General features: G+C 39.3%; 2 protein-coding genes and 1 long non-coding RNA gene across 3 annotated transcripts; 2 read left to right on the top strand and 1 right to left on the bottom strand.

Annotated features, from left to right (window-relative positions):
- Positions 1–52,264: 52,264 nt before the first annotated feature.
- Positions 52,265–80,800, top strand: LOC137503021 (polyprenol reductase-like). Its single transcript, XM_068230400.1, has 4 exons — positions 52,265–52,452; positions 59,171–59,319; positions 80,101–80,295; positions 80,481–80,800. Exons 1-4 carry the CDS (start codon positions 52,265–52,267, stop codon positions 80,798–80,800), a joined length of 852 nt encoding a protein of 283 aa, XP_068086501.1.
- Positions 70,786–78,424, bottom strand: LOC136872302 (uncharacterized). The gene is made up of 3 exons (XR_010859871.2): positions 77,933–78,424; positions 77,504–77,625; positions 70,786–71,028 (listed from the first exon to the last, which is right to left on the bottom strand). It is a non-coding gene; the product is annotated as an uncharacterized lncRNA (long non-coding RNA).
- Positions 80,801–81,579: 779 nt separating the features above from the next.
- Positions 81,580–135,382, top strand: LOC136857369 (polyprenol reductase-like). The gene is made up of 5 exons (XM_068230379.1): positions 81,580–81,642; positions 112,249–112,309; positions 113,094–113,225; positions 120,578–120,741; positions 135,026–135,382. Exons 1-5 carry the CDS (start codon positions 81,580–81,582, stop codon positions 135,116–135,118), a joined length of 513 nt encoding a protein of 170 aa, XP_068086480.1. The 3' UTR covers positions 135,119–135,382.
- Positions 135,383–144,179: the final 8,797 nt, after the last annotated feature.

Raw genomic sequence — 144,179 nt, 5'->3', positions numbered from 1 at the left:
AGACTTGCAGATTACGAAAGAAACATAACAAGACTTGAGTCTTAAAACAAAATTCTTGCGATTTAAAATCTTAGTCAGAAGGGCATCCGGTAGTAAAACAATAGTTCGTGATTTAAAATCTAGCAGTAAAACCCCCGATTCTCGACAGATTCTTAATCCGAGTTCTTTGACGTCAGGAAGGGCAACCGGTTGAAAACAATTATCGAACACGGATCGCGAATGCAAGAGTGTGCAGCGATATGCTTGTTTAGACTTGCAGATTACGAAAGAAACATAACAAGACTTGAGTCTTAAAACGAATTCTTGCGATTTAAAATCTTAGTCAGGAAGGGCAACCGGCAGTAGTGATACAGCGATTTAAAATCTAAGAAGAGCATCTAGCAGTAAAACCCCCGATTCTCGACAGATTCTTAATCCGAGTTCTTTGACGTCAGGAAGGGTAACCGGTTGAAAACAATAGCGTATGATGTAAGAGCTTAGATACTACCAGTTTTGCGTCAGGAAGGATAACTAGTCTTAAAACAAAACAGATTCTTAATCCGAGTTGTCAGGAAGGGCAACCGGTTGAAAACTATAGTGTGAGAGGTTAGATACTGCTAGTTTTGCATCAGGAAGGACAACTCAACACATTCTTGCGATTTAAACACATTTTTATTCCCAAGAGAATCGAACCCGTGACTACCGGGTGAGAGGCATGCATACTGTAGGCTATGGGTTTGTTCTACAGTCCTTGAAGTTGTATCAGAGCGAGCCGCGGAATGCGTGTGTTAGCTGAAATTGTACACGTATCTTCCTGCTGTAGTAGTAACCTTGAACGAGGACACTGATAAGCGGCTTGTAACTCGCGAAGGTCTTCTTAGCTGAGTACCATTCAAGCTCTTAAAACACAGTACTAATTAAGGTTGTAAAATATTCTGAAATAGTCCTCCTCTGTGGTGTAGTAGTTAGCTGCTACCCTCGGAGGTCCGAGTTCGATTCCCGGCTCTGCTACGGTATGTGTAGCATTTAGCCTATGTAAGTTCCTAACGTAAACTATTATGATTGTACGGAGAGGTTAAAACACATCAACAGCCCTTACTTAATGCTGGCTTTCTTGCACACCCCGCCTCACACCATAGTTTTACGACCGACTGCCCTTCCTGACTAGGATTTTAAATCGCAGTATACGCGATAAATTTGTTGTAGCGGGTTTTATAACTAGATATCCCGGTACCGACACATAGCCTACTCCCGCTGAAGAAGCCTGCACAAGGCTTATTGCCTCCATCCGACAAATGAATCACCGTCAAGTCTTGTACTCAAAAAATCATTTTCGAAGGAGTCAGCACAAGGTTTAACGCCCCCATCAACAGCCCTTACTTAATGCTGGCTTTCTTGCACACCCCGCCTCACACCATAGTTTTATACGACCGGTTACCCCTCCTGACTAGGATTTTAAATCGATGTCCCGACATAGCCTACTCCTACCGAAGAAGCCAGCTTAACGCCTCCATCCGACGAATGAATCACCCTCAACACTCTTCAATCATTCACACTACTTCGGAAGATAGCGGGTTCGAACTAGAAGCTGTAAATGCTAGGCGAGGGGCCTGCGCGATCGTCATTACATGATCTAGCTAGATGCCCTTCCCGACGGCATAAGTTACCAGGATTTGAATCGCGGTATCCATCATTGTGTCTGACTTGCAAGCTCACGCGTATTTTTATTTTTTGCTGAGATATCATGCTACTTCCGTTCGCCAGCTAGAGCGGAAACTCGCAGTACTGCGTCTATTTCATCTTACAACTTGGAGGAGACAACATGTGTACATATAATTTATGATCTTTCACCCCCCTTAAAAAACATGTAAGTATGTAGTATCTCGGAACATTCTTATCCGTGTGTGTATCAGTGTTGTAATTACTAAGCGAGTGAGCCGAGCGAGTTGGCTACGCAGTGTGCTTTCTTGATTTTCGTATGAGTGTATTCACAATTACTAAGCGTCTGAGCAGTGTGATGAACGAGTTAGCTACGCGGTATAGATTTTTTTTCGTACTAAGCAAATCATTTGAAGTGTTAGCTATGCGATATGTGCACAGTGTGTTTTTTGATTTTCACACTAGGCGAGATAGCTATGCGATATGTGCACAGTGTGTGTGTGTGTGTGTGTGTGTGTTAATCATTGAAGTTGTACTGAAAACATCAAACAATGTTCGATTCTAGGCTTGCTATGTTTCAATCTAATTTTCTTAGAACAAAGGTATCCCCTAACATGTTGTATCGGATCACATGTAACGACATCGAGTGCAGTGTTCGATTCAAGTCTTGTTAGTTTCAATCTAAACAAAGGTATCCCCTAACATGTTGTACAGTGTTCGGTTCTTAGGACAAAGGTATCCCCTAACATGTTGTATCGGATCACATGTTAAGGTTAACGACATCGAGTGCAGTGTTCGATTCTAGTCTTGTTATGTTTCAATCTAAACAAAGGTATCCCCTAACATGTTGTACAGCGTTCGATTCTACTTGTTTAGTGATCTGAACACATCAATCATTGTTCTGAATACATGTAACGTCATCGAGTGCAGTGTTCAATTCTAGTCTTGTTATGTTTCAATCTAAACAAAGGTATCCCCTAACATGTTGTACAGCGTTCGATTAGTGTTCTGAACACACCAAACAATGTTTTAATCACATGTTGTATCGAGTACAGTGTTCGATTCAACTTATTTTGTGTTCTGAACACATCAATCAATGTGCAGTGTTCAATTCTAGTCTTGTTATGTTTCAATCTAAACAAAGGTATCCCCTAACATGTTGTACAGCGTTCGATTAGTGTTCTGAACACACCAAACAATGTTTTAATCACATGTTGTATCGAGTACAGTGTTCGATTCTACTTATTTTGTGTTCTGAACACATCAATCAATGTGCAGTGTTCAATTCTAGTCTTGTTATGTTTCAATCTAAACAAAGGTATCCCCTAACATGTTGTACAGCGTTCGATTAGTGTTCTGAACACACCAAACAATGTTTTAATCACATGTTGTATCGAGTACAGTGTTCGATTCTACTTATTTTGTGTTCTGAACACATCAATCAATGTTCTGATCACATGTTGTACTGGCTGTCTCATAAGGAGCTATGTATAGCCACCATCTTGCATGCGCCATCTTGCGCAAGCATCCTTAGGGAGGCTCTAGCCAAGGATCCTTAAGCCGCCTCATAAGAGCAACCACCATCTCGCGCAAGCATCCCTCATAAGGAGCCATGTATAACCGCCATCTTGCGCAAGCATCCCAAGGGCGTCTATGTATAGCGATCATCTCGCATAAGCACCTTTAAGGAGTCATGTATAGCCACCATCTTGTGCAATTAGCGTCGAGAGATGGCCGCTGTATAATTTTTCTTTTTTAAATTATCCGCCACCATTTTTCAACTAAAGAGTGTAGCACTGAGGTTTGCGATGTAAGATGGCGGATGACAGCTGCGCGTGAGTTTGTAAAGCACGTGGAATTTACCGCCACCGGGCAGCACGGTGCTCAAAGATGGCGGATGACAGCTAACAGAACTTTTCAAATTACCCGCTACTACAGAGAGCAGGGCGGATGGTAGCTGTCAAAAAAGCACGTGAGTTTGTAAAGCACGTGGAATTTGCCGCCACCACATAGAGGGCAGCACGGTGCTCGAAGATGGCGGATGATAGCTAACAGAACTTTTCAAATTGCCCGCTACTACAAAGGGCAGCACGGTGTTCTGTAGATTAAAGATGGCGGATGACAGCTGACGAAATTGCCCGCAGCACGGTGCTCAAAGATGGCGGATGACAGCTGCACGTGGCTTTGTTTACTAAACAAGAGCACGTGGAATTTGCCGCCACCACATAGATGGCAGCACGGTGCTCTCTTGATTAAAGATGGCGGATGATAGCTAACAGAACTTTTCAAATTGCCCGCTACTACAGAGAGCAGCATGGTGTTGTGTAGATTAAAGATGGCGGATGACAGCTGATGAAATTACCCGCAGCACAGTGCTCTATTGATTAAAGATAGCGGACGACAGCTGCCAAAAAAGCATGTAGCTTTGTTTACTAAACAAGAGCACGTGGAATTTACCGCTACCACAGGTATCTAGCTAAAGATGGCAGCACGGTGCTCTCTTGCGGGTGACAGCTGTCAAAAAGCATGTAGAATTTGCCACCGGCATAAAGAGGGCAGCACGGTGCTCTCTGGCGGTTGACAGCTGTCAGAAAAGCACATGGGTTTGTAAAGCGTGTAGAATTTACCACCACCACATAGAGGGCAGCACGGTGCTCTCTAGATTAAAGATGGCGGATGATAGCTGACAAAAAAGCGCATAGGTTTGTTTCCAAACAAGAGCACGTGGAATTTACCGCCACTACATAGAGTGCAGCACTGAGGTTTGCGATGCAAGATGGCGGATGACAGCTGTGACGTACCACATTTCAAAGGTAAGTAGCTAAAGAGGGCAGCACGGTGCTCTCTGGATTAAAGATGGCGGATGACAGCTGCACGTGGCTTTGTTTCCAAACAAGAGCACGTGGAATTTACCGCCACTACATAGAGTGCAGCACTGAGGTTTGCGATGCAAGATGGCGGATGACAGCTGTGACGTACCACATTTCAAAGGTAAGTAGCTAAAGAGGGCAGCACGGTGATTAAAGATGGCGGATGACAGCTGCACGTAGCTTTGTTTCCAAACAAGAGCATGTGGAATTTGCCGCCACCGGGCAGCACTGAGGTTTGCGATGCAAGATGGCGGATGACAGCTGTGACGTACCACATTTCAAAGGTAAGTAGCTAAAGAGGGCTGCACGATGCTCTCTGGATTAAAGATAGCAGATGACATCTGCACGTGGCTTTGTTTACCTCGCGCTAGTTAGGTTAAGTTGGTAGCACTAAGGTTTAGACCAGTCAAGATGGCAGCACTGCTGATGACAGGTGACGAATTTTGCGGCTACTGCGATATAGAGGGCAGCACAGTGCTTTGCGGTTTAAAGATGGCGGATGACAGCTGTCAAAAAAGCACGTGGCTGTCAAAAACACGTGGCTTTGTTTACCACGCGCTAGTTAGGTTAAGTTGGTACCACTAAGGTTTAGGCCCGTCAAGATGGCAGTACTGAGGTTAGCGATGCGTTGTTGTCTGTCAAAAAGCACGTGGCTTTGTTTACAAATCTGTCAAAAAGCACGTGGCTGTCAAAAAGCACGTGGCTTTGTTTACCTCATGCTAGTTAGGTTAAGTTGGTACCACTAAGGTTTAGGCCCGTCAAGATGGTAGTACTGAGGTTTGCGATGCGTTGTTGTCTGTCAAAAAGCACGTGGCTTTGTTTACAAATCTGTCAAAAAGCACGTGGCTGTCAAAAAGCACGTGGCTTTGTTTACCTCGCGCTAGTTAGGTTAAGTTGGCACTACTGAGGTTTAGGCCCGTCAAGATGGCAGTACTGAGGTTAGCGATGCGTTGTTGTCTGTCAAAAAGCACGTGGCTGTCAAAAAACACGTGGGTTTGTTTACCTCTCGCTAGTTAGGTTAAGTTGGCACTAGTGAGGTTTAGGCCCGTCAAGATGGCAGCAGTGAGGTTAGCGATGCGTTGTTGTCGATGACAGCTGTCAAAAAGGACGTGGCTTTGTTTACAAATTCAAATCTCCCGCCAAAATTCAAATTTCCCGCCAAAATTCAAATTTCCCGCGGGCGGCGGCAGCGGAGGAGGCGGCGGGAGGAGGAGGAGGCGGCCGAACTGTCCAATTATACTAATGAGTAGTATTCCTAATCAACCGACATCTCGTAAACAAGGTCTCTGTATTAGAAGGTACTTCAAGTAGAATTGCGCGATTAGTTCTAAAACTCTCTAAGAGATACGAAATGCACATTGTGCAAGCGTATGCGCCCACATCAAGCCACTCAGACGAGGAGTTAGAATTCTTTTATGAGAGTCTACATGAAACCTGTGAGAAGGAGAGTGACTGTCACTTTCAAATAGTAATGGGTGACTTCAATGCGAAGGTTGGAACCTGTAAGACTGGTGAAACTGTTATTGGAAACTATGGGATAGACGAGAGAAATGAGAGAGGGGAGAGATTGGTCCAGTTTGCCGAGTACACCAACATGCGTATAATGAACACATTCTTTAAGAAACACCCAGGGCGTAAATGGACATGGAGAAGTCCCAATTTTGAATTCACCAATGAGATCGATTTTGTTCTCTGTAACATCCCTCAAATTATTAAAGATGTATCAGTCCTCAACAGATTCAATACTGGTAGTGACCACCGACTAGTAAGGGCTAGAGCCGAGTTAAACATTAAGGAACATCGACTTAAACTAGTGCGGGAGGAAAAGAAACAAATAAATCTTAAACTTCTAGAAGAAAATAAAGAGAAATTCCATCAAGCCCTTCAACAAAGCCTACATGACACAATTGGTGAAAATCTGGCAAAAATGCTAATGGATAAGGCTGAAGTAATTGGAGGGTTGAAAAAGAATAACACTCGTGATAAGAAACTTAGTGACGATACCAGGAACCTGCTAAAGAGGAGGAGAGAAATGAAAATTCAGTCTGACTGTGACAAAATACAGTACTCTGAGCTGTGCAAAACCATAAGAAAGAGAATTAAAGCCGACTTAAAGAAATTCAACGAAGATACTCTGAGAACTTGCTTATCTGAAAAAACAAGTTTGAAGTCTGCTAAAAGGAAGCTACAGATCGGGAAGAAGCATTAATTGCATTAGATGGGGACAACGGACGAATTACTGATAGGGAAGAACTTCTTGAGTTCAGCAGGAACTTTTATGGCAAGTTGTACGAGAAGGCTGATGATAACCTGTCCTTGCCTGACTTATCCAACATTTCCCAAGTCCCGGAAGTTCTCCCATCTGAGATCAGACATGCTATAAACAGTATGAAAAAAGAATCAATCGCAGGTAGCGATAACCTTTCAGTTAGCGTTCTCAAACTTGCTGGTGATTAAACTTTAAGCCACTTGGCAAAAATATTCACGTCTTGCCTACACAATGCATTCATCCCTCCATCTTAGAACAGAGCAATGATAATTCTCCTGCACAAAAAAGGGAACATACATGACATCAGAAACTATCGTCCTATTAGCTTGCTTTCTGTCCTTTACAAGGTTTTCACCAAGGTACTGACAAATAGAATCAGTTCAACGCTTGATTTTGCCCAACCAATTGAACAAGCAGGTTTCCGCCGAGGTTTTGGAACAATCGACCATATACTCACCCTTCGTGAAGTTATCAGCAGAAGTAATGAATATCAAATGCCGCTCTGTCTAGGCTTTGTGGACTTTGAAAAGGCTTTTGACTCGGTGAGCCACGCTGCTGTTATGCAAGCCTTAGCTGAACACGGCGTCGATGCTGCCTACATAAGAGTTCTCCAGCATATCTACGAAACCTCTTCAGCCTTCGTGAACATCAATGTGCCAACCACGGATTTTCCCATTCAAAGAGGTGTTAAGCAAGGCGACCCCGTATCTCCCAAGCTGTTCTCAGCCGTATTAGAAATGGCCATGTCAAAAATCAACTGGCAAAGCACAGGAATCAAAATCAATGGGAAAAGGCTGAACAATTTAAGGTTTGCAGACGATATTACACTTTTGGCCAACGACATCGATGAACTACAAACTCTAATACAAGATCTTGTCTCAGCCTGTCAAAAAGTGGGACTATCCATGAACCTTTCTAAAACCAAAGTAATGCTTAACAAATGGGCCCCAGCAGGAAAGCTGCATGTGGGAAACACCACATTACAACAGGTCAATGAATTTGTCTATCTTGGGCAACTTGTAAACATGAAAGGGGACTTAAGACCGGAAATCTTCCGACGTATCAAACTAGGATGGCAAGCCTACGGAAGAAATTCTTCAGTCTTCAAATCCAACATGCCACCCCGCCTAAAGAAGATAGTCTTTGACCAGAGTGTTCTCCCCGTACTGACTTACGGTTGTGAAACCTGGATATTGAGCGAGTTTGTTAAGCAAAACTCAGAACAACCCAAAGAGCTATGGAACGGTTCATGCTAGGCTTGACGAAGAAAGACAGGAAGAGAACAGATTACATCAGGTCAGTCACAAAGGTCAGTGACATTTTAGAAAGGGTATTTACCCTAAAATGGCAGTAGGCAGGCCATTTTGCTCGGAGAACTGATGGTAGGTGGACAAAGCTTGTGCTTGAGTGGTGTCCGAAAGATCATCTCAGACCAAGGGGAAGACCACCGGACAGATGGGATAAAGACATCCGGAAGATTACTGGGATCAATTGGCAGAACATTGCTCAAGACCGTCCCAGATGGAGAGACCTCATGAAAACCTATCTTGCTTCGGACTTAAAGAGGCCACATCGTAAAAACGATTGAATATGGCTGATAGTGATAGTGATAGTGATGGTGTGTTGATTTATGTTTTATTTTATACATTAGCATGACTGCGCTGAATTCTGTATTCATGCTTAGAGGTGGTATCTTAGCTCTTAGATATAGATATTTGATTGGCGTTAAGTAGGGGAGATTAAGTATATTTCTAACAGCTCTATTCTGTGCTACCATTAGCTCGTTCAAGTCAGACTTCTTACAATGCATTCAGATAACATTCAAATATTGTAGGTGACTTTGAACTAAAGAGTAGTAGATCTGTTTTAGAAGATGTTGTGGGATGAGATACCTCCTGCAATAAGTATTATCATTTTAGTAATATTCAGCCTGGTCTGTCCAGTTCAAGTTTCTGTAAACTGCCAACCTAAGATATTTAACAGTACTCACCAGTTTTACTTCAGCATTGTGTATATATATTTTACTGTGTAGGACTTCTTTCTGATCCTGTTTTGTCATTATCATGTAGTTAGTCTTTTGCACATTAATTGTTAATTTATTTGCTTGAAACCAAAACCATATAATTAACAACCAAATATAGAACATGTTCGTGTCGTCAGCATATACAGTATTGTGATACGTCCTTTCATACGGCACGTTGCAATGTCGTTGATGTAGACTAGAATGAGTATCGTCCCTAATACAGACCCCTGTGAAACACCATGTGTTACCCTAATTGACGAACTCCTACAGTTATTCAGCTCTACATACTGTTTCTATCGAAAAGATAATTATTAAACCATTTCAAAGCAACACTGCGAACTCCTGCTCTCTCTAATTTAGCTAACAGTCTTTCATGGTCTACTGTACCGAAGGCCTTCTTTAGATCAAGAAACGACCCACCAGCAAAATCATTACAATATATTGAGCCTTGTTGCAGATTTATGAGATCTACGGTTGTTATTTCAGTGTTAGAGTTCTCACGAAAGCCATACTGTGCATTGTAAAAGAAAGTAATTTTGTTTAAAAAGTGGGAAGTATCTTTATAACAATAGTTTCTAATGTTTTGGAGATCATGGAGAGAATACAGATAGGCCTATATTTACTATGATTTTTCCCATCCCCACCTTTGAAGACAGGAACTACTTTGGTTACCTTTAGCTCACTTAATGTACCAGATGCCAAGGATTCGTTAATGATCTCCGTTAGCATCCCGCTTAAAGAATCCTGGAATTCTTTTAGAAAGCTGGCAGTTATACCATCCTGGCCACAGCTACTCTTGACTTTTAGATTTGATATTATAGATCTTACTAGTATTTCATCTATTGGATGTAAGTAAAATGATTTAGAGTAAATAGGAATCCCAAGCGTTTCAGTGCTCTGGGGAGGGATTGCTGAAAACAGGGTTTTAGCAATATTTGAAAAAATATAAATTTAATGATTCACATAATTCCTGACTGTCTGTAATTACCTTGTTATCTATTTCTAGCGACGTTATTATCGCCTTTTGTGTTTTTCTGCTATGTATGATCTCATTCATTGTTTTCCATGTTTCCTTTGGGTTCTTGTTATGAAATCTAAATTTTTCAGAGTAATATTTGTTTTTTGAACTCATTTCAAAATTTGTTACATTATTTCTACACTTGCTATATCCCTGATTGAGAGTGATGATAATCTGTAAGGTGGGATTTTTAAGTTTTGCATGTAAAATCTCACGTCCTTTAATAAGGCTGAGAAGTTCAGAAGATATCCATGTGTTGGATGACTTTGTGCTTTTTGTCTTTGTGTTCTGAGGTGTGGTTGGTCGATAAAGGAATTATACATTCAGTCAATCCTACTACTAGTGTTGTTTATGATTTTTGTGTTATGTTCGGTGATATTAATACTTTCAGGTCTATCATCCTTTCCGTCTATATTAGTTGCTTTCAGCCTTTTCAGTTCTAATGATTGTGATGGAGATTTAGAATTTGGCAACAGAATATCAAATATTAATATATTATGGTCACTTCTGTAGCTACCGACATCTGAAAAATAATAATATATTCCAGAATTATTTATAGACATGATGTATTAGTGTGCTTGTAGTATCACACACTCGTGTTGGATATACATTATATCGTTGGTTGAAATCATAGCAAGAGAGAAGGTAAATGCATTTTCTTTTTAGTTGGTCACTAGATATTCGTGCCACCCAGTAAAAGGCATAAATTATTAGTTTACTTAGAAAAAGTTCGAGGGATGTTTGAAATGGTGTGGCATTATTCCTATTTGGGTTATATCCTACAATTAATTCAGTACCTTTATGCTTATTATTACTAAATTTATCCCTATAGATTTAACCCATATCAAGCTATGATCAAGTTCACAATTCATTTTCACATTTACTTTCCAGCTGTGCGAAATGTAAATACGTAAGCCACCTCCAACTTTGTCGTCTCTGTGAGAATACACACTTCTATAATTTGGTATATCACTTTTTACCCAGGTTTCAGGCACAACCAAGATATCTATCTGACCTATAATGTGCAACAGTATTTTTATTTCCTCAAGTTTGTTTCTGATACTTCTACTGTTTAAGTACAAGTACCTAACCGCACTGTAAGATTTTCACTGTCCGCTAGAGCTGTTTCCATCCGGGTGTGAAGCACCTGTATATAAACTGGGGTTCTGTAAAACAAAATTATTCATTGAATCGTAACGAAGTTAGTTTTCCTTTCTTTACTGTGAAAGAGGTTTGCGAGATTTAACAACCTTTGGTAGAGGAGACCACAATTTTACAATTTTACAACATTTGGGGTGCTCTGAGACATCAGTATCAGAAATCCCAAAGGAAGCTAAGTCTTTTTCTTACTTCATTGAGCCACATGCTTCCAGTATTGTAGCTTTTGATGAGTGAGAAGATCTTCTTCGTAAGCCTGCCGTTGTACATTCTCAGAAAGTGCCTGTAAAACTTCAGCCGCTTACGTCGCATGGTAGTATTAGCCGTTTCTAACTGTTGGTGCAGTTCACAGTTCTCTTTGAGTCGGCAAGTTCCATCCTGGAGCATTCTTGGCCCATGAATTTTTCGGAGGTTACGTCTTTCGGCTTTTTTCAGGTCGTCCATGGTGCCTTTCCTGATCATCAGTAAGGTTTCCGCAGCATATAAGAACTGGTGGCTGACAACAGTTTATTATTGGTATATTTTTGCGTTCTTCGAAATGCACTTGATGATGATGGTGATGCGTGTTGTTTAGATGGGCCTATCATCGAAGTCATCGGCCCTGAAATGCACTTCTTGTTGTAATGATTTTACGAAAATTGGCACATCTGTCTAAGATGGAGGTTCCATCTCCACCATTGGGGTGGATCCATTCACCAATATATCGGAATCGATTGGCTTTTCTAATCTTTCCATAGATGGTTGTCAAAACGGCTTTCCCGGGATGTTTACTCTCGAAGTACTTGGTATTTACGTATGATATTTGTAGTCCTGTCTTCATATCATTTCTTCACCGCTGTGTCGTCTAGGGATTGAACAGCAATTGCAGCATCCTTAGAGTTGTTAGTTAGGATCGCGATGTCATCTGCGAAGGCCAGGGTCCTGATCCCAGTCTTCCGTGTTGCAGCTCCAATGGTGACCGGTTTGATTTCGAGATTGCTCAGTGTAAGTTCCTAGGTCTTTGTGACTTTGTCGAGCACCAGATTGAAGAGAATAGGCGAGAGGCCATCTCATTGTCTCACACCAGTTTTGATCCTGAAACTCCGAGACAGTTCACTTCTGAATTTTACCTTGGAGGAGGTATCTGTGAGTGTCTGTTCGAGGAGGGTGCGTGTGTTGTACCACCTCTCCTTCTCGCAGCACTGAGAAGAGTGTCTGGTAGTTAACTGAGTCATAAGCCTTTGTGAAGTCGATAAATACCACGGTGATGTTCACACCCCTCACATGTTTTAATTAAAGAATAGTTTTCAAATTAAATATGTGCTCGGTGCAGGACCGTCCTCGCCTAAATCCTTCCTGATATTCACCAATTGTGCGAGCACAGTGGCTCTCCACATTATTCTGTAGAATCGTAGACAGGACTTTTTAGGCTATTGGTAACAGCGATATTCGCCGGTAGTTCTTGGCATCATTTCGGTCACCCTTCTTATGCAGTGGGTGTATTACAGCTGTCTGCCAGTCATGAGGTATCCTGCCAGTCTCTGAACGGTCAATCAGAATCCGGTGTATGACTTGTGCGATCATAGTTCCGCCTGCTGTAAGGGCTTCCGCAATTATGCCATCCTCCCTGGGTGCCTTTTTCTTGAATCAGTTAATGGTGGTAGTTATTTTCTGAACAGTAGGTACTTCAGATGGGAGGCAGGGATTTACTGCGTCTACTACAGGTAGTATTTCCTTGGGCTCATGACAGTTAAGCAACAGGTCGACATATTCTGCCAGAAGTTGCTCCTTCCCTCGGTCGCAGGTAATTAACTTCCCTTCGGTGTTCTTGAAGTTAAGGCATTGTTTGTTATATCTTGAGAGCCCCTGTTTGAACGCCCGATAGAAGTTTCTGGTGTTGTACCGTCTGAAATTCTTCAACAATCTTTTCTAACCTCGACCGATCATAACATCTCTTCACGCGCCTATTGGTCTTGCTTGACAGTTTTTATACCTTTGTGAAATCCTCCCAGTCTCCCTGTCTCTTACTCAAATTCCACTTCATCCAGGATGCAATTCACTCGTCGACTGCATGGTCACACTTAGTATTTCACCATCTGTGACGTCGCTTCCTTCGCGGTTGTTCGAGATTCTTCAAGGTCTCAGATATCGTGGACTTCAGCTGGTTCTAGTCATTCATCTCTATTTCTAAGATGCCAGTTGCAAATTGTTCTTTATTATAATGGAGGAACTGGGAATGAACCCTCGGTGGGGCTGCGTTAGAGGGTAATTGTCGCTTAGGTAGTGATATGGTCCTTGTGTGTAGAAATGGTCGGATTCGATACGAACTCTCACGTTTATGATCTCTTTCCTGTTTCTTGCACTGATTGCGACGTGGTCTATTTGAAATGAACCAATATCAGGGTTCGGCGCCTGTCAGGTGGTCTGGTACTGGGGTTTTCTAGGAAAAACTGTGGACATAATCCTCATCTGATACAACTTACACAGTTCTTTTAAGCGCTTGCCGTTGTTGTTTGTACGTCTATGCGCCGTATAAGGCCTCACTATGTCTCGGTACCTTTGTTCTTGCCCTTATCGGGGAGCTTGACGTGGTGACTGGGGATCTTGCCGAACTCGTCTTCTAACATCTGCCAAAAGATTTGAGTGATCTCAGGGTTCTTCTCGTTATCCTCGTTAGTAGGTGCGTGCACATATAAAAGGGAATGTCCTTTGTTTCCACATCTGAAGGAAAGCATGGGGAGGCGTTCGCTAGCTGACGTGAAATCAATGATGGAGTCCACTAAATCTCGACTTACTAAGAAAGCTGTTCCAATGACGCTGGAGTCATGGGTGTTTATAGATGCTGGCTTCCCCTTAATTATTCTGTAAACTTCTGATTTGAAAGCCTCGTCATCAGTAAATTTGGTTTCTTGGATTGCTGCTATTGTAATTTTGCGCTTATGCAGGACATCTGTTAGTTGGTTCAGTTTTCCGGTCTTGCAGAGTGTTTGGTTGTTAATAGTCCCAAAGTCTGTGATGGTTTTAGGTTTCAATTTTGAGTTAGTGGTATTAGGGAGGAACTCAGACTTCTCCGCACGATGAGTTCAGGCTCCCGAGGATCCGAAGGCCCGAATGCGCCACCACGGGTGGCGGGAGATTGGATACTCCTTGGGATAGTGACATCTGTGTCGTTGTTTATCATCGCACACGAGCTACTTTTTCATCTGTTTACCCTCCAGGTTCGGGCTTTCCCTCGGACTCAGTGAGGGATCCCAACTCTGCCACCTCAAGGGCAGTGTCCTTGAGCTTCAGACTCTGGGTCGGGGATACAACTGGGGAGGATGACCAGTACCTCGCCCAGGTGGTCTCACCTGCTATGCTGAACAGGGGCCTTGTGGGGGATGGGAAGATTGGAACGGATAGACAAGGAAGAGGGAAGGAAGCAGCCGTGGCCTTAAGTTCGGTGCCATCCCAGCATTTGTCTGCAGGAGAATTGGGAAACCACGGAAAATCACTTCCAGGATACTCATTTGACCTCCGAAGGCTGAGTGGACCCCGTTCCAGCCCTCGTACCACTTTTCAAATTTCGTGGCATAGCCGGGAATCGAACCCGGGCCTTCGGGGGTGGCAGCTAATCAAACTAACCACTACACCACAGAGGTGGACAAAGGGATTTACTAACGGTGAAATTTGGCCTCTCCGAAACTTATTCAGGAGTGCTGATGAATCTTAAGTATGATTGCCAGTCGCTCCAGCCCTCCTCCTTTATCCAGGCTTGAAGCCGGCTACAGCACTACTAAGCTACTCAATCCATCTAGCAGTAATATAGGCGGAGTGTGAGAAGCAAATATTATATAAATATTTAAAAAACGCATTATGAGCTTAGAAAATAAAATTATTTCGATCCAAGGAATTACTTTGCACCTCTATCAGCTCACTTCAATCCATTACATGCCTCGGCAACTCCCTTCTCTCACAAAAAGGTATTTCTCAAATATCGAGGAAATAACTAGTACGAAAAGAAAATTCACTGCAGTAGTAAAATACCCTCCCCCTCCATCGTACGTATGACAGTCCAGCGTACGACAAAACGAACATATAAAGTTGACTAGCTATAATCCTAAAATCACCGAGGAGATCATTAAAAGCATATCGGAATTAAAAAGTGAACGCTAACATCTCAGCAGCTTCAAAGTTACGTTATGCCAACAATGAAAATATATAACAAGGAATCTGTATTGTAGCTAACATTAGTAATACAACTACCGAATAATGTGTTAAAGGCCGGGAAATTAGGTACAGTGACTAACTCAAATGTTAACGAATGTTCTAAAACATGTACACTACTACAGGATCAGGTCGGGCTAAACGTTCAGTCGAGACATTTAATTAAAGCTTTAAAGTACATTATCCAGCTATTAGGAACTACCAGGTGTATGCATAAGTTATTGCCGGTTTTTGTGTTAAAAACACGCAGTTTTCAAGAGAAATTCATGTTTGGTTTATCCAAAATATTGGCTATCATCTTCTACACACTTCGCCCATCTTTCATGTAAGTCATGAATAACATAAAAGTGCTTGCCTTTTCCGGCAAACCATTCGTCGAGCCATTTTCCAACTTCCTCGAAATTGCTGAAGTGCTGCTCTGCGAGGGCGTGCCACATTGATGAGAAGAGGTGATAATCAAATGGCGCTAAGTCAGGGAAGTACGGCGGGTGCGGAAGGATGTACCATCCAAGCGATTTCAAAGTGTCTTTCACTAGTTTTGCTGTGTGAGACAGCGCATTGTCGTGTAACATAATCACTTTGCCATGTTTTCTGGCCCATTCTGATCGTCTTTCAATCAATGCGTGATTTAAATTAATTATTGTTTGCGATAGTGTTGTGCATTGGCTATCGTCTTCTACACACTTCGCCCATCTTTCAGGTAAGTCATGAATAACATGCCAGGAAAAGTGCTTGCCTTTTCCGGGAAACCATTCGTCGAACCATTTTCCAACTTCCTCGAAATTGCTGAAGTGCTGCTCTGCGAGGGCGTGCCCCACTGATGAGAAGAGACGATAGTATAATGGCGCTAGGTTGTGCCGGACAATTGCTTGTCTTCGCATTTTTGCGGTCTACCGGAACGTGCTGTATTTCACATTGAAATCATTACGTTTTAATTTTCGAAACCATGTCTCACATGTTCTAACCGATGGAGCGTGTTCACAATATGTTTCTACCAGCAAACGAATACTTTTCACAGCCTTTTTCTTGTAATTAAATAAGAAAAGCAATGCGTGCAGCAAATGTTCTTTTTTCAGGCACAAACATCGACATGATCACTGAACGATACAACACAAACGAACTCGCATGCAAGAAATATGAGGAGCTGTAATATATCTTAGTAAGCCCACTGTAGACATTTCCACAAACGTAAATGAAATTCTCCCAGAGATGGCTCACGAAAAACTTCTTATTTTCTTCATAGGGCCACTAAATATTAGTTCCTAATTAGCGTTGACCTCTAAGATGTTTTGCTACCATGTTTTTCCTTCATTCCCACTTGGATATACCTGCTCCCTTCACAAAGCTGCAGGTTGTTCTTATTGGTCTTCTTGGATTTTTTCTGTCTTCACCTGGTAGTCCATGAGTGGAGAGTCTTATTCTACCCAGCGTCTCACATTCTAAAAGCATGTGTTCAGCTGATTCCTCAACTTGTGTGTGTTGGTAGATTAACGTCAGAAGAACAAACTGACGTATGTGTCAAATTATACGCTGCATACTGTTCGCTTGTGCCATCTCTTAGTGGAACCGGAATAAAACTTATGCATACTCTTGGTATCTCCTTTGTAGAAACATAATACAAGAAATTCTACAGTGGAATTATAGAATGATTCCTGGCAAGAAACACAAATTAATAAAATTGTTTTCGAGCCACAAATACTCGTAATCCTACTAATATTAAACGTGGTTAAATATATATTTTAAAATTTAAATTGTTTTCCAAAGGTAAGATTAGATGAAACAGATCCGATGGAACGTACATATTAGTCCATTAAAATATAATTCATAATCATCTTTTCTAAAATACACACTGCCTGGTCTCAAATGGCAGCGATAAAATTAGGAACCTTTCTATGGTATCAATTTACTCCCCGCCAGGGATTAAATGAAATCTCATCATCTCTAATCATCGAAAAAAAATTCTCACAATTTTACAAAATACATCATAGACAGTGATTTTAACGTCCATAATGCTGGGAAAGCAAACCTTGTTGTACTAAAAAGAAAAATATCTGGAATACCATTATGATACCAAATCTTGCTTGTTAAACAAGACTCACGGCTGCAAATATTAAGAAAAGCGCAGTGAACTTAACAATGTGTGTCCGTACTCTATATTTAATTTAATCCTAAAACAAATTGGTATGTCTTTTAAAGACGTTTCAAAGCGATCGCTTCCCACACAAAATATAGGAAACAAGTAAGACGACTACATTCAAAATATCACAAAACATTTAATCTTCCCTACTCAATGCCAATAAAATATCTATACCTAAGTGCTAAAATACCGCCCCTAAGCATGAGTACAGAATTCAATACAGCTGTACTCATGTATAAAATAAAACATAAATTTATACACCGCAACACTACATATACTCTGAATTCTGACAACCATCCATATAGTACTAGGCACGCAAGTGACTTTGCCTTATACAATGTTCGTTCTTATAAATATGCTTTAAACAGCTTGAAGTTCTCTGCGATCCAATTATTTAATGGCATCCCTGTGGAGGTAAAAACAGCACCAATTTTGGCAAAATTCAAACAAAGAGTCAAGTATTATTTTTTGGGAAAGGTACAGTGCTGTTTAAATCAAAATATCAGTTATAATTTAAGCCATTCTCCCAAACAATCTTGCAAACTGTCCGGAACTATTCTTGTACTTTTGCAACTTTTATGTTATGTAAATATAAATACTCTGTAATCTGTTCTTGTACCTCTGCAACTCTGTGTTATGTATATGTACTGTAAATACTCTGTAATCAATTCTTGTACGTCTGCAACTTTTATATTATGTAAAAAGAATAATCAGAAATCTATTCTTGTACTTCTGCAACTCTTATGTTATGTAAATGAAAATACTCTGTAATCTATTCTTGTACCTTTGCGTCTTTCATGTTATATAAATGTAAATACAGTCAGACATAATTCTCTGTAATCCTCATATTGATGATGTACATATTTTATATATGCTCAACCGTTTACTAATAATCTTATATACACAAACTATATTTTGATATGTAAGTGCCCGCCAGTATGTAATGTCTTGTGCAATTCCTATGTATGAGCCTGCAGGCTCGTTGGAATTTATTGAAATAAATGAATGAAAAGTAAAAAAAACTCAATTAAAAGTTTGGGTATTACAGTAGATAATAACTTGACATGGGGAGGGTCAGATTAATGAAATCTGTAAGAAAATTATCTGAAACTTCTTCATATTAAAACGAGATTCTAAATTCTTTCACACTGAACATCAACTTACAGTATATTATGGTTTAATATATTCACACTTATCATATGGTATTGAAATATGGGGAGGTGTACAAATAGTAACATGGACTATCTCATGTGGGATATCGTATTTCTTTTGAAATTAGGTCCTATTTTGTGTATCATTATGCAGAAAGAAAAGCTTAAAATGTACCGGCATATAAACCAAACGAAACCCCATGGCACAACAACCTCGTAACGACGACTGCTCAGCCCGATGCAGATTACCATGTGTTGTGTGGTCAGCATGGCGAGTCCTCTCGGTCGTTGTTCTTGGCTATCCTAACGTCAGGTAACTCCTCAATTGTAATGATGTAGGCAAAATGGACCTAGAACCAGCCCTCAGAGCTAGGTAAAATCCCTTACCTAAGTAGGGCCGGCACAGGCAATGTTTAGGGAAAAATAAATACATTGAATGATGAAGCTTCAAGACTATATATTTGTTTAAGCTTTCCAGTGAACCCGAACACGGAGTATGCATACGCTGTCTTTGCAATATAAATACGAATCTCTCTGAATAAGTAGTTGACAGCCATATTGATCACATTACACGATAAAAATTTATGTCCCATTAAGCTACAAATAAAAGTGGTAGAAAAAATTAAATAGTGAAGTGACTGTAATTCATTTTAAGAAGGTCCTCAGTTCCTTTTCCCACCTGAAGTGACTGAGTGATCAAGTGACATTGTGCTACGCTTATTCAATAAGATACAACATTATGTCTTCATAATAAGTCCTGTCGCAATGCAGTTCGTTTGAGAACCCTTACATTCTAGAACTGACTGCGATATTGAACAGTTGTCATAAGGTTAGAGTAAGCTAACTTGATTCGTGCTCTTAAATTGCTAATGAAAACTGTAAAAAGCAATGATTTAATGTTAACGCAGCACCACACACAATTCTTCTTCTTCTTTTTCTTCTTCTTCTTCTTCTTCTTCTTCTTCTTCTTCTTCTTGATACCATGCGTATCACACGCCAGATAGAGCCTAAAAACATAGGATCAGTGCATTTTGCACATGTTATAGAGCAGGGATGGCGAACCTTTTCAGGCTAGTGTGCCATTTTAAGTCTGTTTTATTATTCTCAACTGTTTACTGTGCCACTTGTTATTTTCTTTTAATGAATGGCTATACCCCACCCCAGTACGACTTCCTTTCTTAATTCCAATTATGTTTCATAATATGTTAGTTATTCATTGAGTGATTTATTTACTTATTTAATATATATCTTGTAAATACCTTTGACTGCATGTTTCGTGGTTGTAATTTGCAAAAACATAAAAAATATATTTTTAAGTATTTCGAGAATACCTAACATTACTGTAAAAATATTTAATAAGCTCCCATTGTAACACACCTCGCCATTAAATATTAGATATAACAATTAAAATATTAATATTGCTAATGAACTTCGAGTGAAATATCGTTCTCACATTTAGTACCCATGTCATTTATATTAGGTACATAACTTCTTGTCTTCAGTAACACACAAGAAGCACGTAGGTCTGAACCAAGACGGATTCTAACTGTTGACTTCACAACGTTCATTGTAGGGTGTTTAACGTTTTCTTTAAGAAATTGCACAAACCCATTATTAATACCCACCATACTTGAGGCTATTCTGTAAGTCAAAGCCCATTTATGATACAAGTTCTTGCTTCATATCCTTCATTATATCCTTACCTATTGTCGTATTTCGTAAACTCAACAATTTTACTAATTCCTCCCTTCCCTCATCATATTTTCACAAGGAAATCAGACAAAACAGCAATCCTTTCTTGTAAGGTCACATACGTGTTTTCATCAAGACATACTGAATACATCTGGGAGTTATCCGAATCAGCTTTCAAATGCTCCGAAACATCTTCTTTCATTCTTATTATTCTACCCTTGACAGTATTTCGGTTGGCTGGCATTTCTTTAATTCTGTTAATTGTTTGTTGTTTATGGGAAAGTCTTCAATTAATGTATCGGACGTTGATAAGAAAGTCTCTTTCAAGAACTCACCGTCAAAAATCGGCTTCCCATGCTCTAATATGCAGTGAGACAAATGGAAACATCCGCACTGATCTTATTCCTTGGCCTGAAAGATGATACAAAACAAACAGTTTGCTTTGTGTATTCTTCGATTTTCTGTGAAACGAGCTCTCTTCTTTTTTCATTTGACATGGAATGAACATTTAAATGATTCGTCCCGTAATGGTGCTTTCGGCCTACATTAAATGTGCGTGACACGACGGTTTTCAGTCACAGGCAACACAAAGCATTATTGCTTACTTCTATCACTTTGAATTCCATTGTGCACTGTTATTGAAGAATCCGGTTACTACTTTTGTTAAGTTTCTGTTTTCTCGGCACCGAAAACCTGTTTCTGAGGTCCGTATAAAAACGACATTCAATAAACAGTAACACACAACGAATAATTACGCGCTACTTGCTACCACACACACGTCAAACTTCACTCACCGAATGACTGAGGCCCAGGTTTTCGATATTTATTTCTTACACGCGAAACACTATGACTATACGAACCATGTGATATTGTATAGTCTGTAGCACAAGACGTATATAAAAACTTTAATATGTTCATGTGGCGTGCCACCGAAATCCTGTTCGCGTGTCACCTAGTGACACGCGTGGCATAGGTTCGCCATCCCTGTTATAGAGGGTTGGAAAACTAATGTCTTTGAAAGCGGTCTAAGGGATCACTGTTCACATACAATAAAAAATTGCACTGGATTCAAATATGGAAACTAGAACAGAACGTCTAAGGATAGAGATAAACTTGTGGAGAGATCAAAATATATTAAGCACCTGTAAATATGATCGAACTGCGGAGATGTCATGTAAATACTCGTATGGAACGTAATATTTTGAAGCAGGTGAGGAGGGGGGAAAAGAAGGGAGTGTGACACAGAAAAAAGCACAGGGACACAAAGGTTCTAATCTTCACGCCGAAGTGGTCCGTCTTGGCGACTTATCTACTACTCAAAACAACACCGGGCCTACAATTGGGATAAAGAAACATTTAGGAAAAGTGTAGTAGGGAGGAAGGAAAAAGTTAAAGCTAATAGGAGTATTAATTGAAGGAATATGGGGGAGTTGAGGTATATAACAGAGAATTTAGTGCAGAGATGAGAGTACTAACCTAAAAAGAGTAATGCGCAATGTTCTGATTTAGTTGGTGAATGACGAATGTACCGGAATTACGTATGATAATGTTTGAAGCACGGGGAACGTGAGTAACAAAAGACTGTAGCTGTGGATAGTAGCGAAAAAATAAAAACAGTAGCAACTATAGTAAATTGAAGTATAACGGGAGCCAAAAAACTAAGATCAAATGAAAATGAGTGAATAAATGTATACTAGTGAAATATGTAATTAAAGGACCATGAGCGTGGAATGATTATAGGATCAATTGAGCATCGTCAATAAATTGATTAAGAACTGCAATGATATCAGGTGAGAGATCAATTAATAGACAAGTAAGACTTGTAGGAAAGGGAGTTTTCATTCGTGTCAGGCTAGTGAGTAGCTTACGCCGGGGTGCAGAATAGACAGGACATTGAAAAAATAGATGGTTACTATCCCCTTCTAATTCACCACATACACAGTTAGGCTGATTAACTAAATGAAAACGAAACTTGTATTGCGGCGTAAGATAATGATTGAAACGTAATCTAATTACCGGTATGTTAGTGATATGTCGACGTGTGTATGCACCCCTGGCAAACCAGGGTTTAGTGGTAATTTGTGGTTGGAGTTGATAATAATACGTGCCTCTATAACGCGCAGATTGATTCCAGTCATCTTGCCAGGAGCTGTAGGCAGTGTCACTGCCTTCGTGATGTCCAGGCCGTACTGTAACGAGCGCGGGAAAGCAATCAGCTGATCGTTAGGGGGGAAGTTTAGCACGTGAGTTAGTAGAGTTAAACATAGATTTTCGCAGTTTTATTGAAATTTTTAACGATGACCGCATGTTCACTCAGATATATGAGAGAATGAGTCGTCATTGACTGCATTATTAAGTGGAAAGTCGTTAATTAGTGAAGAAAACTTAGTGTGAGCGTGTATTTATGTGAAGCTATAGGTTAAGAAGGTCGTTCTTCAGTGTTTTAATTTTGTAGTTTATTTGTGTAAAGTTATATTTATAGTGTAAAATTAATTGAGTTAGTGCATTCTGTGTTTTATTATTAACCACGAATTGTATATACATGAATTAAGATGATCAGTGAGGGAAATCACCATGCCTAAGAGTTGCTGTGTGCCTGGCTGCAAAGCCAATTATAAACAAGGAGAGTACACTACGGTATTTGTGTTTCCTTCTGATGAAGAACGAGGTAAGTTATGGAAGTAGGCTATTCCCAGGGAGAATTTAATAGTTAATCACAACACAGTTGTGTGTATCAAGCACTTTCCTGAAAATCACATCCTGAGAGAAATAAGAGTGTCTCGTCCAGATGGTGAGTTAATTTTTTATTATGTCATAAACATGGGTAACATTAGGTAGGCCCTATATTTGTATGTAATCAGACCTACGGCTTATCTGAACTCGGTGTATTTGAAAATGAAAGTCTTATTGATGAGTATCACCGAGCTCGATAGCTGCAGTCGCTTAAGTGCGGCCAGTATCCAGTATTCAGGAGACAGTGGGTTCGAACCCCACTGTCGACAGCCCTGAAGATGGTTTTCCGTGGTTTCCCATTTTCACGCAGGCAAATTCTGGGGTTGTACCTTAATTAAGGCCACGGCCGCTTCCTTCCCATTCCTAGACCTTTCCTGTCCCATCGTCGCCGTAAGACCTATCTGTGTCGGTGCGACGAAAAGCAAATAGCAAATATATATGAGTATCAAACAGCAGTGTGATTTATGTAAATCTTATCTTCTGACAGATTCAGATCTTATTTATGAATTACCTCCAGAAGTAAGATATCTGGATTTCCTAAATCGAGCGGGCTTAAAGTATCCATCAGATATGTCAATAGAACTTGGAATTGAGGTGTACAAAATATTTTGTGTGTTAGTGCCAGATACATATAAGAAGGTATTTCTAAATTCAGACAATCCTAAGTGTGTCACAAAATCCTTGGCTTTGGAGTCAATGCAGTTGGCAGATTCCCTAGTTATTTGTGACGGCGGGAAGAAATTGGAAGACCTGGCCGGACAGTGTATATATATTCGGGTGAATATACTTTTAAATAACTTTTCCAAAATTCACACCGACTTGTGTATTAAACAAAGTGCTTCAAAGAGAGCAGACCTACTCCATACCGGTGTAACTTCCTGTAAGAGGTCCAGGAAAGCTGCAGTGTTCATGCAGTGGAAACAGTGAGGTACAGAAATAATTTATATTTGTAATAAATAGTAATGATATTTGGCTGCATGTATTCTGTCCATGTGTATGATGTGAATGTTCCAGTTGACCAGAAAAATGGATAAAATCGCAAGAATATGTTTCAAAGTGTTAGGCTGTACTCACGCAAACGAACTATATACGCGAGAAATAGAACGTTACGGAGAAGGATATGCATTGTATGTCAGAATTAACAAATACTTGAGGATAGGTTTTGGTTTTATAAGGCGTTAACAGTTCTTTAAGTAATTTAAACGAGTGTACTATTCAAACGGAGCGTATGCGTATTGCCTTCAAGTCCCCCCAAAGCGTGACGTCATCAGAGGTACAATACGGCCTGGACATTACGAAGGCAGTGGCAGTGTCCTTAAGACTGGGATAGAAGTCAAGAGGTGGCATAGCTACTGTGAGAGGGGATATATATATTTAAGGAGGGAGTAACTGATGATAATGCCTGTAATACACTTTTAGCGTCGGTATAAATGGTAGCTTTTGGCAAGGAATGTTGTTGTATGTAAATTAATGCCTGTTGGATGGCAAATAGCTCTGCAGGGAAGAAGTAGTCGGAAGATGAAAACGTTCAATTGTGCTGGAGTCTCTAATAACAAACGCAGCACCGACTCCTTGAAGGTGTTTTGCCTTATCTGTGTAAAAGTCTACACCGATAACGGAGGGAGATATGCGCATTTTTTGACATGGGGAAGGAGCAATCAGCGATAGCTGACGATCCTGTTAATAAAGATTTATGAGAGAAAATAATTGTGGGTGTATAGTGTAAGCTTACAAATGGAGTAGAATACATGGGTATGGAAGGAGTCCTGAGAATCAAAGTGCAGGAACGCGTCCCGATCTAGGCGTACATTGTTGATAGTATTCTTGTAATAGCTGTAACTTTGGAATGAAAGGGGAAGATGAAAAAGCAAGCCTTTTAATCAGATATTTTTGTGCGAGTAGTAAACGCCTTATCACAAGTGGGACTTCACTCATTTCCACTAATATTGCCTTGGTTGGAGTAGTCTTAAGTGCTCCAATACAAAGACGTAAAGCTTGAAATTGAAGGGTATTGAGTGGAATAAGCGAGGTAACTGAAGCGATGTCTATTATATGAGCTGAATAATAAAAAATGGAGCGTATAGATGCTTTGTATAAGGAAAGAGCAGTATTGAGGTCGGCGCCCCAGTTACGACGAACTACAGTTTTAAGAATTTTGATAAATCCATCAACGTTTTGACGTATCGATGTAATATGTCGTTGCCAGGTGAGTTTTTGATCAAAGATTATGCCGAGGTATTTGTGATGAGTAGTAAGAGGGATACTATATCCCTCAAAAGTAAAGGGAGAGCGATCATAAGAACGTTTATGAGTAAATATCATTGCCGCACATTTTTCGATGGATAGTTGAAGGCAATTATCTTGAAACCATATATGTACTTGACTCATGACCTGGCTCATCAGCTGTCGTGTAATATCAATGTTGTCTTGCGATGTGTAAAGAACTATATCATCTTCATAAATAAGTACTCGGGCATATTGTGAAATGAGATGTTCCAAATCACTGATATAAAGGGCAAATAAAATTCCGCTTAATATATCACCCTGAGGAAAACCATTACAAGCAGAGCGGCTAGGTACATGATGATACGAAGATTTAATATTTAATGAGCGATATGTATATAATTTTTGCAGGATAACAATAAAGGCGGGAGGTATGCCTTTCGCAGCTAATTTTTCCCAAAGACGGTGGAGTAAAACCGAGTCATATGCACTTTTGATATCCAAAAATATAGAAAGAGTACTTTGCTTTCGATGTTTGGCTAGGAGCAGGTCAATAGTAAAAATATTAATAGGATCTTGGGTGCTTTTTCCTTTAAGGAAGGCGTATTGATACTTAGGAATTAACTGATAATACTCAATAGTCCATAACAGCCTTTCTAATAATACTTTTAAGAATGTCTTACGAATACAGGATCCAAGTACAATACCACGATAATTATTTGGATCTGTTGGGGATTTTTGTGGTTTGAGGATCGGTATCAGAAAAAATTCATTCCAATGCGGTGGAATATGCGTATTCAGTAAAGTATCATTATAAGAATTTAGAAGTGCATTTTGTGCTCTCAAGGGTAAGAGCCGGAGCATATTATATGAAATATAGTCCGGACCTGGGGTGGATTTAGAGGCGGAATGAAGGGCGGCTGATATTTCGCTTAATTGAATGGGTTGTAGAAGAGTGGAGTAATGTGAGTGAACATTATATGGGGGAAGTTCAAAATAGGGTACCACATAGTCAGAGGTCAGAGAATGCAGGATTACGTGGGATGATTCGATGTACTTGATGTTGAGAGGCACGCGACAACATACGAATAGCGTTCCATAAATGAAGAGCTGACATATGGGAATTGAGAGAGGAGATGAACGACTTCCACGCAGCACGTCTTTTCTGATTAAAGATAAGTTTCGTTTTGGCAATATGATTCTTCAAACGTAAAAAATTATCTCGCGTTAGAGAACGACGATATGTGCGGAATAAAGCCTTGCGGGTTAGTTGACGATGCCGACGTTCGATCTTCCCGTTAGCAGCAGGGTGATATGCAGTTGTTTTGATGTGTTGAATGCCTAGGAGTTTCATCAGGTTACTGAAAAGAGAGCAGTCGAATTGTTTGCCTAGGTCAGTGGTGATAACAGATGGTATCGAGCTATCCATGTGTGCAGCAGGGCATATGCAACTGTTTCAGCTGTTATATCCATCAAGGGCGTAGTTTCCGGCCAGCTTGAGAAACGATCAATTATAGTAAGGATGTTGGTGTATCCTTCAGATGGAGGAAGAGGGCCGAGGATGTCTAAATTAATATGAGAAGAACGGCGGTCCACTGGTTCATAGGTGCCTATAGGGCTGGTAGAGTGACTCGTGACCTTGGAACGCTGGCAGGCTACACAGTATTTATTCCAAAATTTAATGTCCTGTCTCATTGACGGCCACACATATCGTTGTTGTACAAGTTTGATAGATGCATTAATAACTGGGTGAGCCATATTGCGTAATGCATCAAATGCAAATTTACGGAACTGACTTGGCAAAAATGGTCGGAGTTCTCCTGTAGATATATCATCAATTAATTCAGCTTCTGATGGTAATGTAATGGTCTTGAACTTGAGTTTTGTCTCTGTAGATTGTTGTAGTTGTCGAAGTTCATCATCAGATACATGTGCTTGGGCAATTTCATCAAATGATAGTTGTGATGGTATGGAAATGGATGTGATGCGTGAACAGAAGTCAGCTGGAATATTGTGTTTCCCACGTAGGTACCGTGTCAGTCGTGAACTGACGAATGAAGTCTAGATGTCGAAGTTGTTTGGGCTATGCTTTATCAAGGCGTTGTTGAAAAGCAAATGTCAAAGGTGTGTGGTCAGTGTAGATGGTAAAATTTCTGCCTTCTAATAAGTGACGGTCACACGTGCTATAATTCTTCTGTGTATTGGAAAAAGTCTTTGAGGAGAATCCGACTGGTTCCATCTCTGTGTCACGGATTTGATGTAATGAAGCACCCATTGCGAAATCAGATGCGTCAACCAACAATGCTAACGGTACGTCACCTGACGGATGTGCCAGAAGGGCATTTGCTATTTGTTCCTTAAGTTGTGTGAAGGATTGTACTGCTTCAGGTGTCCAGTTAACCTCTCTGCAATCACGCTTGCGTGTGTCTTTACAAAGACCGAAGAATAAGCGTTGAGTAGCAGCTGTGTCTGGTAAGGACCGGCGATAGAAATTTACTAATCTAAGAAATCGTCTCAAGTCAGCAATAGTACGAGGTTGTGGGAATGAGCGAATAGAATCAACACGGTCGGAGAGTGTTTTAATGCCCGAAGATGACACACTGTAGCCTAGGAAGGAAATTTCTGAGGCACCAAAAACACATTTTGAAAGATTCACATTGATACTGTATTTATGCAGTCGTTCAAGGAGGATTCTTAAGTGATGCTCATGCTCTTCTTCATTTTGAGATGCAATCAGGATATCATCGAGATAGCAAAACACAAAGTCCAAATCTCTCAAAATGGAGTCCATGTACCTTTGAAAAGATTGGGCAGCATTTCGCAGTCCAAATGGGAGTTTGACAAATTCAAATAAACCAAATGGGGTTATAATAGCTGTCTTGGCCACATCGTCTTCTGCCACTGGGATGTGGTGAAAACCTCTGATTAGGTCGATCTTTGAGAAAATTGTTTTACCTGATAGTCTGGTATTGAAGTCTTAGAGATGTGGTATAGGAAACCTGTCTGGTACTGTGATGGCATTGAGGGCCCTGTAGTCCCCATAGGGTCGCCATGAGCCATCTTCTTTCTGTACCATGTGGAGAGGACTGGACCAAGGACTCTTCGAAGGTCTGCAGATACCTAAGTCGATCATTTTCTGAAACTCCATCTTCGCTTGAGCAAGTTTATTGGGGGGCAGTCTTCTCGCTTTGGCAGCGACTGGTGGGCCGTTTGTAGAGATGGTGTGGAAAAAATGTATGTCGGTTGCAGTAAATGCTGGATTGTCCCGAAGTAGGCCTGGGTAGTCTTGGAGTAGAACAGAGTATTTGTTGTGCGGGTCGATTAAATGAACACTTCCTGAGACTGGGGGCGACACTGGTAGTCCGTGGGTTGATAAATTAGTTGTGCCATCTATGAGAAGTTTGTGTTTTATATCAACTAACAACCCAGAGTTATTAAGAAAGTCAGCACCTAAGAGAGATTGCTGAACATCAGCTATTGTGAATGGCCACAATAATGATCGTCTCAAACTAAAGTCAAGTGGGATTAAGCGCTCACCATACGTTTTGATTGGTGTCCCGTTAGCTGCATATAGCAGGAGTTTGCAAGCACGCTTTTTATCTTGTGCTGTGGGAGGAAAAATGGACAAATCCTCTCCTGAATCGATCAGAAATCGCCTGCCAGAGGAGCGGTCTGTAATGAATAAGCGGCGAGAATTTACATGGCCCACGTCACTGTGTGCCGCATCTAGCGAGAGGCCTGAGCATTTCCCAAATCAGAAGAAGTAAATCTGCATGGGGGAGTACACTTATTCGCCTTTTGTCGGTATATGAAATGGTACCAGCATAATGAACCACGTGGTTGATAATGTTTACGGTGAGGTGAACGGGACTTTGAGCGAGAACGGTACTGTGGTCGATTCAGAACACTATTTATTATTGATAATGTTAATTGTTCAATCTGTTCTTCAAGCTTAGAAATCCTATCGGTGGTTAATGCTGACGGTTGCGACTGAATAGCAGATATGCTAGGGCTCGAGTAATCCAATATTTGGTCTGCTATTGTTGCTAGGTTGTCCAGTGTATCACTGGAAGATGCTAATATAGACCTTAAATGTACTGGTAGCTCTTGCATGAAAATAGTTCTTAAAATGTCGTCCTGAACTTGTGTTCCAGCAAGGGTTCGTATTTATCTGAGTAACTGACAAGGCTTTTTATCACCAAGTTCGATTTCTGTTAAAAGTTTGGTTACCTTTCGTCCTTCTGATTCCTCGAATTCAGTTATAAGACGATACTTGAGGTCTCTAAAAGGGGTGTTGGAAAATGGTCGATTCAGAAAGTCACTTACAAGCTCTGCGACATCAGTCTCGAGCGATCCTATTATGTAATTAAATTTGGTCAATTCTGCCGTAATACCGGCCGTAGCGAATTGTGCTTCGATTTGCATTAGCCATAAGTTTACGTTCTTTCGCCAAATGGGTAGTATTTTTACCGAGACGCGTACGGTATGTGCATTTCTGCCCTCGTAAATGTCTGTTGATAGTGTTCCTTCCGTATTTTCAGTGTTAGGCATGTTTACAGAAACACAATAGTCAACGGTAACACTGCACAACACTCGAATGCACACGCTTTTATTTCATTACGTTGGGGTCACCACTGTTAGAGTAAGCTAACTTGATTCGTGCTCTTAAATTGCTAATGAAGGCTGTAAAAGAAATGGTTTATCGTTAACACAGCACCACACACGATTCTTCTTCTTCTTCTTCTTCTTCTTCTTCTTCTTCTTCTTCTTAATACTTATGGACTTTTTTACTGTCATCCAGCCACTATGCGTATAAAAAAGAGATCACACGCCAAATAGAGTCTAAAAATCATAGGATAAGTGCATTTTGCACATATTATAGAGGGGTGGAAAATTAATGTCGTAGAAAGCAGTCTAAAGGTTCACTGTTCACATACCAACCAAAACTCGCACTGGATTCAAAGATGGTAGCCAGAACAAAACGTCTGATGATAGGAATAAACTTGTGGAGAAAGCAAAAGATATTGAGCACCAGTAAATATGATCGAGCTGCAGAAATGTCATGTAAATTCTCGTATGGAACATAATAATTTGAGGCAGGTGATAAGGGGGAAAGAAAGAAAGTGTAACACAGAAAAAGCACAGGGACACAAAGGTACTAAACTTCACGCCGAAGTGGCCTGTCTTAGCGACTTGTCTACTACTCAACACAACACCGGGCCCACAATTGGGATAGACAAACACTTAGGAAAAATGTAGTAGGGAGAAAGGAAAAAATATTAAAGCTAATAGGAGTATGAATTGAAGGAATATGGAGGAGTTGAGGTATATACCAGAGAATTTAGTGTAGAAATGAGAGTACTAACCTAAAAACAGTAATGCGCAATGCTCTGATTTAGTTGGTGAAAGACGAATGTACCGGAATTACATATAATAATGTTTGAAGCTCGAGGAACGGGAGTAACAAAAGACTGTAGCTGTGGAAAGTAGCGAGACAAACAGTAGCAACTAAAGTGAAGTATAACGTGATCCAAAAGAAAACTAAGATCAAATGAAAATGAGTGAATAAATGTATATACCAGTGTAATAAGTAATTAAATGACCATAACCGTGGAATGATTATAGGATCAAATGAGCATCGTCAATAAATTGATTAAGAGCTGCAATGATATCAGATGAGAGATCAACTAATAGACAAGTAAGACTTGTAGGAAAAGGAATTTTCATTCGTGTCAAGCTAGTGAGTAGCTTACGCCGGGGGGCAGAATAGACAGGACATTGAAAAAATAGATGGTTACTATCCCCTTCTAATTCACCACATACACAGTTAGGCTGATTAACTTAATGAAAACGAAACTTGTATTGCGGTGTAAGAGAATGATTGAAACGTAATCTAATTATGTTAGTGATATGTCGACGTGTGTATGTACCCCTGGCAAACCAGGGTTTTGCACCACACACGATTAATAACCAGATATAAACAAACCCACATAAACATACATTCAACAAGGAGGTTATACAAATTTATAAAGAGCAAAGAGAGAATGTAAAGATTGGTCACTAAGTCTTTGGGGTGGTTTTGATGTAGATGGAGCCACCACAATAGCTATCGCCTGTGGCAGTAAACTAAGTGCATATTCCCGGTGACTGTGTGACCCCTAAAACCTAGTAGTTCCTACAGCGCAGCGAACCGAACAGGTTTTGTCGTGTGTAGGTAGTTTACTTCGTGTGTGTTTTGTGGTGACAGTCAGTGCGTCTTATCTATAGTATACATATAGCAGTGTGTACCACATGTGATGGCGGCCTTCAGTGGAGGGGAGGTCCTGTTGGACAGTTTACAGTTGCCTATAGGTAAGGAGGACACAGCGCCCACGGACGATGAGTCTTTGGATAACTAGTCTACTGGACAGTTTCCTCAGGAGCAAGTACTTGATAATCAAACTGATCAACGTGGTCAAACGTCCCCACATCCCGCTACACAGGAATTTTATACCCGGGAACACTATGGGCCATACGCCGTCTTAGTAGAATCTTTAAATGATAAAAATGTCGGTCAAATCCATCCAATGGCTTTAGGCCGACTCTTTCATGAAAGAACATGTCCGTACATTCTATCACGCGAAAAGACAGAAATCGATTGCAGGTGGAATTTAGTGCTGTTCAGGCAAATGAATTTTTGCGCCATAATCTACTTGCAACCATACACGCCAGAGCCTACATACCAAGTTCGCATATATTTCGTGTTGGCATTATTCGTGGAGTGGATAAGAGCCTGACAGAAGAGGTCATTCTCCAGCACCTTAAATCAACTGCCAAGGTCAAATCTGTTCATAAGCTTCATCGTAAAGCTGTTCTATTCTTCGAGATCCACATATTCCGTATACCGCTTGTGTGTGTAAACGTCCCCCCCCCCTCCTCCACGGCCACAACCCTCTACTTCTACTGCTGACGTTATTCGTCCTATAGCTCTATTATCACACACCGAGCACCCAGTCCACCGCCAAAAGGTTCATCTTCAGAAAGACTTACAAAACATACTTCTACTCATAATCCAAGCCTTAAGGCCGGTCTCCACTGATTAACACTTGACACCAACATGTTAAATTTAACATATTACAATTGACATGTATATTGTGATTGTGTCTTCCAATTGACTTTGCATGTTAACTCCGAATGTTGTGGTTAACACTTATAACATGTTGGCGTGTTTTCCGCTCCAAGTGGAAAACATGTTAAGTCAATTCGTTGTTCGTGAGATGTCGGTACAGCTTCGGCAACTTTCGTGCTGTTTCCATGCCAACAGATAGCACAAACGACGCGACGTGTTTCTCGTTCTCAATCTCTTGGCTTCTCGTGAAGTAGTGAAGTAGGATTTACAACGCTCTGATTCTCTTTGTTCAAATACAGTGCGCGCACGTGTGTCGTTCTCTCTTTGTTCTGCACTAAACAAAAATTTATAGTCGGAAATGGAGTGGAGCAAGGACATTACTCTGGACTTGATTAACGATATAATAGAAAGGCCTTGTTTGTGGGATATTTCATCGAAGGAGTACAGAGACAAAACCACGAAAGCCGACAGTTTCCAGGAACTGGAAATTATGTACAATTGTTCCCGCGAGTGTATTGAAAAAACTAGCGTCCCTCCGCTCCTAACACAGTAGAGAACTGCAAAAAGTTCAGAAAAGTAGGAAATCGGGGGCTGGAGTGGACGAAGTTTATACTTCAAAGTGGTTTGCATTTGAAGCAATGAGCAGGATGAGTAATGTAAATGTGCCTACTAAAACTCGCATCACCAATCTGCTTTCTCCAGAGGTAAGTTTAATTGCATTTGTAAAACATAATATGAACAAGAAATATCTTGTGTAAAATGTTGCTTGAAATATTTTGTTAGGCCTAATTACAAGAGCACTGGGATTTAGAAAACTTAATCATTTAACCTAACTTCCATTCTTCTGTCAAGGTAGTATTCCTTGTATATAAAAATATAATCTCTCTTAACCTAAAATATAATTTAACTTAACCTAACCTAAAGATATGTTGTTTTGCCAAGCTACCATCTCCTGCCCTATTTTGAAGAAAGCTGTAAACTCTTCTCCCACCTCCTTCGCAGAGGAAGTGTTCTTCCTTGGAACCTTTCGGATAAGACCCTCCGCTTCTCTTTCAATTCTCCACGTTCCAGGGATAGCGATACCGGTGTTTTTATCTTCAAAGTCAAATGGCCCTGGTGGAGAATAATAGCTCTCGATGCACTGCTTCGTCTAAGAAAGTTGTGCAGAAGTGTAGACCTGCCTGCCTTAATCACAGAAATTGCAGGCTCCACTCCACCTAACATAGGTTTCCTGAAAAACCTGAACACCGATGAGAGGATTCCGAAGGCATTCTCAACAATATAATGAGCCCTTGAAAGTCTATAATTAAACCTCTTTCTCAAGACACCTTGTCAAATGACACAGAAATGCCTTCATAATATTCCTTTTCAATGAAAATGCTTCGTCTGCAATTACAACGTATGGTAATTTCTGCCTGCCAGGCGTTGGTTTTCCTTCGTGCAATTTGAATCTGTTATTTTGGAGTAAATCGTATAATGTATGTTTCAACTCCCCACCCTCTAGATTCACTCCCACTTATAAAATTTGGCCACCCTGCAGTCAAGTTCATAATATCACTAGTGTCTACGAGAATGGTGATGAATTTGTCATGATTTTAGATGCCCGCAAGATGATTTCACAAGAATGATTTATGTCATAAATTCAGTCAATTTTTTAGAGATCTTTTAATGATGTTTTAAATGTCTCCAATCAATTGCACTAACATAATGAGGAAAACACCTTTTCACACGAAATCCGTACTCCTTTCGTAGGTTATGATTTTCATTTCCGTGTTGACGTATAACTATTATAATAGAGTTTGAGGGATGTTCCACCATTCAACACACTGTAAAATATATTAAATTTATTGGGCGATTGAAACAAGACAAACAAGTGTATTCCCGTGTTCCACGAACACACGACAGATTTTTAAACCAGAACCAAGAACTTTTTAGTGCCAAGTAGTTTATGTCTTTGTGTGCATTTCATTTCAGTGTGTATATATTTCATCCACTTTAATTAGAAACAATAACAACAAGTCCAGTGTTGCGTGTTCCATGAACACACAACGGTTTAAACCAGAACTAAGGACTTTTTTAAGTTTCAAGTATTGCATACCATGTGTACGTTACAATTCAAGGTGTATGTTTTGCAACCAGTGGCGGCTGGTGCAGAAAGTCAGTTGTGTGCTGTAAACCATCCCCCCTCCACAAAATAAAAATATTTAGAAACATACCGGTATGTGGTTTTCAAGAGGCTCTCCACTGAGTTTTCCACACTAAACAAACACGCAGACAACCCCAACACATACACACGTTCCTCATAAAAAAATATAAAACTATATAATGAAACACGCAGTTGCACCTGCAATGGCAAAATATTCACGAACTCAAACACTTGTTACCAACATCATTGACATAAAACCAGCAATGTCGTAATGTAAAATTGCATGTTATGTTTTTCTAGTGACATTTATAAACTAGGCATTTTTAATTAAAGAAAATCACAATATCATATCCTTTTTTGACAACATAAAAAGTACAGTTTTCATAGTTCATCGATTTATAAATGTGGCAATGAATGGGCAAGTTGGTAGTATACTATCCCCTTTGGTATTAAAAGACCGGGCGGGAACAACTCTAGAGTATTTTGTTTTCCCGTTTGCTTTGAGTGATCCCCTCTTAAATACTACCACCGTGTCAAGGGGGTGCCACTTGCTGCATTCTCATACCGGTCGTAATGCAAGTGCTGCCTCTCTGCGGTCGAACGAAGAATCGCTGTGAAGTGATGTCTTAGCTTTGTTTCCACAGCATATTGGAAAAGTTGGGCATGCATGCGCAGAGTGTAGTAAATAAACAATTAAAATTCGGTACATTGACGGAATCTTTTGAGACTGATGTGGTGATAGGAGCGGAATCGTGGTTGAGAGAAGGGGTGGGTTATAGAGAAGTATTTCCAGAAGGGTACACAGTCTATCGTAGAGACCGAGGAGATAAAAAGGGAGGGGGGTGTTTATTCTGGTGAAGGAAACTTATTGTTCACATGAATGATTTACCGATGAAAGGGATGAAATATTAGGGATAAAATTAGTTTGTCATAATATGAAGGAGGTGGGAATTATAGGAACATACAGGCCTGGAAGAGAGGAAAGAGACATGGAAATATTTGAGAAAATAATAGATTATACTCATAAAAACAATAATAATGATATGGTAATAATTGGGGGAGATCTAAACTTGCCTGAAGTTGAATGGAATGTAGCTGCAAGTGAAGCCCATGAACAGAAACGGGCAAATAAGTTAATTTGGGAGGGAGGATTTACACAAGTAGTACAAGAACCGACTCGTCTCAATAACTTGCTAGATGTATTCTTGGTTAAACCATGGGAAATTGTTGACAAAACTGAGGTAATTGAAGGAATAGGTGACCACAAGGCTGTAATAATGGATGTAGGACTGGTGCCAAAAAGGCTTAATAAGAGGGTCACACAAGACAAGAAATTGTACAGAAAAACTAAAGTTGATGGATTTGGGACTTACCTTAAATCACAATTCAGTTGTTATATAAGTGAAGGGAGTAATGTGGATACACTTTGGGCTAAATTCAAAGGAATCATTTGGGAAGGAAAGAAGAGATTTGTACCTGTTAAGAAGGGTAAAATGACCTCAGACCCTGTTTATTATACAAGGGAAATAAGAAAATTAAAAAGAAAATGTAGAATAGTAAACAGGAAAATCAAAGAGGGTAGGGAGAATAGAGAAAATAGAAAACAGCGAATGAGGAAACTGAATAGAGTGAAAAAGGAAGCAAAAGAGAATTATATGAATGGCATGCTTCAAGAGGGTAATGGCCACAAAGGGAAATGGAAAAAGCTGTATACATATATTACGAATCAAAAAGGAAAAGGAATCCAAATTCCTACAATGGTGGGAGAATGGGGTGAACACTATTTAACAGATACTGAGAAAGCAAACCTCTTTAGTAGGGAATTCAGAAATTCAGTAGAAGATTGTCGGGACTTGGAAACCATAACAGAAGATAGAGAGGGAGAGACACATAGGGAAACAAGAAGCTTCTCATTCACAAATGAAGATATTTTCAGAGAAATCCAACTGCTTCAGCAAGGAAAAGCAGCAGGAAGTGATCAAATTACTGGGGAGGTATTAAAGACAGTGTGGTGGTACATAGTGCCTTATTTCAAATTTATCTTTGACTATGTCATAAATAATAGTGTAATACCGAAGGAATGGAAAGAATCTATAATAATACCAATTTATAAAGGAAAGGGTGATAAAAGGAAACCACAGAACTACAGACCAATCAGCCTGACCAGTATAGTTTGTAAAATACTGGAGAGTTTAATAGCAAAGTACATCAGAGGGATATGCGATGATAAAAATTGGTTCATAAGGAGCCAGTATGGATTTAGAAAGAAATTTTCTTGCGAGGCACAACTGGTGGGATGTCAGCAGGACATATCAGATCAGTTGGATTCAGGAGGCCAGTTAGATTGCATAGCCATAGATCTTTCCAAAGCCTTTGACAGAGTGGAACATGGAATATTATTAAAGAAATTGGAGGGAATAGGATTGGACGTAAGGGTTATACGTTGGATAACAACATTTCTAAATTCAAGGGTTCAGAAAGTCAAAGTAGGAAATAATATATCACAGGAAGAGAAAGTTTGGAAGGGAATTGCACAGGGTAGTATAATCGGTCCATTACTTTTCTTAATATACACAAATGATTTAGGGAACAATATAACATCGAAAATAAGATTGTATGCAGATGACATAATTGTTTATAGGGAAATAAATAACATTGAGGATTGCTCAGAATTACAAAGGGACCTTGAGAGTATCCAAGAATGGGTTGAAGAAAATAATATGAAGATTAATGGAGGCAAATCAACTGTTACAACATTTACAAACAGGAGCTTTAAAACTGAATTTGAATATACTTTGGATGAGGTAGTTATCCCAAAAGATGGCAAGTGCAAATACTTAGGTGTGAGATTTGAAACTAATTTTCATTGGAAGGGTCATGTTGATGACATTGTTGGGAAAGCATACAGATCGTTAAATGTCATAATGAGGCTACTTAAAGGATGTAACAAAGAATTAAAGGAAAAAAGTTACTTGAGTATGGTTCGTCCATTATTGGAATATGCAAACAGTGTTTGGGATCCTCACCGAGAATACCTAATAAAAGAAATAGATGGTGTGCAGAGGAAAGCAGCAAGGTTTGTAACAGGGGATTTCAGGAGAAAGAGTAGTGTATCAGAAATGTTAAAGGAACTTGGTTGGGAAACTTTAAGTAAGAGAAGGGAGAAAAGTAGACTTATAGGAATATATAGAGCCTATACAGGAGAAGAAGCATGGAGAGATATCCGTGAGAGGCTTCAGTTGGAAAATAATTATATTGGTAGAACTGACCACAAGTACAAAATGGGAAGGAATTTTAGCAGAAGCGATTGGGGTAAATTTTCATTCATTGGGAAGGGCGTGAAGGAGTGGAACAGTTTACCAGGGGTAGTGTTTGATCCGTTTCCAAAATCTGTACAGATATTCAAGAAGAGAATAAACAACAGAGAAAATAAATGAAATGTTAGAGGGCATTCGACCAGTGCAGGATATTGTAAATAAGAAATATGTGTGATTAAATTAATTCCATCCCCTGGTCTATGGAGTTTGGACAGCCCAAGTAGGGGACTGCCTGTAGGGGTGACGTACAGTGGGGACTTCGAGGGCCCTGGGACCGCTACGGTAGCTGTGAAGGCCCTTCAGGAACTCTGAAAAGTGGTGGCAAAAGGGGCTCTGGTTAAGACGCAGCAGGTCGTTATGCTACTTAGGTTCCAAAATGGGTAAAATATAAATATGAAAATAAATTCAATGTTAATTTTAATCTTATACCAGTTGTATATTATTATTAGAAGTAATTTCACATACTGTATATGAGTTGACTATGTTTGTAAGATATTATAAGTAGAATTTTGTAAACAATATAAATTTATTAAGGATGATGTGTGTGTTTAATAGAACAAATTATTAGCGTAAATTGTATAATATTGTATTCTAGGAAAATTTTCTTCGTCTCTTGTTAATTTAAAATTTAGTGCTTGACAATAATGTATTTTAGTGTACCATTTGCCACCGAGGTGGACACCTCATTTGCAAATAAAGAGATTTTGATTTGATTTGAAAAGGCAGACTTCCTGATTTCTGGCTAAACGCTTAGAAATTCTCGCTGATCTGTGATCTCACAGCCACCCGGTGTGGAGCGCACGAATAGTTACCTGGTTGTGAGGGGAGTTGAATAATTTCCTATTCTGTGGCTGACGTCTATCAATGCACTGTATTTGATTGTAGATAATATTTTTCAAGTAGGCAATGTGCTGCAGCATTTCAGCACATAAGGTACGGCCGCCCCTGTTTGCAACCCATTGATGTGTTTTTTAGACAATCGCCATTATGTGTATTAATTTTTTATTATGATGTCTTATGTCAACCACTCGAGTTGTATGTAGGCAACCCTAATGATGATTGTTATCAGATTCCCCTTGATTTGATATTCAACAAGAACTGATGATGACTCCAACGGAGTCGAAACCGGTCTTCGACCAATAAATACAATGTATTTTAACAATAGTAACAAGGATCACTCAAAAGAGTATAAAGTGTATCTAATATTAGTCTATGCTATACTGAGACACAGATTTTGTTCTGTTTTTTAGCACTTAAGGAGGTGATATTTTTCATATCTGTTCCCACACAAAGAGCACACACAGTCTTTATTCAGGAAGTGAAAATTCTTTGTTGTCCAAATCTTATGGTGGAAACCGTGCATTGCATATCTAGTTATCAGGTGTATTTGCTCCTGAAGCTCCTTGGTCCAATTTCGATCTATCATCGCGTCCGTTGGAGTCGATTTCCTTTGATTTTTCTGACAGTATCCAATATATTTTACAATGTGTTGAATGATGTAACATCCCTCAAACTCTATTATATCCCTATTCCTTTTCGGCCCAGTATACCTCACTCAACTCTACCGGAAAGAAAGTGGTAAAAACTACATGTACAGATTGCATTATAATGAATAGGCGTACACTGAAATGAAGTTTCTGTTTCTTTTCATTATACAGGAAGAGGACACTCAGTCTATTTCCCTGGAAGAAGACGATGATGCCAGTGCCGTGGGGACAGCAGGTGAGGACGAGGCAAGACGGAGCCATTCAATTCCTGCAATCGCACTCACCCCTATAAAGCCTCCCATTAAAAGGAAGAGTGAGAACGAATTTCTTGCGACGGCTATAGAGACTTTGAAATGTGTCAAGGAAAGTCGCATGTCAAAGTTGCACACAGCAAATAGGGATGAGTGCGATGTATTTGGAGAGTTAGTTGCTTCGGAGTTGAAGCAAATAAATGACCTCATAGCGAGGGAGACTTTGAAATTTAATATACTAAAATTAATTTATGAAGCAAAAATTGGCTAGCTTTCTGGTGGAATAACGTATGTTGTTCAACACCAACACCAAGATGAATAAATATGGTTTGTTGAAATTTTCTGAGTTATTAATTTATTTGTGGAAATGTAAGTTACCTACCTGCATGTGTTCTTTCAGGGAATATATTATTGCTTCACATATTTCAGGAATATTTCTTTAGATCTGTTTCTTGCGATACTTTTACAATGTACATGATATAAGAACGTATAAGGATCGCAGACAATGACTAGATGACCAAAATGACCATGTTATGAGCAGCAAAAATAATGAGACTAACATTTGTTTTCAGCATAAAAGAATTAGCTTTCTGGTTAGAAATATTTGTAATTTGAGAAAAAATCTGTGGTAGATACAATTAATTTCTTTTAATCCAAATTTAAAGAGACATTTCAGAAATTGCCTCTAAAACCATATCTTTGTAGGATCAATATTAAGCAGTAAATTCTTCTTTTCATATTCGGGGCAATTGTGGGACTTTTGGGGGGTAATTCGGGGACATTCATAGGATAAAGTCAGGTTTTGTTTTGATGAAATTTCAAGTAGCAAGAAAGCAGAAAATCAATTAATGCAGGTATGCAGGTGTTGTGTTTCAATATTCAGACCTGATTAAGATGATGTGACAATTAGCCATGTGAATATTAAGAAATTGCCACAACCTAAATTTGTCTGTACTGGAGATTGAATTTATAGAGGCCATAGATGTAATGCATAAAAAATAGGTCACTGGATTACTTTGACATATTGTAGACTATAATAGTAGCGTGTTCTTTTTGTCCAACTCTTATTTTATTGCGTGCCCTATGGCATTTCACATCGATGATGTGCAGTGAGTGAAGTTTTTTTATATGAGAAGTATTTCAATTATTACTGATCTGCACTTAGAGCAGTCGCCCAGATGGCAGATTCCCTATCTCTTGTTTTCCTGGCCTTTCGTAAATTATTGCAAAAAAATTGGGAATGTATCGAACATCTCCTTTAGCAAGTAATTCCAAACCCTAACTCCCCTTCCTATATACGAATATTTGCCCCAAATTGTCCTCTTGAATCTGCATATTGTGATCTTTCCTACATTTAAAGGCACCACTCAAACTTATGCGTCTATTAATGTCATTCCACGCCACATCTCCACTGACAGCTCAGGACATACCACTTAGTCGAGCAGCTCATCTCCTTTCTCCCAAGTCTTTCCAGGCCAAACTTTGCACCGCTACTCTTTTGTTGGAAATACCCTGACCAAATCTAACTGCTTTTCTTTGGAATTTTTGGAGGATATCAATGTTGGCTTATATTTTAATTGAACAATATGTATGGACAGTGGTTATTATTTATCTCAATTTTCTCTGTTTTGGAAGTAATTGAACGTGATTATTGTATCTTCAAGTATCAGGTAATTTTTAACAGTAAAAATCTTTTTAATTAAAAGTAGTGCAATATTATGCTAAAAAGGATGTTTTAAAAATCAGTCAAATAATATACATAAGCTCTTACTTTTGCCTCGTTATCTGTCAAAACAAGATTTGTCATTGAGTTAACACTGCATCCCTCTTTTTTCCCCATGCCTGTTCTAACATTGGCCCAAACCAAGGGGTAATTGTGGGACAAAGTTTCTGTGGAATTGCTAAACAATTATAAGATTTTTAATACAATTTCTTCCTGGGAATGAACTGTGGGTACCAAATTACAACAATTTAACATTGTGCCAAATTTCCACTTTGAGATTTAGTGCCCTAGAATTAAAAAGTGTTCATTTCCGTCCCATAATTACCGCAGCCAAAGGCGCCCGTACTCGGGGGCAAGGTGGGGCCGCGGCCCCCCTCTAGCTCTCAGGGAAAGGCAAAAATCTAATGTAGTCAGGTGTTTTCCTTTCAAGAAAATTATTTAAAAGTCAGTATTACGTAGAAGTGGTAGTACCGTGTCCCACCAACACGCAGGGAATACCGTGGGCTATTCTACCGCAGAATACAAGTCGCCATTTATCTTCCAAAATAATAAAAATACTACGTACACCCAGGTCTGGGCCCCTCCCTATAAACTGTCATATGGGCACCCACGACCCCAGCTGTCCCTATTTCAATGTTCCAGAGAAACTTTGGAGAAAAATATTGCCTCCTGAAGTTCTCAGTTTAGCTGGGAACTACAAACATTGCAGAAAAGCAATTAGTCTGGGAGCAGTGCAGATGAAGTGTACATTTATCACAAATATTATAATAATTATTTATAGATCCACCTGTTCAATACAATACAATCCACTATTTCATGTGATTAAAATTTATACATAATACTTAAAATTCATAGGTACATCTTTCACCCTTTTTATGGGCATCATCAGCCTATGTCAATCTTAAAGTTATTGGATATGGGATCTTTCTAATCTTATAAACTATTTAATAAAATGTTGAACAATGATCTCATAAAATGTTATACAATAACATCTAAAATGAGGACAATGCACAGAAAGTTTGTTAAAAATACTGATCAGTAACATTTTAACCTTTTTTGGTGCCACCCCGCCTCCTTTAAAAAAATATTTTAATGTTATTTCACTCTGTGATTGATTACATAAAGAGATGGACAAATGTAGCGAAGTCAAACTTAAGTGGTGTGATATTCAGTTCTACAATGTTGTCTTTATTATTTCGGCTGTAAACAAAATCAAATCAAAATCAAATCAAAATCTCTTTATTTGCAAATGAGGTGTCTACCTCGGTGGCAAATGGTACACTAAAATACATTATTGTCAAGCACTAAATTTTAAATTAACAGGAGACGAAGAAAATTTTCCTAGAATACAATATTATACAATTTACGCTAATAATTTTTTCTATTAAACACACATATCATCCTTAATAAATTTATATTGTTTACAAAATTCTACTTATAATATCTTACAAACATAGTCAACTCATATACAGTACGGTATGTGAAATGACTTCTAATAATACTATACAACTGGTATAAGATTAAAATTAACATTGAATTTATTTACATATTTATATTTTACCCATTTTGGAACCTAAGTAGCATAACGACCTGCTGCGTCTTAACCAGAGCCCCTTTTGCCACCACTTTTCAGAGTTCCTGAAGGGCCTTCACAGCTACCGTAGCGGTCCCAGGGCCCTCGAAGTCCCCACTGTACTTCACCCCTACAGGCAGTCCCCTACTTGGGCTGTCCAAACTCCTTAGACCAGGGGATGGAATGAATTTAATCACACACATTTCTTATTTACAATATCCTGCACTGGTCGAATGCCCTCTAACATTTAATTTATTATGTCTGTTGTTGTTTATTCTCTTCTTGAATATCTGTACAGATTTTGGAAAAGGATCAAACACTACCCCTGGTAAACTGTTCCACTCCTTCACACCCTTCCCAATGAAAGAAAATTTACCCCAATCGCTTCTGCTAAAATTTCTTCTAATTTTGTACTTGTGGTCAGTTCTACCAATATAATTATTTTCCAACCGAAGCCTCTCACGGATATCTCCCCATGCTTCTTCTCCTGTATAGGCTCTATATAATCCTATAAGTCTACTTTTCTCCCTTCTCTTACTTAAAGTTTCCCAACCAAGTTCCTTTAACATTTCTGATACACTACTCTTTCTCCTGAAATCCCCTGTTACAAACCTTGCTGCTTTCCTCTGCACACCATCTAGTTCTTTTATTAGGTATTCTTGGTGAGGATCCCAAACACTGTTTGCATATTCCAATAATGGACGAACCATACTTAAGTAACATTTTTCTTTTAATTCTTTGTTGCATCCTTTAAGTAGCCTCATTATGACATGTAACGATCTGTATGCTTTCCCAACAACGTCATCAACATGACCCTTCCAGTGCAAATTACTTTCAAATCTCACACCTAAGTATTTGCACTTGCCATCTTTTGGGATAACTACCTCATCCAAAGTATATTCAAATTCAGTTTTAAAGCTCCTGTTTGTAAAAGTTGCAACAGTTGATTTGGCTCCATTAATCTTCATATTATTTTCTTCAACCCATTCCTGGATACTGTCAAGGTCCCTTTGTAATTCTGAACAATCCTCAATTTTCCTTTTCCTTTTCTATTTTCAAGAAAATTGCAAAGGCTTTCAGACCGTGGCTGCTGTCCAGCAAGCACGATGTTTTCTCTTTAGTCGTGAGGCGCTCGGACTGTGGCAGCAGAGCCCTGAGTAGGTCCACAGACTTTGCAAGTGTGCGGGAGGAGCCAGAAGGATGGCGTTGGCTTGTCAGGGGAAGGAAGAATGCAGACGGGTGTATTGTACGCGAACCTTTTCTTGATCCCAAGTTCCCATTCAGCACTATGGAGTTCAGGGATCAAGAAAAGGTTCGTGTACTATACGTCTGTCCGGCAGAACCCTCAGTAGGTCCCACGAGTTAACAAGTGTGCAGGGTGCGAGAGGAGACTGGGAGGATAATATTGGCTTGTCAGGGGAAGGAAGAGTGCAGGTGGGTGCAAGCGCTGAACAGCGGAGCCCTCCGCAACACCGCCAACCACTTTGCAATGTACCTAGGCTTTTTCCCACCATGTTGTTAGAGATTAATTTCAAAACATTTTACAAAACAATGAATTCCATTATACTGACTATTTAAACGATTCAGTTCATTCAAGAAGCTAAAATTAAGATTCGAAATGTAACCATAATGTGACGGCACTAATTTCTAGGGTGGTCTAATTGTTAAATACGTTGTCATGCTTTGAAATTTGACCAAGGAGAGATAAAATTCGGGAGTGCAGTATTTGTTTTCGTGAATGTTGTTATCTCTTGTGATTGTGATCAGTGTAACAGTGCAGTGTCATAGTAGTCGGGATTACATTAGGTGTTTGCCTGTTAATGTGTGTGCATAAATGCGATTGTAGTGTAGTTAATATTGTAGTGCAAGCAGATTTCTATTCAGCCAGTGTCATCGTATTATTATTATTATTATTATTATTATTATTATTATTATTATTATTATTATTATTATTATTATTATTATTATTATTTATCTAAAAGTATCGTGGTGCTCGTCAATGAAAACTGGACCGATTGGGGAGGGGAAAGAGATGGCGGTACAGCCCTGCCAGAGTAATTTGTCACGAACCGCCACTGCTGGGTACCTAGGAAATAAAAAAATCTGATTGTGTTATAACCTTGCAGATCATCCTGTTCTGTTCTGCCAAGACACACTCCCTAATTCTGTAGTGAAGAAGTCTGCAAACTCTTCGCGAACTTCCTTAGAGGGAAGTGTATTTCTCCTTGGTATCCTTCGTAAAGGACGAAGACCCTTCACTCCTCCTTCATTCCTCCACATTCCAGGAATTGTGGTACCAGTGTCAGTATCTTCATAGTCAAATTAGCCTGTTGGAGAATACGCTGCCCTTGACGAAGTACTTCGACGGAGAAAGTTGTGCAAGACTGTGCTTGCCATCACCACAGAAATTGCAGTATTCACTGAAACTGCCATAGGTTTTCTGAAAAACCCTGAACACTGAGGACAGAATTCCAAAAGCATTTTCCACAACATTTCGAGCCCTTGAAAGCCTATAATTGAATATTCTTTCTCGTGATCCTTTCTGATGTGTTCCGGAAAATGGTTTCATGATATTTCTTGTCAGTGGAAATGCTTCATCGGTGACTATGACATACGGTACAGAATTCAGCCTGCCTGGTAATGGTTTCTCTTGCGAAAGGTTTAGGCCATTGCTTTCAAGTGACGTATATAGTGTTGTATTCCCGAATACTCCAGCATCAGAAATTCGTCCTTGGCAGCCAATGTCTACAAAAATGAACTTATATGAAGCGTCCACGTGTCCTAGGAGAACAATACTAAAGTGATTCTTGTAATTGTAGTAGAGAATTCCACTGTTGATTGGTGCCTGGAGAACCACATGTTTTCCATCCATCGCACCAACACAATGAGGAAAATTCCACTTTTCACGAAATTTCTTTTCCTTTTCTGATCAGTATTCTTCTGAAAATGTTACCTGAAACAAATATTGACATCATATGCATATACTGTACAAAATATAATAAATATAGTTGTAATTGCATTAATTGTGTTATTTTTATAATGCAGGAAACAGTCTCTTCAAATGGAAGAGGTAGGTGATGATAGTGCAGTGTTCTCCCCAGAAATTTTTTCAGCCGGGTGTCAGGAATGAGTATTAATATTATGTAATGAGCACATATCTATGTTATACTAGCCGGACGGTGTGTAGAAACGGCAGGGCAGTTCGCCCATTAAAAACGCCCTAGGGAGAATACCGCAGTGGTAATGATCATCTAGTACGGTAGACTGAGGAGGTAGCTCATCCTCAAAGTTTTCTAGAGTTTACCGCAGTCAGGCGTCTAATAAAGAGGAAATACCCTCAAGATGAAGATCTCTCTGGCGGTCTGGGCCCTGTTTCATAAAACATCTTTCACTAATATTATTAGTAAGAAACCAATAATATTAGTAATTAGTTTATGAGTCTAAATTATTAATAGATATTCCTAATTATATTAGTAAATTGTTTCATAGACAAAATGACTAATAAAAGTTACTCATGTTATTAGGATTATTTCCGTGAGTGTATTTTGACTCATAATTTAATATTATTAGTGAAACTAAAGTGAGTGGTGTTTTAATATTTTGGCATAACATCATGAAGATCACTGAAATGTTCAATTCTGATTCAAATAGTGATAAGGAACGAGTGTAGGTATTCACCGTTCAATAAATGTTACGTCAAAGACAGCCTGTACTGCCATATAACGAACATATGAATACAATGGGAGATTTAGGTTAGATTACAGAACTTTTGAGTTTTTGCTTGATAGGATTGGTAATAGAACGTTCCACTGCAAGGAATGAAGCATAACCTTAAAATAGCAGCTTCGCATTGCACTCCACCGGTTGGTAGTGATACACAGTATCATTGTGTTTCTCTAGTGCAGTTCTGCTCGGACACTCCAGGTATCCTTTGAAATCTTGGTTTATATCACAAGTAAACCAAGATGATGGAGGTGATGATTATTATTTTAAGAGGAAGTAGGTTACAACTAGGCAACCATCATCTATAATAACACTAATCAGATAGAAAAATGAAAAGGATCCGACATTTTAAAAATGAAGGTATCGGGCAAAGAAAGGGAAGGGCCACGAAGGGCGTGAAAATGGAAGACTCTTTCGGCCTCGCAATCTAATACTGTAAGGGTCGGAAAAGAACAAGTGTTGAACAAGGGAGGTCGGAAAGGAAGATGAAAATGAGCCTGGCACAAGTAAGTTGAAGCAATGGCAGGACTCATTTCAGTGCCCGGTGTTCGCCAACCCACGCTCCCAAATTGAGAGCCCTGGGACCCCTTTTAGTCGCCTCTTACGACAGACAGGGGATACCGTCGCTATTATTCTACCGCCCCCACCAACAGAGGGTAGCAAACAAAGATTTTGCTAGTCCATCTCAACAGAGATTTTTAAGAGCACATGAAATAAAAAAGTAAAAGGAACAAGGAGGGTTATAATGTGCAAAAGGCTGTGAATAGTTGACGCTTTAAGTCAATCACTTTCCGCAAAGAAACTTACTTCTCTCACATTATTTACACTTCTCTTATCCATTTTCATATGTATCAAAGTCACAATAACGAAAATATCAAGTGAGCCTCTCGAACATGTGCATTAATAGTCGGTTGTAGTCAAGCATTAACCTACTGCTAGTAACAAGCCCAAACCAAAAACATGTACAAGAGACCGATTCTAACCTCCATATGGATCAGCTGACTAATGAAGTAATATTATTAGTGAAGATATTTTATTAGTCATGTGTAAATCTTTATGAACCAGAATTTGGTTAACTAACAATTATTTTTATGAGTTCTAATATTATTATTTAGTTTTATGAAACAGGGCCCTGGAGATAATGAAGAGTATTAAGGAAGCAAAGAAGAAAAATTTGCAGGTAGCAAGCAAAGATCAATTTATGCGATGTTTTCGGAGAACTCGTTGTTGCCTCTTAACAAATACAGTACTCAACTGCAAGAGGTGAAGGTGAAGGTCGAAGTGGTCCAGGAAACAATGAAATTTAATTAATATTCAGAAACTGTTTTTGAGACAAAAATATCTCAGTTAACTGCGGTACCGTCTACTGAAATTACGTTATGTTGCAAAAAATTAATGAAGGATAGTTGTGTATTTGATTAAATACAAATTCTATAAAATTATTCACAATGATATCAATGTGTTAAATTTACCTGCATATGTTCTTCCACTAAAGATGATATAATTGCTTCGCATACTTCAGGGATAATTTTTGAGATTTGTTGCTTGGATACTTTCACCAAATACATGATGCTCGTGTAAGAATCTCCTGAGGCCTGGAAACGCAGAGTTATCCCAAGACATAGGTGAGGTGGAATAGCTGCTCGTAACTGTGTGTCCTCCTTTCTTATGGTAGGAAGTTTTTTTTTTCCAAAACTACATTAAAATCATGCTCGGACATTCTCAGAAAGTTTTTAAATCCGAACCTGTCTTCTACTTTTAGCTCATTCAGAATGTCACCCACATTGTGCCTTTTATTGAGATATTGTCGTACCCACATTCTTCTTCCCTTCCTTCTCAAGATCTTGTAAGAAGCAACAGTGGCAATAACAAAGGCCAAATTCTCTTCATCTGAGTCCATTATCCTTGTTTGAAAGTACTAGACACCAACTAAATGTATTGCCACAAATTTATATGATGAACTGACAATAGAAGACACCACCTGAATGTGTTACCACAAACTGATATGAAGAACGACCTTTATATAAACAAAGGAAGTAAAGTTTATTAAGTGTGGACACAATGTTAAATGAAACAGTATTTAACATTTAACATGTTGATGGTGTCACCAGTTAACATTTAACATGTTGTTGTTAAATGTTAATCAGTGGAGACCGGCCTTAAGGAGAACATCCCTCAATAACACCCATCGTATATCAATTACGAGATCGTTCACGATACTTTTTAACCTTTATGATCAATATAGTTCAGTGGAATGCCAGGAGCTGTTACTGTGAGAAAAATTCAAATCTTCTGCGGCTTGAAGATAAGTTCGCAACACACGTTTCCATTTTTTACATATTTATCTAAAATAATATGAAATAACTTTGTCTCTACACAAGAATCTACCAAGGCTGAATAAGTTTTTGCGCATTCATTCATATTTTATTATTCTTCTTGAAATGTTGTGTTGGACTTCCTGTGAGTTTCGCCCATTCATACATATCCTCATACCGTTCTACCGTTGCCTACGAGATACACAAGGCCGGGAAATAGGAAGCAATTTGCCACTGAAAAAGCGGCCCGACCGTGTTCACGGCTTGGCCGCTAGATGTCAGGTTTCCGTTCTGTTCTTGGCGGACTTTTAACATTGTGATGTGCGGACTAATAGTGATGTTGTGTTGATTTTGTGCAATTTACTGTCAGTATTTTTTCTGTCGGTGTGTGTATGTGAGGTTGGGAAGATTGTGAACTGTTGTGTACCTCTTTGCACTTCCGATACTGCTAAAAAACAAGAAAATGTGACGTTTCATAGTTTCCCTTCGGAGCGCGGTTTAAGAGAGAAGTGGAGGCAAGATATTTCCAGGCAAGGTGATAAAGTAGGATCTCTTTGGGTACCTAACAATTCTTCTCGAGTGTGTAGCTTGCATTTTAATACGTCAGATTTTAGTGTAAGCACATCAATCAAGCGAATTCTTCCCAACAAAGTTCCTTCTATTTTTAGTGTGTACCCTGTTCATAAACAGAAAAGTAACAAGCGCAGGAAGGATCCAGCTCCCAGGAATGACGTACCATCAAAATTTAGTAGAATTTCTGATTCAGATAATGATATATCTTGAGAGTGAGAGTGCCTGAGGAGCAGATACACTGTGAAACCTGCCTACAAGGACTATCAACAGCCACCAGTGATAGTCCTCTAGCACACTTAATAAGAATGCAAGATCGGGGTGCCCTACGGTATCCATCAAGAAAGTTCGTGTATTTCCTAAGAAACATTTTAAAGTTCACATGTTCTGCTTTATGTTGCTTGGGAAAAACAAATCTCGTATAGAAACTAATTGTCTATGTTGTGCCAAAGTTCCTGCAACGCTTTAACTGTACTAGTTGTTGTGATCAGGAAAGACTAGGTAAAATAATGCTGACAAAGTTTCTAAAACCAATTCTGGACAATCAGGCGAAGGAAATTTTCGATCAGGATGATGCGTTCAAGAATTTTTCCCCACAAAGCACACAATCTGTTAATCAAGTACCATCGACGTCTACATCTGCTGATAATTCTAGCAGCGAATGGGTCCTTATATTTCAAACATATTTGGAAGAATCCAAGAAAAGAGAAACTGAGCCTCTGAAGAAGTTAAAAAAGACAAGATTAAAGGTTCTCCCAAGAAGAGGAATACTGCTAGAATCTCTTTCAGTGAGCCCTAATGCTCCATAAATACCAGAAGATGATACACGAGCGCTACAACAAAACAGACGTAAAAGGAAATTTTAGAAAATCTCTGTCCACAACTCAGCCTCCGATTTTGACCCAAGTGATTATGATGGGGAAACATCCGTACTGGTACCAGACAACTTAAGAGTGAACAAACATAAGCTATCTGTTGATGAGTTTGTGATGTGAACTTGATTTTTAATAAGAACACTAAAAAAGAAGTGGTGAAACACTATTACGGACAGATCACACAATAATATGTTTATAACGACAAAGTGACAGTGAAATTTCTAAAATAAATTTCCAAATATTTTGGTAGTGTGTAATGTTTCCAATTGTAGATGATGTTATGGAAATTGATGTGAAAGTAATTTTAACTAGTGCGCAGACAGTCAATGTGAGGAGAGGCGAATTTTCATTCCCCTTTGAAATTAAAAACTAAGTTTATGGTAGGGTCTGTGTCTAGTGTAAAATATGTTCAATTATGGTAAAATACATCATTATAAATAAATAATGGATGATCTAATTATACATTTGCAGTGTCCCTAGTTGTGCTAAAATAGGCAAACTTGAGAACAACAGGTGTTTTAAATCAGTGTCCCAACTTAGGATGTTACTTGGGACACCCATTAAATTCAAATTACTCTATTTCTGTATAACTGTAGAAATGATACCACCCCACGTTTAGGAAGTATAATTCTAAACCCAAGCTTTCAAACAGTTACTTTATCAAAAATATCATTTATATGGAAATGGCAAGTGTTTAAATCTATAAAGTGTCCCAAGTAGCCCCATGTTACGGTATCGTACACACATCTGTATACGTACAAGAAGTCGAACTAAAATATTGTAGCCAATAAGGAGAACTAAAACATGAGATGCTATAATGTCCCAAGTAGCCCCATGTTACGGTACGCAGATTCATAGACAAGACAGTTCTAGGTGTATTAGGTCGCATCCCTGCCGGTCCTCAAGATCGCGGCATCAACATGATTAGAAGACTTTTCCAAATTTCAAAATTGCGTACTAGGTGTAAAACCCGAGGATCGTGGCTAATGTATAAAAGATAAAACTGATGCGTGTTAAAGTAGGGGTTTTTCATTCCGATCACGTATTTTATATATGACCGGACGGATACGATTTCTCCCCGATAGAGAATATATTTAAGGTCAGAAGAAACTTACTTTAGGTGAGTTTCTCTCTCCTTAATTTTAAAAAATCAGATACATACATGTAAAGGGACCAGGTTTAGATCCTGGTACTTACAGATTTATATGTGAGACAAAAGAATATCTGAATAAGTGTTGCAGTGATTATGAATTGCCATCAGCATCAGATGTTCGGAATTATTATTATTATTATTATTATTATTATTATTATTATTATTATTATTATTATTATTATTATTATTATTATTATTATTATTATTATTATTATTATTATTATTATTATTATTATTATTATTATTATTATCATGGCCAAAGGGGATATATGACGGTGGCTTCGTATACAACCAGAACATCTTAACCGAGCACATCAGCTTCGAAGGATATAGTGATGGGAGGAGATTTTCGTAACACTTCTCCTTTGTCGGACTACCTGTTCTACAATTGGTGAGTGTTTAGTTAATTTTGTCTGTATGCTAGTTTGCTTCAATTCGGAATTAAGGGCATTTTAAACTAAAATTTACTGGTGAAAGATTTTTGCGTTGGCAAGGCTGGATGGTTGTGAGTGACTGGCAAGCAAGTGTCTACGTGTTTACATTTGTTTTTAAATACCGCGTATTTCAATTTTCAATGCTGCACTCGATCACGGTTTGTAGCATGTCACGATAAGCTGATGGCCAGAATGAATAGTAGAGGCGTATTAATATTATTTTTAATGTTCAAATGAAGAACTGTCATCCGTAATGAATTCGGAAAGTATTAGGTAATAATTATTGCGTGCCTCGGGTTTCAAGGAGCAGCTATGCCTTACACAAGGTGAAAGTATGGTAATCATAATTTAAAACTATGTTCACGGCAGTTCTAACTTGTTTTGCTTGGTGGGAAATATTAAAGCAGGACACGCTGTGTAAGATTGTGATTCACTATCGCTTCGAGCACACCGTGTGACAACATGGAAATCAATTCATTTGTCTCTCCTCTTATGGATTTGAATATAAACTTTTTGAAACTTTGCTTTATTTTCTTGACAGGCGGTATAGTTATTGTGAGTGGCTTAGTGAACACTGTTGAACAGTACTTGCCTGCATATCTTTCACAATCGTTTAGGTATGGCAAATTTGCCTACCAAGGAAGATCACCCCGTATAAAGCCAATTGAAGTTCCCAAAAGGTTAGTGATGTGTTTTTTTAAAAAAATGATTATTTAGAATTGATACTGTTTATGTTGGGTGTAAGTTGATTCTGCTCTGATCCGTAAATATTGATCTGTTAAGGTCCATTATTTCTGCTGTGGTTCTGTGATCCCATTTTACAAGCTTATTTCTTAGCAAGTGATCATGAAATGTTCATTGTTTTTCAAATTATATCTGAAGCAGAGAAATTCGGTATAAATTGGTTTAGTAAGTGGTTTGTTGGATAATGAAACAACCTCATTGGCAGCCCTTGTTGTTCACTATTGCCTACTCTGCAGGAGAGCAAGTTATGTAAAATTGCCACATATTAAAAAGTGTCCAATAAGATAACATCCTCTTTTTCTTTTCTTTTACGAGTTGCTTTATGCCCTTCCAACACAAATGTCTTATGGCGATGATGGGAGAGGCTAAGAAAGGGCTGGGAGTGGTAAGGAAATGGCTCTGGCCTTAATTAAGGTACAGTCCCCAACGTTTGCCTGGTGTGAAAATGGAAAACCACGGAAAACCATCTTCAGTGTTGCCAACAGTGGCAGTCTCCGGAATGCAATCTTATGGATACTATAATTTTGAATTATATATATATCAACGGTGCACGAGCAGTGCCTCGTATCACACAATGCTCTTCCTATCCATAAGACTGGTCACGCCTGCCAGCCACACGTGGATATGCATTCAATCAAAACAGTGTTCGTTGCAGTGAACCTTAAATGCATTATACTGTAGGAGTCCGTAAATACTTCATGAAAATATACATACAGTATGGTACAATAAAGTTCATCTTCCTTTATTTCATTTCCTGTCCGTTCTGTTTCACTTACAGGGAGGTTGCTTGCCCTCTTGCCTATTCCTTGAAACTACAGCTAATGCTAGTGCTCTTCTATGTCAGGTGGCTCTGACTCTAGCAGGAAAGATCACAATATGAAGATAAAGTTGGAATTCAAGAGGACAAACTGGGGCAAATATTCATTTATAGGAAGGGGAGTTAGGGAGTGGAATAACTTACCAAGGGAGACGTTCAATAAATTTCCAATTTCTTTGAAATCATTTAGGAAAAGGCTAGGAAAGCAACAGATAGGGAATCTGCCACCTGGGCGACTGCCCTAAATGCAGATCAGTATTGATTGATTGATTGATTGATTGATTGATTGATTGATTGATTGATTGACAAGTAACGTGGGGCTTAGTAGTTGCCTTATTGATGTGAATTGAGTTTGAGGCTGTAATTCTTATTTGTTTTCAGTTCTGTTATATACAGAATTGAAGGTTGACTCTTCGTGGTATTCCATTCTTCATTCTTTTAGCTAATGCACATGCTCTTAAAAAGAATATTGTCATTTAAGTTGAGTTCTTAGTACCGTACTGCTAATGATTATATTTTTTGTCCACCCCTCGTGTTGTTTCCCAGAATCTGAGATGTATAAATGGACATGTCTCTCCCTGTCAGGGGCTTGTTCTGACACACTCACTTCCTTGCTCTCTGTGGCCCTTCTCAGTTTAATATTGTTTTGTGTTATTGCAGATCTTGATCTCTTCCTTTTGGTAAAAAAGAAAGCCAAATATGGGGTTCCGGTAATGTAGGCCTTCACATCTGGTTTTCTTTTGACTGTGATATTAGGACATCCAATATAAAGGGAGTCCTTCCTCCCTTCATTACGTTCCTTCACGACTTTTTTTTCATTTCAGTACCGGTAGTCACCTTTACAATTCTCCTTGCTGTAGCTAGCTCTAGTACCCATCATCGATGGGCCATCATACTATATAGCATGTGCAAAGTTATCGAACTCCCCAGCTACTTTCCGCCGATATTCAGCCATGCTGTTTTTCTTGGGACGCAGCAGTAATTCCAGCTATCGGAGATGAGTGGCAGCAGAAGAGACAAAATACATCACAACAGTGGTCAATGTAATGTTATTGTTGATCACTTTATTGAACTTTCGATATTGTAGGCCTCCACATGTAGTTTTCTTCTGACGCTGTGATATTAGAGTATCTAATACAAAGAGAGTCCTTCCTTCTTTCATGACTCTCTCTTGTCTTCAAGTAATCATTCCTTTATGACTTTTTCTTCATTTTTCGTAATCTTTGCGATTTTCCTTGGCGATATGGACAGTCGTGAAAAAACCATGGCCAGTTAACGCGATTAAACAATGTTTCCATGTTAGCATTGCTGGACTAAGCAACAAAAGTCTAAATTCATGAATTCTTTTATTGTAGTGAGCACGATAAAACTGTATAAGACATAAATGTTCAGAAATTGTGTTCTCTATAACTTTTGTTGTGTAGTACTTTTTGATAGGACCAATAAAGGCATTCAGAAATTGAATGTTAGGCGCCTTCCTCTGAAAATTAATTTTAGGCGTCTTCCCTAAACTACCATTTTACTCAGTGTGAATGAAATTATTTATAGCCTATATTGTAGAGCTGCAATGTCTGACTCTACATACCGATTTTCATTAAATTATCTTCCTCATTACTGTGGACATGACAGATACATAAATGCCATTTTTTAAAAATTCTGAGCAATGTGCAGACAAAACTCATATTTTATATATATATAGATAGTTCTGGTAGCAGGTAGGGACCCTTTTCGGAGGCAGTCCTACCCACGGAGTGGTGCCCCTGCCTATGTGAGTCCCAGAGCACACTGAGCCGGTGTGTAACATCTGGTAAGGGTCCCAGCTCAGGGTTACGAGTGAAGACCTCAACAACTTCTACAGCGGAGAAGGTGGACTTCGGTACGGTGGAGATGGCGGAAGAGGCAGCCCTGTATTCAGGGATTAATATGAGTACAACCTGCTGCCTTGTAGGTTGAGGTGACTGGACACCAAAGGCTAAAGGAAAGAAAATCTCCATCTGTGTTAGGCTTAGCAGGTCAACAGAGGGATTACTGAAGAAGTTGCTTTCAAGAATAATGCAAGCCTTGGATGTAGGTATTCACGACGACGACATCAGTTTGGTGCAAATGAAGGTTTACAGTGCAATGTAATGTTACACCAACTACCCAAACCAAACAAAGACAAAGTATCAGAGTGGGAACATTAAATATCCTGACATTGACAAACAAAACTGAAGAGCTGGTCGACCTCATGGAAAGGAGGAAACATCTGATCATGGGCCTGAGTGAAACAAAGTAGAAGAAAACTGGGAAAATGAATATCAGATTGGACTATAGTCTTTACTGGTCTGGAAATGAAGTAGAGTCTAAAAATGGAGTAGGATTTTTAATACATAAAGAGATGCTTGTAGAGAAGTTTAGTTTGTTAGTGAAAGGATAATTAAGTTATCTGTGAACTTAGGAGGGAAAACATACAATGTGATCCAAGTCTGTGCTCTACAGGTAGGATGCTCAAAAGAGGAAAAGGCCAACTTCCTTAATAACTTGGAAGAACACACTGAGTATGACAATCTAATAGTAATGGGTGATTTTAATTCACAAGTTGGCTCTCAACGAACAGGATATGAATCCATACTGGGCCCTCATGGAATGGGAAACAGAAATGAAGAGGGAGAATATATGCTAGGTCTATGCATGAAAAACAATCTGATAGTAAGTAACACTTGGTTCAAGAAAAGGAACTCCCATAAAATCACAAGATATAGCTGGGATGATAAAATAGGTACAGTAATAGATTATATTCTGATAGATCAAAATGTATGGAAAAATGTCAATGATTTTAAGGTCATTCCAAGTGAAGACTTTGGTGGAGACCATAGATTGTTGGTTGCAGTTATTGCAGAGGAAAGACCTCCCAAAGTCTGTAACAAAAGAGTCCCAAAAATTAAAACTTGGTGACTAACCGAGCCAAGTGTAAAGGAAGAATTCAGGGAAGGTGTCCCCAGGTTGTTGCCGAAAGAAGAACTGAAATTGGTAGATAAAGAATGGGATACTCTAAAGAAGGTTGTGGTTGGTACAGCAGAAAATGTATGTGGATGACAGAGTCAAATAAGAAAACCTAAAGAAACTGCCTGGTGGAATGATGATATTAAAAGGCTATCAATGACAGAAACCATGCAAGAAGATCCTTATATCAAGCAACAATGTGGGGAGATCAACATGAAATAGAGGAGAAGCTGTCACTTTACAGAAAGAAAAAATGACAGGTCAAACAGTTGGTTGTAGCTGAAAAGCAGAAATGCAAGGAAGATCTGGCTATCAAAATAATGCAGGGTGGAAATAAAAAACTGTTATACAGTATTATTAAGAATAGAAGAATTCAAAACGAATCTATCCAATCTGTAGAACTTCCTAATGGTGAGGTGACTAAGGATAAGACCAAAATATTACAGGAGTTCCAAAAGCACTTTGAAACTTTGCTGAACTGGCGGCGGCGGCTGTGAGCTTGCATCCGGGAGATAGTAGGTTCGAATCCCACTATCGGCAGCCCTGAAAATGGTTTTCCGTGGTTTCCCATTTTCACACCAGGCAAATGCTGGGGCTGTACCTTAATTAAGGCCACGGCCGTTTCCTTCCAACTCCTAGGCCTTTCCTATCCCATCGTCGCCATAAGACCTATCTGTGTCGGCGCGACGTAAAGCCCCTAGCAAAAAAAAAAAAAAAAAAAAAAAAAAAAAAAAAAAAAAACTGTTATGAAAATGTCACTCCATTAGATGACGAACCTTATGATTTAGGCAGCACAAATACCACTAGTCTAACATGGTTGGAAGTAGGGACAGCAATATCTAAGCTGAAAAACAACACATCAACTGGATCAGATGAATTAAGTGTTGAGATGATCAAAGCACTGGGAGAGGTGGGACAACAGTGGATGTACAGGGTACTAAATAGAATCTGGAAAGAGAATGTAATACCCAATGACTGGAAGCAAGGAGTCATCATCCCATTGTTTTTTAATTTCGTGTGGCTATTTCTAGCCGAGTGCAGCCCTTGTAAGGCAGACCCTCCAATGAGGGTGGGTGGCATCTGCCATGTGTAGGAAACTGTGTGTTATTGTGGTGGAGGATAGTGTTGTGTGTGAGTTGCAGGGATGTTGGGGACAGCACAAATACCCAGCCCCCGGGACATTGGAATTAACCAATGGAGGTTAAAATCCCCGACCCGGCTGGGAATCGAACCCGGGACCCTCTGAACCGAAGGCCAGTACGCTGACCGTACAGCCAACGAGTCGGACATCCCATTGTTGAAAAAAGGTGATAGAAAGAAATGTACCAACTACAGAGGTATAACTCTGCTGTCACATGGCCTCAAAATCTACGAATCCATCCTTGAGAGCAGGATTAGAAAATATGTTGAACCTACATTTGAGGATTTAGACCTCATAGATCAACTATAGACCTCATTTTTGCAACCAGAATGCTCTATGAGAAGTATTGGGAGAAAGGTAAAACACTTATAACTGTTTTTCTGGACATCGAGAAAGCATATGACCATGTACCACGCAAGCATATATGGGAATGTTAAGTATCCAATGACATCATAGCACGAGTACAACGATTATATGATGAAACCAAGTGTTGTGTCCAGGTCCAGGATGGAAGGTCAGGTTGGTTTGAAACGAAGAGTGGAGTCCAACAAGGAAGTTGTCTTTCACCACTTCTCTTCATAATCATAATGGATGTTTTAAAAGCGGTTAAGAGAAAGGACCCAACAACTAATGCCCTGCTTTTTGCTGATGATGTAATGCTATGGGGTGAGACAGAAGCAGAAGTACAAACTAGACTAGATCTCTCGCATGAAGTTTTTACAACCTTAGGTCTCAAAATCAGCAAAACAAAGACAGTTGGCTTGGTGATGAGTAGAAACTCTCCAACTGTTCATCTAAGAATTGGAGATGAGGAGATGGATATTGTAGCCAACTTCCAGTATTTAGGTAATGTTCTGTCATCAGACAATACCATACATCAAGAGATTAGGAACAGAATACAGAAAGTTTCCAAATTCTATCACGCTGTACATCAAATACTTTGGGATGAAACATTTCCGTTTGTTTCCAAGATCAGCTTGTACAAAATATATCTAGTACCTGTATTGACGTATGGCCTGGAAGCAGCAACACTTACTGGACCAACAAAGAATCGTCTTCAGGCAACAGAAATGAAGTTCCTCCATTCTTGTCTACAAAAAACAAAAATGGATAAAATAAGGAATGTGGATATCCGACAACAGCTTGGATTGGAAAGAAGCTTGCTGGAGACTCTAGAAGTGAAGAGATTGCAATGGTATGGTCACATGAAAAGAATGAACCCTCACAGGACTCCTCGAACATATTTTGACCACAATGTTCCTGGGAAGAGACCAAGAGGAAGACCTCGGGATGTTTGGGAAAAACAGATAATGAAGGACCTTGAAATTAGAGATGTGAACTGGTGTTGCATAAATGAACAGCATCTGTGGATGGATAGAACAAACTGGAGGAGGCTCGTATACAACCGCACCTGGCTTGCTGGAGCGAAGAAATGATCATGATGATGATGATGATGAGTTCTGGTAACGTTACTTAATACATCCAAAATTGAAAGTTGACACTTTGTGGTGTTCATTTTCTTAGCTACTTTCTCTTAAAGAGGTATGAAGGCATTTATTTGTAAGCACTTTCTTCTGCCATAGACAGGCATGAAACTAGTATAGAGCTAAAATTATACAAAGACCTAGGATATAACAAACTAACTTTCTAAGAACCTCAAAATCTTTTGAGTAGGTACTAATGTTTATTTAAAGCTCATGTGATGTTTTAACAGGTGGTTCCAGCATTTTTATGTCTTTGCTGCAATTAACGCACTCACTGCCACGCTGGTTGTTTTCATGGCTTATTTCTTGGGTAGAAGACCACATCCCTGGTTACTCTTCATGTTGGACTTACTTGCATCCCATGACCGAAAAGCAACAGGTAAGTTTCTGAACGTGCATAATGCTTGTAACTAAATTTCCCCTCTCCCTGTAGCAGTCATTAATTGGGTAATTGTAATGTTCATAAATTCGGATTATGCACATTACCTTAGAAACCATTGCTTTTCTTGACCAAATACAGCTGAGGTGAAATGGTATCCTATTTGATATGTCAGGAGAAGAATGATCAGTCTGTGTTACTACCCTGGACAGTGAAATGTTAGCTGTGGAGGCATTTGTTAAAGGCCAAAGTAAATCGTAGAGAAAAGTGTCTTGTGAGTTGGGGCAGTGAGCGCAGACCATCTGATGACTTTCTTCTTGAACTGTTTCAGCAAACTCTGTCTCAAAATCGACTTTTGTTGATCATTGTTTAAAGCGTTGGAGAATTTCAGGGGAGGCGTGGTGAGCAATGAAAAACATATGAATTTGGTAAACAGTAAAAGGTTGTGACAAAGAAAACAATTTACAACAAAAACTTACCTTCATCACAGCTAAATTGTACACATAGAAAGAAATTCCTAAAATGATTATACTTTATAGTAACGTTGGGACAAGGAATTTGTGTTTATGAATTGAGTAATGAAATGTGTAAAAATTATAAAAATAAAAGAATTTGTATCATGTAGTGTAGTAAAAATTGTTGCATTTTTATAATTTTTTAAGATAAACTTTTTTCTACGTGTATAAGTAATGTAATAAAATGACAAAAATGAAAATAAAGTAATAAATAAACTGATAAATATTAATGTACGATAAATTTGCAGGAAATCATTTTAACATTAGGTATTTTATTTTCAAATTGTATTGTGCAGTTTCCATCCACATATCTGTGTGAATCTCATTTTTCTATTCTGGATTACATCAAAGCAAAATACCGAGCGTGACTAGATATTGAAAATGATCTGAGGTGTGCATTATCACAGTTGAAATCGAACATTAGAAAACTTTTGAAAGGAAAATTAATTGATCATTAATTCTGTTCTTGCAAAATCAAATGAAATAATGTAGTTTGAGAATCCTCTGTAATATTTACTGTCATTTGTTTTATTCTCTTTTTGTGTTATTCATGACTTTCTTTGTAAAGTTATTGCAGTATAATTATTACTTAAAATTAAGTAATATTATGTATTAAGCACTCATAATTAATAATAATAATAATAATAATAATAATAATAATAATAATAATAATAATAATAATAATAATAATAATAAATCATTATAAAACATTTCTTGAGATATTAACCCTAACAGAAAACTAGAACTTTTGTAAATCAATAATTTATTAGGGGAGTGCGAAATAATTTATGGATGCAAAGGTGGCGCAGACACGCAAAGGTTGAGAACCACTGGTTTAAAGTAATCAGCCATGATAATACAGGGAAATCACAACAGAAACAATTACAATATTGTATCCTAATGGACAGCTCAACCAGTAGTGACAACAAGCTGCTAGTGAATGATTGAGTGTGTGTCATATACTTGATTTTAAACCTTTGGCGCAACGCCTCACGAGTGCTAGGGCTCCAAGCTTGTCATATTCTTGTTGCGATGTATATCGATTACTAGAATGTAACTACTACGATTTTATTGTTGTTGTAAGCTATGGCTTTATTGGGAAGTAACTCCAATACAAAATTGATGTCTCTAAACAACAGTAATATACAAATAACATTAATAATACAGGTGTATTGGGGAACAGAGTCTTGTTTCATCTTGTTCCTTGTTCTTGTTTTTGTTGGGTTGGGTTGAGTCCTGTACACTGAAGTAGGTGTTTAGAGTCCATCACTGATCCAGTAATTTTGCAGATGGTACACTTTTCCGTCGGGTATATTTTGATTCTAGGTAGATGTGTAGCTAAGCAGTCATGCCCCGTTTCCAATCTGAAAATCGCCACTGCTTCTTTCCTCGGCTTGCTTTTATTTTCGTTCCATAGGCCATTTATTTTCTTCCATTTCTTCATTGCAATAAGTTGGGTAGTTTCTTTCTTCCATTCTCCAAGGGTTTATTTGTGATTATCTTCTTGATTGTGTTAGCTGCCAGAGGTTTGGTTCTCATGTAGGTACTAGTGCCTTTTTGTTTACCCCTAGTTTATCTGCTAGTTCGTTGCCTTCTACTCCTACATGTGTGGGGATCCATTGTAAAGTGATATTTCTCTTTAAAGTTTTTAATTTTATTAGTAGATGTTTAATGTCTTGAATTTTTGATGAATGGGGTTTGTATTTGATGATACTGCTTGCATGACAGCTAGTACCCCCTGTGAGTGGGGGACGCAGACGAAGAATACACCCACGGTATCCTCTGCCTGTCATAAGAGGTGACTAAAAGGGGCAACCAAGGGATGATCAAATTAGAACCATGAAACTATTTGTGATTAGTACCACCACGGGGGAACACCGTGGATCACCTTCTGTGCATGTGAGGCACTGTGGGTCGGATCCACTGATCGTTTTAACTTCATATCAATCCATCCATTCATTCTTCGTCCTCATGCTTTTAATTCTGATCAGTGGAGGATTTTGGACTTTTAATATGTCATCTCATTTCGTCTCATTTCGTACCATTAGGGGCCGATGACCTCAATGTTAGGCCCCTTTAAACAACAAAAATCAATCAATCAATCATGACAGCTAGTGAATATGTGAGTAGGACTGCCTTCTCAAATGAATTGACTATAAATTAGATTTTGTAGGGTAAGGTAGGTGGCTTCTATTTCTCCATCAAAGTTGTTATGATCTGCCTACTGGAGCATATTGTGAGAATAATTGGCAGAAAACTCCAGCGCCTGCTTCTCTGTCTTCTATTTGTGAGCCATCTGTGAAGACCCTTAACCACTGATCTTCAGGATATTCTTTGTTTAGCATACCAAGTGCTGAGCTTCTCAGCATTACTGAGATACCATCTCTTGTTTTGAGTTTATCTGGGAAAGATAGGTTGGTTTGTATTGAGGTGTAGTCTAATGGGCTAATTGACTCAGGGAAGGTATACTTAGTGCTTTTAAAATATTTCTGCTAGTGGTTAAAGGTGTTTCTTGGGTTTTTAGTTTTTCATTGTGTCTTTTATTTCAAGGAGTAAATTATGAGTAAAAATTACATTTTGTGGAAAGTAACGATTATAAGCAAAAATTACTGAAAGAGTAATCGTTACAAGTAATTCATTTATTTCCCAACATCGACCATAACATTACAGTGACTGTTGATGGTTGAGGTGTACTCCATCTCTTCTGCTGCCACTCATCTCTGCTAGATGACACTGTTGCTGCTGTTATTAAAAAGCCAATGAGTACAGCAGCTAGTTAATAAGTTGTAATGAGTTAACTAGAAGAATGAGGGTTGAAAAATTTGGGGGAATAAGACTTGGATACCCTAACATCACTGACCTGGTAGAAAACTGTCCCTCTCCTTTCACTATTATTACTTCGTTTTGGTGTTTTCCAAATTCGTATCCTCATCATTAGATGGTTCATTCTAGGCTGTGTACAGCTGTTACTGCATTATTCATACTTCTCATCACTTTCATGTCTTGAACCTCGTGTACATTCTTCTTTCCACCCCCCTCCACCCAACACACACTACTCACTTTTTTTTTCCATCCTCAGCTCTATTGCATTCTTTTATCCTTGTTAATCTTTCATTGCACTTCATTTTTTTTTTTAATTTCTTGTACCACATTCATCTGACGACCTTGCTGCTTATTCACAATGCACATATATATTGAATAGAAACATCTTAAATGGAGTTGAGATGGTGTCGACACTTCTCACTCAGAAGACTAGTACATAGTGAGCCATCTGATGACGGAACGAGAGTACCACTTACAACAGACCAACTGTAAAGCATAGCGAGTTGAAGAGAAAGTATGAGCTCTTAAGATGTTCACTAGGGACTGTGGCGAATCGTCTGCTAGAGGCAGCAGTGTTGCTATGTGAGGGTTGGTATCTGTAGTTTATGTTTGGTAGGATTATTCTGGGAAGGCCAGAACTTACGTGTTGTGCATTGTTATTAAGTGAAAGTGAAGAGCATGTGATTTGGCGATGGTATTCATTTAGATAGTGTAAACATAATGCTAGCCCGCCTCGAGGCCATGATCGTTAAAGTGTCGAGTTTGTATGATCGGACACCGTGGTTAACCGGTTTGAGACCTGTTGGTCGAAAAAATGTTGGCCGGTAGGGTAGAAAACGTGGATCGAGCTCGATAGCTGCAGTCGCTTAAGTGTGGCCAGTATCCAGTATTCGGGAGATAGTAGGTTCGAACCCCACCGTTGACAGCCCTGAAGATGGTTTTCCGTGGTTTCCCATTTTAATGTTAGGCAAATGCTGGGGCTGTAACTTAATTAAGGCCACAGGCGCTTCCTTCCCACTCCGAGCCCTTTCCTGTCCCGATGTCGCTATAAGACCTATCTGTGTCAGTGCGACATAAAACAACTTGTAAAAAAAAAAAAAGAGGTGAAGAGGTGGTGGTATACAAATTCTAATCACTAGATTGTGTGCCAAAAGCCTGGCACGGAGCCTACTCCTGTCGAATAGCACCAATGGGACTGCTCAAGGCATAATGTTCCCACATGATGGACGAATCACCATCAACAGCGTCATATGCTCTCACTCCACATGAACACTGTGGAGTCCAACTCGTTGGCTGAACGGTCAGCGTACTGGCCTTCGGTTTAGAGGGTCCTGGGTTCGATTCCCGGCCAGTTCGGGGATTTTAACCTTAATTGGTTGATTCCAATGGCACGGGGGCTGGGTATATGTGTTGTCTTCATCATCATTTCATCCTCATCATGACGCGCAGATCGCCCACGGGTGTCAAATAGAAAAACCTGCATCTGGCGAGCCGATTCCGTTCTGGAATATCCCGGCACTAAAAGCCATATGACATTTCATTTCAACACTGTGGAGAGGTTTGAAATTGCTGTGGGCATGTCCACCACTGTATACTATAAGTACGCATCAAAACCTGCTCTAACAATTCAAAATTCATTGTCAAAGTACGGGGTTATTTTCATATTCCGCCATCTCCAACGCCTTGCGCTCGGTCATAGATAACATAACCCATCATCTTCGCCGGCCAATAGGAAGGCAATACGTGGCAATGTGTCAGGCGCGTGAGGAGCTCTTGGCACGACCGTGAGAGGAAGCATTTGTGTTGGTACAGTGTCATGTATTGTCCAATTACTAATGGATTCACCTCATAAACGTATTGAGAAGTGTAGCCCTGGCAAGGATTGGAAGAAATTATGTAACGAACAGCAGTGGAAATGCAAGGAAGCAAAAATATCAATTACGTTCCTCTCTTGTCAGTGTAATTGTAGTACTGTATCAGAAACTGCAATTTTAGAATAAGCTTTAGAAAACATGCACTGCTGCATGAAGTTGGCGCATGGTGTTGTGCCAGATCGGTTGTTCTCCTCGCACAAAAATGGCTGAAGTTCGAATCTCGGCCAGTGCACGTTCGATTCCTGAAAGCTCGTACCATTGTAGCTTTATGCAGCTTGTGATATTACCTTCTATAGTCACGTTGAGAAGCAAACTTCCCTTTCTTTTTCGATGCAGGCCATTTATAAATACCTATGATATTTGAGTAAATATACACATTCTTGTACGTGAAAAGGGTGTTTATTATACAGGTACCGTCGGCTGGATCTCCTGTCTCACCAATGTGCGCCATAAATCCATGGCGTACCAGTGCGGAGATATTTCTTTGTTGGATGTGAAGAAGTTTCACTCGGTATTCTACTCTACAGCATCAAAACTGCAGCAGGATAGTTTCATTATCAAGCATGTTTCTTGTATACCAGTGGCAAGACGCAGGCTGGGTAACAGTATCAAATCCGGAAAAGCTCATACATTGAAGTACACTATTCAGAAACGGGGTGGAACGATGGTACCAGTTTGTCAAGAAGTATTTATGGGATCTCTCCTATTGAAGGACAGAATTCAAGGGGTACTAAAGCATCATTTTGAATCTGGGGGAATGCCTGTGGAGAGAAGATGGGGAGATAGAAGAAGCTATGCCAATAAACCAAAATGTGAGGCCATCTGTAAATTTATTGACTCTTTTCGTGCTAAAGAGCCGCACTGCTGCCGTACCAAGTCAGCGGCACATATGTACCTGCCATGTGAACTAAATATCAAAGAAATGTGGAAACAATACAATACTACTGTTGAACCTGAATTGCAGGCAAAGCACGCCTTCTTCAGAAAGATTTTGAATCGTAACTATAATATTGGTTTCGGAAGTCTGAAGACTGATGTTTGCTCAACTTGCTCACAACTAGACGAGGAACTAAAAAACTGCACATCAGAACATGCGAAAGTTGACCTGCGGACCAAGAAACGAGTCCACAAGTTAAAATACAGTGCATTCTATGAATATTTAAGAGAAGATGAGTCTATTCAGTCTGTTTCCTTTGATTTTCAGAAGAACATGCTATTGCCCAAGCTCAGTGACCAAAGTGCTTACTTCAGCAGGCAAATAAATGTGTACAACTTCACTGTAGTGTTTGGAAGCTCTAAGACATCACTGACATACGAAAATGTGATGATCTGTTCATGGAATGAAGCTGACTTTCGTAGAGGTGCAAATGAAATTGCAAGTTGTTTGTTTCATGCTCTTAACATCATTGATCTGTCACAAAAGAAAACCATACAGCTATTTGCAGATGGATGCGTTGGACAAAATAAAAACGGTATTCTTGTGGGTATGACTAGTAAGTGGCTTCTGTATGAACCAGTGTATGTGAAAGAAATTGAAATTTACTTTCTTGTAGTTGGTCATTCGTTTTTACCACCCGACAGGGTGTTGGCACGTATAGTGAAAGTTGCAAAGACTTAATAACAATAAAAATCTTCCACCTTTTTGATACTTATATTTGCATTTAAGCAAATCAATTAATCATATACAGTACATGTTTCATTCCTTTTTTAGAACATCTTCAGCTGTTTTACATTGCTTAGGTGAATTCACTAAGTATTTATCTTTTTAAGAACATCTTAAACAGGTACCTTGTTTTTCTTAAATACTACGTAAATTTAAAATAAATTAAAATAAATTAAAAATAATGTGGATGGTTGAATGGGGTATTGAAATGAGAGGAGAATGGATCTCCTTATAGTTAGCCTGTTTAAAAAAACTACTTCTATTCATTTCAACAGATGTTGTAAAAAATGTTTCCAGCACTTTTATCGCTAAAATACCCCATTCAACCATCCACATTGTTTTTATTTTAATTTACTTTAAATTTATGTAGTATTTAAGAAAAACAAGGTACCTGTTTAAGATGTTCTTAAAAAGATAAATACTTAGTGAATTCACCTAAGCAATGTAAAACAGCTGAAGATTTTCTAAAAAAGGAATGAAACATGTACTGTGTATGATTAATTGATTTGCTTAAATGCAAATATAAGTATCAACAAGGTGGAAGATTTTTATTGTTATTAAGTCTTTGCAAATAGGATTTGATACAGGAAATGAAGCTGATTTCTTGCAATAGAGAAAGTTGAGAGGTTATCCTTAAGCCAGAGGTATTTTCAGTGGACATGGGAAGCTTCTCCAGCCTGGTTGTGAAGTACCAATATTTGACTGGAAGACTGCTGTTCGAGATGTTTTAAAACCTGTCGGCTCTTGGCATTTTCAGTTCAGTCCTGCGAAAATAATTTTTCTAAAATGGAAGATAAACAATATATTTGTACAAGGGGAAGTTGCTTAGCATTGCACATTTCACCAGCCAAAGAGAGTGTTAAGGAGAGGCAAAACCTTTTCTGGACTGGTTCCACAGTTAATCGAAAAAGGCAATGTTCCATTAAACAATGGAAAAGTGAACGATGTGTGCAGATTGGTTAAGAAACATTATGGTGCTAGATGGAGGGAGCTTGCAGATCTCCAGTTTTATGTTTCGCTGGAAACACGACAGGCTGAACATCGTTGCAGTACCACAGAAGAGCAAGAGGAAGAAGAGTATTGTGAACCAAGAGATGATTCGGTATCCTTGTTGTATTAGATTGCAATAATATGATTATGTTTTATTCTTCAGAGACAAATGCATTGCATATTCTCAATGAACATTTAAACATTTCATACTGTATTTCATGTTTGCAATTTGTTTTCCATCTCAGTATGCTACATAGATGCTAGTAAATGAAGTAAAAATAGTTTCTTTGAGCATTAGACAGTAAGAGTTTGTTTGTGATATCCATGTTTACTTTCAAACCCCGCCATGTCCACCTGTGACTTTCAAAACCCCCTATGTTCAAGATAAATATTGCCCTAGTACAAAAATGTAGAGATGAAGCTGCATAAATTTTGTACCGGGCGAGTTGGCCGTGCGCGTAGAGGCGCGCGGCTGTGAGCTTGCATCCGGGAGATCGTGGGTTCGAGCCCCACTGTCGGCAGCCCTGAAGATGGTTTTCCGTGGTTTCCCATTTTCACACCAGGCAAATGCTGGGGCTGTACCTTAATTAAGGCTACGGCCAATTCCTTCCAATTCCTAGGCCTTTCCCATCCCATCGTCGCCATAAGACCTATCTGTGTCGGTGCGACGTAAAGCAACTAGCAAAAAAAAAAAAAGCATAAATTTTGTGTATATTGTTCAATATGAGCTAATTCAAATTAAAGAAAATGTTAAAAAGGAGTGTAAAATGCAGTGATGGCAGTTTTTGCCCTTCCTGAAAAACTGATTTTCTTGGAGATAGGGATTTTTGAAACTACACGACTCATATCATGTGAACTTGTCCTTGGACACTCCCAGCACTAAAAGCCATACACCATTTTGTATATCATGTTTTTCATTTCCTCTCATTAACTCCTCAGATGAGGTTGACTTCTGTAAAGGTATCCAGTCGTAAAAACTTGCTACAAAGATTCATTTCACTTCATACCCAACCCCGTAGAGAAATGGGATAAAGTCCGGATGTCCAGACGTACAGTATAAACATAGTGCTGGGCTTATAAAATTTACAAACATACTGAGAAGGAAAAAAATGTCTACTTGCTTCATTCCAGGCAACAAAACTTCTAAAGATGAACAACCAGCAAAAGATGAAGTAGAATTTTCAAAATTGGGAAGAGCGATAACCAAAAAAAGATAACAAAATTTCTGATAAGTGTTCGGTGTGCAATTCACATTTTTCTGATGAATTTATAGTGAAATCAAGACTCATTTACAGTAGAAGGCAAACAGGTATAAATTCCTAGAGGTAGATGGAAACTGAAAACTGGCTCTGTACCTCATATATTCCCCAGTTTTCTACAATATCTCATGAAACAATTAAAGAAACTAAAATCACTCCATAAAAGACAGTCTCTGAAGACGGAGAAAAGTTCAAGAAATTTAAATGACGCAGGGCTCACCACAAATTAAATTTTGATGCTTATTTTGAGAGTTCTAAAAGAAATTAAATAGGTTCAGACACGACTAAAAGGACAATAAATTCACTTGCAGAAAAAGCTAAGGAGACAGGAATGTAATTTAATGACTATCTGTAATAAATTGAAAATAACTAATGTTAATATTTTGTTTCTAGAAAAGCAACTGAGAGAGTCCAAGTCAATAGTCAAATTATTTAAGTGAGCCAACATAAGCATGCCATGCTCAGAAAATGTCAACTAAGAAATAAGAAAGGGATGAGATTTGACAATGAATTCCTTATAGATAGTGTCTTATTTAAAATTAAATCACCTAGGGGCTATAGGCACTGTTGAAGGCATGACATGCTTCCCCTTCCTTTGGAGATTCACCTGCAAAACTTAGTTAAAAGTCTTCAGTACCTTTACGGGGTGAACACCCCTGCCATTAGTGCCATAGAGAACTATTTCCACTATGAGAAGAGTGAGAACAATCTTACGGGAATTCTCATGTTTGGCGAAGTAAAATTTAGGGAAGAGGTTCTTCTCCGATTTTTCTTCAGATGACGGTAATGAAGAATTTCGGCGGTCTCTCCGAGTATTCCGAGAAAGAGGAAACCCATTTTTAGAACTTAGCGACAAAGCTTTTAAAATGAGATTCTGTCTAACCAATACAGGGAAAATAAACTCTCAAATCATGTGTTAGTGTTCATGTTTATGCCCCTATTGCATAACTGGTTTCAACTGGTTGCTATGTATGTAAGCCAAAATTCCATGCCTGGTGAAATTTCAGCATGAATTTTAATCGCTGAGGTGGTCTTACAACTGGAATAAATTGGCACCAGAATTATTGGTTTCACTTCAGACGGAAGTCAATCTATTAAAAAGGTGTGGAAATGTTTAGGATTAAATGGAAAATAATGGAAGGTCATATGCTCTATTTGTAACCCTTTTGATTCTAGTAGGAGACTTGGGCATCAATTCTTGATAATGAGACAAAGTCTCTCATAGTGCATTGGCACTGCCGGTGGCTACAATTAGCCTACGCAGTGGCCTCCACAGTATGCACTAGTCAGCGTCTTGGTGGGTGTGCTAGGTACCAACTGATGAGCCCAGCCTAGCACACAGGGGCGAAACGCTGACAACCAGGAATGAGTTAGCTGGAAAATTCATAATGTCGAATAAAGGACCATTTATATTGGTATTATAAATTTACTCGTTCAGAACAAATATTTCAGATTCCCTACGGGAATCAACATCTATATCATACTTACTCCAATGTTCCAGATTCTATTGGTTCTGCGATTTTACGCGACAGGGAGTTAGTGATTTATTAAAAATTGATAAGGCTACGGTTTGTCGAGTCATCCATAAATTAACGCGAGAAATTGCTGCGTTGAGACCTCAGTTTATCAATATGCCGACTGACCAGAGAGAAGCAAGAAGAATCATGCGTCATTTCTATGACATAGCTCATTTTCCAGGAATTCTTGGTGCTATAGGCTGACACATGTGCCTATCATATCACCAGGGGGTAAAAACACTGAAGTGTTCAGGAACAGACATGGATGCTTCTCCTTGAATGTACAGGTTATATATGATGCTAATCTGCGTTGTCTAAACATAGTAGCCTGGTTCTGCACATGATAGTAATATATTCGATAACTCTAGAGTTCATGCTCGGTTTGAGGCGGAGGAAATGACCAAAGGATTTCTTCTCGGAGACGGTGCCTATCGTTGCTGCGAGCACCTTCTCACTCCAGTATTACACAAAGCGACACCTGCAGAGATGGCATATAACAGAGCTCATAAGAGATCGCAATCCACAATTGAAAGAACTTTCGGGCTTGTTAAAAGACGATTTCCCTGCTTGAAGATGGGTCTTAGAGTAAAATTGCTTTGGGTTCCTCCTATTATAGTGGCAACGTTTGTCCTACATAACATGGCCTTAGATTCCATAGATGGTGAACCTGAAGTAGAAGGAGATATTTTTGCAGGAAGAAGGGTTTTCGAGGAACTTCCTGTCTTCGAGGAAGCTGGGCTGAATGGAGGAAATACTGCTGTTAGGAATGAAATAATTAACAACGTGTTCAGGTATGTTTTTAATATTTCTAAGTACTAACAAGACTATACATTTGTATTAACAAGAATGCTCATTTGCTCTCGCTTTAGCTGCCGCTAGCTCATATTTTTTAATTTCCTGGTCTAGTTTGAGATTTTCCATTTTTATGGCGTGTTCTGCCTCTAGACATTCCAATCTTCTCTTGTAAAAGTTGTCCCTTAAACTTCCCTCAGCTTCAGCTCTTCTCTTTTTAGGAGGTGAAGTTCGTCTGCTGGGGCCAGAACTGACATCTGTATCTGGTACTTGTTCCTAAAATCAGTCAGTCAGAATTGAAATACGAGAATGTGATGAAGAAGAAGAAGAAGAAGAAGAAGAAGAAGAAGAACAGCCGTGCTGTAAAAGCTAGTCGAATAGTAATAAGGAACAGTTAAGCGTGTGAAAAGTTTATTTGATTTATGGCCGGTTTCTGGAATGACAGTTATCTGTAGATGAGTAGTTATCAGTGACCAAACATGGTGATACATTTAAAATGAGTTTCCGAAACAACAGTTATCAGCTTATTCACAGTTATCTGCGCAAAGACTGGTAACTGCAGCTAGTGCTGTAGGTACCTCTATTCTAGAAATGATTCCAGCAAATTAGTTTCGTAAACATCAGTAAGTGATAATGAACTGACTATACTCTATTTACAGTCATTCATTATAGTTTTAACGTGCTTGGGTGTGCTAGAGTTTACAATATTTCGGTCAGTACGTTTACTTCCACGTTATCACTGTCTTAGTCACTGATTCCACCTGTATGGTGTCATCTGTCCCAGCTGTTTCGGTTACTATCACCTCGGAGTATGACGCTCTACTGAAGATATATATTCCAACATGGGAAATGAATCGTCAAATAAAATGGAACTCGAATCAAACGGATTTTCACCAGGCTCAAATTGATCTTTCAGTGCAACTATAATGTTAAAGATTTCTTTCATCAGGCTTTGAATCATGAGTCTCAGAACAGTTAGTGAACACCCAATCTGAAATTATGGAGTATTTACCATTAGTATTTACATTTGTATTAAATAATGTCTTTGGTACCGGTACCGGTACGCACTTAACATAAGCCTGCTGAATTATAAATAGTCTACCGATTTTTGTTGCTTTTTTAATGTTATTATATCTTTTAACCGGCGACGTGAAGTCTGATAGATTCCCAATAAACATAAAACATCTGGACTTCTTTAATTATAAATCTTGCAGGGAGCTGTAGTTTATGTTAGCTTCTTATCTGTGGACTTAACGTCAGCAGTTGCGAGAGTATTTTTGTCAATGCATGTTGCGTGGTCAGTGTAAGTAAAACTTCTCGAGTGACTAGTCCGTTGCAGTCATAAGAAATATAAATCCTCAGTTCGAGGAGTACATTACGGAAATACTAATGAAAAATGTTGTGGTACCAGTATCTATTTTCTTTTGGCTATTGGAGATCGCAGTTTGTAACGCTTTCGTGTTGTTCAAGTTGTTACAAGTAACTAATCTCATTTTGTTCCGTATTGAAGATACAATAAGTAAATTCTTTCTTGAATATAATTACTGTGTCCACCTATTCAATACAATTATATTTTCAACCCTACTGCAACCCGACAAAGATAAAACAAGAAAGATAATTAAAACCCATAAACATCACCAAATGAGCACAAGAAGCAAAATACTTACCATCGAGTAGCAGCAGCATTAACAAAACCAGCGTGGAGGGCACGGAAAATAAGCGAAGAGGACTGGATCTTACGTTAACGTTTGACAGGTTGCCGGGTCAAAACCACTAACTACTAAATGAAAGCAAAATTAAATTTCAATAATTTAAACTTTACTTAAAGTTCAGGAAACCAAAAATAAAATTAATGAAAATTATAACTTTCTGAAATATGTTAAAAGGTGAACAAAATCAAGAACAATTAATTGAAAATTAAATAATCTCTCTGAATTATACATTGAAAGAACTATTTTTTTTAAATAATAAAATAGTGAGTGTACACTCAGATAACAATGAAAAATAATTCTTATGCTGTAATAAATAAGTACGTCGAAGAACTTACACCCTAAAAAGAAAAATTTCTTTTTGATTCATAAAAGAGGAGATGAATGTCCCTTATTTTTAAACAATAATAATAATTAATATCATGAAAACTCACTCAGACCGCACACTAGAGTAAATCTTACAGTACCAAGAAATGAGCGGAGTCTGCAGCTCGCATCAGAATTCATTCAATAACAAATTTTAAAACGGATCCGTGTATTAAATATTAATCATGTAACTGCCCAGCTTATCTTTCTAAGTAGGTAGAAAACAATCTCATTCCACTGAAATTTGTTCCCAGGACTAGTACACAAGGATATCAATCATCTAGAAACTCGGAAGCACACTCAAAATTTAAGAGAATGATGGCTAACCAAATATTTCACACGAAAATAGTTTAAATAACACAAGAGAACAGGCACAAACTCGAATAAAAATATGACTCAAATAGTTTACTATTTACAAAATGGAAACACTTAAAATTCCACAGAAAACAAACAATGGTACACACGAAGCATCCAGCTTCCCAAAACCGAAGCCAACATCTCACTACAAGAGACAATAGGCAAGGCCCCCACAAAATTAGCGTACCTGAGATGAGATAAAAATACGACACGCACAAATGAAAGAAAGAAAGAAAACACGGACGCGAATAATCTGAGGAGGGCAAAAGTATCCTTAGGGAATAATTGGAACAAATTTCAGCTTCGAGCAACCACAATATTACAATATAATTATAATTTAAGATTACCTCCAACCAAAAATAAATAGGGAATATAAACGCCGGTTATTAAATATTAATTTTAGGAGGTCCTGGAAGACGGTTATGCCCGGACGAGACCGGAAATAAACCATCCCATTAAGCAATTAAACAAAGATCCATCACGAAAACAATGCAAGCACATAACGTCTTTCAAAACACCGATAACAGTGCAATAGATATCACAAATATGAACCAAGAAAAGTAGAAGGAAATGCACCAACAAAATAATAATAATAAAAATATTAGGAAACAGAAAACAGTATCATAACGATAATCATAATTAAATGAAGAGATGGAATAATTGGCCTTTCGCCCGTGCATCTACCACGTTCCAGAATTACTCCATGATAATAATTTGAATATAGAACTTTACCAAAATCACGTTAAGTTACATTTGAATATTTAGCAAATATAATTTATATCATTGAAATGTCCGACGAAGAAGTAATTCCAACTTAATTTAATAAATAAACGGTGGTTGACATGTCCATAAACTGTAGGCCTAATTTCAAATTACCGGTACTAGGTTGGCAGATACGATTCAAATGGTGTTGCCGAAATACTTCACAAAATTAATGTCACACTGATACTCCTTTTCCAAATAATCCGGCAGTAGAACAGTTTTGAAACCACTAAGTAGATACTGTACTTACATCCTTGGGTATCCAATTTAATATAATCGCATAGCTTACGTTGTTAGGCCATCTTGCAAAAGGCACACTCACTCAGATATTCATATTCCGTTAAAATAAAAGAACAGTAGGTAGGAAATACATTAAAACTCAAAGTAGACTACAACTAGGGCAAATGCCCTGGTGACACGGCTATCAGCCAGGAGTATTGCACTCCATTCTACCAAAACTCAATTGCGTCTTATACGCTACACTTCTCCAGAAGCGTTCATCTTGGCGAGCTGCTGGTAACAGACTGGCGTTCAGTGCAGTCAAGCCGCGCGTCGCTCAGTTGAACATCGACACTGCGCATGCTCAAGTCAAAAATTTGCTTATTGAACCAATCAGAATTTCGAAGCAACCGACGTAAGAAGATGCATTTTAAATCGCCACAGTTTCAGGCATATAATTTAACGGCAATGCAACCAATAGCCGATATTTGCAGATAAAGTCCCCACACACAAAATATATGTGTCCAACAAATGAGGGTATCGTAAATTATCGTCTCCGTAGTGATTAAATTCTACATGAAATGTAAACACTAGTTAGGGACATGTTTCGCCCTAGTTCTGGGCATCTTCAGCCTACTATTAATCTTAAGGTCAAGTCTTAAATCTATTGACATTGGAACTTAATACTAAACTTAAATTAATATCACATACTAAATACAACGGTCTTATGCTTATTACATATTTACATAGTTTACAATATGTACATTAACTAAATGCCAGAATTTGTGAACAAGGAAGCACTAAAATAATTATTTTCAATGACTAGAAGACATTTGAGACATCTGGATGAAAGTTTATGCAAATGTGTACATATTGGCTAGAGATTGATCACAGTGTGAATATGTACATTAACCAAATGCCAGAATTTGTGAACAAGGAAGCAGTAAAATATTTTAATTATCAATGACTAGAAAACGTCTGGATGAAAGCTTATGCAAATGTGTACATATTGACTAGAGCTTGATCACAGCGTGAATTGGGGCTTCTCAAACTTTATGGATGAAAGTTGAAGGTTATTCAAAGGTAGTTATGGTTATTATCATAAGTATATGGTTGCAAACCGGAACCGTGGTTAAATTCGATCGTGTTGGATTTGAATATTCCTTTAGAAAGAAGCATGGTTGGTCAGTAATGTTTAATAGGCCAAAGCATGGATGTTGGAAACTAATTGTTGGTATTGTTCATTGGAGCTCATCTGATAAATTTTGAATTTTGTGTCATTCTTCCAGCTAACATCGACAAGATAAGTAAGTTCGTCCACTTTCATGCGGCAAACACTTTCGCTTTACAATCATGATTAATTGGGCTCTACATTCACATTCTAAATTCCTTTTTTCTCTTATTCAGTTACAGAGATCTCATAATTCCTCCCAAGGTTGAACAATGCACCAATAGGAACGTTAATCGACAAGAATGGCACAAAATTCAAAATTTCATTAGATGGGGTCCAATGAACAATACCAACAATATGTTTCCAACATCCATGCTTTGGCCTATTAAACATTACTGACCAACCATGCTTCTTTCTAAAGGAATATTCAAATCCAGCACGATCGAATTTAACCACGGTTCCGGTTTGCAACAATATACCGTATTTACGCGAATAATACCCGCCACCGAATAATCCCACACCCTAAATTTAGGAAGGCTGATTTTGAAAAATTAATGCCACCATTGAGGCAAATAAAACCCGCACCCCAATTTCGTGCCCCAGATTAAAAAAAAAAAATGTGCGGGTATTATTCACGTAAATACGGTACTTATGATAATAACCATAACTATCTTTGAAAAACCTTCAACCTAAGTTCATCCATAAAGTTTGAGAAGCTCCAATTCATGCTGTGATCAAGCTCTAGTCAAACAGTTGGAGATACTCCAATTCATGCTGTGATCAAGCTCTAGTCAAACAGTTGGAGATACTCCAATTCACACTGTGATCAATCTCTAGCCAATACGTACACATTTGCATAAACTTTCATCCAGACGTTTTCTAGTCATTGATAATTAAAATATTTTATTGCTTCCTTGTTCACAAATTCTGGCATTTGGTTAATGTACATATTCACACTGTGATCAATCTCTAGCCAATACGTACACATTTGCATAAGCTTTCATCCAGACGTTTTCTAGTCATTGATAATTAAAATATTTTATTGCTTCCTTGTTCACAAATTCTGGCATTTGGTTAATGTACATATTCACGCTGTGATCAATCTCTAGACAATACGTACACATTTGCATAAACTTTCATCCAGATGTCTCAAACGTCTTCTAGTCATTGAAAATAATTATTTTAGTGCTTCTTTGTTCACAAATTCTGGCATTTAGTTAATGTACATATTGTAAACTATGTAAATATGTAATAAGCATAAGACCATTGTATTCAGTATTTGATATTAATTTAAGTTTAGTATTAAGTTCCAATGTCAATAGATTTAAGACTTGACCTTAAGATTAATAGTAGGCTGAAGATGCCCAAAACTAGGGCGAAACATGTCCCTAACTAGTGTTTATATTTCATGTAGAATTTAATCACTACAAAATATAATTGTATTGAATGGGTGGACACAGTAATTTTATTCAAGAAAGAATTTACTTACTTGTTCAAGTTGTGCCATGAAAGCCCAGAAGAAATGGAATTCTTGAAGAGTTTGGCATCTGATCAGGTGAAATTACATGCACGTTTTTAATTTATATTATTATTGTTTACGCTTGTGTTCTGGATCAGTGAAAAGTGATCTGTTTGGTAATCGCAGTGTATTTTTATAATTTTAGTGACGACAACGGATCTAGGTGAAATTTAAGACTATATCTGCGTACTGTGAATAAGAAAGAAGGGGAAATGTAACTATTTTTTGCATTATTAGATCAGATATATTCATATTATGAGAGATTATTACATGCTGAATCAGATTGATTGAAATGACTGTGTACATGTTTGCCAACCAGTTCTCATTATAGGAAACTTCTGCTAGTAAAAGTAACTAGATATTACAAAAATAACCCTAAAAACATTTGCGTAGATACATATATTGGAGGACGAGATATATTAAACATGACTATATCTGTACTTTTCATTACGAAGGCTTATAAATATGGATTTAAGTTTCCACAAACGCACTTAAGTTAACAGCGCAGTTAGTTACAAACACATTTAGGTAACTCATAGGTAAATGTAGTGTACCTGAAACCGGCCATTATATGTAATATCTATCTGAATTAACACCCTTCATTAAGTTTGTTGCAACATACAGTAGTCACGTAACTTGATACATTACCATGTTGTAAGAAACCCCACTGACAGCTATTTCCTCCACGAAAGCAACGGATTGAGATTGTGATTCGTTCAGTGCAGTTTCCATTGTAAGTCCAGGATCCTCCACATCACATTCACATACATCTAAATAAGAAATTAGACATTATGTACTTCCTTAGTAAATGTGCACTGTATTTAGTTAACCTGTCATTAGTCAATAAGGGGTAGTTTGTAATTTTTATTGGAGTTACTGATGACCGATTAATTAAGGGAAAGGGCTAATCGCAATATTCACTATAACAAAAAACAAACTAACATGAGACATAGTCCTGTGTATCGGTAACTAATTTACATTGCCTTATGCTTGTGAAAAGTGTAGCTCTGTATGAGTCTACACTTCGAACACCCCGTATTCCTAGTTATTTATATCATAATTTCAAGGTTAACTTACCAAAAATAACTTCTTGGTGGAAGTTCGCATTGCAATCGGACTCGCAGGCTAGTGAAAGGAATTGAGGTTTTAATGCTGCTACGAGTTTCCGTCCAGCTTAATCCACCGTAGGTTGTACGAATGGATCTTCGCCTGTTTTATGAATGCTGACCTAGTAAGAATGTCCAGTTGGTTAAGTACGATACTCCGAAGTCTCAACTAGTGGTTAATACGCAAATATGTATTTCTTTACTTACTTTATCGTCTGCAGCCGACTTCTTCGTTCTTCGTTTTACATTCTTGTAACATAACTGCAAGGTTTTCTAATCCCGTCGCGCCACATTTGCGTGGGAATTGAAGTCTGAAGCTAGTGCTTTCCAGGCATTTTCCTTCTCTTTCGTACTTACAGCATCAGTCTTTTTATTTTCAATTGTATTCTTATATTTTGTAACAACTAAATCAATTAACAACTCCTTTTCGTATGCTGTAAAATTTGGTGCTCGATTTCTTTGCTCATTGACATCCAAGTTCATGTCCATTTTTCAGTCAATGTGTTTGAGATCTGATTGACACCAAGATTGACACTACGTCAGAGAGATTAAAAACATGAAATAACATGACTTTACTACCAACATACTCCTGATTAGTACGAATTTCCCACACTGTTTACGACGTTGCCAAGCAAAATTCTATGATGACGGATTAAAGTAGATCCGGATCATGAGATTCGAGATGAATGTTATACAACACAACGAGCAGCTTGGAAAGGATCATTTTCTGATCTTAAATCAAAATTGATCTCGGATCAGCTATGTTTATACAACCGGCCCTTAGAGTAAGAATTTGAGACTACTATGCAGGTGTCCGAGTATTTATGGAATAATGTATTCTGATATGTGTTCACAGCCAAATTCAATCAAGTTCCGCTAGTACGGCTCTTTGGTATATTAAGCTCATCAAGTTGTGATGATCTCCCTTCAGCAATTGATTTTCTGAATTTATACATGTAGCAGTCTATTCATATCCTAACAAAACTTGCCCTATCATCAGGTAGTAATTGTGAGACCAAATCTGAATTGCCATCGACATCATTCATCAGTCAAATGAGAACATTGCATAAGAAGAGACAAATAAGGCTGTAGTAGAAAAAGCACAAAATAAAATAAGGCAAGCATTAAATTTTACTGAGAACATGGATGACCACTTACTGGACTGGAAGAGTAATTAAGGCGTACTTAAGTCTTGCCAAGGAGTGTCCTTGATTTATTATCTAGGAGGATATACAAAGACACGAAATTGTATAATCATAAATGTTTTGGGCTGCTTCACGGAAAGCCTACAGAAGAAGTACTTGCCATAGCCGTAACATTTATTAGGGGCTGTGTTTTTACGAATGAAACACCGTCTGTTTATTACTATAATTTATTTCAGGATAACCCAATAAATGCACATACAATTCTATTCACTCATGAATGACAACACTCACTAATCGCTGTCTATTTACAAGTCTCTGGTTAGGGAGTCCCAGCCCATTGGCATTACCTGAGAGGCCTATAATCCTATTCAAAGGCTCGCCTGACTTTCACTTCTCCAAGTCCAAAAGCTGCATGCAGATCACTAGGTTTGAACACAGGCTAATGGCAACATGACACAAGATGACTGTTCTTTGGTTCGACTCCAGTGATTTAAACAGTCATGTGCAGTGAAGAACTAAACAACAGTTCGACAATGCTAAACAACAGGATAGCACTCCTCACAGAATGACCATTAGCTCTGTTCCAGTTACTCATGATAGCTGCTTTATTCGCTGACCCTACATCGGTCCTCGGTCCACAGAAATACACACACAGTACTAACACACCACAGGTTTTCAGTGACGGAAGGGTGGAAAAGGGCTAAGATTGGGAAGGTAGCGGCTGTAGCATTAATTAAGGTATAGCTACAGCATTTGCCTGGTGTGGAAATGGGAAACCACGAAAAACTGATGAGGACAGTATGGAACAGAACAGATTGTCCTTGTCTCCTCTTTCCACACTGATATGTTATGTGTTCTCTTTCTTGTTCCTATCATACTTGATTTGTTTGTTAGTTTCCATTAGTACTATTTTGAGACTGAACATTTGGGGAATTTTTGAATGATGGAAAGTTTTGCTATTCTGGTCTTACAGTTCTGTTTTCTTTGTTTCCAGTCAGTGGCCTATCAGTCCTCCTAGCACTTGTGCTGTTCACTTGCCAGACTTGCTACAGATTCTACGAGACCTGGTTTGTCAGTGTATTCTCTAATGGCCGGATAAATCTGTCTCATTACTTCTTGGGTTATATCCACTATTTTGGAACGGTTGCTGCAATCTTATCTGAGGCACCAGGTTTCATCTCGGGCAAAGGCAAGTCATGTATATGTCGGTGCATGAAGACGATTTCAGAAAATAGCTTCTGCAAACTTTTTAGAACAAAATAAACTCTTAATATGTATTTACTTAGAAATTCACTTTTATTTTGGAGAAAACTTGTGAGGAAAATTGTATATTTTGTGTTTTATCCTGAATTCTCATGTGTCCCAACAATTTAGCATTAATAGGGAGATTTCCCAGTTTGGCCGGTCCAGTCCGCTACGGTAATAGAGTAGACCATAGCGACTCTGCACCAATTGTGGTGTGGCGGGAAACAACTCGACCCCCTAAGAGGACCAACGGCTTCGGGCAGATGAGTTCTCTTAGGCAGTGTGATGGTACCCTCACTGTAGGATATGACACTGGAACCCATTTAAGTAACATGTGCCCCCAGGATAGGAGCAGCTGCAGAAGGCATCTGTACTCTGCATTAGGAGCAGCCTTACCACTTGCTGGCAACAGCTCTAAAATGCCTTTGGGAGTGGCAAACCCATTGTAATAAAAGCCTTAAATGGGTGCAAAAACAGTGAGGCCTCAGAAACTGCTAAGATGTCTCCTGCAAGCAGCACAAATTTCTTAGGTACTGGGTGAGCTGTGAGAAGTGGGCAGCCAATATCACAATATATCCAAATCAGGACTGTCAACATCCTAACCCTAACAGACAAGACCTAAGAGCTGATAGAGTTCGTTAAAGATAAGGACGCAGCCATCCCTTGTCTTAGTGAAACAAAATGGAGAGGAAGAGGGGAAAGAAAACTGAAAGAACGGTACAGGCTGTTTTACAGTGGAGGACAGGATGCAGTAAATAGAGTAGGAATGATCATTAGAAAGGATGTCATGGAATGTATGGAAAAGGTGAAGAAGATAAATGACAGAATGATCATAGCAAGGATACAGTTTGAGACAGAAACATGACATCTGTCCCAAGTATATGCTTCACAAACTAGAATACAGAACAGTTCCTTGCAGAAATGGAGAAATATATAGAAGATGAGGAAGTAATTATAATGCAAGATTTGAATGCACAAGTGAGAGGAGAGAGACTTGGAACAGAAGAGATTCTGGGGCCATATGGATATGACAAAAACACATCAATAAGGGGATATGTTAATGGACTTTTGCCAGAGGAATCAACTGATAATAGGAAATACATGGTTCAGGAAGAAAAATAGCCAGAAGATTACCAGGTAGGGATGGGGAGACAGAAGAGCAAAAACGTTGATTGATTACATATTAGTGGAAAAAGGACATCGGAAAGATCTTATGGATGTTACGGCTATGCCTGAGGAGGCCTTTGGTGATGACCATAGAGCAGTGATAGCAAAATTGAAAGTAGGCAAGGTAACAAAACTACAAGAAAAAAGAGAAAGAAAGATTAGGGTCTGGAGATCAAAGGGAAAGCAGGTTCGGGAAGAGTTCAGGAAGAAATGACAAAAACTGATACTTTTCATTTAATGTTAAGAACTTCATCTTTGGTCTGTATTGAATAGAGATTTACAAAACATAAAATAGAGTGCACTAGATCCACCTTTTCAATACAAAATATGCTGCTAATTTAAAATTACAACATTACTTTATTTGGTACCGGTTTCAACGTCTCAGGCATTATCATCATCCAAAATTGGGCAAATAAACAAAGATGTACACAAAGTTAAAATACAATCTAGAGACCCTTAGTGGTTAAAATATCAATGGTTAGATAAAATACAATGTGTGATAATGCTTGAGGAGAAAGTCATTCTCAGGATACTGATACCAAGGACAGATATTAGTCATGTTGAATGGAATAATTTTAAGAGTGCATTTGTAAAGTGTGCAGAGAAAACATGTGGCAGAATATCAGGAAATATAATAATAAATAATAATAATGTTATTTGCTTTACGTCCCACTAACTACTTTTACAGCTGCCTCTGTGGATCCGTGGTAGAGTGTCGGCCTCCGAATCCCAAGATAGCGGGTTCAAACCCGGCAGAGGTAGTCGGATTTTTGAAGGGCGGAAAAAAGTCCATTCGACACTCCATGTCGTACGATGTTGGCATGTAAAAGATCTCTGGTGATACATTTGGTATTTACCCGACAAAATTAATTAAATCTCAGCCATAGACGCCCAAGAGAGATCCGGTTTACTCTGTCTGCCATCTAGCGGACCTAGAGTAAAACGGAACATCGAAATTGACGAGCAGACAGCCAGATGGCATCAAATCGAAATGTCTGCACACGATAGCTGAGGCCATACGATTATTATTATTATTATTATTATTATTATTATTATTATTATTATTATTATTAACTACTTTTACAGTCTTTGGAGACACCGAGGTGCCGGAATTTAATCCCGCAGGAGTTCTTTTACGTGCCAGTAAATCTACCGACACAAGGCCGTCTTATTTGAGCACCTTCAAATACCACCAGACTGAGCCAGGATCGAACCTGCCAAGTTGGGGTTAGAAGGCCAGCGCCTTAACCGTTTGAGCCACTCAGCCCGGCTGAGAGGAGGAGACAACATGGTGTAATGATAGGAGTGAAAGATAAAGTAAAGGAAAAGAAGAAAACTTGGAAGTAATGAAAAACACACAAGACTGAAGAGAGTAGAGCAAAAAGTGTTTGCAAGAAAGTAGTAGCCAAAGAAAAGTTGGGAAACATTTACCCAGGAAGAAAAGGAAGATTTGAACTGTGGGGGGGAATGGAATTATAAGAAATGGTAGGAATGAAGAAACTAAGAAAGGGGTACACTTTGTACTGGATGGGTAACAGTAAAGAGAAAAGAAATGGAGTAGGATTTATAGTGAATCAAAATGTTGAACCATTAGCTGAAGTTGAGGATGTAAATGAATAATAATGCACATACATGTAAAAGAGGAACAACTGAATATAGTACAGGTGTCTGCTCCACAGACAGGATGTAGCGTGGAAGATAAAGAAAATTTCCTCAATGAACTGGAAACGCGTATTGTTGGAGATGGGATCATGATAATTGGAGATCTGAATGCTCATGTGGGAACTAATAGAATGGGATATTAGAATGTTTTGGGCCCACATGGGATCTGAATGCTCATGTGGGAACTAATAGAATGGGATATGAGAATGTTTGGGGCCCACACGGGTATGGCGATAGAAATGAAGATGGAGAGAAACTGTTGGACTTTTGTATCAGAAATAACCTGATAATGTGTTCTTTATACACATGGTTTATGAAGAGGAAAGCCATAAGATCAGTCGATATAGTTGGGATAGACAGTATAGAACACTCATCGATTTTGTAATAACAGAATGGGGAGGATACGTCATGAATAAAAAGATAATCCCCAGTGGAAGTATGGAAGGTGATCATAGATTATTAATTGTGGAATTAAAACAAGTAAAAATCCCTAAATTTGTACTTAAGAAGAAACCAAAGTGCTGGACTTGGAAATTGGAGGAGGAGGATGAAAGAATGGCATTCCAAGATTGGATAAAAAGGAAGTTGCCTAACATGGAAATAGGAAGTGTAGAAGAAGAGTGGGACAATTTAAGATAGACATTTGTGGGAGCAGCAATTGAGGTATGTGGGAAAACAAAAGCAAAGGTTAAGGGAAAGGAGACACGGTGGTAAAGACAAAATAAAAAAATAAATAAAAGAAAGGGACAAGGTGAAGAAAGAAATTGATAAGAAAAGGCAAAAAACGTATCAAAGGGATGACAATAAGTTAGAAGGGTTACATGTGGAATACAAAAGATTGAAACTACAAGTAAATAGGAGTATCAAGGGAGAAAAGGAGAAATGTTGAGGAGAGTTTACCAACAAAATTGAGCAAGATAGTTGAGGAAATCAGAAACTATTATACAGAATAATAAAATCAAAAAGAATAAATCAAGAAAAATTCAATGCATTAGAGAGAGAAGATGGATCCATAGTACATGACGAAAAGGTCTTCAGAAGGTGATGGCAAAGTATTTTGAAAAACTTTGTAATGAGGATGACTACTTGGAGGAAGAAGGAGATAAGAAAATGGAAATAATAGATGGAGAAAAAGAAGAGAACCTGGTAACATGGTTGGAACTTGAAAGGGCAGTGAAAGCAATGACCAAAGGTAAAGCAAGTGGAAAAGACGAATTCAATGCTGATATGATTACGGTAGCAGGAAGCATTGGACTACAGTGGCTACACCGAGCCCTCAATGCCACAGGGAAGGATGAAAGGATACCTGAAGATTGGCAACAAGGAAGCATTGTTCAAAAAAGGAAATAGGAAGAAATGTGAAAATTATAGAGGTATAACCCTATTATCACATGGGCTAAAAATAATGGAGAAAGTCTTAGACAAAAGACTGAGGGATATAATAGAAACACAGTTAGAGGAAGAACAATATGACTTTAGACTGAATAGATCAACAATAGACTTGATATTTACAGTGCAAACGATAATGGAAAAACATCTAGAAAGGACCAAGGAAATCATCTTCGTATTTTTGGATTTGGAAAAAGCTTATGATACAGATAAGAGATAACATGTATGAGAATGTCTACTGAAAAGGAATGTACAAAAATCATTAATTAACAACATAAAAATGTTGTATCATGAGAGTAAAAGCAGTGTACGAGTGGGGAGTGGTGACTGAAACATTTTATACAAAAAAAGGTCTCAAGCTAGGAAGTGCACTGTCACCATTATTGTTTATTATATTGATGGATGAAATCATAAAACGTGTAAAACAGAGTATCAGTAGTGATGAAGTGATTGCTTTGGTTTTTTTTTTTTTTTTTTTTTCTACTTGCTTTACGTCGCACCGACACAGATAGGTCTTATGGCGACGATGGGATGGGAAAGGCCCAGGAGTTGGAAGGAAGCGGCCGTGGCCTTAATTAAGGTACAGCCCCAGCATTTGCCTGGTGTGAAAATGGGAAACCACGGAAAACCATTTTCAGGGCTGCCGACAGTGGGGCTCGAACCCACGATCTCCCGGATGCAAGCTCACAGCCGCGCGCCTCTACGCGCACGGCCAACTCGCCCGGTGCTTTGGTATTTGCAGATGATGTGGTGATTTGGGAAAGGGGAGAAATGGAAGTATAAAAGAGACTGGACATTTGGAATGAAAATCTGAAGGAATTTGGAATGGTAAAAAAAAAACAACAACTGTTGTCATGCACTGTGGAAAAGAGAATTCAAGTGAACATAGACATAGAACAGTTAGAGAATGTAAAACAGTTTACATATCTGGGTAGCATTATTAATGGAAGTAATGAAATCAACCCTGAAATTAATAACAGATTAAGTAAAGGTACAACATTTTATCATCATTTTATGGGATGACAATGTACCCAAGAGAACAAAATTAACATTATATAAACAGTCTTTCATACCAATTGTAACATACAGAATAGAAACGATGGTAACTAATAAGAGACAAGATAGTAAGATCCAAGCAGCAGAAATGAAATTTTTAAGAACATCAGTTAAAAAGACAAGAAGAGATAGAATTCAAAATGTTAAAATCAGAGAAGACCTAAATATAGAACCGTTAGTACAGAAGATATAGAAAGCAAGACTGAGATGGTTCGGACATGTAAAAAGAATGGGAATGGAACGGGTAGCAAGAAGGTTATTGGAAAGAGAAGTTAAGGGAAAGAGACCAGTTGGAAGACCAGGAAGAAGGTGAATGGATCAGATTTGGAAGGACATTAGAGAAGCTGGATTGGATGTGGCAGAAATAATGGAGCAGGAAAAGTGGAAGGACAGAAAGGAGTGGAGGAAGCTTGTTAACCACACCCGGGCGACTGGAGTGGGACATTGATGATGATGATGTAGGAATGAAACAGTGTACACAGGGTTTGTGAAGAATAAAGTAGTAACACTAACAAAACCAGAAGAGTTAATGAGCAGATGGAAAGAATATTTCAGTAAATTTCTGAATGTGAGAAACCAGACACGTGGAGACGGTATCCAGGGAGCAGGAATAGGAGAAGTAGCAAAGAAGGTATTGGTCATTATAATGACACCCTCTCTCCAGGAGTCATAAATATGGAGAGCCCCTGCCCTGGGTTATGGGTGAAGTCCTCAACGGCATTTACGGCGGAAAAGATGAACTTCGGTACGGTGGAGATGGCAGAAGGGACAAACCCGTAGCGTCTGTGCTCCAGAGGAGCGGCTACGAAAGGCGTCTGTCTCCATGTTAGGGATGGCCTAAGTTTGAACCTGGCAGTAGGTAGAAAATGAATCGCTAATTGCAGAAACCACCTAAGTGCACTTTTTCAAACTGCTGGGAAAATGAAAAAAACTGTGTGGGAGTATAAGTTGAAGTCTGATCACCTTCTAACTTTTAAAAAATTAAACTTTAATGTGCCAGAAAAGTGTAGTAAACAAGAAATAAGTTTTAGAAAATTTTAAATGCCATAAACATTTTTTTAAAAACATTGCACTTAGGTTGTTTCTGAAATAAACAACTTTTCCTGTTCATTTCTGTAGCAGTTATTAAAAAAAACAGCTAATTGATTAATCTATGCAAGTTTTAAGATGAAAGATTGCGTAAATAACACCGATCTATTCATATAAAATTTAATAGACATCAGTTAATGAACCACAAAATACAAATTAGTACAGTAAAACCCTTTCTGGCTTTATTCAGCCTCTGGCATATCCTCAGCAGGTTCTCTCTCGGTTGTTGGTCACTGAATGTTGCTGTCATAAAAGTCTTCATAACCAATGGTGTAGTCCATTAATTTTTTCAAGTCTTCTACTTTCTTTTTGTTGATTGGAACCTAAAATCAAAAATTTCGTTGTGCAGAACCCATTAAAAGTTTATACAGTTATTATAGGCTACAAAATGTTTTTACTTGCTCAATAATTTTATATCCCTTTAATAATATTATTGTAATCAACTTACCTTTCCCAAAGGATAAGCCTTCTCGGAAGGCAGCTCAGGTGGGCCGTCAGTTTTCAGTTGTGCGAAAGTAGATGAAAATCCTCCAATAAACGCCCTTGCCACAACTTGTCCTGAAGTATCTTTATAGTACAGGAACTGTTTGTAACTAGAAACCTTGAATGGCTTCTTACGTTCTCTTGGTACTTCCCTACCTGATGTTTCATTAGAGTTTGTTATTTTCCTGTACGATATAGGCCACCAATGTTTAAAACCTAAGACATCATCCGAGGTAAGATGATAAACGGTAAAACGTCCTGACACACTTGCCTTGCTCAGCATACTCATCTAGAGTACAAATTCTGACCACCTTCCTCAAGAGCCATTTAATACTTCCAAAATCCCTGTCACAAGGCAGAAAAGAGTGGCCATGGACAGGGAAATTATGCGTAATCTCCTCAAACTGACCTCTGTCACAGAGATTCAATAAGAAACGCACAACTGTGTGATTCTGTGTGAGTTACAAAACAGGTTATCCTAACAGGGCCACCAACCGTCATGAGTGGAGGAATGAATTTACCGCAGAAAGAACCTAAGGTTCTTTGTGAAATAAACACATTATTTACACAGCTGCCTAACAGCATTGCTTGTATGGAGTAGGGTTTATTTCTGCTGAAAACAATGTATTTATCTCCGAATAGTACAATCCTGCCAAAAACTCAATTTTGATAAAAGTGTTGCTTAGGTGGTTTCTGAAATAAACGATTCAAATGCCTTTGGGTGTGGCAAGCCCATCATAACAATAGCCTATATGGATAAAGCAGATGTGGTGCCTCAGAAAAGGTTAGGGTGTCCCCTGCTAAAAGCGGCGTGCATCTCTTTGGATGCTGGGAGAACTGTGAGAAGTGGGCAGCCAGCACCAAACTACATCAAGATTGCGACAGTAAATGTCCTGACACTGACAGGAAAGACAGGAGAACTGGTTGACTTCATGAAAGAAAAAGATATAGCCATACTTGGACTGTGCGAGACCAAGAAGAGGGGTATGGGAGAGATTCCTCTGAAAGAAGGATACAGGCTGTATTACAGCAGAGGACCTGAAGCAAAAAATGGAGTGGCCATCATACTTAGAAAAGAAATCCAAGAATATGTGGAATCCACAAAATGCGTCAGCGATAGGATGATGGTGATGAGACTGCAGTTTGAAAATGGCATGAAAGATCTATTCCAGTTGTATGCCCCACAAACAGGTAGCATAGATGAACATTTAGAGAACTTTTAGAGGAAGTGGAGAGACAGATAGAAGATAAGGAAGTGCTATCAATGGGAGATCTAAATGCACAAGTTGGAACGGAAAGACAAGGAAAGGAAGATGTTATAGGGCCCTTTGGATATGGAAATGTAAATCCAGAAGGCAAGTTTTTGGTGGATTTTTGCATGAGGAACCAAATGATTGTTGGAAACACCTGGTTTAGGAAGAAGAACAGTCAGAAAATTACGAGGTATGTTTGGGGAGACAGACGAACAAAGACCATGATTGATTACATAACCACAGAGAAAGAACACCGGAAGAACCTTGTAGATGTAACAGCCGTGCCTGAAGAAGCCTTTGGTGGAGATCATAGAGTTGTGATAGGAAAACTGAAAGTGGGAAAGATTGAAAAACCCCCATTAAGAAGAGAGGAAAGAATTAAAGTATGGAAGTTGAAAGAGAAAAGCATACAAGAAGAATTTCAAAGGGAAATAATACCCTTGGTACCCAGGACGGAGATGGGGAATGTAGAAGATGGATGGAAAAGATTTAAAGAAGCACTGGGTTGGATGTGCAGAAAAGGTATGTGGTAGAACTGGTGGAATGATAGGGTAAAGGGTAAAGTGGAGGAAAAGAAAATGGCATAGAGCGCATGGAAAACATCTAAGACTGTATAAAGTAGAAGAGAATATGTGGAGGCAAAGAATTTGGCCAAGAAAGTAGTGGAGGAAGAAAAGAGGAAAAGCTGGGCCTTATTCACACAGAAATTGAGAGATGATATGCAGGCCAGCAAGAAATGACTGTATGGTATCTTAAGAAACAAAAGAGAGATCAAGTAAACACCAGATTTGTGAAGGATGAAGGCGGCATAATATTAACAAAGCCAGGAGAAATAAGAAATAGACGCGGAGAGTATTTTCAGAAGTTGCTGAACATGAGAACTAATGACACTCATTCAATGGACCACCAGGAAAGGCAATTAATTGATGAAGAAATGGATAAAGAAATTACAATGAATGAAATTGAAATGGCAGTAAGAAAGATGAAGAATGGAAAAACTGCTGGAATAGATGAAATTTCAGTGGAGATGATAAAGGCATCTGGAGCTGTAGGCCTGCAGTGGACATATCGAGCTCTCAGGATTGTCTGGGAGAATAAGATATTAGAATCATTCCGTATTGACGGTTTTCACTTTACAATGGCGAAAAATGAGGGTATCCTCCTATTCAATACATCATATATTCCGTCATTAGACGGAGCAAACAAATTTGTTCCTGAGGATTGGCAAAAAGGAATAATCATCCCTATCTTCAAGAAAGGCAATAAGAATGTATTGAAGAACTACAGGGGCATTACTCTGATATTCCATGTTGCTAAGATAATGGAGAGGATATTGGAAAGTAGGATAAATTCGAGGGTTGAGAATCAGATACAGGAAAATCAGTTTGGTTTCAGAAGTGGAAAATCAATAATAGAACCATTTTTATTATGAGACAACTAATGGAAAAGCAATGGGAGCATGAGAATGATATGGTGATGACATTCAGACATTGAAATGGCATACGACAGTGTCCCCAGGACTAAAGTTTGGGACAGTCTGGTGCAAAAAGGTATTGGACAGGGATTAATAAAAATGATCATGGCAGTGTACAAGGAATGTTGTAGTTTTGTGCAAACACAAGTTGGCAGGATTAGTTGGCTCAAAATCACTAGTGGGCTGAGACAGGGAAGTGTTCTATCACCAATCCTGTTTACAGTAGTAATGGATGACATCATGAATACAGCAAAAGCAGCATATGGAGGAAGAGAAATTCACATGTTGTTGTTTGCAGATAATATTGTGATTTGGGTACAACACGCATGAATGTTCAAGAACAGTTGGATGTGGTGAATGGGAAGATTGAAGAATGTAGATTGAAAATAAGTGTAGAAAAGAGTAAAACTCTTGTTATGACTGGAGGGGAGAAAAAAGGGAAAGGTCAGATTAGACTTGCAGACAAGCCCCTGGAAGTAGTGGAGATGTTCAATTACCTGGGGAGTGAATTAATGGAGAATGCTCGACAGGATGCTGAAATTAGTAAGAGGATTCAAGCTGGAAGCTGTTTCTATCATAGTGTAAGAAACATATTATGGGACAAAGATGTGCTAATGGAAGCAAAGGAAACTATGTATAAGATAGATGTATTACGTACCCATAATAACTTACGGAGCTGAATCTTGGACAGTGACAACGAAGGATGAGAGTCAAATACAGGCAGCTGAAATGAAGTTCTTGAGGAGTATGATACAGAAGAGTAGAAGAGACAAAATAAGGAATGAGAAAATCAGGGAAGAAATTGGAGTGGAAAAAATGAATAATATAATAGAGAAGAGCCAACTAGGATGATTTGGGCACTGAAAGCAAATGAGTGATGAAAGAATGCCAAAAAAGATGATGGAAATACAAATGCAAGGAAGGAGAGGCAGCGGACAACCACAACTGAGATGGAAGGACACAATCCAATGCAGTATTAGAGAAAGAAACCTGGACTGGGACACATTGTTGGAGGAGGAGTGGTGGAAAGACCAAAGAAAGTGGAAAGGAACCATAAATGCCCCTACCTGGCTACAGCTGGATGATGGGAAATGATGATGATGAATGACAGAGGTGGAATGAGTGGTCAAAAAGATGAAATAGTCATAGAAATTATCAAGACTGCACGACCAATGGGATTCCTGTGGACTTATGGAATACTCAAGTATGTACGGAGAGAGGAAAAAATGCCCAAGGGCCTTATAATACTAATATTCAAGAAACAGTCACTACAGAGGAACCACTATCATCTCCCATGTTGCCAAGATAATGGAAATGATATTGGAAAGAAGAATTAGAGAAAAGATGGAAAGTCAGTTATAAGAAGAACAATTTGGATTCAGAAGTGGAAGGTCAACAGTAGAAACCATTTTCATTCTGATATAGATCATGGAAAAGAGCTGGGAATAATGGGAAGGATATAGTAAGGACTTTTATAGACTTGGAAAAGGCATACGACAGCATCCCCAGAACAAAGGTTTGAGAAAGGCTGATACACAGGGGCATTGGCAAGGAACAAATAACATTGATAAAAGCAGTACATGATAACTGTTGCAGCTGTGTGAAGACAACGGAGGGTAGATCAGAATGTACACCAAGAGAGTTGGCCGTTCAGTTAGGGGCACGCAGCTAAGAGCTTGCATTCGGGTAATAGTGGTTTCGAACCTCATTGTCAGCAGCCCTGAAGATGATTTTCCTGTTTTCACACCAGGCAAATGCTGGGATTGTACCGTAATTAGGACTTGGCCGCTTCCTTCCCACGCCGAGCCCTTTCCTACCCATTACAAGTAACGAGCTTTAACAGCTCCATTATAACATTGGTATTGACTTGAAATCAAGTTGAAAATGTTTAAGGATACACTCAAATATTCTATTTCCGCCTGTTCAGTACATGTTGTTACCGTGAACAAGTTCAGGTTTTGTCTCTAGGGGACATCATCAGCTAGAGTAATATACATGTACTGTATACACCAGATATTAAAAAGTGAGATTTATAAAAATGGTGACACACAAGCTAATAATCATGAGATAAAAACATGACATCTAAAACTGGATGATAAATTGAAGTGTGCAGCCGAATAAGGGTCTATGTTACATTTTTACCCATGTTGAGTATTTGGTAAAGTCTATGGACACGATTTCCAGAATTAGCTTGTGCGGAATAAGGGTCTACGTGCACACTTGGCTACCGCCAGGCATACTGAAGCTCTCCGACCTTTTCAAGCTCATAACTCAAAACATGCCTGGTGTAACGCAGCTAAGAGCTTGCATTCGGGTAATAGTGGTTTCGAACCTCATTGTCAGCAGCCCTGAAGATGGTTTTCCCATTTTCACATCAGGCAAATGCTGGTATTGAACTGTAATTAAGGCTCGGCCGCTTCCTTCCCATGCCAAGCCCTTTCCTACCCACAGTTCAATTGTGAACGTTAAAATAGAAGTTCTAAGTCCTCTTGTAGTTGAACTATGTTAGTTTTTCATTTAAAATAATGAGTATTGGTGGATCCATAAAATTCTTCATTCGGGACGTGAAGTCTGTTGATTATGTTAAGGTACTAAGTGTGATGTGATGTTTACATTAGTGGTGAGAATAACAATGTTGTTGATTCAATTTCTTCTCTTTTTAACATGTTGATTACCCATACAAATAGCTTCTTAAAATTATTGTTGGGAAAACACTCCATAAGAATTTTATCATCAGTTTAAAGGGTGAGTTATTTCTCTCGAATCAAGGACCCACGGTCAACACATTTCATTTTGACTTCAAATCAAGTATGCAAGGATTTCTCTTAACAGTTACTCCCCATTTAGTGTTAGCCGTTAATCATTAGAAACATGCAGTTCCCTATGATAACTGGTCCGCACATAATTAATTACATTAGCCATGAGCAACTGAATGCACCGCACCACATTGTTATCTGTACTGGAGTTCCAGGGAATACCTCTACATATCTGATATTATTTTGATAACGACGCGAATGTTTAAAGAAACAAAGATGCAGTGATAGCTATCATAAACTATATTCCATGACTACACTGTTTGGAACTCATAATCTTGCCCAGAATTGTATCAATAACCAAGGAAATACGAGGCGCATGTAAGTATAACAGCTGAGAAACAAAGAGAATTCTTGAGATCATCACTCACATGGCACATCAGATAATGAATCTGTATCTCAATGTCGAAATATTTTATCATCACACAAGGCATGTTGCTATGAACGCATGTTGAAATTTGTCTCTAGGCACGCATGTAACGTCACCTGTGTATATAGGTTATTTTCATGGTTACAAGGATCGTAAAAGTGGAAAACAAAATTGGCGCTAACATCAGTGATCCCAGTACTCCATGACACGATGGCAAGTAGTTCAAACTCTAGCTAATAGACATCGCATTAAGCTGAAAACGAAGCCAATACGTAAAAACTGAGATTTCTGGGGCCCGTCCAGAACCACTTGCCGCAGTAATACGGAGATCTCCAGGGCCGGGCTTCAATGTATTAACAAGCCTTAAAGTCAGTCTGCTGGCCTTGCGGTCCAGGGGTAGTGTGCCAGCTTCTCTCCCAGAGTCCCTGGGTTCGATTCCCAACCAGGTCAGGGAATTTAACCAGGGTCTGAGGGTTCGTTCTAAGTCCACTCAGCCTGCATGATAACAATTGAGAAGCTATCTGATTGCAAATCAAGTCTAGGAAGCCAATAATTAGGTCCTAAAGGATTCGACTTGTTGACCACGTGCCTCGTCGTAGAGCGGCAGCCGCTTGGTAGGCCAAGGCCCATCAGGTCTGTAGCGTTGCGCCATGGGGGGGTTAAAGTCAACCTAAGAACAAACGTTTCATTAAAAAGAATGTATCCCTCCACGTAGGGTTGGCATCAGGAAGGGCATCCGGCTGTAAAACAGAGCCAAAATCCACATGTGCGATACGGTTCACACCTCTGACCGCACGGATGTGGGGAAAACAGTAGAACAAGAAGATGATAAGACAACCAGTAATCTGCCTGTAGTCATTGTGCAATGGCAGTGTGTAATCGTAAACACAGTCCTGAATGTCACTTCATTCGTTTACGCCACCCTGTATGTATGTTCAGTCCGTCAGCAATGCCGTTGGTGGGATCCTCAACAGCTCTGCCATCAGCTGTCATAGATGGCCAAGGCATCACTGAAGAGGCGTACTAGGGAAATGAGGAGTGAGGTAGTTTCCCGTTGCTTTCCTCACCGAGCCAGAGTTGCTATTACATATCAGTCTGCCAAGCCCACTGAAATGCATACACCAACCGACCCTATGAGCAACATTTTCACACCATTCATAGCAGGGACTGGCTGCATAAGGATTGGCATTACTAGCATCACTCATACCTCAGTCACTTTCATATTGTCAAAGCCAAGGATAAGACAGAGACAGATCTATGAAAGTAACAAAATTGCTCTAGCCTATACCAGAAGACATATTGCACTGTAAACACTAGGTCCTGCCAGCAAAGGCGGTACACCACCCTAGGCTTGCCTTAAATTCAGTTTGCTGACTTTTAACTAAGTTGCCACCCCTAATGGCTTAATGCAGTAAGTATAACAGAATGGCATGAGCAATATGGAGGTAGCTTTCGACTGCAACAAGCAAAATTTTTCCATCCGCTCAGGTTCATGATTTAGGCACTAAAATCAGTTTAAAAAATGATCAAATAGCTAGTAATTAAATTAGTAGTGATTATTTCACAAATGTGTTACCATCCGTGTCATCATTATGTTCATTTCTTCATTTCTCATGATCATTAACCCAGTCTTATTACCATGATGATCATCATTAATACTGTATATACATTTTAAACTAGCTGTAGAACCCATCATTGGCGGGACAATCACTTATCGTGTGCTGATTAAATTTTTGTCCACCCCTCATTTTATTCTCCAGATGCGTTGCCCTATCAGCAGTTTGTCGTGATGTACTTGCATCCTTGCTCTCTGGGCCCTTTGCAGTTTCATGTTTTTTTTGTTTTTTGTTTTTTTTGCTGATCTTGATTTGATCTCTTCCTTCTGGTATAAAAGAAAGCCAAGTATCACGTTAATATTTTAAAAATATTGACACTTGTACAAAGCCTTTAAAAGTTGCTGGAGCGATCTTCACAACAACTCTCAGTACAGTCTATGCAGCTAGTTAGCTGTTCTTGGTCTTTCAGGTGACTGCCACCAATGTTTCCCTTTAACTGTATCAGAGAAAAAGGTATAGAACAAAAATTTGCCATGAGCTACTTTCTCTTAAAATCAACCATAAGAGATATGCATAGGTCCCATCTGAAGCAACCCCTCCTGGTGAAATTTTTGGACAACTTATAACTAAGATCTTGCTCAACATTTTTTGAAACTGAAATAACAAGTTTCATTACAATCTGCCCATCCCTTCTCCCTTGATGCTGTAACAGTCACAGATAGTCAAAATACAATATTACCGAGCTCGATAGCTGCAGTCGCTTAAGTGCGGCCAGTATCCAGTATTCGGGAGATAGTAGGTTCGAACCCCACTGTCGGCAGCCCTGAAAATGGTTTTCCGTGGTTACCCATTTTCGCACCAGGCAAATGCTGGGGCTGTACCTTAATTAAGGCCACAGTCGCTTCCTTCCCACTCCTAGCCCTTTCCTGTCCCATCGTCACCATAAGACCTATCTGTGTCGGTGCGACGTAAAGAAACTAGCAAAAAAAAATACAATATTAACCGAATGGAATGCTGCAGTTAAAAAATGAAAAACAGCACAGCATGATGTAAAGCTTGGTATTGTATCTAGAAGGCAACGGTATTTTTATTCCCAGATTTTCTATATAGAACGGTTGTTCTGTGGGCTCATATATTAGTCTCAAAGGAGTGTTTTTTGCCAGGCAGAGAACTTTTTTTGAGGTACATGGCCTTCACTCTTTCTAGTGTAGCTAGGTTATCCTTCGATAGGTTTTCCAAGGTAATGTCTAAGGCGTATGTCATGATGGGGTCTGTTTGTACGTACACTTTCTTCTCTTAGCAGCATGTAAGTTATTAGGAACCCTTTGCCATCTGTTGAATATATTTGGAAGCTGGAAAAGGTTAGAGAATCAAAGAGTATCTAGCACGAAATCAGAGGAAGTGTATACTCTCTGACTTGACAAGTAGTAATCAAACATGGCTGCAGTCAATGACATTACAGTACTAAGGATAAAAATCATATATCAGAATATTAATGAAAGGGTTAGTCGCTAAGCAACCTGCTAAGTACAGAATGTATTGTGGGTTAGGGTAAGCATTCACCTGCAATTATTGGAGTGACCATTTAATGATTTGATTTTATGATTACTCATAAAGTTGGTTGAACTTTGAGACCTGTCAATGTATTACAAGTTGCCCATTTCATGTCCGTATCGATGTTTAATCAAGAAGTAAGTATAAATAACCACCTAATCGATACTTTATTAATGCCTCAGGCAAAATTGAATAAAATTAAAAATTACAGCTGAAGAGGACCACTAAGTGGTCGAAACATGTCCTGTAAGTTTTAATTTTATTCAATTTTGCCTGAGGCATTAATAAAGTATCGATTAGGTGGTTATTTATACTTACTTCTTTTTTACCTGTCAATGTCTCATGATTCATCGGCAGGTAATTCGTGTGTATCTTTCATGTGAATCTATCAGAGCATAGTACTATTAATAACCTGTCTAAGCATTTAGCTTTGTTCGTAATCTTTGAGTACAGTAGTTCTTGCAAATTTCAAACTTGCAATTTTAATTTCTGTTTATGCTTAGTAGTTACATACGGTACTGGTATTTTAATTAGGATACATCTGAACTTAGTTTAAACTTATTGTAGTGTACTGTACAGTAGTATACGAGTAATATCTTATTAGAATTGAGCATGCTTATTTTATTATTGTAAAATATTTGTGTAGTACCGGTATAGTAGAGGTAATATAAATGGTCCGTTATTGGACATTATAAATTTTCTAGCTAACTCATTCTTGGTTGCCAGCGTTTCGCCCTCGTGTGCTAGGGTGGGCTCATCAGTTGGTACCTAGCACACCTACCAATACGCTGGCTAGTGCATACCGTGGAGGCCACTGCGTAGGCTAACTGGAGCCACCGGCAGTGCCAATGCACTAAGAGACTTTGTCTCATTATCAAAAATTGATGCCTGCCCGGCCATTAGATGACATAGATATTGATTCCCATAGGGAATCTGAAATATTTGTCCTGAATGAGTAAATTTTATAATACCAATATAAATGGTCCGTTATTGGACATTATAAATTTTCCAGCTAACTCATTCTTGGTTGCCAGCGTTTCGCCCTCGTGTGCTAGGGTGGGCTCATCAGTTGGTACCTAGCACACCTACCAATTTACTCATTCAGGACAAATATTTCAGATTCCCTATGGGAATCAATATCTATGTCATAGTAGAGGTATCCGTAGACATTCTCTTACTAAAAAATTCTGTTGTTGTAATTAGGATAGGCTTAATTGCAGTTTAGACTTGTGTAATTCTTGTATATTCCTTTTGGTATTCAGTAATTAACAGCAGTTTTTATCCTGTTAGGGTGTTGTAGGATAAAAATAGAGTTCGACGAAGAAGTATTGTAGTGTAGTCGTATATTAATTACCTTATTGTCGTGTGATCTTTGAGTACTATCCCGCCAATATATCCCTCAGTTCATTCTTTTTTTTTTGCACATAAGTTATTTTATTTTTTCCTTTTATTTTTTCCCCATAAAGAATGGCTAAGGACTGCAAGTGTAGGGACTGTGGGTGTGGCGAGGCATTGAGAGGTATGAGGGAGGAGTTGGAGAGTTTGAGGGAGATAATTAGAATACTCACAGAAGACAGGAAGGAAGATAGGCCTCCCTCAAACAATGTACAGGTTACAGTAGGTGTACAAAAGGGAGAGGAAGGAAAAGGGGGGGGGGAGTTGTAGAAGATAGGTGGTCTAATGTTCTACGGGCGAGGAGATTGCAGGCTAAGGGCTCTATACAGGATCAGAATTCAGGATAGGTGTCTGTGCGAAATCGGTACGAGTCATTCCAGGTAGAGCAACAGAGGGAATATGAGGAACAGGGAACTGTTGCTGAGATGTGTGGAAGTAGGAGGAAGGGAAAAGGTAGGAAAGGAAAATGTAGAGTAGAGGATAGGAAAAGACAGGTGGAACAGGGTCATGGGAAGGAGAAAAGGGAGGAGGAAGTAGCTTCTGCAGCTATCAGGAAAGATAGGGCTGACCAGGAGGGGAGGGGATCAAATGAGGTGGGTAGGGTTGAGCCTCTGGTCATGGGGGATTCCATCGTTAGACATGTGGGGAAAGTGGGTGGAGGAAAGGGAACCAGGGTAGAGTGTTATCCAGGAATTAGGTTGAGGCAGTTGTTGAGGAAAGTAGAAGAGCAGGAGGAGGGGAAGGAGAAGGTGGTAGTGTTTCACGTTGGTACCAACAACGTAAGGCAAGCTGATATAAGTACCAACATAGTTGGGGATGTGTGGGATCTGGTAAATGCAACACGGGTGAAATTTAAGGAAGCGGAGATTGTTATCAGTGGAATTCTGTGTAGGAGGGATACTGACTGGAGGGTGATTGGGGATTTAAATGAGACTATGGAGTGGGTATGTGGGAATCTGGGAGTGAAATTTCTAGATCCTAATAGGTGGGTAGGAGATACGGATCTGTGCTCAGATGGCCTTCACTTAAACCGCAGTGGTACGTATAAGTATAAGGCATGAGGCAGTTTAAAAAAAGTAACTATGATCAGTGGAAAACGGTAAATAAAAATGTAAACAGACTCTGGGATGGGTTTAAAGCAATTGTTGAGGAATGTGAGAAGAGGTTTGTACCTTTAAAGGTGGTAAGGAATGGTAAAGACCCACCTTATTATAATAGAGAAATAAAGAGACTAAGAAGGAGGCAGTAGCATAGCCAGGATTTCAGTTTGGGGGGGGCCCATTCATCCAGAATTTTATTTTGATAGGTGTCCAAACTTCCATAGTTTAGGTGGTGTAGAATACCGAAAAAGGAGATGAGTGTCCTTGGATCCAAGTAAGAGTGGTGGATTCGTGCGGATTCCGGAAGCTAATAGTAATTCTTCTTCTTCTTCCCCCGCTTTTCCCACATCTGTGGGATCGCGGGTGCGAACTGTGTCGCACATGTAGATTTGGCCCTGTTTTACGGCCGGATGTCCTTTCCGACGTCAACCCTATATAGAGTGATGTAATCAGTGTTGTGTGTTTCTTTCGTGGTTGTTAGTGTAGTATGTTGTCTGAATATGAATATGTTGGGACAAACACCCAGTCCCCAGCCAGAAGAATTAATCAGACGCGATTAAATTCCCCGACCCAGCCGGGAATCGAACCCGGGACCGTCTGAACCGAAGGCCTCAACACTGATCATTCAGCCAATGAGTCGGACTCCGTAAGCTAATATTAATGTACATTATATATAAAATGCTCAATAAAAGTACATTCGTTAAAACTTCTGGGACCGAGCTCGATAGCTGCAGTCGCTTAAGTGCGGCCAGTATCCAGTAATCGGGAGATAGTGGGTTCGAGCCCCACTGTCGGCAGCCCTGAAGATGGTTTTCTGTGGTTTCCCATTTTCACACCAGGCAAATGCCGGGGCTGTACCTTAATTAAGGCCACGGCCGCTTCCTTCCACTTCCTAGGCCTTTCCTATCCCATCGTCGCCATAAGACCTATCTGTGTCGGTGCGACGTAAAGCAAATAGCAAAGAAAAAAAATCCTGGGGTGTCTGGACTCCTTGGACGACAACCCCCCCATCCCCCGGCTACCTCTGTTATTCCCATCCCAATATAACTGTAGCATTTCATATATTCCGAGTACACATGAAATGAATGCAAGAATAAACAGTTTAAGTAAGGATGCAATATTCTGGTTTGGAATAAATACGGTAATATTGTAATAATGGCCATGTGATAAGCAATAAAGAAGTGATATTTTATGCAAATAATGCGGCAAAGATATACACACACGCGAGTCGAATAGGTTTCTCGTCCTTGTCCATGGCTAGATGATGAAGGCAAGAGAATGATGGCCCACTGTGACTCGTTATTTCGAAATTATAAACAAACCCTAGATGACACAGACTTCGAATCTAACCGCATCTTAAGAAATCGCACAAAGCAGTTAATCAGAAATATTTAAAAAATGTATATATTTTCGGAATTTAGCTAACAACTTACATTCTAATCGCGCATGGGACCAACTTAGAGCTCTGGGAATAGGAAAACATCAACAGAGACAGACAACTCCTGACATTCCACTTGACGAAATGAATGATTACTTTAGTAGAATAAATATTCAACCTACCCAAATTAACTGCACCGACTCACCGCCCTCCCCTCCAGCCAATTTACCATTCACATTTCACAGTGTTACAGAAAATGAGGTTAAAAGGCTTTGTACTCGATTAAATCAAAGACTACAGGTGTAGATGATATTCCTATTACTTTTATACATAACATTATGGGTGCTATCTCGCCTATACTGACACACATACTAAACAACTGTTTACTAAACGGAACTTTCCCTACTGTCTGGAAAACAGCCAGTATTATGTCGGTACCTATGAGTTCAGACCCACAATCACCCTCTGACTATCGTCCTATGTCCGTACTCCCTGCGCTTTCTAAAGTCTTTGAACTTAGTATACGAGGAAGTTCTGGAACACCTAAATAAAAATGCTCTTTTGGACCCTTTGCAATCTGGATTTGTGAAGGGTCACAGTACCGCGACAGCACTTTTGAAGGTTACTGAAGACATTAGAAACGCTATGGACAAATGACTGCTCACTGTACGTATCTTTCTTGACTTCGGTAGCGCCTTTGACACTATAGTAATTCCGACTATGATAAAGAAAATGGAATTGCTAAAATTCGACCTGGCTGCGCTTAAGGTTTTTAGTTCTTATTTGAGTAACCGTCAACAGCGTGTAACAGTAAACGACAAGGCCTCTAAATGGAAAATGAAACTTAGTGTTGCCCCACAGGGCAGTATTCTACGGCCCCTGATTTTCTGTATTATTTATAACAATGACATACCATCTGTAACAGGAAATAACGCACATGACCTCTGTGCTGACGATCTTCAAATATATCGACACTGCAAGACAAGATATTAACAGGGACCTCCGACAACTCAGTGTATATGCACAACGAAGCTCTCTCATACTAAACTGCAAAAAAAAAAAAAAAAAACTCGATCATAATTGGATCACGAAAATTACTGAGCTGCTCAAACAATGTCGCAATCCCGCCTATCCTACTGAATGGTAACATTATTCCCTACAGTAAAACGGTTAAAATCCCGGCGTAATGATGAATGAAACAGTTGGTTGGTCTGATCACACGAAAGAAATACGTAAAAAGATTTTTGGAGTTCTTTACCCTCTTAAACGACAGAGGGATGTATTTCCATTTGAGCTACAGGCCAAACTAATATTCTTGATTATTGTGATGTTGTTTTAGTTGACATGACGAGAGAAGAAACGCTTAAACTTCAACGAGCACTGAATTCCGGCCTGCGATTTATTTACAATATCGGGTACGATGTTCATATCACCCCTTACTATCAGGCTGTCTCATGGCTGATGTCTGATAAACGTCGGCAGCTACACAATTTAACAATTGTGATCAGAGTGGTAGCTGAAAGTCAGCCAATGTATATTTCTTCTAAATTCATCTTTTTACCATCATTTCACAACTTAAATACACGTTCTAGATTCATTGTTTATATTCCACTGCACCGCACAAATAAAATTAATAGATCATTATTTTGTGGTGAATGTCGCCAGATTATGGAATTCCCTGCCAGTTCAGGTCAGAGAAACTAGCTTCTTTAATCACGATTTAAGGTCACCTGCCGAGACTACCTGCTGAGGACAGCTGACTGAATGGTTGAAGTATGAATGTGTGCATTCCTGAGGATTAGCCATTTCTAAGAGTTTTTAATATTAATTAGTTCTAATACTAATTTAGTAAGTAATTTATTTAAATTTATTTTCAATTATATTAATTTATGTAGTTTTTAACTATTTTAAGTATCTCAGTATTTTATTTACGATTCTGATTAGTATGTGGTTAAGTGTACGAGAGGGCCTGGAGCCCTAACTTCGCCACTGTACTGAAGGCACTAATAAATAAATAAATAAATAAATAAATAAATAAATAATTATTTATAATGTAAAGCGTATGGGTATAGATATTTTGTTAGTTGGTAAAGAAAAATACACGTTACAACATATGCTATGTAGGGTTTACCTTGTCCTATTAGTTTCCAACGCGGTTAGGGCCACGCAGCTGTGAGCTTGCATCCGGGAGATAGTGGATTCGAGCCCCACTGTCGGCAGCCCTGAAAATGTTTTCCCGTGGTTTCCCATTTTCACACCAAGCAAATGCCGGGGCTGCACCTTAATTAAGGCCACGGCCGCTTCCTTCCCACTCCTAAGCCTTTCCTATCGCACCGTCGCCATAAGATCTATCTGTGTCGGTGCGACGTAAAGTAAATTGTTAATTTCTTTTCCACGCAAGCCTGGGATACAGAATATAGCAGTATAAAGTTAGTTTTTTGTGACGCTAATATTCGTATGTATAATTTGTATTAACGTGCCAGAAACCAACGACACTGAGCTGTTGCCATTTCAACACTGTTTTAAGGGTTACCGATCCAAGTCGGGATTTGAACCTGCGAACTCAGAAGGACAGCGACTCAACCAACTGAGCCACATGAAAAGGAGGCGTTTGTGATTATTGTTATAGATAGATGCAGTTAGTATTTTTACAAAGGTTTTATGAGGAGCATTTATTAGCGCGTACGTTTTCTTACTGTCCTAAATGCACGAGGCCGGACAGAAGAACTAGCTGGAAGCTAAAGAGCCTCGCAGGGCTGTCGCTTCCTTCTCTGTTCACTTTTCCAAACCAAACTCCATGACGCAACAGCCCCGAAGCACCATCGCCTACCAAGCGACGGCTGTTCAGCCCGGAGGCCTGCAGATTACGAGGTGTCGTGTGGTCAGCACGACGAATCATCTCCGCCGTTATTCCTGGCTTTCTAGACCGGAGCCGCCATCTCACCGTCAGAGAGCTCCTCAATTATAAACACGTGGGCTGAGTATACCTCGAACCAGCCCTCAGATCCAGGTAAAAGTCTCTGACCTGGCCGGGAATCGAACCCGGGGCCTCCGGTAAGAGGCAGGCACGCTACCCCTACACCGTGGGACCCGGCTGGTGACTTTTAGGTCTCCTTATTTTCGAATTTGACTTAAGGCACCCTGCATTCGATTCCCGGCACTGACAGAGTTAAGAAAGGCATGGGATGGGGAGGACACAGCCTTGTTTTTGGGTGCAGTAGAGATTTCCTTGAGTCTCCCGTAATCGAAATATCTACGGCCTGGAAGGTAGTCACCTGCACGGGGTGTAGTACCAAATTGGTTCCTTTTTTTAAAAAGACAAATTAAATGAAGATTCTACTTCCTCACAAACGAAGAACGATATTATCAATTTTACGAACAGTTTCAATAATGCAGCCGGTTTATGTTAAGAGTACAGAAGCTATGATTGTACATGGTAACAATCAAAACCAACAATATCTACTGAAGATCCGTCACCACACTCGGTAGGACCAGCTTTCTTTTCATATCCACCGGGCGAGTTGGCCGTGCGGTTAGGGACGCACAGCTGTGTGCTTGCATCCAGGAGATAGTGGGTTCAAACACCACTGTCGGCAGCCCTAAAGATGGTTTTCTGTAGTTTCCCATTTTCACACCAGGCAAATGCTGGGGCTGTACCTTAATTAAGGCCACGGCCGCTTCTTCCCACTCTCAGCCCTTTCTTTCTTTCCCATCGTCGCCATAAGACCTACGGTGCGACGCAAAGAAAATTCTAAATAAAATCTATCTTTTCACAACCCCTTCCAAGGAAAAGTATTATCCACACTACTGGCCTGGTACGCCACTGCATCCACTCACCATTTAAGGTACAAGGTAAGCCCGAAGAATGGTTGGATACTCAAAATGCATCACCATAAATGATGCGGTTCTGGCTCAAAAGTATAAGGAAAGGTAAGGGACGGGATCTAGTGTTTTAAGTAGAACCCGTATCAATAGAACGTGACTTGCCATCTTAAAAATGTTTCATGTATAGATTGCGATTCAAGCCTGGGCCGTCCTGATGAGAAGATAGAACCATTGAAACTGAGTTATCACGCCCGCCAATTACAAAATAGTTACCCGCACTTTCGATGGTGCCATTTGAGGTTCCAAACCGGCCCCCGGCATTTGAGAAAATATATAGGCCTACCTATCAAACTTAGACACACATCCGCGATTGTGTTGCTACTGTAAGAATAAAAAAAACTTTTTTCATAACTTACCGAGGATGCACATAGTGTTGGCTTCTCAGTGACTTATATGGCACAAAATGAGGAACTACTTTTAGTAACGTGCAGCTCACAATCCTATCACAGTCTTCCCAACGCTGCAACTTAAACACAGGCACACAGCACATCTCTCAACCACGGTACAACCCAAGGATCCCTAGGACATTGTTGTTTCCTGGAACCGATATGCAAAAGCTGACACGATGTTTTAAGCTTGCAACTATTTCTGGACGTGGCCTCGTTATCTCGGTGGTCACGTTGCGGCCCCCTACTGAGTAATCCCTTGCTAATTGCCCCTTTCTTCATGTCTTGACATATGTCAACACACGGTTAGGCTACATTCCCAGTACTGAGGCCTCTACAGGGAAATATCCCCGCGCATCACAATCCTAAGTGTCTTCCTTTCATTCAAGCAGTACAAATATCGAGAATTATGTATGGCCCTATTGAGCACTGCTAGTAGATTTTTCTCGCTACGTTAACTTAACATTTCGGCGTACGTTTTAAAGTTGTTCGTACCGTACGTAAAACAACGGCTGATCCTCGCTCTAGTTTCAGGAAATATTTTGGGGGGGGCCCGGCCCCCCTGCCCCCCCCCCCCCTGGCTACGCCAGTGGAAGGAGGTGCAAATTGGAAAGAAATAGAGTTAGAAATGGCTGTGGAAGTAAGGAGAAATTGAAGGAATTTACTAGGAAATTGAATCTAGCAAAGGCAGCAGCTAAGGATAACATGATGGCAAGCATAATTGGCAGTCATACAAATTTTAGTGAAAAATGGAAGGGTGTGTATAGGTATTTTAAGGCAGAACAGGTTCCAAGAAGGACATTCCAGGAATAATTAATGAACAAGGGGAGTGTGTATGTGAGGATCTTCAAAAGGCAGAAGTATTCAGCCAGCAGTATGTAAAGATTGTTGGTTACAAGGATAATGTCCAGATAGAGGAGGAGACTAATGCTAAAGAAGTATCAAATTTACATATGATAAAAGTGACATTTACAATAAGATACAAAAGTTAAAAACTAGAAAAGTGGCTGGAATTGATAAGATTTATGGGGATATACTAAAGACAATGGGTTGGGATATAGTACCATATCTGAAGTACTTATTTATTGTTGTTTGCTTGAAGGAGCTATACCAAATGAATGGCGAGTTGCTATAGTAGCTCCAGTGTATAAAGGAAAGGATGATAGACATAAAGCTGAAAGTAAGTTTGACATGCATTGCATGTAAGCTTTGGGAAGGCATTCTTTCTGATTATATTAGACATGTTCGTGAAATTAATAAATGGTTGGATAGAAGGCAGTTCAGTTTTAGGAAAGGTTGTTCCACTGAAGCTCAACTTGTAGGATTCCAGCAAGATATAGCAGATATCTTGGATTCAGGAGGTCAAATGGACTGTATTGCGATTGACCTGTCTAAAGCATTTGATAGGGTGGATCATGGGAGACTACTGGCAAAAATTAGCGCAACTGGACTAGGCAAAAGAGTGACTGAATGGGTTGCTATATTTCTAGAAAATAGATCTCAGAGAATTAGAGTAGGCGAAGCTTTATCTGACCCTGTAATAATTAAGAGGGGAATTCCTCAGGGCAGTATTATTGGACCTTTATATTTTCTTATATATATAAATGATATGAGTAAAGAAGTGGAATCAGAGGTAAGGCTTTTTGCAGATGATGTTATTCTGTATAGAGTAATAAATTAGTTACAAGATTGTGAGCAACTGCAACATGACCTCGATAATGTTGTGAGATGGACAGCAGGCAATGGTATGTTGATAAACGGGGTTAAAAGTCAGGTTGTGAGTTTCACAGATAGGGAGAGTCCTCTCAGTTTTAATTACTGTGTTGATGGGGTGTAAGTTCCTTTTGGGGATCACTGTAAGTATCTAGGTGTTAATATAAGGAAAGATCTTCATTGGGGGTAATCACATAAATGGGACTGTAAATTAAGGGTACAGATCTCTGCACATGGTAATGAGGGTGTTTAGGGGGTTGTAGTAAGGATGTAAAGGAGAGGGCATATAAGTCTCTGGTAAGACCCCAACTAGAGCATGGTGTATGGAACCCTCACCAGGATTACCTGATTCAAGAACTGGAGGAAGAAAAAAAAAAAAAAGCAGCAGCTCGATTTGTTCCAGGTGATTTCTGACAAAAGAGTAGCGTTACAAAAATGTTGCAAAGTTTGGCCTGGGAAGAATTGGGAGAAAGAAGACGAGTTGCTCGACTAAGTGGTATGTAATACCAATATAAATGGTCCGTTGCTGGACATTATAAATTTTTCAGCTAACTCATTCCTGGTTGCCAGCGTTTCGCCCCCGTGTGCTAGGCTGGGCTCATCAGTTGGTACCTAGCACACCTACTAAGACGCTGGTTAGTGCATACCGTGGAGGCCACTGCGTAGGCTAATTGTAGCCACCGGCAGTGCCAATGCACTATGAGAGACTTTGTCTCATTATTAAAAATTGATGCCCGCTTGGCCATCAGATGATATAGATGTTGATTCCCATAGGGCAGGGATGGCAAACCTTTTCCAACTAGTGTGCCATTTTATGTCTGGTTTATTTTTCTCAACTCTATACTGTGCCACTTGTTATTTTCATTTAGAATGGCTACAACCCCCCCCCCAACAACCCACCACTGCCTTCCATCCCTAATTCCATATTATGTTTCATAATATGCTATTACACATACACCGCAAAATAATACATTTCATTGTATGTTCCGTGGCCTTATTTGCCAATACCGCAAAAATACATTTTTAATATGTAAGTTTTAAGAATACCTAACATTATTTTTGTTTAAATATAATAAGCGCCCATTGTGACACACTTTGGCATTGAGTATTATTGGATATAAACCAAACCAAGCCCCATGGCACTACAGCCCGTGAAGGGCCTTGGGCTACCAAGCCACCGCTGCTCAGCCCGAAAGCCTGCAGATTACGAAGTGTCATGTGGTCAGCACGACGAATCCTCTCGGCCGTTATTGTTGGCTTTCTAGGCCGATTATTGCATACAGAAATCAAAATTACTAATATTGCCAAAGGACTTCAAGTGAAATGTCGTTCTCAACTTTAGTGTGAAACTTGTTGTTGAATCTTTTGTTAGTAGCCGTGTCATGTATATTATGGTCTTAACTTCTTGTCTTCGATACCACACAAGAAGCACTTAGGTCTGAACTAAGACGGTTTCTAACAGTTGACTTCACAAGTTCATTACATAAAATAGGTGATCGAAGGCGTATGATGAACCAAATAAAGTAACTAACGCTGTAGCAAGTTCCTTCATGACCGAAAACATCTGTGGGAGGCTGTTCCGCTGTTCAAGTATTAAGTTCTCTGGCTTCTGGAAAGAATATTCATCATCAACAGCACACTCGATTTTCACCAATTCTTCACAAAGTTGTAGGAATTTGTTCACCGATGTACTGCTTTCTTGAAATTCAGTCAACTCCATTTCCATACTGTCAATATCTAACCACTCAAAAAATTTGGCATTAATATCACTCATTTGTGCAATATGAGGTTTTGAAATAATGTGCGATAGTTTCTCCAAGTTGAGATAATCTCTTGGCAACTTTTTATCTTACAAAATTCGAAACAATAAACAGTTACACACTACGAATAAGTACGCGATGCTGGCAATCACACATATTATCACATGTAAAATCACACATAAGCCAAACTTCGCTAATTGGCTGATGTGGGTGAGAGAATGGTTCGTCGGACGCATCTGACATTTATTTCACTTGACTTCCGGACCTATCAGTGTTGAAGTGTTGCCATAATGCACGTGCGAATGGAACTAGAATTTAAATTTTCGGTACCGGTATATATTTCTGTAACACTGTAACTATACCGTGCATGAGATATGTATAGTCTATAGTACAAGACGTACATATTAACGTTAATATGTGCATGTGGTGTGCCACCGAAATGGCATAGGTTCGCCATCCCTGCCATAGGGAATCTGAAATATTTGTTCTGAATGAGTAAATTTATAATACCAGTATAAATGGTCCGTTATTGGACATTATAAATTTTTCAGCTAACTCATTCCTGGTTGCCTGCGTTTCGCCCCTGTGTGCTAGGCTGGGCTCATCAGTTGGTACCTAGCACACCTACCAAGACGCTGACTAGTGCATACCGTGGAGGCCACTGCGTAGGCTAATTGTAGCCACCGGCAGTGCCAATGCACTATGAGAGACTTTGTCTCATTATTAAAAATCGATGCCTGCTTGGCCATCAGATGATATAGATGTTGATTCCCATAGGGAATCTGAAATATTTGTTCCGAATGAGTAAATTATTTTATAATACCAATATAAATGGTCCGTTATTGGACATTATAAATTTCCCAGCTGACTCATTCCTGGTTGCCAGCGTTTTGCCCCCCGTGTGCTAGGCTGGGCTCATCAGTTGCATTGGCACTGCCGGTGGCTACAATTAGCTTACGCAGTGGCCTCCACGGTATGCTCTAGTCAGCGTCTTGGTAGGTGTGCTAGGTACCAACTGATGAGCCCAGGCTAGCACACGTGGGTGAAATGCTGGCAACCAGGAATGAGTTAGCTGGAAAATTTATTATGTCCTATAACGGACCATTTATATTGGTATTATAAATTTACTCATTCGGAACAAATATTTCAGATTCTGGGCTGTCAGCGGAGAGATGGCGTGGAATGACATTAGTAGATGAATACGTTTGAGTGGTGTCTTTAAAAGTAGGAAAGATCACAATATGAAGATAAAGTTGGAATTCAAGAGGACAAATTGGGGCAAATGTTCATTTATAGGAAGGGGAGTTAGGGATTGGAATAACTTACCAAGGGAGATGTTCAATAAATTTCCTATTTCTTTGAAAACAACAGATAGGGAATCTGCCACCTGGGCGACTGCCCTAAATGCAGATCAGTATTGATTGATTTGATGAAGCAAATCAGTTCGATAGAACGGACGGACAGATTTATCAAAGCTGTTTTTAGTAAACTCTTTTAATATACCGTATAGATAATTATTTGTTATTTTATTTCATTATTAAAATTCAATTTCTATAAAATACAAAGTCATGTCTAAAGAAGAAAAACTTCATCCAGCTCTTTACCAGGTGGTAGTGTTCTGAGAATGGATGTGACATGCCTACGCATTGGAGCTATGCTGATGCACTGAATAAGAAAAACACTTGATCGGATATCGCCTGAAATCTGCGCAATCCGTTGACCAACTCTTTGATAAAATTGAGAAAATTGCTGTATTTTCTTCTTTAAGTATTTTCCCTATTGGCGGCTGCACTTCCAGCACTCATTGACGAAAGGGGGAAGATTGGACTGGGCGAATGTGTCGGCACAGGTAAAATCACACAGGAGAGATCTACCTCTTTTCCAAGGCTTAAGTGTCATTAAATTAAATTTTAGGCTTTTCCCTAAACTACCATTTCACCCAGCATACATAAAATTATTTATAGCTTACACTGTAGTGCCTTATTGCTCAAGTTTACATACCGATTTTCATTAAATACTGTTCACTGTTTCTCTATCAGGCCTGGGGGCTGAATCGATCTTAAGTTTCATTTTCTACCTCGTCTTCGCTTGTGTGGGGTTGATAGTTACCCTGTACCTTTTTTGCTTCTTCACTAGTTATATTAATTGGGTAATTGTTTAGCTGCTAATAAAATTACAGGTCATCTCCTCTTAACTTTATCAGGAAATACTGGGCCCTCCTTGGTACTCTCAACACTTTCTATCCTACTTGTTGCTCAGATACTTTTAATAACATTAGAATCAGCAGTAGCAGTTATTCAATCGTACGTCTTTGCTATTTTAGCCACCCTTTATTCTAGAGAAGTAAACTGTGGTAACACATTCAAATCACCCATATCATCTAGTTAATCCAAGACCCTGACCTTTAACAGGTGCTATTAGAGCTATAGCAACAACTATGGTTTACATGTAATTATTGGTACTACGTTCCTTCCAACTTGTTTATTACAACACTTAATATGTCACTTTTCTATTAATCATCATTTTGGATTCGAAGCTGCCACCTGATATTGACACTTTGCCGGCGTTCGGCAACCCGATTTATTTTAATGTGTTGTTCTGTCCTTGTCTTTTTTTTTGGTGCTTTTTCTTAAATATCTTATGGCTGATGATGTCTACAAGTTAGACGAAACATGTCCTGTCATAGTTAATAATGTTGTTTAAATAAATAGACAATAAACTTATGGTATTGTAAAGGTGGAATATTGACTTAACCTAAAAGTATACGTACGACAATATGGACTTTACAATGAAATTTATTTTATGTAATATTTTAACATCAATCGTGATGATTTTAGCTTCAATCTTATCTAAAATACCATTAATGATCGAGAAAAAAGATCTCACTTTGAGTGTGGATTTGATCCTAGAAGTTCAGCATGACTCCCTTTCTCTTTACGATTTTTTTTAATTGCTGTAATCTTCCTCGTCTTTGATGTAGAAATTGCCCTACTTCTTCCAGCTATTATTAGTATAAACTGCATGATCAATTATTAGTACATTATTTTTATTTCTTTTACTATTAGGATTATATCACGAATGAAATCAAGGTGCTTTAGAATGAGTACATTAGCATTGTAGTTAATTATAACATTTGATTTGCACTCAAAAAGTATTGTTTATCATTGATCTCCTTTGAAAATCTAGTGGAAAATCTTTCATGTAATTGACCCTTGTGAACTGTATGCTGTTTGAAAGTTCTACCTTGCAACACATTACAAACTACTTTGACGCCGATTGTAAACTCGTACTGTACTTTTTCATAAGCATATTTTTCACATCTTTTCTTTTGCATTCTCTTAGATGCCCTAGCAGGATTACTGCATTTATTGGCTTGAATATTTTGTTTAGCTACTAAATGTTCTTTCCTACCTTGCTAGTATTTTATTGCTGTATATTTGAACAGGTAGAAGTTCGATTGAGTGGGACAAGAATGTACTCAAATTTTCAACTTCCTTTTCCAAACTGGTTACAATCAGCACAAGATGGGGATGTGTTATACTATGTTTCTAAGTCACAAACGAAGGTGTTCTCAAAAGAGCAACTGGGCGAGTTGGCCGTGCGGTTAGGAGTGCGCAGCTGTGAGCTTGCATCCGGGAGATAGTGGGTTCGAATCCCACTGTCGGCAGCCCTGAAGATGGTTTTCCGTGGCTTCCCATTTTCACACCAGGCAAATGCTGGGGCTGTACCTTAATTAAGGCCACGGCCGCTTCCTTCCCATTCCTAGGCCTTTCCTATCCCATTGTCGCCATAAGACCTATCTGTGTTGGTGCGACGTAAAGCAAAATAGCAAAAAAAATCAAAAGAGCAAATGAGACACACACCTTGGTTGAAACCTTAAACAGGAGAAGAAATTGCTTTGTTTGCTGCTTGCAACGTCATTCTGACTGGTGCACCACCCATTTTTGAAGGGAAACTGGAAGTTAGAAGTAGCTAAGAAAGAACCGGAGTACAATTTATAAACAGCATTTAAGGCAAGCACACTTACTGCCACTCAAAGCTGTTAGCTAAAGAAGGGAAATGCTTGACAAACATGCCTATTACCCACCAACCTTAGAGTTGAGGAGGAAGGGAAGAAGACTCGTGTGTGTATATATTCAGTTTATCCATGACATATGAAGAATACTATTTATATTGTATGCAGTTTTCAAATGTGGTAAACAGGTCTCAGCCATTCAACTTTAAATATTTTTTTGTTTAAGGCAAAACTGAAAGAACAAGTCTAATTCTGTTGATATGCATGAACTCACGACCAATCATTGATATATCATGATTTTTTTCCCTCTTTCTGTAGAATGTTTCATTTTACCCAGGGATAGTTTTATTTACATAGGCAGTCAATAAATATCTGCAATTTTGCTCTAATTGTCTTTAGGTTGGCCCTATGGTATTGTGTGCTCACCAGCTGCTAGATGGCACAATTGTCTACATCTATGGTGGGTTTCAGAATTATCAGATCAGTACAGCTCGCGCTGTTGTGACGTAAAGATGGCTGCGCTACTCTCTGTTTGCACTAAGGAAGAACAGCGTTCCGTAATCTGTTTTTTGTGGTCTGAGGGTGTACCACGGCGGAAATTCATAGAAGACTTTCAGCACAGCGAAATGTTTACCAGTGAATTGAACAGCTGAAAAGGGGTTGCACAAGCGTGAAGGATGAAGGAAGATCCAGGCGTCCATCTACAGCTGTAACTGATGCCAATATTGAAGAAGTGCATGCTATGATCCTGAATAACAGACGAGTGACTGTTGATGACGTGGCAAACCTTATGACCATTAACCATGATTCTGCATATGAAATCAACAGGTGAAGGAAGAGGTGCATTCATGGCTTGCTATGCAACCAAAACCTTTTTTGCAGAGGGTATCAGAAAGCTTGTGAAATGGTGGACCATGTGCACTGAAAAGCAGGGTGACTATGTTGACTATATTGAAAAGTGATATCACTAAAAAGAGTGTACTCTTTTTGTAATAAATTATAAACATTGATTGCAGATACATATTGATGTGCCCTTGTAGTTTCCTCGAAACTAGGTTTGATTGATTCAAAATATTCTTCCTCTCGTATTAATAAAATCTTTGCTACTCTAATGGACATTTGCTTTTCCTCTATTTTACCATCCTCTAGTATACTAATTGAAAGCCATATCGTTGCAGTTTTCTATTTCAAACGTAGTTGTAACCCTTGAGAGTGACTCTCATGTTTGGTCCTTTTCTTTACAGATGATCTTGTATCCGTGCAGCTGAGTGATCTGACATTACTCAATGTTCTTGGCTGTATTCTCTTCCTGTATTCACGTTATCAGCAATATAAGGCCGGAATACTTCTTGCCAATTTGCGTAAAAATGAAAAAGGTGAGCAACTTAATTTTCGATGCATATTTTCTGCTGAAGTATGCTCAGAGTTTATTAACATCTCATGTGTAAATTGCTCTTCCTTCTTCCCTAAATGTTCTGATTGCATGAAAATTATCTTCAGATCGTGGAGGTCTTAGGTCTTGAGTTGACGGGCCATAGACCGTTTTGATGACTTTGAAGAAGGCTCTATTATTTCAAGTGATTTTTCTGGCCATTGGTTCTTCATTGTCCAAGATTTTGTTGGTTTCTTTGTATTGTAGCTTTTTTTGGGTTGATTTCTTTACAGATGATCGTGCATCTGTGCAGCTGAGTGATCTGACATTTGATTTTTATCTATAGTTCCCATAAGAAGCTCGCAGCTGCAGCAGCTTGTATGGAATGGGTGGTATGATGAATACTTTCACGAGAAATGAAGCTTTATTTATCTGTGTTTATGGCCTTATTTTGTACATGGAATGTGTCGAGGAAAAGGCAGATTCTCTTAATTCTGGACTGAGAATCATCTGCCTAACAGACGATCTGCCACTTTCTCAAGTAGAGCCGTCCATGTGATAATCAGAAAATTAGTTGTAGTTCATAGGAAACTCCACAGATGGCAGTAGTTCACATCAAGTCATTTAAAGGAGGACAGGAACATTGAAAGGAACACACAACAGAAAAAACACAAGGACAGGCGAGTGTGGGAAGATACAGAAAGAAAGGGCGGGGGATAAAGGACAATCTCCACTTCTTCACACACTGTTGTCTTCAGATTCCTGGTTCTTCTACAGCACATGCGTTTCATTTCAGCCCCTGGTGAGCTAATTTCTGCTTCCTGGTTTCATCGGGAGGGTGAACTTCAGCACTTATTGAGGCGGGAGAAACTGTGGTTTTTCTGTGTCAACCCCCCCCCCCCCCTGCCCCGTGGGGGTTTGATTGGACCGGCAGCTATGCCATTCTGATCGGGCCTACAACAGCTAGTTCTTACATTATTGTGGAATTGAACTTCATGCATTCTAACGCAGAAAAAAATAACCATGTATTTCAAGAGACTCTTTGGTAATCTAATGGCGTAACACTGTCACCAAATTCGGTCGGCTACACAACATAGAACATTTACAAAATGATGCACTATGTGACGTTACTTATTGGCCTAATTGGGTCGTCATAGTATTTTACATAGTAATGACCAAGGTGAAGTTGAGAATTCAAACAAAGTATTTGACATTACAGTGTATTTCAGTAGCGAGATGTGACTCTGGATTGTGAAGGGACCCGTTCCCTGTGAAAACAGGTGAGTGCCCGTGTTCGGTAGTCTAAGAAATTCTAGTTGGTGGCCAGTTTTGGCCAGCCAGCGAGCAGAGCAAGTATGTGTTGCAGCCCGCACTCGTCAGCAGCGGGCTACGACGTTCGGTTTCGGGTCTCCAGCCAGCCAGCTCCCTGGTTGTATTAAGTAATTTCTCATTTTCACAGACAATGACACACAATAGACTCTGACATAGTGAAAGTAAGCAAACAATGTGGCTTGAAGTTCTCGTGCCAAATCTTCCACCAAAGGCTAAACAATAGCCAGTGCCCGATCAGGTCGCCAAGTGCTTGTAATGACCAAGAAACAATGTGTGAGGTGGCACTTGTGAGCCTTTGAATATTAACATTTTTGCCTCATTTATGGTTTATTACCAGTACACATGCACAATAAAATAGGAAATAAGGAGAGACCATATTTCACTCAAAATTGCACTTAAGTAGGGGGTCGCTAAATGTAGCATGGTAGCTAATGTGTTAATGAAAGTTCTGGATTTTTTTATGGTTTCTGTCAATTTGTGGTGGTATTTGTTTCAAATACAGACATTTTCTTTTTCCTCTACGCATTATTTGTGAAGTAAAATGGTGTTTATGTTGACGATAATGGAACAGAGTGACTTGTTATTAAAAACACAAATAGAGGTGATGGTTATTATGTAGAAGGAGATGTGGTGTATTCATCAGATGACGTGGGAGAAAGTGAAAGTGAACCATGTGCATTGCCACTGCAGGGTGCATTAAAATTGCTTGACTTCGACAAAGTTTCAGAGCTCCGAAGGACTCCAGCTCTGCTACAAGTAAATATTTTAATTATAGATATTGGGGATACAAGTGTAAGCTAGTGTGATGCAGCCTGCACAAAAAATTTAAATTAAGAATTTACATTTAAAGATTAAAATCCAAACCATGAACCAAACAGTGCTCACCTCGGAGGCCGGTAGTCCCATCACAGGACAGACGGAGGGGACCTCTGCTCCCTTCGCTGATCACAAATCAAAGACGATGGAAACAAGCTTGGCTCTGGGCAAGTTGCCAGCAGCTGGAAATGGGGCAATCAGAAAATAACCAATTAGGGCACTGGAATTACAGTCACAGCTCTTACATTAACCTCTCGAATGTGATTTTCCAGGAAAAGAGATACTGGTATCATTCACTGTCCATCAACCTGGACTTCGAGTTATACCTCTCTGAATACAGCTACTGTTTTATACTTTTACCTTTTCCACTTGATTTGTGGAGATTATTATTGTTTTCTTAATTGGAGCAAGGGGAACCATACCGAAGAACTTGGTTACCTTCTGCCAACGTTTCAGTATAGATTTGTCTCTGATCCAAACTCTAGTTCTGGCAGCCTTGACAGGATCAGTCCTTACCCAAAAAAATGTATGGTGTGATTCTCGTCGTCAGCTGCAACTCGTATCCGGTTAAAGATAGTTGTCATGGTGACAAGGCCATTGTATTTTGAAAGATATTGTGTGTCATTTTATGTAATTTTGGAAAGTCTCAAAGAAAAAGACATTAAGTATGTTACCAGAGGGCAAAAGTCATCGCCTTCATTTTGATATTGTAAAATCTGTTTATTTTGTTTTGACTTGAAAGATTAACTGAGTATGATATTTAAAATTATCATTTTGGATGAGGACAAAGAAGAACTTTTGGAAATTTGTCTTATTTTATTTACTGTACGTCAAGAACAGAGTCTTTTAATTTGGGAATGTGAAGATATTTAGGGTTATTTAACCCTTTCCAGCCCAAATTATCTGCAGTGATGGAAAAAGATATTTTTCCATGAATTTCATCTAAAATGTGCGTCCTGAACATGAAACCACCAATATTTCATTTTTGTTGGACCCAATATGCTAACAAATTAGTGACGCCATATGGCATCATTGGGCACATGCGATGCAAGTCCTCATGAAAAGTTTTTCAAATTGTGAACCTGAAATACAATCATAATACCATTTATATAAATGCTCCATTGTTAAACCGATTCTCCTGGTTATAAAATAGTACTTTTACTAACATACACTTCAAAATCGTGTAGACAATGCCACTAAAACCAGCTCGAACAAAAACGTTTACACCCCATTTATGAGGCTTATTTTTCATGTATTGTTTCAATGAACTTCGTCCTTTGAACGGTATTATAATTTCATCCACAGAATTGTACTCCTCGGGCTCAATATCAGCGAATCTAGCTCTGATGGCATCAATAAAAGGCCTGGCTTTGAAAAGTTTATCATACTCAGGATGATCACGTGACTTCATATTATCGTTGATCTGGAAGAAGTTTCTGAGTTTGTCAGACCTATTGCGGGACATAATGTCAGCAACTGGGGGAAATCTGGTTGCTTCTGCCCAGTACATTCTGTAACTTGGCATCCTGACTATGCCTGACAGAATGTGAATTCCCAGAAATTGCTCTGTTTATTTGTGTTCAGTGAGGATCCAGTTTTCTAAACACAGTATAAATTTGAGTTGCCTACAAAATTGTCTATGACAGAATCTGTACAAAATTGTTTGAAATATTCGTATGGAGTCATTTCACCTGGTGGATCAGAGTGATTCACTGTGCACTCTGAATTAATAGGTTCTAAGTTTTTACACTGCAACCTTGAGTCCCTCTGCCTCTCATTGGGTACTGGGGAGCCTAAATTAGATGTTTTTGCCTGAAGTCGAAGAGCCAACGGTATTTCATCTTCATCCAGATTAGGTTCATCATTTACTTCAAAATTCAGCGCTACTTCCGGAATAGTATTTGGCACTGGTTATGCAACTGTATATGGTGTTGTTACTTCTTCCTTATCATCATCATCATCATCATCATCACTAATATCAACGTCAGATATGTCATCTTCCAGAAGAAGAATGACCTATTTCTCAGCTTAATGGATTCATCTAGAAAAAGGAAATAAATAAGTAGTACACAACAATTTGAAATGCAACTTCTAACAAAATTTTATTATGATATAATTTGGAATAGTAGGCTACTTGTTTCAGTTATGCTGTTTATTAGAAGGTTTTCTCATATTTAATGATCAAAATATACTATTAAATGTTTACATAATATCGCAAAACAACCAATAATAATGAGAAAGACCTCTGAATGTATATCTAATTGCCTCAGATAAACATAACCTAAGACATGGCTGCTGCCCACTGATGCCATATCTCTCTCTCTCTCTCTGTCTCTCTCTCTCTCTCTCTCACACACACAGAGAGAGAGAGAGAGAGAGAGAGAGACACACACACACACACTGTAAAGCTCAACATAACAACTTACATACAGAATATTTATATTACATCCTTTCTCTCCAAAATAACATAATTTGAAACAAAAATGAATAGTACTTACAATAAAATGTTATAATGCAGTACGGTGTGAAAGAGTCTCCAATTCCAAGTTGGCTTGATCATGGAACATGCATAAATCTTTGGCGATGTTCAACTAGTGAACTGCTCCAGTGCTACTAACCAACTCCTAACACCACAACGTATCCTACCATAATGTCATATAACATTCCAGATCATTTTCAAAGCACAGAAAAAAATGTTAAATGTCATGATGCCATATGGCATCACTGGGCTGGAAAGGGTTAATTATTCTGCAACTCTGTTAAATTAATTTGATTAATGTGTAAAATTTTATAATGTAAATAACAGTAAATTAGCTCCGTAGGATTAAAGATAATAACTTGTGAGGCAGGGTGTACTGACACGTGTAAAGAGGTCTGTTCTAGTTGTTTCTTCATATCCGGTAATATTTTGGTTCAGCAAAAAGATTTTTCTAGAAGTTCTCTGTGATAGGCCAGAATAAGGAAATTTCTTATTGGTGAATGTAAGAGCTGTGAGTGTACTTCCCGTGCCGTAATTGGTTATTTCCTTATTGCCCCATTTCTGACTGCTGGCCACTTACCCAGAGCCAAGCTTGTTTCCGTCATCTTTGATTTGTGATCAGCGAAGGGAGCAAAGGTTCTCTCCATCTGTCCTGTGATGGGACTACCGGCCCTACGAGGTGATCACTGTTTGATTCATGTTTTAGATTTTAACCTTCAAATGTAAATTCTTAATTTAAATATTTTGTGCGCCGGAGTTTTCCCAGGGTATCTTCCATTCGCCAATTTTTAACTTCAAATGACTTAGCCTTTGCGGCTAGTCATACCCCCCATGTTTTCGGAGGTAATCCCTTTTCTTGATTTGAACATTCTAATCTAATGTAAATGTCGCTTTGTTTTCACGTCTTAAGTTTGTAATTTTTTTTTATTTTATTTTTTTCATGGGGGATGCCTCCAGTAATTGTGTGTCAACTTATCGTACACCAGTTTGAAGCTATGCACCTTTTACTGAAGTGTTTTAGGATAGGCTACAACCTAACTGGCCTCTGCATTAAATTTTATTAATTTGCTGCTTTCTGTTGTTAGTAAATGTTTCAACAGGGCCCTTCCTTAATTTTATGTTGTTATTTTCACGTTGATTTCAAATTTTAAAAAATGTAAATACCCTGCCATAATTCAATAATTGTAAATACCGTGTCTAGAAGAAACAAGGTTTTTCATAACGGATGTGCGCTAACACATACATGGTCATTTTTGTAACGGATGTGCGTTAGGACATGCATTGTAATATGTTATTTTGAATTTGTTTGTACCTTATAACCAGTAAATTTGAGTGTTCGGAAAGGGATCACCGTTAATCTCGTTTTCTTCACAATGATCTACCTTATAATCAGTAAATTTGAGTGTTCAGAAAGATCTCCGTTAATCTTGTTTTCCTCGCAACGAACTACCTCGTATGGCACTTGCCCAGAGCCAAGTTTATTTCTGTCGTCTTTGATTTGTGACCAGCGAAGGGAGCAGAGGTCCCCTGTCCTGTGATCTCCTTCCTTTTAGTTGCCATGTTGGTTAACCTGGTATTTATGTCTCAATGTGTTTCTGAAGTCTTTATCATGTGTGGGTGTTTAATTTAACTTTATCAAATCTCATCATGAAGTTTAAATTTTTAAAATTATGTTTATTATTATTATTAATACTATTATTTTTGATGCTGTGTAATCTGTAGCGGTTACAATATTCTTCAGCAGTTTACATTTTTACACCCACAAAGCTTTGTGAACATATTTCATAATATGACTTAGTAGCCCAATCTTGGCATGAAACATCCCGGTACGTCCACACAGATCACATGAAATAGTTGGGGGAGGGCGGAACTGAGCTTGACGGAGCTTCTGTGTTTGTCGTTTATCCTCTTCACGTCGCCGTCGTTACTCTTCAAACACCGAAACTGATGTAGAAACAGTATGGCGCCAAAGTGCACGATTCTTAACAAGCATGTCCCAGAATTGAGTATTCCTTGAAACGCCTCAAAGGAGCTCCATAAGGTCTTGTGCCGGAACAGAGTTTACCATACAGATATTGACGAGGAAGCCTGGTTTCACCCATGCGATGGACATGCCCTATCCATCTAAGATGGTGGCCAGTGATGGTAGCCTCAATGCTTAGAGCATGTGCTTTCTCAAGAATTGCAAGTTTAGTGATACGGTCCTCCCATTTGATCTTCAAGTTGGATCTAAGTTTTTGCAGATGGAAGCACTCTAGCTTTTTGGTATCCTGACAGTAGAGGGTCCACGTTTCACAACCGTAAAGCAGTGTTTATACGACAACAGCATGAGCTTGGTATGCATTGTAAGGTCCTTATTCATGAAGACACGACGGAATAAACATCCAAATACTGAGTGGCCAGCACCAATTCTCCTATCAACATTTTGTGATTCTGTATCAGTTTAAAGCCTTACTGTCAACATTCTCATGACAATTACTTAAGTGGACATGGTGTACTTTTATAATCTCTGGCTACCGCCTTCTGGCGGAAGTGTTAATTTATCTTGCGATTAAATGTTATTGTGTATCGTTCCCATAGTGCTGATGATTTACATGAGTTACAATGTTGAAATATTAATTGAATTTCAAGACCAGGATTTTATTATTTCTTTGTCCTTCATCCACTCTGCTGCAAGTGATGTGGTGGATTGCCACTGTACAGTGCAGTAATAAGTGCTTGTCCTGCAGGTCAAGTTGTGAGGTATGATCACGTGATACCTAGAGGCGACTGGTTCGAGCTGGTCTCTAGCCCTCACATGCTGGCCGAGATCATGGTGTACATGGCCCTCACGTGTGTCCTCTGGGGTTCAACGATATGGCCTGCGATCTTTGTCTGGGTGTTCTGTAACCAGGTAATTATGTAACACCTCCAAACTTGATGGTGAATTGATAAATGTATTGTTAGATGCAAGTTACATCCTTGGTTCAATCAATCACTGCTGATCTGCATTTAGGGCAGTCGCCCAGGTGGCAGATTCCCTATCTGTTGAGCATAGCCCTTTCTTAAATGATTGCAAATAAATTTGAAATTTATTGAACATTCCCTTGGTTTATTACAGTCCCTAACTCCCCTTCCTGTAAACGAATATTTGCCCCAATTTGTCCTCTTGAATTTCAGCTTTGTCTTCATATTGTGATCTTTCCTACTTTTAAAGACACCACTCAAACTTATTCGTCTACTGATGTCATTCCACACCATCTCTCCAGTGACAGCTCAGAACATACCACTTATTAGAGCAGCTCGTCTCCTTTCTCCCAAGTCTTCCCAGCCCAAACTTTGCAACATTTTTGTAACGCTACTCTTCCGTCGGAAATCACCCAGAACAAATCGAGCTACTTTTCTTTGGATTTTTTCCAGTTCTTGAATCAAGTAATCCTGGTGAGGGTCCCATACACTGGAACTATACTTTATTTGGGTTCTTACCAGAGACTTATATGCCCTCTCCTTTACATCCTTACTATTACCCCTAAATACCCTCATAACCCTGTGCAGAGATCGCACCCTTTATTTAGTCACATTTATGTGTTTACCCCAATGAAGATGTTTCCTTATATTAACACCTAGGTGTTCCCCAAAAGGAACTTTCACCCCATCAATGCAGTAATTAAAACTGAGAGGACTTATCCTATTTGTGAAACTCACAACCTGACTCTGAACCCTGTTTATCATTATAACATTGCCTATTGTCTCTTGTAGTGTAAATTATCTAAGCACTCTAATAAAGGAAATAGTCTCACCCTGTTTTTATGTTCTCGCATTTTGTTTTCTCGTCGTTTACAACATTTTTGTTGGTCCCCTCAGATTCTCTATGTTTGCAATGTATTAACCCTTTGGCCTACAATTACTTGTGAAAGAAAATATTCCCTTACATACCATTTATTTTTCAGTCACTGTAATATAAATGAGACTAATCACATGCATGAAACTTGAAGACACACACGATAACATATTTCATGTTTTATCATGTTTTTATGGTTTGGAGAAATAATTTTTTGTATGGTACACCAAGAAACAGGTATCAACATGGAGGGCAACCATGCATTTGACACATTGAAAAGAGGTTTCCTTCCTTAGACCCTGTGCATAACACACTTTGCATCACTTGGATGGCTCTAATTTCTTCTCTGTAGGAGCAATTTTGGATGGGAAGTGCCCAGAATGTTGACTCTGAAGTCTCAATGGGGTTGGTACCAGTGTGGGGATGGCCTCTGCTGTGGTACTGCAGTATTTGAGTCTAGTGTCAGACCTAAGACAAAACGCTGGTTAATAGAGCAAACGCCTGAAAAGCCTTACATCTGATCTGTTTTTTGACATGCTCTATTGGTGGAAAAAAAATCTAATTCCCTCCTTGGGAACTTAGAATTTCCATTCAGAATTGTTAGGCTGGCAATAATTCCATTGTGGAGATTTATCTCCCGTATGCAGTTATCAGACTGTGCCTCCTATATAGGGCTTCTGATAAGTTCACCTGCGATCCTCCATCATCCTCTTTCGTACGTCCAATGTCCACAATTTTTTCGGTTGGTTGGCCCTCTTCTCAACAGCTACTCAGTCGGCCCAAGAATAATAAATTGGCAGACACCTAGTTGGCTGTCGCCTCCCCTATTCACCATGCATACCCATCTCATCATTGGTGTGGACACCGCTATCGAAGAATCTATGATTTATTATTATTTATGTTTCATTTTCCGTATTGATTGGATTCGATGTACAGACAAGAAAGGTGTTCCACCGATCAATACTTATTTATTGTGAATGGATTATTACACTAGTACCGGTTTTGGCCTTTCATGGCCATCATCAGCTAGTACATAACATTTATAGTCATTAGACAAAATTACAAAGATGTTACGTTAGATCATCCGGATGTCTAATGAAGAATGGAAGTAAAATATATTGCAGTATTGTTATGTTAAAATATCTGTGATTAAAGGTGGTGGTGATGGTTACAATAAACTAAAACCTATTGAGTGTACATGGATATGAGTACATTAAAAACATTAAGACATATAGGCCACAGTATAAAACACTTGAAAAATTTTAACACATTAAAACATAGTATATATTTTAAAAATGTCTATTAAAATTTGAGTTCATGTTGTGTAGCATTCATTCTTCAATCTTCTTTTGGTTCTTGTGCTGATTTAGTGTATTAGGTTGTCATCGAGAATGTTCTATGGCTGATATATTGATGTGTTGTAAGAACTCTTGTCATTAAATTTTTTTTGAAAATTGAGTACTTGCAATTCAACTATTGATGTACTCCAGTACATGGTTAACAAATGGTTAACAAAATCATTCGCAAAATAAAATACCAACCTAAAACTAAATTAATTAAAACAGCCAAACCCAAAAAAGATCATGTCCTATTTACCTTCAACAACACCAATATATATACTATAACTATTATTTTTAAGAAGCACAACCTGAAAATAGCACACACAACAGCACCAACACTATACATAACACCAAAACAGTCAATAATAATAATAATAATAATAATAATAATAATAATAATAATAATAATAAATACAACCAATCAGGTTTCTACCGTACCAAATGTAACAACTGTGACACAAGTTATATTGGACGTACAGGCAGAAACTTCACCATCCACTACAATGAACACATATATGCAGTAAAACACAACCATTTTTCATCAATAGGCCAACATGTAGAAGAATCTAAGCATAGTTTCACAGACATCAATAATGACATGAAGATATTAAACATAAACTCTAAGGGCCCCTGCTCAACATAACCGAAGATTTCTATATTTCTCTGGACCAATATGCTAACCCCAATCATAACATTAACAACATTACAGAGAAAACCAGCATCATCTTTGATAAAACCATTCCTGCAATAAAGAATGACTATCTCAAAATAATAAACACATGTCCTAACAAACCGACGAATCACAAGTCTAACCCCGCCCCTACCTCCACAATAGCGACTCCTCCTTCCCCTCCACCTACATCCCTCCCCACAGCTAACATGAGCCCCAGACGTACTTGTAGCAGAACACAGCAAGTCTCCAAACCACCGCCGTCTCAATCTCTATATACTGCCTGCTCTGTGCCGCGAGAATTGCATTTACAGCGACATTGCAGATGGCAGCACTTACCGCACCCAGAGCACATGTTGGTTAAATGAGAGTTGGTGCGTAACGCTAATATAAAATGAAAAATAATCCTTAACATGTTACTAATTGAGAAGATAATGCACATACAGAAATTAACATTTCACACTTGAGCTTGTAAGATACAGAAACATAAAATATATAAAACGATGCCAGTTACAGTAAATATATTAGTATCATCCCATGCTGCATGGTACATACAAAGTGCAGAATTTTCTCGACACGAGTAACGGAACACCTTTTTAGTCCTTTTCTTACTGTTATTTACCAGCAGTGGGCGCAAAAATATTTCTATCACTATTTCGCTGTCACTTCGTTCATGACCAGATTTCAGGATACGTTTTACAGCATATAATGCGTGCATTCGTCATGTCATTAAATCCACCACCCAATCTCACTGAACTAAATAGAACTTCTATTGCATCTCCAGAACATCTAGTGGGAACATAAAATAACCGATTTTGTAACGGATAAGACACACATTCCACTATAGATTTCACAGTTAGCGAGACAGCATCTGCCGTCTCATTAGTCGGACACTTCAGTTTTTCACGTTTTGAATAGAAATGCACACAATCTGGATTGTTTTGCCGAAAGGCATTACAGTCATCATTTCTGAACTAAAGAGGAACTAGACCAGGAGTCCTGCCATATTCGTATTCCCCACGCCACATAGTAACGCGTGATTTGTTCTGACTGCCCGGATATTGTCTTGCGAAAATTATGAATTTCATTTATAAAACGGTCGTTTTTCCTTTATATTTGGCTGCTTCCTTTACTTTATTCAGACGATTAATTTCTGGGTTGTCTTCGAATTGTCTCTGTAGTCTTTTAACTTTATTATGGTTACTCATCAGCTGTTATCGCAGTCTCAGAATTCTTAATCGGAGCCTCTAATGTCTAATTTTCTGATCACTGCTGTCATTCTTACTCGTTGGAATATTGAAATGAAATGTCGTATGGCTTTTAGTGCCGGGATATCCCAGGGTGGGTTCGGCTCACCAGGTGCAGGTTTTTCTATTTGACTCCCGTAGGCGACCTGCGCGTCGTGATGAGGATGAAAATGATGATGAAGACAACACATACACCCAGCCCCCGTGCCATTGGAATTAACCAATTAAAGTTAAAATCCCCGAACCCGGGACACCGAAGGTCAATACGCTGACCGTTCAGCCAGCGAGTCGGACGTTGAAATATTGACTTGGATTGATACATCGTTGTTCACATGAATTTCGTACTCGCCATCCAATGTATTTTCTGCGGTTGAAGAGCTTGTTTCATCACAGATTTCTTCTGAAGAAATATCTTGTCGCTGTCTGGTCTTTCGTGGAGCTATTTTTTTGGTTTAAAGGTAATGGGGATAATTCGAAGACAGACTAGGCACGCTCTCTGGCTTTAATATATATTTTTTTAGTTTTATCTTTTATCTCCATCTCTAAAATTCAGGCCACACACACGAGAATAATCGGATGAAATCCATTGATTACCCTTGGTTGATCCTTGCCTTGATATAGCGTTAAGTTCTTTTCTGGGGGATAACATGAATCCTCACACGTAAAGAATTTGGATTTCCTGCTTTGATATACAGAGAGGAACACAACAATTAATCATTTTACAACCAGAGACACACACATAAATGCAAACGCACTAGAACACAACAACGTGGGTGATACTAAGAGCTCACGCTGAGAAGCATGTTAACCACATAGCATAGAGCAGGCAGTATATAGGATTGAGACGGCGGTGCTCCAAACTTATCGGTACACAACATCCACAACAACAATAGTAAGTACTCTTTTCATTTTCATACATACACCAGGCATTCTTTCATACGCACACTATACTTACCGGTACATTAACTTATCTTTACAGATAACAACCACATAACGTGTATAGACGAGATAAGTGTTGCCACCAACTGCTCCAAAACCAAACCCTGTCTCGCAGTATATATAAAACTTACTGGAGTACATCAATAGTTGAATTGCACAGTAATCAATTTTCAATAAAAATTTAATGACAAGAGTTCTTACAACACATTAATATAAGTATATCAGCCATAGAACATTCTCGATGACCACCTAATACAACTAAATCAGCACAAGAACCACAAGAAGATTGAAGAATGAATGCTACACAACATGAACTCAAATTTTAATAGACGTTTTTAAAACATACACTACCGGGCGAGTTGGCCGTGCGCGTAGAGGCGCGCTGCTGTGAGCTTGCATCCGGGAGATAGTAGGTTCGAATCCCACTATCGGCAGCCCTGAAAATGGTTTTCCGTGGTTTCCCATTTTCACACCAGGCAAATGCTGGGGCTGTACCTCAATTAAGGTCACGGCCGCTTCCTTCCAACTCCTAGGCCTTGCCTATCCCATCGTCGCCATAAGGCCTATCTGTGTCGGTGCGACGTAAAGCCCCTAGCAAAAAAAAAAAAAACATACACTATGTTTTAATGTGTTAAAATTTTTCAGGTGTTTTATACTGTGGCCTATATGTCTTAATGTTTTTAATGTACTCATATCCATGTACACTCAATAGGTTTTAGTTTATTGTAACCATCACCACCACCTTTAATCTCAGATAATTTAACATAACAATACTGCAATATATTTTATTTCCATTCTTCATTAGACATCCGAATGATCTAACGTAACATCTTTGTAATTTTGTCTAATGACTATAAATGTTATGTACTAGCTGATGATGGCCATGAAAGGCCGAAACCGGTACTAGTGTAATAATCCATTCACAATAAAGAAGTATTGATCAGTGGAACACCTTTCTTGTCTGCACATTGAATCTACGATTATCGACGTTCTCCCAGTCTGTTTTGCTATGCGGCTTAAGGATCGCACCACTAATGGAATGTCAACGCAGATCTTGGTCCAATTTTTTCGATCAAGCCGACGCGACAGCCTTCCAAACCAGCGGAGCAAACATCAACGGACAACTTCATGAAGTGGTACCCACTCCTGAGTACATCCTCCAACAACTACGCTCTGATTCCGGCACTGTTCCTAGCGTTCATCCATATCCCCCTCCCACACCTCCCACAGTCCCCACCGCCCCCCACCTCTATTTCGTCCACATTAACCACTACTACTACTTTCACCATTTCTGCCCATACTCCCCCCTCTACTTCCGTCCTTACTACCATTACTAGCCACCCCTCTCTTATCATGTCAACGACCACCACCTCCCTACCTCCCACATTACGCAATCCCCAGCAACCCTCTGCCAACCACACGGGTGCCACCGTCGCAGATCCGCCATTTTCGCATGGCCAAGCAGATGCCTCAACTCCAGTCCACCAGCAGTTTCCATCTCCTAGCTGTGTCGTCCGTGGCATTGACCCTGACATCCCTGAACAGGACATCCTGAATGAACTGCAACTGGCAGGTGTCCCAGCCCGTCGGGCGCTTCGTATTTTCAACACCAAAGGCCCGACCTTCATGGTTCGCCTCCAACTCTCATCTGCTGCCGACGTAGACCATCTACTCTCCACCGGCGTCCGTTTCCGCAGGCAAACCTACCGAGTGGAACATTCTTGCTCCCCACCCCGTACCGCCCGCTCCCCTCCTCTTTCCCCTTCTCATAGCCCCACACCCGTTCCACCACCGCAAGCCATCTACCAACCTGCCCCACGGCCACCCGTTTTTCTACCGCCCCTCCCCATCATGGACCTACTTCACCTACTCGCTACCTCAATAACTGACATTACCACAATACTACCCTACCCCTTCCGCCAACTTCACCCCGAACCTCCCCCCCCCTCCCGCCATTGTACCAGCTCAATTTATGTAATTACTTCTGTAACTCTCCGTAATAATATGTCTTTTTCTGATTTGCACGCCCAAGATACGTAGATATGTAAATAAATTTCTCGCCCCTCTTCCCCCGGTGTTTGTAGGGGTCTGCTTGCGCGGGGTGCTTTGCGGGTCCTCCCTGGGTCCCGACTTGTTGTCATGGTGTCCTTACGCCAATTCAATATCTTTTTCCTTCTCTGGTATGTACAATATATACCCTCCACTCTTTCGTTTTTTCCTATGATTCTTTTCTTTTACACACGGCCTAAGAGTTCCTAGTTGAGCTGATGGCCCGCCCCTCCTCGTATGAGGAGAGGGAATGAAATAACCTCATGATGAAATGCGATGTTCACCTGCAACATCTCACGAGAGATCCTCAAGCCTACTGCGGGGGACACATGCACAGGCTTTTCTTCTCCAAATTGGACTATACTTACGTCCACGCAACCCTTTGTCTTTTTTTGCGGCCGGGTGGCCATCATCTATAGTTGCTACCCAGCCGACCCCCAAAAACATAGGTTGACGCCTCGTTGGCTGTCACCATGTACATGTGCGCCATCCTAGACATTGCTCCAGCCATCTCCGAAGATGATATCTACACCGCCATCCACTCCACTGGCTTCCGCATACATGACGCCTACCAGCTATTGGACGGCACCAGTTCATTGCCATCTCCACTGATTCTTCTCTACATACCAACGTTGGACGACCAGCAGCACCTCATCAACGCTGGCGTATCCGTGCATAACCGCTTCTACCCTGTGGAATCTACTCCTCCATCCATACTTGCCCAACTCTTCGCCGACCCTACCACACTTCCCGTCGTCCACATGTCGTCAACCTTAACCTTGCAACAACCCACATTGACTTCCTCTTCCCTTTCCCCTACAACAGCTATCACCACCACGACTTCTGCGACGAAGCATTTGTCTTCCTCTCACATCCCGGCTACATTTGTCACGACTAGCCACCCATCGCCCATTATAACCTCCTGCCTTCCACTTTCTACATTTTCTACAATGGTAAACCCCCTCCCTCCTCATAACAACACCTTGGCATCCTCCGACTCAATGCCGCCATCGCTTCAAGACAACGTCGCAGCAGCAGCACCACCGTCATCAACGCTCACGCAGCAATCCACATCTCATCATGGCCTCCCCAGCTGTGTGATCCGTGGACTCGACCCTTCCATCTCCAGCCAGGACATCCTACAAGAACTTCACACCACCGGAATCCCCACCTGTCGTGCGTTTCACATTCAGACCAGTTCAGGACCAACATACATGGTACGTCTCCTCCTCGCGAATATCGCCGACGTCCAGCGCCTCATTGCCACGGCGCCCCCATCTATGGTCATCAATATAGAGTGGAGCCTTCTCGTTCACCACCAGCACGCTCAAACCTACACCATCTGTCGTCACCCCCGGCCGACCCCTCCTCCCGTTTCACCTCCTCAACCCATTAGTCCATCCCCTCCTCCAACTAATTTCTTCTTTCCGCCACCACCGTCCCCCGCTGACCTTTCCTGACTCTTACTCACTTCTCTTGTAACCTTCTCATCGGTGTTTCATCTCCTTGCTCTTCAACTCCCTCATCACCCCCTTGCTTAAAACTTCTCTTCCTTCAGTTCCGTCATGTCTTTCTTAAGTCATATATTAATATCGTACACATGCACCTTTCTAGTCCACAATTCTACTTCCCATCTATCTAACTTTTCCTCTTCGAACACATACCCTACCACTTCTCACTTTGTTTACGCACCTTCCCTTTTCCACACATCTCCTTGACCCGCCCGCACCTCTTGGCCAGAGCAAGGGCGTAACCCTCTAGGTGGCCCGCCCCACCCCTTCAGGGTGGGGAATGAAAACGAGAATAGTAGTAGTTCACCTGCATACACCCCAGCATCAGTGGGTAGGGTCTGACACATCGTACTCTGATGAGTCTAGTGTCAGACCTAAGACGAAACACTGGTTATCAGAGCAAACGCCTGAAAAGCCTTACATCTGATCTTTTTTTTTTTTAAAGCCTCATCCATGCCGTGCTTGGATGCGCCATGATTGTTTACAATTAGCGGCAAACTGAGGTGCTTATTATTTTCCACATTTCAGCTTAGAGTTACTATTTACACAGAGAAAATAGCTTGAAGTATCATCTGACATCTATTGGGTAGGCTGCAAAACAAACAGAATAAATCTCTCTGACCAGTTAACTGCGATAATGAACTTATAAATGTTCCGTGCACCGGGATGGAAGTGTCCGTCAAAGTACGTTACCACCTTACGATCGCAGGACGGAAGGTTCCATCAAAATTTGGCAATACAGTAGGTTAAAATCCTCAAATTTACGTTTGCAACATTTTATGCTTCCCGCCATTTACGCCACATTAGGTTGTTCGAGACGGAAAAGAATCAAAGTAAAACTGCATCACAACTAGCCTATAATGCTTTGAGTAACCCTGGCATGATGACCAAACCGGACAGAACACACTTTACGACAACACATAGGCGAAACTAGCCGATTACGAATATCAGGGGAAGCTACATAAACTGCATGATGACTCTGACGAGCATGGCTATCTTTCTTAGAATGGCTATAGAATTAATATACTGTATTGCACAACATTTTAACTACTCACTCATGGTCAGTGGATGTGCAGAATTACAAAGGCAGTGTAGTGCCAACAGTTAATTTACGTTGGATCTTTATTTGAGGTAACTACTGTAATAGGATTAAGATTAAAATACTCTGTAAATTATTAATATGCATATGTGTAACATTTACACCCTTTCCCAGAGCATTTTTACCTATGTAAGTTTTTTCCCAAGATGTAAACTATCTCCCCATTTACAATGGTATTCCTTGGGTCCTTTGAAAAGTGTAAAAGAGAATATGCCAGGCTCCTGAATTATGTTACCATCATCAATCTTCATTATAGGCCATATAGAAATATTAATTGAATTTCCAGACCAGTATTGTCAAGTTGTGGGGTATGATCACGTTATGCCTAGAGGGGGACTGGTTTGAGCTGGTCTCTAGCCCTCACATGTTTGCCGAGTTTGTTTCAAACCCAGCAGAGGTAGGCGGATTTTTGAAGGGTGGTAAAAAGTCCATTTGATACTCCATGTCGTATGATGTTGGTCTCTAAAAGATCTTTGGTGTCACATTTGGTGTTCACCCAACAAAATTCAAGAAAAAAAACTCAGCCATAGATGCTCAAGGGAGATTTGGATTACTCTGCCATCTAGGAGGCCTAGAGTAAAACAGAACGTCGAAATTGATGAGCAGACAGCCAGATGGTGTCAAATTAAAAAATCTCTGCATACAGTAGCTGAGTCCATACGATTATGTTTTTATAGGCCATTTTGCCTTCCATTGTTCAGTCTACAAGCTTCTGTGAAGTTATGCATCTTCTTAATCCACGATTCTTACAAAACAATTAAAATTCTAATAATATTTAGACAAAGTAACAGTATAGAGTAAGTAAACTTAAAACTCTAAAATGTTTGGTGAACCTAGTTACTGAACCCATTTCTGGCCAGAACTTTTTTGTTTTTTTTGTTTGATAACTTTTACAAAAGTGTCTACTAGGATGATGATAAACATAACTCAGAATTAGACAGTTCTGTGTGTTCAGAATTTCATATTGCAAAAATGCAGTGCTGCGCAGATACAGAACCTCATTGAAGTTCATTTATGAAATACAACACTTATGGTTTACATGCACCATCTACTATTAGCAAAATTGATATATTTTCTGTGAATTTTTTTTTAAATTTGCTTTACTTCGCACCGACAACAGACAGGTCTTATGGCGACAATGGGATGGGAAATGTCTAGGATGGTTGTGGTGGTGATTATTGTTTTAAGAGGAAGTACAACAAGGCAGCCATCCTCTACATAACACTAATCAGAGAGAAAAAATGGAAGGAATCCGACACTTTGAAAAATGAAGGTATCAGCCAAATAAAAGCAAGGGCCACGAAGGGCCACGAAGGGCGTGAAAATGAAGAACTCCCTAGGTCTCGAGTGCTCCAATACCATTGGAGTCGGAAAAGAACAAGAGTTGACCAAGGGAAGTGTGATAGGATAGATGAAATTGAGGAGTCTGGCACAAGTGGAAGCAATGCCATGACTCAGGTAAGGGCCCCGTGGTTGCAAACCCACGCTCCCAAGTTGAGAGCCCCTGGGGCCCCTTTTAGTTGCCTCTTATGACAGACAGGGGATACCGTGGTTGTTATTCTACTGACACCACCCACGGGGGGGGGGAAGGGCTAGGAGAAGGAAGGAAGCAACCGAGCTTAATTAAGGTACAGCCCCAGCGTTTGCCTGATGTGAAAATGGGAACCACGGAAAATCACCTTCAGGGCTACTGACAGTGGGGTTCAAACCCACTATTTCCCAGATGCAAGCTGACAGCCACGTGCCCCAAACCACGCGGTCACTTGTGTTGTATAATGGTGAATGCGATTTAGAGAATAGTGGATCTGAGAATGATATTGCAAACAATGGATGTGATACTGCATCCTCGAATGGGGGAAGTGATTCCAACTTCAGGATTTGACAAGAATTAGACAGTCACTGAAAATTTTTCACTGTTCACAAAATATTTACTGCTGAAAGCATTTTGTAGAATTTACATTTACTGTATTTTTAACAGCCTCTTAATAGAGGTTCTTTTAAGAAATATGTTACTGACATTTTTTCGTTCATAATTGCCCATCTGCTGGCCATGTCTATATGGTCTGACACATTGTTTAGCCAGTTCAAGTCCCTTTGGTTGAAAAAATGTCACTATCAGAATTTTTGCTGGCAGGGTAGGAGATGTGATGGTGTACAATTTGTAATCACTAGATTGCATGCCAAAAGCCTGAATTCAATTCCATTAGACGGGAATAACCATCAACCGCAATCACTCCACATGAACACTGTGAAAAAATTTGGAATTGAATAAAGCATTGAGCGGACCTTTTGGTGTTATAGGACGGGGATAGGCTATGTGCCTCTCTCTTCCTACTATCACATATCACGTTATTCATTTCATCTCATTAATTCCTCTGATGAGGTTGATGTGAGGAAGGGCATCCATTTGTAAAAACTCACTACAATGGTTCATCTTGCTTCATACGCGACCCTGTAGAGAAACGGGACAAGGGTTGGACATGCATACAGTAGACCCTCTGCCATGTATGGGAAATTGCATGTTATTGTGGTGGAGGATATTGTTGTGTGTGAGTTGCAGAGATGTTGAACACAGCAAAAGCATCCAGTCCTTGAGCCAAGGGAATTAAGTGCTTAGATTAAAATTGACAATTGATCACAAGCTTTTGACTTATATCGAAGCTCCGTTAAACCAAGAGTTGTTCGTTTTGACTGACAGTGCAGCGAGCACACTGGGTAATGCGCTATTGTGCTGAAGACTATAAGCATGCGCAAAGCAGATGACGTTATGGTTTATGCACTGATATTCCCATTAGCGAGGAGCACGGTAAGGTATGTGCCTTGTCGTTTAGAGCCACCCTCAAATCAGTGGCAGTATTACAGCTGACCACAAGGGTCCACCACCTCCCCTACTGCGGTCAGCCACAGCCTTCCGGGAGCTGCTAATGCATTACATTACCGGCAGATTTCACTAGTAATTCTGAATAGGCATTTTCTAGCTTGTTGTGAACAGGTGTTCGTAATCGCGAGAAGAAGTTTGCTTTACCTTGTGATTGGAAAATCTTTTCAAGTGAAATTTATTTGGGTCTTGTGTTTTGCTTCTCGGTTTGTATGGTTTGTAACCATGGTATTCTTTGTGTAAGAGGAAATTAATTCAGTTCACGTAATTTTAACCAGCAAAATATTAACCTATCAGGATAAGTTAGAAATTAAAAGGTTTGGACCGAACAGACCAGAGTTGATTATTGAAAAAAGTTACAAAAACTGACAAATGCGAGTATAGGCGTAAGTTTAAGAGAGAAGTGTACAAAACATGCAAGTGGCTCTGTGGATGTAGATCTAGGAATGCGCATTTTTTACCTTGTTTATTGTTCAACAAAGAAAGAAGTGTATGGAAATCAGCTGGGTGCACAGACCTTGCTCATTTGAGTACAAAAATAAATAAACATGACATTTTTCATGCACACAAAAACACGAGTATTGAATTCCCTTTGTTAGTGTTGTCTATAATTTCCAAGACGAGAATAATTAACATGTGATACAGTAGAACCCTGATTAACCGAGATAATGTGGAGATTACTGGGTCAATTTGGAAACAATTATTTAAAAAATCAACTGGTAAATGCGGTACATATTATTTCCACGCTTCCTGTCACACCCAGGTGAACTTCGTGCTATTTAAAAACCAAGAATACTGCTCGCATCCTTCAATGTTCACAGTGCAGTAAAGTTATTATGAATTTTAATTTTGTTTTACACTAACATGGAGTAGCAGTAGCGCGCCTGTCTCTGACCCGGATGCCCTGGGTTCGATTCCCGGCCAGGGCAGGGATTTTTACCTGGATTTGAGGGCTGGTTCGAGGTCCACTCAGCCTACATGATTACATTTGAGGAACTATCTGACGGTGTGATGGCGGCCCCGGTCTAGAAAACCCAAGCATAACGGCCGAGAGGATTCGATGAGCTGACCACATGACACCTCATAATCTGCAGGCCACCGGGATGACCAGCGGTAGCTTGGTAGGCCATGGGGTTTGGTTTTGTTCTACACTAACACCCAGGTGAACTTCGTGCTATTTAAAAAGCAAGAATAGTGCTTGCATCCTTCAATATTTGCAGTGTAGTAAAGTTATTATGAATTTTACTTTTGTTCTACACTGATTAGTATAGTATAAAATTTATCCTCAATTACAAGGGTTCTGCCATATTATTTGTGAAAAAGGAACCGTACAAGGAACTTTTAGTGAAGTGATTTATGTACCTATGTTACTTTTTTGCTGATTTGAGACATGAACAAAAATGTTGTTGTGAACTCCCTAAACATTTTGTCACGAGCTGCCACCTACTTACAGTATCACAAGTGCAGGTCAGTGAGGATTGAGAGATCAACTGAAAGGATCTTGAGCACCTTATGTGATTCTATGTTCCTCTTGGACTTACTCCCCTTATCAAGAATGATGACCTCTCCTCAGTGAGTGAAGTTTGTGTGTTTAAGTTAACTAACACTTTTGTTATGTTTTCAGGTGGAATGTGCTCTGCTGACTCATTGGTGGTACCAGTCCAAATTTAAAAGTTACCCAAAGGAGAGAAAAGCCATCATACCACATGTTTTATAAGGAACTACTAAGCAAATACTAATGATTGAGGCACCTTGACCAGTTTTTTCAACAATGTTGTATCTTTTACACATTCCTAGTGTTGTGGCCTGTACTGAATTTAATATTGGGTTAACTGTAAAACTGGTAGTTGTTTAGGGTGATTAATTGTATTGCTGTGTGCAGTGAATTATCATTGCTGTGATTAAACCATTCATCAACTAGGTGACCTGATTTTGGAAAAAATAATCCAAGACAGCTGAAATATTTTGTACAAGAAGTAACAATTTAACTACACACTTAACCAACTTGTAAACTTACTACGTAAAAGGAGGAAAATTTTTTAGACCTTATACATTATACAGGGTTATTCAAAACGATTGTCGGGGTTTCATGATTTTGTTTTCGAAGCAATGGAAAACATACTATTATTGTTGATGCAGCAATGGTTATACACACTCTCAAAGTTTTGTTCTGCATCGACTTATAGTGACAACAGTTACCATCAGATAGCAGCTACAGCAGTATTTACAAAATGGCAATCAGCGGTAAGGCGAAAGTGTTTTGTACTCTTTAATATCATCAGTATTGGTCCGTTACCATAGTCCAGTGCTATTTTTTAATGAAATATGAGAAGGACCCTCCCCCCGACAACTCTATTCGCAGATGGTACACTCAAGTAGTGGACACAGGTTGTTTGTGTAAAGGGAAAAGTAGTGAGCAGGAGTGAATCGGATCGGGAGCGCTTATCTCCATAGCCCTAAGAAGTGGACTACAAGAGGTAGCAGGGAACTGGATGTACCTCAAAACACATTATGGTGTGTGTGTTACGAAGGAGCCTGAAGATAAAGCCATATCACTTACAGTTGCATCAAACTTTAACAGGTAATGGCAAAGTCCTACTTTCGTATTTTTGCATCGTACTGCAAGAACGTTGTGAAGAAGATGATGGTTTTCATACCAGACTAGTTTTCAGCAATAAAGTAACCTTCCATATGAGTGAAAAGGTGAATAAAGAAAATGTTTGAATTTGGGGAGCAACAAACCCCTATTGCTATGTGGAACATGTGTGTGACTCCCCAAAAGTGAATGTGTTCTGTGCTGTTTCGAAGACTAAGGTCTATGGCCCATTCTTCTTCAACAAACAGACAGTGTCAGGGCTGACCTAGTTCAACATGCTTACAGAATGGCTGTTACCCCAGTTGAGTGACAACAGGGACAATTACATGCTGCAACAGGGTGGTGCACCACCTCATTTCCACAGGGAGGTCAGTGTTTTTAAACCAAGAACTACCACAACGATGGATCAGACGTGGAACAGATTATGATCAGATGCTCTTAGCTTGGCCATCATGTTCACCAGATTTAACACTGTGCCTGTGGGGATACATTAAAGATCAAGGTTTTTGTTCCTCCTCTACCGGTGAATATTCTGAAAATGAAGCTGCACATTCAAGCTCGCCTTCTTAACCATCACCGCTGACATGTTGGAAATGCTTTCCTTTTCCTTCTCAAGATGGCCTGGTTCTTGTAGAAGGATTAGTTGTCGGTGTTTGGAACTCGGTTTCGGTTGAAACATTGCACTATTTGGGAATGATACCGTGGGTGTTATTCTATCGACCCAACCCACGGGGGGGGGGAAGAGCTACGAGAAGGAAGGAAGCAAGGAATTCCTTTACGTGCCGGTAAATCTACCGACACGAAGCTGATGTATTTGAGCACCTTCAAATACCACTGGACTGAAACGCTTCAAAGATGCAGCTGTTTATTTATATAGCAAGTATCTGCTCTGCAAAGGCTTGGGACTCAATTGTTCTGACCAAATTCTACTAGTCTGATGGTGTCAAATGACAATCGCCACTTAGGTGCTGTTCAGACTTAAAATTCTCGGTTCGAAACTTACCTAGTTTAATTTCTGAAAAGGTACGGTTCACTTTCACCTTTCCTGCTCCTCATCATTGGCCTCTCCTTATGTATGAATACTGCATGGTGCTGGTGCTGGTGCTGATTATTGTTTTAAGAGGAAGTACATCGGGTAATCGTCCTCCGTTAACACTAATCAGAAGGAAAATGGAGCAGGTCCGATACAAATTCTGCACAACCTTCATCAGGTACAATCTCATTATGGCATTAACATTAAGGTCAACACCGTTCTTAAACCGAGCGAATGGCTGCGTGGTTTGGATCACGTAGCTGTCAGCTAGCATTCGGGAGAGAGTGGGTTCGAATCATACGTTCGGAAGCCCTGAAGATGGTTTTCTGTGTTTCCCATTTTCACACCAGGCAGATGCTGGGGCTGTACCTTAATCAAGGCCATGGTTGATTCCTTCCCACTCTTAGCCCTTTTCTCTCCCATCGTCACATTAAAACCTATCTACGTTGGTGTGATGTAAAGCAAATTGAGGAAAAAGAAGCAATGATCTTATAAAATTGCTCATGATGCATAAATTAACTGTTGTTATGGCATAAAAAATTGCACATGATGCATAGATTACCTGTTGGTATGGGATTTTGATCTCAATGGACTTCACTCTTGGCCTTTCCATCAGAGGTACAGCTTAAGTTTTAATGCAATAAATCTTGTAATTTAAGCATTCACTGCATTAATTTGTAATAAACGTGGTGTGAGAATGGTGCATTGGAAAGAAGTTTACGTAAGAGCACAATCAAAAGTTTATATCCAAAATATAAATAATTCCTGGACTCATTTAGAACAAAGTTGTACATATATTTAATGTAATTTTTGTTATAATTCTTACCAGTGATCTCTTAACTTACATGATGTAATTAAAAATTATTTTCATTTGCCTGGTGTGAAACCATGGAAAATCATCTTCAGGACTGCTGACAGTGGGGTTCGAACCCACTATCTCCCAGATGCAAGCTCACAGTGCCCCTAACCGCCCATTATGATATAATTTAAAAGTAATGATGTTTGCATTTATACAAACATAACGATTTTGCTCACCAAAAGTTGTAGTGTAGTCTAGCTGAAAGTGATGTAATAGTTTTGGAATTTTTAAATATTTATGAATATTTATTTATCATAACATACACATTTAACCTGTGATACCACTTTTTTATATTATGCACTTGTTAATGTATAAAATAAAACAATTTTTAAGTGTTAAATTGGTGATTCTACTTAAATTATTGTTAGAACTCTTTCAGTCCTCTGCTCAACGTATACAGGGAAAAACCCAACTATACATTTACGTGCATTTCTCCTGTTGAAACAATTATTAATAATAATGTTATTGTTTTTACGTCCCACAAACTACTTTTTAATAGTTTTCGGAGACGCTGAGGTGCTGGAATTTTATCCCACAGGAATTCTTTTACGTGCTGGTAAATCTACCGACATGAGGCTGACGTATTTAAGCACCTTCAAATACCACCGGACTGAGCCAGGCTTGAACCTGCCAAGTTAGGGCCAGAAGGCCAGCGCCTCAACCGTCTGAGCTACTCAGCCCAGCAAACATTTATTATTAACGTATATGCCAGTGAAACAGAAATAAAGGTTGCTTTCCATCTTGGAAAAAAGTCAACCCTGCTACAGGCACATTGTGACAAGCTTAACAGATCAAGTGTGTATATATATATACCGGGTGGTACAGCTGCCCCTATTTTTTCCCGAATATATGCAACCAGCTAGGACGTAAATGCCTCTTGGTCCCATCTTGCGCAACACCTTACAGCAATGTTATGTGCAGTTAACCCGATGTAGACTTCTCCGCACAATGGAAAAATGGTACAAGAGGTAGTAAGTGAGGTCTATCTCAAAAACACTGTACCATTTTATGTAGAGCGGTGTCCAATACTCTACTAATTTTTACGAAATGTTACTATACTGTACAAACCATCAACACACCTATAGCTGTCGGTAGAGAATTGCGCACCTGATTGGTCCAAGAGGCCATTTTCTTTTGATAGAAATGGCGGTCGTGGTATCATAGAAAACGTGATAGGGTAAGACCAATTACAGACATGTCAATGCACCACCATTTTGTACAGTCTCACCACATCGAAATTGATAGAAACGTGTTTTGCACTGTAGTTTATAATCTGTGGCACGCAAATGCTGTACAGCAGATGTGATAGCTTACGCCATGTAATTACTACCGTTAGAGTGATCAAAAAAGGCATAAAAAGGGACCATAAGGCTGTAACTCATCAGTAACTTGTCGAAGCGGGAACTTCCGCTCTCCTCGTGAATACAGAGTTACAAGGATGGCGCTTGTACGTTGCAAATAGCTGCGCGGAATTACGTATGGAAGACGTACCTCGATAGGTTACTTGAAGCAGGAAGGGTTCCAACCATTCTTGAGTCATGCATTTTTTAATGTCATTTCGTATTCGCCTAGGCATCGTTTAAGAAGACCTTTCTGAAGTCTCCGATATTCTTTTACGGAAGTTATAATAAACAGGTATCATAAATATCGCCACATACGCACCGATTGTGAATACCACCTGAAACATAACGCTGGACTCATTCAACTAAGTAACGCGTAGAAAATGGTTGCAACTATCTGGGCGTAAGGGAGACGCGATTCTTTAGTTCACTGTGGTGTTTGACATTCGAGTTCAGAACTTTTAACATCAACGATCAGTATCGAAGCGATAGCGTAGGCAATTCCATTAGTACAGAGCTACGAGACCAATTCTTTGTCGCCTGCAGTGGCTACATGGCACCAATCGCAGCGAGCATACGATATGTTAGCAGGCATTTAGAGTTCGAATCTAGTTACGAGCTTTTCAATTTTATTTTTATATTATACTTGTAAGGCCATTCGTAATAAATATTTAACGTTCTTAAGTCTCAAAAGTAATTTGCCACCTTTACAAAGAAAGCATACATACGAAAGGAATAATAACATGCGACTTCCATATGGCAAACGACTACAGGGAATGAAGCGCAGTGCACGTGTTGTCAACATTCTGACCCACCCATTCAACCAAGCAACTGCGCACGTTCGACTTGACAACCAACTAACAGCGGTCTACACTTCATACGTAGGGCACATGAAACAGCATATCGTAATCCTAGCAGCAACGTGTGAGCACGTACTGTACGGTTAGCACGAAAGCAAACATTATGTATTCACGGGATGATTATGTGAATATGGTACTAATTTATGGAGAAGCAAGGCAAAATGCACGGGAAGCCAGACGCTTGTATCAAGAACGATTTCCTGGACGAAGGCTGCCAACTGCAGATACATTTCGACGTGTTGAAAGACGGTTGCGTGCAACGGGGTCATTTCATACATTACCCCCCCCCCGTTCGGGATGCTCCAGTGACGTCTGGAAATAACGACGAAGCTGTTCAAAATGCAATTGCATACAACCCACACACAAGCTCACGGGCCATAGGAAATGAACTGAACATCAGTCATGTATCTGTACTGCGAATATTGCACCGCCATAAATTCCACCCTTTCCATCAACAACTGCACCAGGAACTTCACAGAGATGACTTTCCAAAACGGATAGAATTTTCGCAATGGATATTACAAAGAGTTGAAGCTGATGCGAATTTCTTAATGGACATTCTCTTTAGTGATGAATCCAGATTTCACAACAACGGAACTGTTAATCGTCACAACTTCCATTACTGGAGCGTTGAAAATCCTCACTGGATCAGGGGAGCTCGATTTCAGGTACAATGGGGCGTCAACGTGTGGTGCGGGATACTAGGTGACAAGATAATTGGACCATATTTCTTCGAAGGAAACCTCACGGGACGACGCTATCTAGAGTTTCTTCGTGAGTACCTCCCACTCTTATTGGAGGATGTGCCCCTTATGACACGGTTACGGATGTGGTTCCAGCAGGATGGAGCTCCCCCACACTGGTCGTTGGCAGTACGGAACCACTTGCATAGGACACATCCTGGATGATGGATTGGACGAGGGGGTCCGGTCACATGGCCGGCTAGATCACCTGACCTTACTCCACTCGACTTTTTCTTCTGGGGTTATTTAAAGGAAAGAGTCTGTGAGCAGGAGCCTGAGAGCCCGAATCATTTACGGCGGCTCATCACGGTAGCCTGCAGGCAGATTCCACCACATATGTTGCAGCAAGCAAGAATGTCCTCTCCTCCACCGTGCTCAGATGTGCATTAACGAAGCAGGTGGTCATTTTGAACATTTGCTTCATTAATCGAATGACCATGCATAAGCCCATCGCACCGCTGTCGGTACAATCTCACTTTATTGCAAATAGCTCTTTTAAGAGCTCCTTAAAAAACAAACATAGCTGAGTACCTGCAATATGAGAACTGATCATGATTTAGATTTGTTTGTTTTAATCTTGTCAATCTTATGTTAATTTTAAGGACACTTCCTCTAAAGCATTACTTTGTCAATTTTATATATTTTTCATCTAAACAGTGTTATGTGGCTGAAGATGTTGATAATATACGAAACATGTACCACTTTTGACCATTAAAAATTGCCTTAAGCAATCATTGTATCGACTAGGTGGAAAATAAATAAATACTTAATTGTGAACAACACGACTCTCACGAACATCAACAACGCAATAAAAATATTCGTCGTACACAGGACTCGAACCGCCTACTAACGAACACCGGTACTCTCCTCTAACTTTTAGCGAGCTCGGCTATCACGGGTTGCTGTTTAGCGCTGTTGTGTTGCTGCTACTTCTAGTCATTCACCAATAATATTCTCTGTACAGGACGTTTCTGCGACACATAATTTTCACAATTCTTTACCATCAATCGGTATTTTATCATTAATGCTGATTTGCTTGACACGAATAAACGAATTATGGAAAGCGTTGTAAGAGTAGACATTGTAGTGAGTAGTGAAGGTCAATATTTTTAGGTTCGACTATAATATGCGGGTTGCATAAAACTGCGTGAATAGGGGCAGCTGTACCACCCGGTATATATATATATATACACACATACACACACATATATTCCAGCTCCAGTTGTCAAAAAAAAAAAAACCTCTTATAATGCTGACCTGTCATTGTGTTTATCCTGTTTTTCTATATACATTTCTATTTGTCACCTGTTTGTATTACTTACACAGTAGAACCTCGACAATTCAAAATCGGTTAATTCAAAATCCCGCCTAAATCAAAGAAGTTCTCATTCCTGGAAACATTAGGTACAGTTTTGAATATTATTTAAATTGTTTAATTCAAAATACGGATAATTCGTAATTCAAAGAACAATGTCGGTCCCATTACCAAAATTCAGATTTTTAATTCAAAACTGCCTTTACATTTTAAAAAAGATGTATTTTATCCCTTCACTGCATGAATTATTTTTCGTTTTCTTTTGATGAAGAAAATTTCAAGCTTTAATGTTCAACTTACGTTCAGTATTTTAGATCTACCAGCAATTCATAACTGGGGCTTGTAACTAAAACACTTGTATGTGATGTGGATTGCCATAATGGGGTATATATATGATTTTTCAAGATTTTACGCTAAGCTTTTAACATTCAAAGACCGAACATTACTGCCTACTGGCCTTGGGTACATATTGCAAGGCACAAGTATACTTGCACGACCGTAGGTCGGTAATGTCTTTGAGGTTGAACCAGAGGTACTCCTGAAGCCTGTGGTAATATGATGGGGAGGGCCCACGTAAAATAAACAGTGGTTGGTACACATGGATGTTGACGGGGTGAAAGGAGTACCTTTGGTTGTAGGGCTGTTTTGTCATATGTTATGTAAAAAAAAAAAAGGCATCACTGGTATATGTGTTTAATTGACTGTACAGTTGAAGGTGTGCCATAAAACTACCTCCGTCCACAATCTGTATCCATTTATACCGGTGAAAAGTTATATGTTACCTGAGGGCAACAGTATGCAGTAAAGGGTTATAGAGTAAACTAGCAATTACCCGCGGCTTCGCTTGCGTGGATTTCGTAATTTGATCAAAGTAATAGTTCATCGGCTTTGTACTAAGACAATATGTGAAAATTCCTAAACTATGCAAACTCACCTAAAAAGTGAGTTTCATTTACCCCAGAAATTCTTTGTAAACCATAGCTGTGGTATTACCTTTTGGGGCTAATACCACCATGCGACATAAAACTGTACATTTGACAAAGTCATCTCTCAAGTCGAAAAAATAAATACATGTTTCTTAATTTTTAAAGGAGATTCCAAATACCTATTCTCACATCTGTAACATCTTCAGTTTTTGAGATATACATCAGTATCCCCATAAAACAAATTCAACCCCTTGATCAGTCCTTCCCCCACCCTCACCCCCATCTAAGTTTATTTTCTGAAAGCAAAAATACATGTTTCTTTATTTTTAACGGAGATTCGAAATACCAATTTTCACGTCTGTAACATCTTCAGTTTTTAAGATATAAGGATATAAGTAACCTCATAAAAAATAATTCAACTATTTTTAACTTTTCACCCCCTGTTAAGTGCCTTCTCCGAAAACAAAAACGTACAGGTTCCTGTATTTTTAAAGGACTTTCCAAATACCAAGTTTCTTGTCTCTGACATATAATGTAGATATACTGCTACTCATTTTAAAACTTCACCCACTTTTCCAATTCTTTTCAGCCCCTTAACTGGATTTTCCAAAAAAAAAAAAAAAAAAAAGAAAAGGTGTTTCATTATTTTTAACGGAGATTCCAAATACCAGTTTTTATGGCTGTACGTCTGTAACGCCTTCAGTTTTTGAGATAAATGTACAGTACACTCATAAGAATAATTCAACTTCTTCTTCTCTTCTTTCCACCCCTCTCCTGCCTTAAGTGGACTTTCCGAAAACAAAAATTACGTGTATCTTTATTATGAAAGGAAATGCAAAATACCAACTTTCACGTCTGTAACAGCTTCAGTTTTTAAGATAAAGTATCCTCGTAAACATATTTCAACTCCTTATTTACTTATTTTCAACCCCACACCCCTTACGTCGATTTTCAAAAAAGAATGCATGTTGCTGTATTTTTAAAGGAGATTCCAAATACCAATTTTTACGTCTTTAACATCTTTAGTTTTTGAGATATAAGTATCCTCATACAAAGAATTCAACTAATTTTTCAATTCATTCACCCCCCTTAAGTGGATTTTCCAA

The sequence above is a fragment of the Anabrus simplex genome, chromosome 1 (assembly GCF_040414725.1).
Source record: "Anabrus simplex isolate iqAnaSimp1 chromosome 1, ASM4041472v1, whole genome shotgun sequence".
Lineage (NCBI taxonomy): Eukaryota > Metazoa > Arthropoda > Insecta > Orthoptera > Tettigoniidae > Anabrus > Anabrus simplex.
This window is presented reverse-complemented; position numbering and strand designations above follow the sequence as displayed.

Coding starts and splice junctions, on each gene's coding strand:
- LOC137503021 (XM_068230400.1), top strand. CDS start 52,265: ATGGATTTGAATATAAACTTTTTGAAACTTTGCTTTATTTTCTTGACA. Junction 59,320..80,100: donor CCATGACCGAAAAGCAACAG/GTAAGTTTCTGA, acceptor CTTTGTTTCCAG/TCAGTGGCCTATCAGTCCTC. Junction 80,296..80,480: donor AGGTTTCATCTCGGGCAAAG/GCAAGTCATGTA, acceptor CCAACAATTTAG/CATTAATAGGGAGATTTCCC.
- LOC136857369 (XM_068230379.1), top strand. CDS start 81,580: ATGCCTGAGGAGGCCTTTGGTGATGACCATAGAGCAGTGATAGCAAAA. Junction 81,643..112,248: donor CAAAATTGAAAGTAGGCAAG/GTAACAAAACTA, acceptor AATTGTCTTTAG/GTTGGCCCTATGGTATTGTG. Junction 113,226..120,577: donor TTTGCGTAAAAATGAAAAAG/GTGAGCAACTTA, acceptor CTTGTCCTGCAG/GTCAAGTTGTGAGGTATGAT.